The sequence below is a fragment of the Piliocolobus tephrosceles genome, chromosome 3, assembly GCF_002776525.5.
Source record: "Piliocolobus tephrosceles isolate RC106 chromosome 3, ASM277652v3, whole genome shotgun sequence".
Classification (NCBI taxonomy): Eukaryota; Metazoa; Chordata; class Mammalia; order Primates; family Cercopithecidae; genus Piliocolobus; species Piliocolobus tephrosceles.
In genome coordinates, this window is record NC_045436.1 from 33,935,872 (window position 1) to 34,078,800 (window position 142,929).

At 37.2% G+C, this 142,929-nt stretch overlaps 2 protein-coding genes across 10 annotated transcripts in view; both read right to left on the reverse strand.

Annotated features, from left to right (window-relative positions):
- Positions 1–19,855: 19,855 nt before the first annotated feature.
- GUCY1B1 (guanylate cyclase 1 soluble subunit beta 1) lies at positions 19,856–68,221 on the reverse strand. Of its 3 annotated transcripts, XM_023228093.3 has the most exons (15): positions 67,871–68,218; positions 67,473–67,658; positions 67,154–67,227; positions 52,089–52,189; positions 49,500–49,618; positions 36,986–37,183; positions 33,505–33,735; positions 32,137–32,253; positions 31,075–31,208; positions 27,498–27,695; positions 24,894–25,131; positions 23,730–23,870; positions 22,753–22,907; positions 22,272–22,398; positions 19,856–21,108 (listed from the first exon to the last, which is right to left on the reverse strand). In XM_023228093.3, exons 5-15 carry the CDS (start codon positions 49,590–49,592, stop codon positions 21,085–21,087), a joined length of 1,656 nt encoding a protein of 551 aa, XP_023083861.1. In that variant the 5' UTR covers positions 49,593–49,618; positions 52,089–52,189; positions 67,154–67,227; positions 67,473–67,658; positions 67,871–68,218; the 3' UTR covers positions 19,856–21,084. The 3 variants fall into 3 exon arrangements, with proteins under 3 accessions (XP_023083861.1, XP_023083855.1, XP_023083867.1); XM_023228087.3 differs by lacking the exon at positions 67,473–67,658 and having other exon boundaries at positions 67,871–68,221; XM_023228099.1 differs by lacking the exons at positions 67,154–67,227; positions 67,473–67,658; positions 67,871–68,218 and adding an exon at positions 54,356–54,507.
- Positions 68,222–95,503: 27,282 nt separating this feature from the next.
- GUCY1A1 (guanylate cyclase 1 soluble subunit alpha 1) overlaps positions 95,504–142,929 on the reverse strand; it is a 64,876-nt gene continuing 17,450 nt past the window's right edge. For 4 of the 7 annotated variants that reach the window (XM_023228042.2, XM_023228021.3, XM_023228014.3 and 1 more), the window contains exons 2-9: positions 128,673–129,039; positions 121,782–121,843; positions 117,456–117,514; positions 114,519–115,228; positions 112,001–112,486; positions 108,275–108,418; positions 103,401–103,555; positions 95,504–97,837 (exon numbers count right to left, since the gene is read on the reverse strand). In XM_023228042.2, coding sequence (XP_023083810.1) covers positions 97,636–97,837; positions 103,401–103,555; positions 108,275–108,418; positions 112,001–112,486; positions 114,519–115,228; positions 117,456–117,514; positions 121,782–121,843; positions 128,673–128,927 — 2,073 coding nt within the window. In that variant the 5' untranslated portion in view covers positions 128,928–129,039 and the 3' untranslated portion in view covers positions 95,504–97,635. Of the gene's footprint in view, positions 97,838–103,396; positions 103,556–108,274; positions 108,419–112,000; positions 112,487–114,518; positions 115,229–117,455; positions 117,515–121,781; positions 121,844–128,672; positions 129,040–142,929 lie in introns of those variants that run through there. The other 3 variants (XM_023228072.3, XM_023228052.2, XM_023228062.1) reach the window with 3 other exon arrangements.

The window sequence follows — 142,929 nt, forward strand, 5'->3', positions numbered from 1 at the left end:
TGAAAGTACATGGCATTTTTCTCATTGTTTTCCCAAGTACTTCTATTTACATATTTAGTTCAGAGAGGAAATTCAGGAGTTTCAGTGTTCTCTCTCCCCCTCGGGTAACAGATCTACTTTCAGTCTCTCAGAATATTCAATTAAAGGTGACTTTTAGACGAATTCTCAAATATATTTAAGAAATAATAATCAAGTCAAAGAATCTATCCCCTAATTCATTCTCGGTGGTATTGCCATTTCTTCCAGATGTAAGAGAATAACTCCTGAAAGTCTTGATATTGTTTTCCAGCTGAATGATAAGCAAGTACTAGTTCCGTGAGAATGAAGCCAGTGCAATTTGATGGTACTGACATTAGGAATATGAATATCTCATAACTCAGAAATCCCAATCTTGAGTAAATACTCTGGAGAAATTTTCCCACCGATGTGGCATGCAGCTTCTGACTTTATTGCAATTCTTCTACTTATCCTTTTTTTTTTTTTTTTTGAGATGGAGTCTTGCTCTTTCACCCGGGCTAGAGTGTAGTAGTGTGATCTCAGCCACTGCAACCTATGCTGCAACCTCTGCCTCCAGGGTTCAAGCGATTCTCCTACTTCAGCCTCCCAAGTAGCTGGAATTACAGGTACCTGCCACCATACCTGGTTAATTTTTGTAGTTTTAGTAGAGATGGGGTTTCACCATGTTGGCTAGGCTGTTCTTGAACTCCTGACCTCAAGTGATTCACCCACCTCAGCCTCCCAACATGTTGGGATTATAGGCATGAACCTCCAGACCCAGCCTACTTATCCAAATATTGATTCCAATTATAGCCATGTGCAGCTCTTTGAATGCAATAACTTTTTAGCTTATCTGTAGTGGTGGATATCATGAAAATTATGCATGGATCTTTTTTTTCCAGCTCATCAGCTATCATGAGTGTATTTTATGTGTGGCCCAAGAAAATTCTATTTTCTTGAATGTAGTGATGCCCAGGAAAGCCAAGAGGTTGGAGACCTCTTAATAAATTAAGCTAGAAGATACTATTCTTTTCCCTTTTTTTCAATATATTGAAAAATATTGAAACAATTTGTATTTCGAGTGATTCATAGAAGGACTCCACAAATTTTGTTGTGTCTAACATAAAATGGGTCAAGTAGCAGAATACAATTGAGAAAATGCTCCTATTTTTTGAACTTGAGGAAGTCTGTGTTTTAAGTACTAAGTATAACATATGGCTCACTAATTTATCTTCCAATATTCCTGTGGTAAGAAAATGACAAATACATATGTGGTTGACCCTTGAACAATACAAGGGTTGGGAGCACCAAGTCCCTGTGCAGTGAAAAGTCCACTTATCATTATGGACTCATCCAAAAGTTAACTACTAATAGCCTCCTGTTGACCGGAAGCCTTACCAATAATACCAACAGTCAATTAACACATATTTCATTTGCTATATGTATTATACACTGTATTCTTTTTTCTTTCTTTTTTTTTTTTTTTTTTTGAGTCAGTGTCTCGCTCTGTCACCCAGGCTGGAGTGCAGTGGTGGGATCTTGGCTCACTGCAAGCTCCGTTTCCCAAGTTCACTCTATTCTCCTGCCTTGGCCTTCCGAGTAGTTGGGATTATAGGCGCCCGCCACAACGTCCGGCTAATTTAGTACAGACGGGATTTCACCGTGTTAGCCAGGATGGTCTCAATCTCCTGACCTGGTGATCCTCCAGCCTCGGCCTCCCAAAGTGCTGGGATTACAGGCATGAGCCACTGCACCTGGCCTATATACTGTATTCTTAAATTAAAGTGAGCTAGAAAAAAGAAAATGTTATTAAGAAAATCATGAAGAAGAGAAAATACATTTACTATTCATTAAGTGGAAGTGGATCATTATGAAGCTCTCCATCCTGTCTTCTTCATGATGAGTAGGCTGAGGAGGAGGAGACAGGACAAGGGTTGGTCTTGCCATCTCAGGGGTGGCACAGGTGGAAGAAAATCCATGTATAAGTGGACCAGTGGAGTTCAAACCCACGTTGTTCAAGGGGCAACTGTATTTTGCTTGAAAGAGATAAAATGGGGTTGATGTCATGGAAGAGCTAACTAGCTGAGAACGGAGATTATTAAAATTTAAACTTCCTTAAAGGTTTGGAAAAACAGATTGTCGATCAGTTTGGTTTCTACCAACTACATTTTATTTACAAGGTGACATGCCACTGCCATTAGTATGTACCTACATGAGGTAAGAAGCTTAACATTGTATCTTATTATATCCCCTACCACCCTCAAACTGGAATCAAAACACCTTACTAAAATGTGGGAAGGATGTACTAGAGACATGAAGAGTTGAGCTGACTCCTGAGTAAATACCTTATCTGAATATGAGGTATAGTGGAGGAGGAAAATCTTTGAAACAGTTTCTGGGATATGGGGATGAGGATGAAAGTTCAAGGATACTCTCTGACTTTCTCACCTCAAAAACATTTTTCTTATTTTACTGCATCGAGTTTTACCAGATCTGGGATTACACTTGTGTGCCCTGCATCCTGGGAAGAATGACCATGCAAACATTAAGCCGATTCTTCAGAAAGTATAAATATTCTTAAGGGAACAGATAGATCGAGTGAGGACTCCACATCATGTGACTAATGGAGGGCTGACTGGAAATGCTGACCCACTGCCTCTGGTAGGGATAGTCCTATAATCCTTACCTTTCTAACAGTACTTCTTGAAAATGGACAGAAGGGGATGTTCAAGGAAGGCTGTTTCTGCTATTTGTCTGTAGATGGTAGAATGACTGAATGAGAAAAATCTCACCTGAAGAGGACAAGTCTGAGATGAGACAGGTGAAAATGGAAAGGGAGAAACTGTGAGAGATGGGAAGAGAGCACGTCTATGACAAATGGGAAAGGATGCTATCAATCTTTTCCTGAGAGAGAGCCTCAGAGCGAGATAATTAAGATTCTTAGTTCTCTCAAGGTGGGGTATGGGTCAGGATCCATGCTGAGACAACCACTGGATTTGCTTTCCCCCGGAAGTGGAGAAGTGACCTGAAGGCAAACTCTGATGTTAACCCAACAACTCTGTTTGAGTTATTTGAAAAAGTATATCAATCAGAATCTCTTGATGACCTCCTAAAAGAAGAGCAAGTTGGAATCGTAATTTGGGATTTTCTTTCCTCAAGTTATGTTGATCATGCTCATACTTCTGTGTATTCATTTATCACTGGTGATTCACTCACAGAATATCCATAAAGCACCTAGGGGACCTGGCATTACTGGAAGCTGCCTGAAAAGATAATGCAGAGATACAAGGGACAATAGATATTTCTACACTAATGGAGCATCCACTTTCCAAACATCCTGGGAAAGAGTACATATCCTTAGTCAGGAAAGATTTGATGAGATCTTGATTGCAATAATAGGGCAGCAACATAAAAATAAATGAGCTATCAATCCATGAAAAGACATGAAAGAATATTAAAGGCATATTGCTAAGTGAAAGATACCAATCTGAAAAGGCTACATACCATAGGATTCCACTGATATAGCATGCCAGGGAAGATAAAACTATGGAAACCTTGAAGAATTTTGAAACAGCAGTGATTGACAGGAGCTTGAGGGAAGGAGGGAAAAGTGGAGAGATGGAGCACATGGGATTTTTAGGGCAGTGAAACTAGTCTGTATGATACTGTAATGTTAGATGCATGTCATTATGCATTTGTCAAAATCCATAGAATGTACAACACAAAGAGTGAATCCCAACGTAAACTATGGACTTCAGTTAGTAATAAGGCATCAATATTGGCTCATCGATTGCAACAAAAGTACCACAATCATACAAGATGTTAATAATAGGGGAAACTGGGGGTGGTGGGTTGAGGGGGTATATGGGAGCTCTGTATTTTTCACTCAGTTGTATGTGTGTGTGTGTATAAACCTAAAACTGCTTTTAAAAGTGTATTTAGGCTGGGCACAGTGGCTCACGCCTGTAATCCCAGCAGTTTGAGAGGCCAAGGTGGGTGGATCACCTGAGGTCAGGAGTTCTAGACCAGCCTCACCAACATTGTGAAACCCCATCTCTACTAAAAATAGAAAAAATTAGTAGGGTGTGGTGGCCGGCGCCTGTAATCCCAGCTACTTGGTAGGCTGAAGCAGGAGAATTGCTTGAACCTGGGAGGTGGAGGTTGCTGTGAGCCAAGATTGCACCACTGCCTTCCAGCCTGGGCAACAGAGTGAGACTCCATCAAAAAAAAAAAAAAAAAAAAAAAGGTGTATTTAAAAGTGGGGCAGTGGCTCAAGTTGATAAAGATTGAGGCTACAGGAGTACATTTGTAGGAATATTATGTACAGACGAAGCCAATGTCAATGATTCTCTGGTAAGAACACTCATGTAACATTATTTCCTGGCCAGAGTGCTGCAAATGAACAAGGAATTTTCCCATTGTACATTCAATTGGCTGGGAGGTAGATGGTCAGTGCTTCATAATGATACCTGGTAATATGATTTGATTCTGTGTCCCCACCCAAATCTCATCTTGAATTGTACTCCAATAATTCCCATGTGTTGTGGGAGGGGTCCAGTGGGAGATAATTTGAATCATGGGGGCCGTTTTCCCCATGCTGTTCTCGTGGTAGTGAATAAGTCTCTCGAGATGTGATGGTTTTATCAGGGCTTTTTGCTTTTGCATTTCCCTCATTTTTTCTCTTGCCGACAGCATGTAAGAAGTCTCTTTTGCCTCCCGCCATGATTCTGAGCCCTCTGCAGCCATGTGAAACTGTAAGTCCAATTAAATCTTTTTTTCTTCCCAGTCTTGGCTATGTGTTTATCAGCAGCATGAAAACGGACTAATACACCTGGAATCTTATGTTGTTGAAAAAATTTGATTCTTGAAGGCTGAGTTATGGTTAAGCTCACCCTATTGCAGATGGAACCTGAAGTTTCATGAGTCTCTGGTAACTACCATAGTATCAGGAAATGCATCTTATATAGAAAATCTGTGCCAGAAGGTTTGGGAAATAACATGATAACATCAACTGAGGTGTGGTATATAAAGCAAAAATTTAATCTCTCCACTGAAGTTATATGTTATAATAAAAGATTTATAGTTCCACTTATAGACCTAAATATAAATGAAAGGAGTAGACAATAATCCTAGAATAGAGATGTGTTTGTGGAAGGAAATACCTGAAAATCGTGTTGATGTCATATCCATGGAGATTGAATGCCAAGGAAAAAATAAATTTCAGTTTGGAAAAGTTGTATCTGCAGGTAAATATCCCTAGCAAAACCTACTCAAAGGCAGGCAAATAATGGATAAAGGAAGGAAGTATGTAGTTTAAGTGGTAAAGAATTACCAGAAAAAACCTGTGAAATTTTTGGACATAGCACTATTCAGATTTAACCAACATTATATTTTGGCATATTTCCATCCTATTTTATGTGTATGAAATCATGCTATGTACATTAGCCTGAATCATACTTTTCAATTTTACCTGTTTAAAGTATGTTCATGTTAACAAGTAAAGATCTGATTTATTAAACTATTGTACAAAATTACACCCATACATATATTATGGTTGATTGATTTATTTTCCCCTATGAATGCATATTTACATAGTTCCAAATTTCCACTTATAACAAAGATACTGCAGTGAAATTCTGTATACATTTCCTTTTGGTATGTACCTGGAAGTGAAATTGATAAAATTTTTTGGTATATGCATCTTTACCTTGACTACATATTGTCAAATTGCTCCCTGACATAACTGTACTGATTTATACAACCAACAGTAGCACATAAAAATTCAGAAATCCACCATTATCTTGTGATAAAGATTTCTCCAAACTAATTTGTGAGCATTGATTTTTTGCTATAAGAGCTCAGTAGGCATTGAAGGGCAGATGGAATTTGAGATGTCCTAGAGAACAAGAAATTATGGACAAGTAGGAAGAAGCTGCAGCTGAAAGATGACTAGGTATCTGTGTAATTTTGACTGGATTCAGAAGATAGCAAACCTCCTACAGAAATCGTGACATCAAAAGAGTCAACAGGGTGAATGAACAGTCACACTTAAATTTTAGCCCCTGTAACATGATGGAGGGTGTATTGCATGACTTTCAGGTAGGTATTGGCCAATCTATCTAATACAGATATTGACCAGCTTCTTAGGTTGTTTGTTTTGTTGTGGTGTGAAAAGATAATCGCAGTAAATGTCATAGTTACTGGGGAAAGAGTACTCTAAATACGAATAGATGGGGATTTTGAATTCTTATCCAAGATCTTCACCCTACCACAAATTTAGAAAGAGTTACTGCAGTTTCTTGAATGAGGTGGTCAGATTGTGGTTAGGGCCAGAAAGGAAAATAGGCAGTACAGTGCCAAATGTTGGCAAGGAATATAGGAATATGAGAATTCTCATGCACTCGTGATGGTAACGTCCACAGGTACAGCAATTCTGGAGATCACTGTGACAGTACTTAAGGCAAATTAAATATAAACATAATTAGGACCCAGCAATTTTACTCTCAGAGAATGTGTGCGTGTGGGTATGGGTGTGCATGTGTGTGTACGTGTGTGTGTGTACCATGTATGTATGTATGTATATAACATCTCTCTAGCAGGAATTATCACATAAAAACATGAAGAGACACACACATCCCAAGATTGGGAGTTGGGCACATTCTGGGATCCATTAGTAAAAAATGTTACTTTGTAGACTGTTACATTGATGACACCCATACCTCTCCGTATTCATACCCTTTGGTAATCTTCTTCCACGTTGGGCTAGGCATTGTGATTCATTTTGACCAAATGGGTCAAATGTAATGTAGAGGATCATTAAGAGCTTGCCTTTAGGGACTTGTCCCTTTGAAATACTTGGATCCAATTGCCATATTTAGGTCACATACAGTTAAAAAGGTCCTATGGAGGAGTATTGAGATATGTAACAAATGGCTAAAGTCTTCTTGGACAGTTTCAAGCTAAATATAGTTGTATGAGTGACTCTAGCCAAGGCTATATGGAACAGAAGCAGCACTCAGATGAATATGCTATTTTAAGCCACAAAATCTGTATTAAAATAACATGGAGATATGAAAATATATAGCAAACAAGGGAAAGATAACAACAACGATAAAAAAAAAAAGAAAAAACAAGAGAAAGAGAGAGATACAAAGAGAGAGAAAGAGAGGAAGAAAACCAAGTAGCTGCCACTACACTGGAAATTGCATGATTGTTGTCTCATGAATGATTCTTTTAAAGGTGTCTATAAGCACTCATTATTAACATGATTTAGAGAAGGGAAAGACACACAGTTGCATGATGCATGGTCTTATAGGTGTGATATAGAAAAATGCAGAAAAAAAATCAAGCTTGGTGATCTGGGCATGCTGGGGACAAAGCATTACATGCACAAATACCTCTAATACAAAGAATAGATGAGTCTATTTGGTCAGAGGTGGTCAAAAAGTCTACAAGACAAAGAAGAAAAATCCCCTCAGGACACCGTTTCATTAGTAAATGCTCAACCACAAGAAACATTACAAAAGAAATGGAAATTAAGGAATAAAAGAATACTGTGTATATTAACAGAATACTTATATCTCTATTAAAAGTGTGTTTCATAGTGCTTATAAAAACAAACATCCCACCACCAGACACCAAAAATACAAATATGCCATAAAAATCATAATATACAATGTTTATAATATTGTATATACAATGTACTACCTATGAGTTTTTTCCATATTATTCAACATATAGATATATCATTAATTTAATAGTTTTTATAAGTTAAATTTGTTTTCATTTTTAATCATTACAAATCATACTTCAATGAATATTCTAAATCACAAAATGTTTTGCCCATTTCATATTATTTTCAGAGAAGAAATTTCAAGGATTTCTTGATAATGTTTAACCTGTTTTTTATGTATTTCCAAATTACTCTTCACACAGTTAAAGACAACTTAGTAGTTTAGGAGTATGTCCATTTTCCTGTATTGTCAACTTGTCAACTGCAAAGAGAGTTTTTGGTTTTCTTTTTCTTTTTTTTTTTTTTTTTTTTTTGAGAGGGAGTCTTGCTCTGTCGCCCAGGCTGGAGTGCAGTGGCTGGATCTCAGCTCACTGCAACCTCCGCCTCCCGGGTTCACGCCATTCTCCTGCCTCAGCCTCCCGAGTAGCTGGGACCACAGGCGCCGGCCACCTCGCCCGGCTAATTTTTTTGTATTTTTAGTAGAGACGGGGTTTCACCGTGTTAGTCAGGATGGTCTCGATCTCCTGACCTCGTGATCCGCCCGTCTCGGCCTCCCAAAGTGCTGGGATTACAGGCTTGAGCCACCGCGCCCGGCCTGTTTTTGGTTTCCTTTAGAGACAGAGTCTCTTTCTGTCAGCCAGGCTGGAGTGCAGTGGTGTGATCATAGCTCACTAGCTCACTGCAGCCTTGAACTTGTGGGCTCAAGCAACCCTCTGCCCCAGCCTTCCAAATTGCTAGGATTACAGGCATGAGTCATCACATCTGGCCAGTTATTATTTTTATATTCTTTAAAAATAATTTATATAAGCAAGGATATCACTGTAGCATTGCTTATAATAATTGAAAATTGGAATTAATCCAAATATCCAACAAAAGAAGAGTTATGAAAAAATTGTGGATAAGCTATATGATGAAATAATACATAGTCATCAAAAACTATTACCAGGAAGCAGGGAGCAGATAACTGCAAAAGGCATAAAAAGGTTTCATGAGTGAGAATAGCAATGCATGCAGGATATTTCAAATATCTCCCTATTACATTGGATTGAGGGATAATTATGAACTGTCTCAGCTTCCCTAGGACATATATTTTCTTTCTTATAATTAAACTCATAGGTACTAAAAGGTTTGGTTGCTCCTGGTACACTCTCCTTTTGGCTTCTGGAACACAAGCAACTTGAACCTGTCATGAGCCCAAATACTGGCAGTCTCTCCCTGAGCTTCTTTTCTGTCAAATACCTACCTCACAGCATTCCAGTGTTTGCTCACTCATCACCTTCACCCTTCATTGAGGCCATTCCCAACTCCTAATTTCCAAATTGCAAGTAGCCTCACCACATCCTTGCACTCCTGATCTCCCTTCCTCTGTGCTTAAATTTTTCCCCATAGCATACATCATCCTCTATTATTTAATTTACCGTTATATTATTAGGTTGGTGCAACTTACTTTTAATGTCAAAAACACAATGGCTTTTGACCCAACCTAATACATTTATGGTGTATTTTCTTCCCCCTCTGCTAGAAGGTAAGCCCCTCCAAGGGCAAGGAGATTTGTTTACCATCAGTCTAACCCATGCTCTTAGACTAGAGTCTAGCACATTGTGGGAGCTCAATTAATATGTGCAGAATGAACTAGTAGGTCTTGCTTCAGTGTATTAGGGCTGTACCATGTAGGCAACTGAAATGCACAAGAAAACTGGGCTGTGCCTCACTACCCAATCCATCCTCAGCTTCTGAGTGTCGATGTCTGGCTATTCTAAAATGGTTGAGAAAATCATGGTCCAGCTACGGGATGAAATTTTATGTGAACATTATGTACTCACTCTATGAAAATTCTTAAGATGTAGAAAAATACTTAACTATGATATTGAGTGAAAAAAGACTCAATACTGTGTAATCTTTTATAAAAAAATATATAAACTAGGGAAAATACTGTAACTATAAGCATGGGGTTATTCCCTAAGAATACTTTGAGAAAAAAAAAAAAAAACTTTTCTATTATACTAAGGATGGTGTAACAGAGAACCATTTTTAAGTACACAAATCACTTTTTATGGTAAAGGGAATCTCACAAAGATATACAACAGTTTCGTTCTACGTACCTGTCGATTAATTTCACTCCATGTTAGATCCATTACTCCAACTCTCCAAATTCTGTCCTTCCCTCACCCCAAGTACTGCTCTGTTCATAATTATTTTTATTGAAATCATTCTGTAATGAAGAGTTGACCTTTTTCCCTCATTTATTTATTATTTCAGTCATTTACTTACATAATTATGAGTTCAGGAAGTGTTCTTAATTATATGGGCTATAATCCAATACTGTCATTATTAATTTTACTGCTCAAATCAGATTCATATGAATCACTGAGCAAATCAGGTTCTTTCTTCTCTCGCCATCTGATATAGAAAAAGGATGAAGATTTTATATTTTGGTGACATTTGACATTTGTTTTTAGTATAATTTGGCAGCATAAATAACTTATGCTTGGAAAAATGGTAATTTTTGGTCATGAAAACAGTATTATTCAGTGATGTTAGTGATGGTAAAATATTGATACTTTTTTGTTGTTATTCAGCTTAATTCATGCTTTAGTTTTAAAAGGAGCAAAACTTTCTAAATGATTTTTTAATGATGTAATGATGTTTTAATGATTAACATAATAAATTCATAGTAATTTAAAATCAATTTAAATCTAGTCATTAAAATGTGGATAAACATATACAATCCCATATAAATAATGTGTAATTCCTAAATTACTAAGTGAAAACCAGAGGGGCAAGGTACTTTTTCTTTCCACTTAGAGTGGTTGTTGCTTTTGGCAAATATCTGCAAATCACGTTCTTTTTTATGGCACCATTTAGAAGAAAGTGCATACATTATGCTTGAATGCTGGGATGTCTTCACATATATCAATAATGTTTTATTATGTGATAGTAATGAGAATTGCTAACAATTTAAAAATTATTCCCTTAACTTCATAATAAGTTGTGATAAGTTCTAGACATCAATAATGCAAGAAAACTGACGATACCTCTAGGTAGGCCAAGAGAGATTTAGAGGCACTGGGACTTGGTGAAGAGTGAAGATAGAAAAGATTCCTCACTGAGGCGTCCTTTGGATGGCACTGGGATGCCATGTGATTGAATATAGCCAGGGGAATTTAGAAACTTGAGAAGGAAGAATAATTTTTTTATTTTTTATTTTTTATTTTTGAAACTGTGCTCTGTTCCCAGGCTGGAATGCAGTGGCACGATCTCAGCTCACTACATCCTCTGCCTCCTGGGTTCAAGTGATTCTCCTGCCTCAACTTCTCAAGTAGCTGGACTGCAGGCACCAGCCACCATGCCCAGCTAATTTTTGCATTTTTAGTAGAGATGGGGTTTCACCATGTTGGCCAGGATGGCCTCCATTTCTTGACCTTGTGATTTGCCCACCTTGGCCTCCCAAAGTGCTGGGATTACAGGCAGAAGAATTTTTAATCTTGAGTGTTTTATATTCTGAGCAACTATTCCCTTCTGATATTATCCGTCAAATGTTCAACAATGCTCTGTTAAAAACTACAACATGGTATCAGCCATGGGTATGTACATGGTACATGTGTGTGATGGGAAGAACATTCCAGTAAATAAATCTAGAGCCAATGTAAAAAACAGACCATCAAGTGGAAAACACAGATACTTTACAAATTGTACAAATGCCATTCTTCCTCACCAGCTGTTCTCCAGTATTTGGAGGAAGGACTCCTGACAATTCTGAATCCCTACTGTGTGACAAGGCTCTGGAACTGGCTGCTGGGGCTAATGAGGGGATGTGCCATCTCTGACCTGATTTCTCCCACAGTCTGTTTGACAAGAAGACAGTAGTAAATCATTAAAATTGTAAGAGAGAAGAATAGCAATGGTCTTCTACTCAGATACTATGGAAGCACGGACCTAACTTAGATTGGGAAATCTGAAAAATATCTTCTATGTTTCTGGAAGAACCTGTTATAAGACTTAGAAAAAGCCCCCTCCCTGCCCCAAATTTCCCTTGTCAGAAGCCCATACAAATAAGATTAAAATGCTAGTCATGGTGGCAGAGTGAGGAAGACTAAGTCTGTCTACTTTCATGGAGGATTCCCTCCACATTCAGCAAGCCTGCTCTCTTAGCAGATGCCTTAATGGAAGGATACAGTCAAGGGCATTCTTTCCCTACTTGTACAGCTCATCAGGGTTTGCTGTTGGAGTTCATCAATCCCCACATCTGAAATCTCTAGAACCAATCTGGGTTTCAGGCAGCAGAATGTAAACCTTTTATACATAGAGGGGCAAATAAGTATCAAGATGATTTTCCTCCTGCACAGCATATGGATTCTCCTGGTCTAGCCTTTATCATTGCTGTCTTGTGATCCATCTTTAGTGGAACATGTTCCCCCTCCTGCTTCAGCCCCCACTGCTTGTGCCCCAGCTTTCCACCTCCTGTTCTTCAGAGTTACTCGTAAAGTTTAAGGCCAATGCCACCTGCCATATCTTCTTCACACTCCTTGCCTGCTTGCCCGACTAGAACTTTGTTACCTGGCACACACTCACCTGGTGTTAAAACTCCCACCAGATGTACACCACTTGCCAGCCACTTGTTTATTGTGTTGTGAGATGCATCAGAGCATCCTGGTTGGAAGCTTGAGTTCTGGAATGCATTTGTCTGGGTATGGATACTGGCTTTACCCACTCACTGTTTAACATTTGGGCAGTTCCCCAAACTTTATGTGCTCCAGTTTCCTCATGAGTAAAATGGGGTCGATAATAAGAGTATATACTTAATAAACTGCTACAAGGATTAAACACATAAAATGTTCAAATCACTGTTGAACTTGCAGTGACTGTGGGATTGCTCCCTGATTGCTGTGCCGGTAGTCGTGAGCCTGAGGGGCCGCAGGGATCCGGTCATCACTGAACTCTCGTCTCTGTTGTTTGATGGTCAGTTGTAACACAGCACAATATTTAAAGAAATACACTTTTAAAAAACAAAATTTAAAACTTTTATTATAGTATTCACACTATCTTTAAAAGAACTCTTTTTGAAAGTGCTTTACATATCAAGAAATCCAACAAGCTGTATACAATGAATTTTGAATTTCAAACGTTCATGAATCAGGAAGAACTTTTGGTAAATTCACAAAAGGACATATGGTCAGTGTGACAGGAGCATTTGTTCCTCCTGAGGTCTGAAGGGTCCTGAACGTTCCGATATACTTCACTGAGCACGAATCAAGTAAAAATTGTTCATGTGTATTCAAGGGTACAAACCTTTTGGTAGTCATCTTTTGCATAATTCTCTTTCAGTTGATACTTTGGTAATATTACTGTCAAGTACAAAAAGAGTAAGTTGGGTTGACAGGGAAAGAACAACCTTTAACAGGAATGTAAATGAAAAAAGAAATATGATGTGGGTGGTAACTGACTGATGAACTAGATTTTTATGAAGAGCCTTAACTTTGTCAAAAGATAATAGGTACTTCTTAGTGCTTTATAATTGCTTCTTATTAAAAGACTGCAAAAGAATTGTCAGGTGAAAATGTAAGATCCTTAATCATCTCAAATCGTGAAGTTGCTCATGTTAGCAACTTATAAAATAGTACAACCTATAAAATAGTACACTTTCTTTTCTGCAAATGTTATTCGAGAAATACCTTATATAGAACTCATTTTCCTTTATTACTCTTTTTATCACCATTTATATTATGTTGTATTATATAGAATGTTAAAGTTCAAAAGAAACATCTATTCAAAACTGTATCTTATAAATCAGAAGAAAAACTATAAACCTGCTTATACTCTTTTTCCTGAATTTACTGACCACTTCAACTCCTTAGCTATTTGTTTTGTTTTTATAAATAACAAGATTGATCCAATTTTCTGGTAAGAAGGAAACAAAACAATCAAGTATCTAAGATGATTGTTTCGGATGAAAGATCCAATCAATAACCTGCATATCTAACCCTGCACTGTCCAATATGATTGCCACTGGCTTCATGAGACCACTGAGCACTTGAAATGTGTCTGGTCTGCAAAATGTAAAATACACACTGATTTTAAAGTGTATAAATACACACTGATTTTAAAATACACACTGATTTTAAATATTAATTAATGATTTTAAATGTATTACATGTTGAAATGATAAAAGTTTGCTTATACTGGGTTAAATAAACATATTATTAAAGTCAATTTCACCTGTTTCTTTCTACTTTTTGAAGCGTGGCTCCCAGAAATTTTTAAATTTAAAAATCCACATGTCATATGTGACTTATATTTGGGTCTCACATTGTATTCCCATTAGACCATGCTGTTAGACACAACCCTTGCAGCTTTTTTGTTTTTATTATTTATTTATTTATTTATTTTTTTGAGATGGAGTCTCGCTCTGTCGCCCAGGCTGGAATGCAGTGGCACGATCTCAGCTCACTGCAATCTCCATGTCCAGGGTTCAAGAGATTCTCCTGCCTCAGCCTCCTGAGTAGCTTGGATTACAGGCGTATGCCACCACGCTCCGCTAATTTTTGTATTTTTAGTGTAGACGGGGTTTCACCGTTTTGGTCAGGCTGGTCTCAACCTCCTGACCTCGTGATCCGCCTGCCTCTGCCTCCCAAAGTGCTAGGATTGCAGGCATGAGCCACCACACTTGGCAGTTTTCTAAACAGACTTAAAAACACTGTGCTTTAGAGGAAAAAATAGTTATACTAATATATTAAGGAACTGCAACTACACATTATTCAATATCCTGTCCAATACTTACAATTGAGGATATGCAATTATTAAACAGGTGCCAAAAGCATCACTGCACACACGAACTAGCACTGTGCAAAAGGCTTTCAATGCCAGACCCAATTAACTTCAAAATGCTTCCTCCTGTAATCCTTCTTCTGGCTACTGGCTTCTTTGGATAGACCACTAGGGTTTTTTTGTCAGATCAATTTGAAATCTACATACTTCCTGAGACTTGTATTTTCTTTAGGTCCTGCCCTCACCTTGTCTCAGATTCCAGGACACAAACTTCTCAGAGACTCCCCTGACCCCTCCTCTTCAGAGCCCAGTTGCCCGGGAGCAGAGGACCCAGTGGCTGGTTTCACTCATGCCTGCCTTAGACTGTAATGATTTTTACATAAAAATAAACAAAATGTCTTTGATTTCATTATTTGTACTAGTACATCCAAAACTATATGTAGTCACAGTATCAGATTAAGTGCTGTTTTTGTCCAGAATGATGTGATGGTATTATATTCATGGGTAGATAAAAGTTATTAATATATTGGAATTTATTCATGTGATGCAGAAAAGCACAAAAAGGGCAGTATTTACAACAGTTTAAAAGTGTTTTCCAAGTTAATACTTAATTTTTATGTGACTCCTTTTCCCCTAATGATCTAAAACTGTTTGGTAGGCAACTGTGGTCCCTACTTTACATAATTGAGAAATATATTTCATAACAATAACATTTAAAAAATCCCAACCTATATGTAATACTCACTGACACTTCCTATCTGTATTTTTTTTTTGGAGACAGATTCTTGCTCTGACACCCAGGCTGGGGTGCAGTGGTGATCTCGGCTCACTGCACCTCCGCCTCCCAGGCTCAATTGATTCTCCTGCCTCAGCCTCCCGAGTATCTGGGATTACAGGTGCCCACCACAACACCCAGCTAATTTTTGTATTTTCAGTAGAGACAGGTTTTCACCATGTTGGCTAGGCTGATCTCAAACTGCCGACCTCAAGTGATTCACCTGCCTTGGCCTCCTAAAGTGCTGGTTTACAGACTTGAGCCACCATGCCCGGCTCCTATATTTAAGTCCTATTTGGGATAGACTGTACTACAGCAATTGTGTGAAGACATATAATTGAAATAGAGACATATATTCTCTCCTTGTTTTCAGGTCATCAAAAATGTGACTATTTATTAAACACTTAAATTTAGCTAATGTAATTAAATATTATAGGGCACACTTTTAGTAGAAATACATACATTAATACTCTCATACACTAATCAGGACCTTAGCCATTTTGATTTTAGCTTGGATTCAAAAGTCCTCACCAGGTGTTTACCTCAGATTTGTTTATTTCTTGGAAGTTAGCTTTCCAGTCTTTCAGTTGATCTACTCAACACTACTAGATTGTCAAAACTTCAGATTGTATTCCCAAAAGGTTCAGGCCAAAGTCCTAGCACAAGAGTTACTGGAAAAGGGTAGTGAACCAGACCATAAGAGAGAGTTCTTGGATATTGTCCAAGAAAGAATCTGAGGCGAGTCCACAGAGTACATTGAAAACAAGTTTATTAAGAAAGTAAAGGAGTAAAAGAATGGCTACTCCACAGCAGTGGCATGACTGCTGGACTGAGTAAACATATGGTTATTTCTTGATTAAATGCTAAACAACGGATGGAATAGTCATGAGTTTTCCAGGAAAGGAGTGGAGAATTCCAAGGACTGAGAGTTACACCCCCTTTCAGACAAGATAGAGTAACTTCTGATGATGCCATGGCATTTGTAAACTGCCATGGGGCTAGTGGGAACGTCTTTTAAGCTGCTAATTTATTATAATTGGCATATAATGAGCAGTGAAGACGACCAGAGGTGGCTTTCACTGCCATCTTGGTTTTGGTAGGGGTTGGCCTGCTTCTTTACTGTGTGGTGTTTTATCAGCTGAGTATTTGCTTAACTACTGTTCTACAAGAATCTGCATTATTATCTTTAAAGTAAAATATATTCTTAGATTAAGAATACATTTGTTCCTAAGATATTGGGACACCTGGACATTTCCTGGGTCTGTTAAGTCCTGGGTCTGTTCGGTAAACATTATTAACCTATTCCCTTCACTGTAGACATTCTGTGACTAAGAATGCCCAACGTCCTGGGAATGCAGCCCAGCAGGTCTCAGCCTCATTTTACCCATCCTCTGTAAAGATGGAGTTGCTTTGGTTAGAAAGATTCTGACACAGAAACCCTGGAATTATTACCAACAAAATGATGGAATTTTGGAGCATTAATTTGCTTTGGATATCACCTTAACCAGCTCCTTTTTTTCAGATGAGGTAACTGAGTTGTAAAGTTAAGTGATTTGTAAAGGCCGCAATATTTCCTTACCAGAATTGGACTTGGGCTCTTGATTCTCTGTACAGTGTTTTGTTTTTTGTTAAATTTTGTTTTATTAATTTGCACTATATTTCTCCTCTCTGATATGGTGTAAGTAGCAAGGAAGAATCACAAAAGCATTTTTTATCAATGTAAAATAAATTTTTTCCAATTTTATCCTTATAAGTAAATAGTATGCTATTCGTATTTAATAACTTTTAACATGAACTACAAGCAACTTAGTTTGCTCATAAAAATATTGTACAAAACTATTGTTCCTATTATAAATTGCTTGTTTTAGCAAATGTTTTACCTTCCTGCAGAATTAGCAGGAAATACTTGGATGACATTTCAGAACAAGATACGTGTGGATAGATTTCATGCTATACGAATGGTCATAATAAGTAGAAATAATTATTTTTATTATATTCCTTTGAACTTGAGAAAGAGTAGAAGGAGTGAATTCAAGGTTGCACACAGGAAGTGACAGTTGGGAGACAAGATGAACTCTCTCCGGTGAGAGAATCTGTGTCCTTTCAGTTCTTTTTCGGATTTCAATTACAAACAGCATTCTCTGCTGCCCTCTAGAGGTTCTATAAACCATTAGTGAGGGTGGTACAAAAGAAAGAAAGAAAGAAAAGAGAGAGAGAGAGAGAGAGAGAGAGAGAGAGAGAGAAAGAAAGAAACCTACGAGGAAGGTAAGTAAATTATTTTTCCCTTCAATGACAAAGGAAACAGAACATATCATTCCCTTCAGTGACAAAGGAAACAGAACATATCATCTGGTGAATCAAATACAGATTTAAACCAAATGAAATAGTGAATTAGTACTGAAATACATATAATATATATAATCTACAATAAATATATACTATGTAATAAATAAATATATAATATATAACTTATATAATTAAAAATATATACGTTTAAATTGGTATTTAATTGTTAAAGTTTAAAACAATTTGGTTCAGACTGATAAACTGTTATCATTTCACAACATTTGGTTCTAATTTTTTCGTGGTTTTCATTGGGTTTGTTTCAATAATTGGCAAAGATAAATGTGTTCATTGATTTTTCTTGTTGACCCTCCTGTTTTTTCATGATATGTGCTGTCCATGATTCAACTATAACAATATCTGTTTCCAATGATTTGTAAATTTGCATTTCTTAGATTACCTTTTAGTCTTCCTGAAATGGCAAGCCAAAGTTCCACCTCCTCTGATTTCTTCGCATTTCAATTAGATCTGCCAACAACTCTAGTGAGTGGTTATTATAATCTCTGTTTTTACAATGACCTAACCAGGTTACACAAAGGTTAAATGACTTTACCAATATCATAGAGCTAGTAACAGGTTGTTTGGAAATTCAAAGCAGTTTGGCCCAACTTGAAAAAACGAAGTTCTATTCTCTCCACACATTAATGCTACTTGAAAATAATTGTTTTTTAAAAATGTGTTTGTCAGAGTTTGAAAGCCATGCCTAATATTAGACGCCTTTCCTCTAAGGTCAGTTACCTTTCTATATCCTCCACCACATGTAATGGAATCATAAACTACCCACTAAGCAAGCCAGAAGCTTTCTACTTGGCCCTAACCTTCTTCTCATCCCCTTTGGCCTGTGCATTATTATGCACTTTTAATGTGAATCTTGACTGCTCTTCAATTAGCCTCCTGTCCTGCCATCACTTTAAAGCAAGCCTATGCATGAAGTACAGTAGCCCCCTAATGCCACCCTTAAACCAGGCTCTTTCCCTCTAAATCAACCCCTGCACCAATGTCAGCATGATTTTCTCTAAGCACAAATTTAGCAGTGCCATTTTTGTGCCTCCTCTTTTCTACAGTCTCATTTATTATTCCTCATTCCCTTCAAATCTGGCTTCTAGCCCCACTGCTCGAAGAGGCTGCTCCCTCCATTCCTTTGTTCAACAAATATTTGTCAAGTGACTATTTTGTGGAAGGTTCAAGGAATATCTGGGGAAAGGGAAACTATTTTAGTCATAAGAAACTTAAAGCCTAATAAGGAATCTTATATATAAACAGATTATGTGTGAACCATTGTAAAGATCCTGGGACAATAGGGGAAGCTAAATTTGCCTAACAGGGACATTTCCAATAAGAGGATATTGAGCTGAGTCTTAGCAAGAAATGAGTTTGCAGCAGGGTGTGGGTAGAGGGTATTCAGACAGAGCAAAGCATAGAATTACAAAGGTAACAATTAGCAGATAAGGCTGGTTAAGGTGACAACGTTTGCATGCTTTGCTAAGGTGTACAGACAATGAGTAGCATTTAAGTGATGGTAGGCAGGAGAGCAATTTGGATTTGTAAAAGACCACTCTGCCAGCAATTTGAGTGTGGAATGGAGGTGGCAAAAATAGGAAGTAGCCAGATTTATAGGGAAGATCTTGCAATTGTTCAGGTTACACATGATGAGTGTCTGGACTTAGGAGAGTGTTGGCAGCATAAAGTCGAGATTTAAAAAATGCAAGATGTAAAAATTGGAATATGAGGTATTCAAACGCAGAGATGTTTTGTTCAATGACACATCTCAAACATCTTGAGCAGTGCTGACCAAAAGTAGATGCTAAATAAATATATGTAGGATTCTGGGAAGATGTCAGTGTCATTGTAGTTTCTGAGTATTCCTAAATCTCCCCCCAAAATAGGCATAATAACTATCCCCACTTCACCCCTTTTCTCTCAAGTTACTCTTTCTCTAAGTATTATTTCTGTATTTGAATATATTTCTTCATTATGAATATCACATATTTTCATTACTTGTATACATGTTTATCATCCCTAAATGATGCAGAGCTCTTTAAGTAAGGTGATGACATTCCATATTTAACTGTTTCCCCTTCCATGTCCAGTCTTTATTTCCTGTCACTTTGTTGGTATTAAAAAGAAATATAGCATTTAAGAATATGCTGTCTATGAGGAGTCAGTGAAAATTTATAATGGTAGCAAATAGGCAAAATTGTAAAATGTATTTACAAAATAGTGGCATTAATAAAATGAAAACCAATGTTAATATCATTTTTATTGAAATAAAAAGTGTATAGAGACAAGTGAAAAAAATAATTTATTACAGATTCTTTTACACATTAACATGGAACATTTATACATATATCGAGGTGCTGATATGAAATACTAAATTTAAAGGCAAACATTTTTACACAAAAGTAGTTGCACTCTATTTTATAAAGATAGATATTAATAAGTTATCAGAGACATTTAAGAACTAGAGGCCAATTATTCCAATAGTGATGCATTCTATGCTGAAATTAAACTAAAATTTTCTGAACATGATGTCCTGGATATAATCACATTCTTCTAAGCTAAGGAAAGGGAGCTCATTTCTGGGAATACAAAACCAAGAAGGGCTCTAACAGCAGTATCCCAGCAGTGTGTTTCCAGATTTATTCTTGTATGTGGTTGGAGCTCCCAACATTTAGCCTGAACTAATGTAACAGCTCAATGTGAAACAATGCAGCTTTCTGTAACAGCCGCCTGTGGTTAATGAGATTTAATACAGGGGATACAGTTACAAATGATAGCATTTTAGAAGAATTATAATTGCCACATGAGTTGAATTAGTAACCAAATACTTTAATAACAGAAACGGGTATTCTATATTTCCAAAAGGAAAGTAGCATACTTCAAAATAGTCACTATTTTCTTAGCATGATATATTAATTCTTACTTTGGGAGTCTGAAAATAAATTGCATTTTTCCCCTAAAACTTAGAATTCACTCCTTTAGAAAATGATTTCTATAATGATATACACCAACATGATATAAACTTTATTACATATTATAGTCATTAAAATATACATATACATATATATGGAGCACTAAACAGATTTGGTAAACCATGATATAAATATACACATGGTCAAATACTGTTCAGTTTCATTTAACTAAATTCAACAAATATTCATTGGGTGCCCACTACTTGCAGATCACCATGCTAGGTAATGCTTGTAGTAGATTTTAAGACACATGAAGCTCACATCATCCACATCAAAAGTCAAACTTTAGATAATATATTAAAGCCTAAAAAAAATAATAAAAAGCAGAGCTAAAGTTGAATAATGGATAGTGAGAGATATACCTAGAAGAAAGGCTTGGGGCAATTGACAAGGACGAAAGAAAATCTGTATCCATAGGGAAGAACTGCTCCTGGGCTTGGCAAGTGTTAGGAGAAAACTGGAACCTAGTCTGCGCTCCTCTTCACCCCATAATCCAAGATTCAGTCATCATCCTGCTTTGTTTCCTTAAAAAGTCAGAAGAAAAGAGGGATTGATTTACAGTGATAATGAAGTTTATAAAATCAATTAAATATATTTTTCTCTTTATGAGAGTGTGATCTACGTTCACATCTACAGTTTCTGTAAATCATTCCCACCATAATTCTAGGGAAAACAGGGCCACACGACTAAGATGACCAATGTTTGAGGTAGTTATGGTTTAGTTTATCAGAAGAACAGCAATAAGCATTTCCACCTCATAGGAAAATGATTTCATGTTAAACCAGGTGAAAGAAGATAAATATTTCCAACCCTGGCATTCTATTCCCTTTAGAAGCTGCTATGCTATAAAAGCATTTTTAGAGAATGTATACATACCAAAAGAGAAATATGAGCATGTAGTCTTATCCCCCACGAAGAAACAACACATCAACAGGGTAACAAAGTATCAAACCTCCTTCTGATGCCACCCTTTACAAAAGGCTAGGAAGAGGCTAGCCATGATCTCAGTGTGTGCAAGGCCTCTATGAGAGGTGTGATTCCACTTTGGATGTGCCACTGTTCTGAAGTCCATTCCAGCACATGGGCTCTGCCTGGAGTATAACCACAGTACTAGAAAGAACTTAAATCTTCCATAAGGAAGTAATTGGATTCTAGCAAGTTAAAAATCACTCATCTATCTAGGAGAAACACACATGAGGGACTAAGATTTCCAAAATTCCCCAGTCACTCCATGGAAAGATAGCCTGGCCCTTAAAAGGATCTTAAGCTTCATGGTTAGGAAACTTCCCATAAACTGCAGCCCTTATTTAACGATGCTGGTGATCTCAGAGCCAACTTAGAGAGCTGAGGAAAAGGGTCAGGGGAGCCCCTCACAGCCCACTTACCTTTGAGTCAGACTACAGAGGAAGAGCAAAACAACCACAACAGCAAGAAAAAAGCGGCCTTCTCAATCCAGTCCGTTGGGTTCATTTCATTAGAGGACAAAAGTCACTAAAGAATCCCCTAAAAAGTACTTATCATTGTAACTGGTTCATTAATGTTCAGTTATTTTCCCTGCTTTACTTAAAGGTTAATATCTGTTAGCAAGAATTCTTTTCAAATGAAATACATTTTCAGTGATTACACTTTAGTTTTCCATACTTATACTGTGTCTTAAGTACACAAATTACACTTTGATTATTCATACCTCTGTTCCTGTATTTTTTCTAGATAGAAACCAAACTTGCATTGGTTCTTTTTTGCCCTTCATGGACACTGGGCCTCTGTGCTCCAAATGGAATTGTGGATCTGAATTTTCTGGAGACATAAGACATCTAAAAGACAAGGGAAGGGGACCAGAGAGAGAAGCACACAAAAGTTTTATGGAGAAGGTGACATGTACCATGTTATAAACTGAGACGGCAAGAACAAATGCTGAAGTTGTACTGAAAGGTAACTCGAAGTTTTAGAAACAATGATCATATCAGGATTTCCTAAGATGATGTGAAATCATATAAAATGGAAATAATGCACAATCTTCTCAAATAAAAAATAAACAATTCTACAAGCGGTAGGGAAGAGTGGTGGTGATAACTCTGTTAAAGCAATAAAATCTCTTAAAGAATTAAACCACATGCACAGACACATTTTCTTTGCAAATTAGTAAATACCAAGACATTTTCTCTCACCTGTATGTATATTCAGACACATTTATTTTTCCCTTTTCTCCTGTGGTTTCTGTTCGGCTTGTGAGGTTGACAGTATTTCCAAAAAGACAGTATCGAGGCATCCGCTGTCCTATGACACCTGTAACTACCTCTCCAGTGTGTATCCCTATTGTTATCTGCAAAAAAGCAAGCTTTGCTTCAATCACTTTGCTCACTAACACATGAACTTTTTTTTTTAATTTTACTTTAAGTTCTGGCATACATGTGCAGAACGTGCAGGTTTGTTACACAGGTATATATGTGCCATGGTGGTTTGTTGTGCCTATCAACCCATTATCTAGGTTTTAAGCCCCGCATGCATTAGGTATTTGTCCTAATGCTCTGCCTCCCCTTGCCCCCAACCCCCTAACAGGCCCTGGTGGGTGATGTTCCCCTCCCTGTGTCCATGTGTTCTCATTCTTCAGCTCCAACTTATGAGTAAGAACATGAGGTGTTTGGTTTTCTGTTCCTGTAACACATGAAGTTTTGCTTACTTTATATTACAGAATAATGTAGAGTCATCATATAACATCATAAGAGATCTCTATAAGAATTTCAAGCATATTACCGACAACTTCAAAAGCCCTCCACGAAATCTGTCTCCCCAGAGAAATATCCTGTCTCAAGAGAAACATTTGAAGTCTGAAAATTTCAAAGATGCGAATCTAGTAAGTCACATGAGACATGAAAGAGATTTTAAAAAACAAACTAGAAGGTACAAGAGGTTTTTTTCTCATCCCCATGATTTTCAGTACACGAAACAGACTAGACAATTTCAAACAGGTAGACAAATCTCTATGTCTATGAAATAATGTAGTACATTGGGCTGGATGAAATACGGCTTTTGTTGTCAAGACACCCTTCTTTATACACATCAATGAGTTTCTGGTCAACAATATGAATCAATTGTCCAAAAAGGTTTATACACCATTATTACAATATCTACTTCATTTACTAACCTGAACAGATTCCCCATCTACTTGAACCTGGCCAGCAATTTCCATCATGTCCAAGGCCAGGTGGCAGATGGATCGTGCATGGTGAATGCATGGCTCTGGTAAACCACTCACTGTCATATACTTGTCACCAACAGTCTCCACCTAACAGTACATATATTTAGATGTTTACTCGTTAGCATAAAAAAGACTGTTTCATGTGTTACCCCAATTAAAACCATATTTTTTCAAGGCTACCAACAACTTTAAGCTTCCCTCCCCCTTTAATTCTATTAAAATTTCTAATACATTCAACTCTAGCAAAATGAAATCTTGAATTACTTATAATTTACACACATGACAGACACTTGGGGTCTTTGATGATGGGCAGGTACAGACATAGAATTATTTTTCCTTTAGTAAGCAATTAATTTCTCACCTCAGATCACCTTATAATTCAGAAGAATAATTTTTTACATTTCTCCCTAAAACAGCGATGGCTTGATGGCATGGAGAGCCACCATTTGAAGTTCAGTGATTTATCAAGGTCATTAATCATTTATTTTTATGATGTGCTCACCACATGCTACAGTGTACCTCAGAAAATGACTATAAAATAAATAGTCTTTGTGTAGTTATATTACCCCAGATACCTAGGGATGGTTTACTTAACATTCTTGCCTTTATGCAGCAATATTCCACTGACTTCTTTTTTCCAATATTCTATTTATTTCTAAATGAAACAAAGGGCAAAAACTCCTTATAAATGTTTATCTTCTTCAAGTTGATGTTATCTAAACGCAAATCTAAGTCTTTCTCATGCTCCATGACTTATATATCTCAGTAAAAATGTCTCTTGCAGAGCACTAAACTGAATGCTATGTTTATACTAAATGCGATAAACAGCCTGTCCAGATTTGTTAGCCTAAGTGCAAATAAGATGGTGAACATTTCGTTTTAACCAGGCAATCACCCACTCCATGAAACATTCATTGTGGTTACAAGGAAGAGACAGTTTTATAACAAAAGGCAATTATTTAAGAAAATGGTAGAGTGAATACACAGAGGCTCACTGTACTGAAGGCTGCAGTGCTGGAGTCAGAGAACTGTGATGGCATGGCCTCTGGAGGGGAGGCTCAGAATGCCAGCCTCCGGATAGCTCTGCAGTCAGCGATAATGAAGACTTGCCTTATAAACAAATGGGTTTTTCCGGGAATCAGTCAGTGTGTCAAATCTGGTGTAGAGGTCGTTGAGAAGGTTTACGATCTTCATGGCCCCTTCTCCAGATGCATGCTTGCTACAGAAAGCATTGAAGCCCACAATGCCACTGAAGAGGATGGTCACATTGTCATATCTTTTGGCAGGCACTGGACGCTTGTGCCGCAGCTCATTGGCAACAGATGGAGGAAGGACAGAATACAGCAATCTGTTCAGTGGAATCAGGAGAAAGCCACTGTAAGAAATGCTGGGAAAACCCTTAGTGCTTCTGCTATCCCTTTCACATAGCATCAATGTCATTTGTACTTTAAAGGCCTGGATTCTAGCAGGACATCCTCTAAAATTAGCATCAGATATTAGCCACATTTATAAGCAAGGACTTACAGAAAATATAAATTATTTGTTCATTCTAATCACATAAAACATCCGCAAGCCCAAAATAGTTCAAACCAAATCAAAATAAGCCAAGCAAACAGACAAAACAAAAAGACTGGTAATAGAAAATCAAAGTTTTCATTTGTAGTCCTGTATTCTGACCCTGCTCTTATAGTAGTCACAGTATGAAGATTGTCATTACCAGCATCTAAAACATGGTATGAATAGCACAGTAATAGAAGCAGGATTGCCTCTTAGAGTAAGACATATATCTCTATTTTTGGTAAGTAATATTAAAAGAAGCAGAATTTCTCTCCAGTCTCATTCATGCCTCACTCCTCCATAGAAGAAACCGATAAAATCAGCGGAAGTTGGTCTAGAATGTAAAATATTTTATTTCTTTAGGCACAACTGAGACTACTACGGTACTACTACTACTATGCTAAGGGACAAATGTTAGCACACAGGAGGAGGATGACAGCTGATGAATTTAGAGGGAAAGAAGCAGAAACTAGATCTATGGGCTCTGGATTAGAAGACTTGAGAGGAACAAATGAGGCCTTCCTGCCTTTTTCTTTCTGCCTTTTGCTCTAGAGCAAAAGGGCATATGTGGGAAGTTTAAATATGCAAAATGGAGCTGAGCTCTCAATATTTTTCCTAGTCATAGTAAAATTTCTCTAGTCTTTCATTTTCAATTTTTAAACATTGAATGTTTTATAAAATATTAAAACTATATTTGAATAGTAAGTAAGAACAGTAGAACTACTTAGCTTTAAAGAAAATTAATAGTAAATGGTTTCCAATGACATCACCTTGAAACCCAAGTATCTACAAAAGTCAAATTCTAAATCTAATAATCTAAAAAATAATATAAGGATTTTTGAAGCACAGTAACTCAAAATGGTGCAAATAGTTCCTGAATGTGAAACTCACCTTGGGGAATCCAAACAAAGAAGTAATTCTGTGATAAGTACTTATTAGCTACTCTTATTAAAGACAAGGCCACTGTTTAACTCCCAGCAACTCCCAGGTTTCGACTCCTGGTCTGGGAAGAGAAGCTAATACTCTGCTTAAGCTGACAGTTTAGGAAAAAAAGTGAATTAACAGTTTTTTCAGTACAGAATATCTTGGATATGTCATAATTTAAAAGATACATTTACATATATAAATCTTTTTATAATCTTTATATATAGTTATATAGAATCTACATATATGTTTATAATCTTTATAGTGCTGGTTATTATCTATTTATCATGAATGTAGATATTAGCAAATTGGGTCACAATACAAAAAAATGAAACCTAGATGATTTTCTAATACAAACAGCCAAAAGAGAATACTGAGTAACTGAAACCTACAAACCAATGAAACTTAGAACATTTGTCCTAAGGTCTTAGAAGCGCCACAAAATGTTTATATAAACATTAAAAAATGAACACATAAGAACCTGGGTAAAATAGCTTATAAATGTCAGTTTAATTAGTGTATGAAAGCAAGGCCAAGTAGTATGCATGCTATGTACTTACTTAAACACATTTCTTGAAAATGAAGTATTATCTTTCATGTCCTTGCCCAATATTTCATAATTCAATCCACCACTCATAGAAATGTTTTATAGTTTGATATTTGTGCGAATGTGTGTCACTATAGATGTAATTATTGTCATTACATATGATATTACAATTTGTCAGATTCATTTCTTTCTAACTCTAAATTCAAGGTCCCAGAAAAGAAATTTTTAAAAATTTAAAATTTTAAACATTTTAAAATTAATTTTAAACAATTAACATGGCCAATGATAAGTTCATTGTGCAGAGCAGCTCTCTGCATGTGGCAGCCCCCAGCATACTGAAGATGGTCAATATATAACTCTTGTATGAAAGAATGCGTGAATAAATGATAAACTTTAATTTTTGAATTAAATTTGAATTTGAGTTATTCTCATCATTTTCCAAAAGATATTTTGGCATATATTATTCCAACTTGGCTTCTAAAAATAGAAGACATATTTCCACTACCATTAAGACTGGTTTATTTCCTTAAGCATAATTTCTTTTTAAAAGCAATGTGAAAGATTTTATTCACTACACCAGAGCTATTACAGGTCACATGGCTTTTCAGTCTGGTTCCCAACCGTAAATATGGTAGAGTCACAATATGTTATGAATAACAGTAGTGCCCTAAGCGTTACATTCTTACGTGTCTGTCTTTTTCTTTTCATCTTCCAGGGCTCTTAACGTGAGCTGTAGCCTGTCAGTGAGGATTTCCAGTTCTTGGGTGAGTTTGTATTCCTCTCTAAATTGTTCTCCCAGAAGAACGAGATCGCGCGTGGCATCATGCAGAGGGATGTCACTTAGATACAGCCCTCTCCTTGTCAAATCGTCCAGGTTCATGACACTGTCACAGGAAGAAATGAGGCAAGATCAGTCTCAATATATACACATGAAAATGCAACCCTGAATTTCTGTCAAGGAATCTGATCCTGCCACCTCCTACCATTCAAAACATCAGGCTGAAGACAATCAAATTATGGAGAATTGAACGAAGATTGTGAGTTTATTCTCTTAGATATTTAAACATCTACCAAAAAGCAGTGAACTTGAGATGCATTTTTGCCAGGTTGCACTTTTTGGTGCCACCAGTCTAAATTGAAACGATCCTGGAGAAAACATCTCTATGATAAATGTTGAGGTATTTAATACAGTGTGTAATTTATTATTCTCAAATTTTTCCTCATTATAAGGAGAGGAAAAAATCTATCTTTATTCACTTTCTCAAGAATAATAGTGCTTCTTTTGATTAAGCATTTCATTTTGCTTTCTGTATTCTATAAATCTTGTAACTGGTTATTTTTTCCTTCTGGAAACAATGAGTAAAAATTCCCAACCACGTTTATGACCCATCCTCAGCATGTAATTCATGTATCTAAGACTATGTGTTGTTCTTACTTCTGGCTCTCATGTCTTCTTTTCCTTTGACAAATTTTTCTCATTTATTTGAAATATTATTCAATCTTGCTGAATTTCATGCATCATCATTGTAACTTGTGTCATTTTTCCAACAATATAATAATGTTTACTATTTCAGTGATAATCTGACAAGTAAAAAGTTAACTGCTTTTTAAAAATGTACTCTTTGAGGCTGGGCACAGTGGCTCACACCTGTAATCCCAGGACTTTGGGAGGTTGAGTTGGGCAGATCACTTGAGGCCAGGAGTTCAAGATCAGCCTGGCTAACATGATAAAACACGTCTCTACCAAAAGTACAAAAATGAGCTGGCTGTGGTGGCTCGTGCCTGTAGTCCCAGCTACTTGGGAGGCTGAGGCAGGAGAATTGCTTGAACCCAGGAGCAGGAGGCTGCAGTGAGCCGAGATCACGCCATTGCATTCTAGCCTGGGCGACACAGCAAGACTCCATCTCAAAAAACAACAACAACAACAACAACAACAACAAAACTAATTGGTCAAAATGGCATAAGGTTATATCTTTGGCTTGAAGTTTTTTAATGCAACAGCATTACTTCTGGCCACTGAGAATAATAATTACTCTAAAACGAAAAAATTTAGTTACGACTTTGGAGAATCTGGGATTAATAATTTGAAGAAGTTTGAATTAATCCTATCCAAAATTCTTCAAAAGGGGTGACTTTGCAGAATTTTGGATTAATGCAATACATTCTCAGCAGCAATGTTCAAAAAGCAAAGCAAAAATTAGCATACCTATAAAGCAAATAAAAGAATCAAAGATTTTACTAATGAAATACACGACATCTTTTAATTTTGTTAAAATGGCTATGTAAGTCCACTTGCAGAAAAAGACACATCTAGAAAGAGGCCAGACCATCGACCAAAGGTATATGAGACCTGCCTAGGTGCAGAGAAAAAACATGGCTGTAAGTTCAAAAATGAATGGTTAAGAACGCTCATACTGAGATACAAAACTTACATCATAAAGGTCTCATGGTTCTCAAAATGTCCTATATCATTATTTTAATGAACCATTAAGGTTTGTCTAAATTTAAACGAATCATCTTAGAATTATTTTGCAAGTAAAACTACTTTTAATTGATCTTTTGTTTATGTAGTGTGAGTACAAATCTTCCTACACACCTGAGCATATCTCATAGGACAATCTGCAATTTTCTCACTGGGTGATGTCTGCATGTGGGAATTAACAAATAAACTCCAAATTTTCTGCTTTTATTTCTGAAGAAACCTTTCTTTCCATAAATAGAAATTACCCCTAATGAGAAACTGACATTTTCCTAAGCTCAACCTGCAAAGAGGCAGAAGAAGAAAACACTTACTGATAGCAGATGGGACATCTTTAGATCAATGTAGCTTTTTTTTTTTTTTTAAAAAGGGTTTATGTTTCTTAGTTTTGTTTCTTTTATTTGCATGATATTTATTTCTCAGGGAAAGACATCCATATCCTTATATTATCTGATATATTATTCTTATATGTTATAGTTAAACAATATTTAATTAATCTTAAATATATTTGTCAATTAACTATATATTATTCTTTTTTCTTTTTCTTTTTCTTTTTTTTTTTTTGAGACAGAGTCTCCCTCTGTTGCCCAGGAGTGCAGGGGCATGATCTCGGCTCACTGCAACCTCCGCCTACCGGGTTCCAGCGACTCTCCTGCCTCAGTCTCCCTAGTAGCTGGAATTACAGGCGCCCACCACCACACCTGGCTAATTTTTGTATTTTTAGTAGAGACGGGAGTTCACCGTGTTTGCCAGGCTGATCTCAAACTCCTGACCTTGTGATCCACCCACCTCGGCCTCCCAAAGTGCTGGGATTACAGACGTGAGCCACTGCGCCAATGATATATTATTCTTATTTGGACTTATATATTATTGTTATGTAATGTGCAATACAATAGTAATAATATAAAAGGAGGTTGTTACAAAGTTTATTATATTTTTCAGAAAATTTAAAACCACATTTTTAAGTGAAAAGTGATCATGGTGGAATTCAAATTAAATTTTTAACCAATAGCTCACCAAAACATGCTTTCTTGACTGTGTTATTAAATAATGCACATACACTTTGTTTATACAAGATTATGAATACACAGAATATCATCTTATGATAATCCCCACAATTATCTTTTCTATTGTTCTGAAGCAAATTTAGACATAATTTTTATATTCTGAATTCCCATGTATATCCTAGGAAAATGCTTTCCCAAATTGGAAAACAACAATCTATAGTTTTATTTTTCTCTGATGTTTATTTAAAATCACATTTTACATACATTTTAATTGAATATACTTGGAACAGTATATTTGGATTAGAGTAGGTAGATATTTTTAATTTAAAATAGTTCAAACCCAGAAAGAGACCCTTTAGATTTTTTGCTAACATACTATAAAAAAGATAATTTTTTGGTGTCAAATATACCAATGTATTTATTACACCATCCTATTAGCTGCTTTAAAAAATCGCTTTTCTACATAATGTCTATTTTGAAGGTCCAAAAGTACAGAATGAGCTTACTGCAGATTATTTGTTCCATGGTGTAATAGCATAAACACTCCACAAATGTATTAAGACGTGGCAAATAGCATAGAGTATGTGATTTCTTCTGAGTTTATTAGCAAATATTAAATAAGATTATCATTGTTACGAAGTAATACATAACAAGGGTTGTAAAATCCAATTACACCTCAGAGAATATGTAAATGTCATGGAATAAAATATTGTGGCATTCCTTTGTTAGCTAAAGATAGGTACTGATAGTCATTATAATTAATCTAAAAATTATTACCTTGGTGAACACAGAAAAAGTATGCTATCTGCTTCAGGTAAGTAGATCATTTGACCCTTGAGACGTAAGCAGCTGATCTCAGTCCCAGTCAGTTCATCCTCACATTCTAATTTCTCCACATCCAACAATCCTTCCTTGAAAAAGCAAGATATAACCATTAACGAATGCCTTTCTCCCTACCAAAGAATTCAGCAACAAGGACACACATATCTCATTTCCCACCAAACCACAAAGCAGAATATGTACGTCATTAGAACAGGAGAGGGTCTTTCGTCAGAGTTCTGCCTGTAATAAGCCTAGTGGCTACCTTGCAACACTGCAGAAAAGTGACTATCTCCTTTGAATTCAGGATAGTAACTGTGCTACTCTTCACATAATTATTTCAAGCTTTTGTGAATCTTTTTTATCCCCCTGATTTTCTGGTATAGTTACAGCATACATTACCAGACACTACCAAACAATAAGCCAAGCCTCCCCATTCCTCCACCCTGTATTCATAGAGCAGCTGGAAACAGTCAGTTCTGAATACAGAAAGGATTAAATGGGTAGTCTAGGAAACTGACCTTTGCTGTATCTATCCGAAGAACAGAAACTATGAGATCCCAGCACTATCTAAATTACCAACTGTGTGAATATTTTATCACTTTTATTCACCCACAAAAATGCCACTAAGAACAACAGACAATTTAAGAAAGAATAAATAAGTGGTTTTGAGTGAAGTTCCAAAAACAAACAAAAAAAAACCTTTTTAGTTCTAATTTCTGAAATAAGGCATTGTACCTGTACAGGGAGTAAAAGATGTTGGTTTTATGATGTGAAACAAGGTCATCTCAGAAAGGCAGTTTCTAATATTTACCTCTGTTAATTTTAATCAGCTGATAGAGTTCTACGGCTTCTCAAGCAAACCAAAAACCAATAGCATTGCCTTTTAAATAGAACTTCCTTTGAGGTCTACGTTTTATCTCTCTATATCTTCTCAGAGAATGTAATAATTTTCCCCCCTGAATACTTCTAATTTGTAACATACCTTTCTCACATTTAATGAAATAATATCTTGATTACCTTGCTTCTCAATACAAAGACCGTATTGATGTGCGAAAGGATCCCATGGAAACTAATATCAATATGAGGACGAACCAGCGAGAAGACAGAGAGAAGGCTGCAATTCCCAGGCTGGAGCTAAAATGTGGACAGACAGCAAAGAGTATCTAATCAGTTAAAATAGTTTTTATACTTTGATATTAGTCACTTGATTAAATCAGCTCAGTTATATTTAAAAATAGAAAATTATAATTATTATAATTCATGGGAAAATTAGCTGAACTATGAACCCAAATCTCAATCTCTACAACTCGGTAATTAAATGGACATTAAATAGTTGCAAGAACATGAAATCTGATATGGATTCAGACGACTAATATTCAAATGTAAGCTAGCCCAAATTTACAATGCATTTGCAGAAGAAAACATGAAATTTTATCTTTTAAAATGTACAGTGATATGTTAAATGTGTATGGTTTGAAATGAAATTAAAATACCAAAAACACGAGCAAACACTCTCTTAATATTTATCTAGAGGACTAAAAGCGAGAACAATAGGTAACACTGATTGATTGCTTGCAATAAACTAAGTGTTTTTCATATGCTTTCTATCCTCATGCCAGAAAAAAGAGAAACAGGCTGAGAGAGGTGAAGTACCAAGTTCAAGGTCATACAGTGAGGGTTAGGTGGAGTCAATACTAGAGCCAGGGCAGCACACTACTCTGCTTCCATTTCACCTGATCCAATTGGGCTAATCCTGAATTTTCAAGTCTCTTTAATTACAAACAAAAAGTATCTCGAAACACATGCCATATACAACTCCAAAAGTTAGTATATAAGAAAGAAAGAGTAAACATAAAGGATTTTACCAATGGATCTGTCATAGAAGTTAACAGTAGGTTCTCATCATCATCCCAACTGCTTCCTTTGATACTTTTTCTACTCAATCCATGATCATCTCTATTTTGTGTTTTGGTGCCTTTTAAAATCCCTCCTTTTCCCTTAACACTATCAATAGTTGATTTTTAAAGTTATTTACAGATGGTAGATATCCAATGAATATTTATTCAGTGAATAAACAAACATATGAAAGGTGACTGCTACCAAAAAGTTACCCATTTTTTTTCATTGAAACAAGTATACTGTTCTTACATAACATTCCTACTGTTTCTGTATGTGATTATTATTAAAAAAAATAGTTGTACTAGGGAAAGTTGTGGTATGCTCAAATACACTTAGTTCACAATTAAACAATTTGTGTAACTTACAATAAACTGCATATTACCTAATACATAGTCAGAGGGTTAAATGAATGGATGGCTGCCTGTAACAATAGTATTTCTATGGGCTTTAGTCTCAGGCCCCCAAGGAAGTGTGCTGTTATTTTACCTGGGGGAGAACTCTGTATATAGCATTGCCACACTGAGTGACCACTAGGTTCCGGTCAAATATTATATGAAAAGGAAAAGCTTTGCAGAATGTATATGGGCTGATGCGTGATTCCTGGGTACCATTTTCTTCAAATCTGTCAAGATCTTCATAAAAATCCTCTTCTTTTGACTCTTTTTCTTCAATTAAAAATTGAGTATGATCACATTCTTCATTTCTTTGCTGAATAACCTGGATATCAAAGGGCGAAATGCCATGAATTGTCTTCATTTCAGTTTAATTAAAATACCTAAATATAAAAAATGAGTTATGAATACTGCAGTTAGAAGATTAATTACAAAAATTCAATACATGTATGCAAATACTACAGATGTCTAAACTAGGAAAATATTTCTGGACTTTGATCTATAAAATTTGAAGATTGAATAATCATTGTAAAATTACAAATCTGGTATCAGTTCCCCAGTATCCTATATGGTCTCTTTGGTAGAATTAGGGGAAAAAAAGCACTGGTGGACTCTGCCTTCTCAGCCAAGCACACTTGTATAGTGAACAACCTGAAAGCCATAGAAGCTGGCACTATCAAGAAAGATTACAATGCTGTTTTAAAACAATGGGAAATAAAATGATAGAGATTCATATTCAAAAATACATGTAATGTCATTTAACTATCAACTGGCAAACATATAAAGTTACAATACCAGGCTAGGTGCAGTGGTTCACGCCTGTAATCCCAGCACTTTGTGAGGGTGAGGCGGGCAGGTCACCTGAAGTCAGGAGTTTGAAACCAGCCTGGCTAACATGGCAAAACCCCATAAATTAGCCAGGTGCTGTGGTGGGTGCCTATAATCCCAGCTACTCAGGAGGCTGAGGCAGTAGAATTGCTTGAACCTGGGAGGCAGAGATTGTAGTGAGCCGAGATCATGCCATTGCACTCCAGCCTGGGCAATAGAGCGAGACTCCGTCTCAAAAAAAGAAAAAAAAGTTACAATACCAAATTAGGTAAGGTACTGAAAAAGAGGCATGTCAAATACCACTGATGAGAGGGTATTTTGATTAATCTTTCTGAAGGATAAATTGACAATAGGCATAAAAATTCCTTAAAATTTTGTGGATTCTTTGATTTAATTGCAAATCTAGAAATTCATTCTAAGGAAGTAATCGTAATTGTGAACTAATATCTATAATGTAAAAAAATCCTACATTTCTAAAGTACTATTCACAGGCAAATACATTATTAAAGTATAAAATTTACCACATTAAGGTTGATTTCCCTAACTCATAGACAAAGCAAGAGAGTCAACCTTAAACATCAGGCCTAATTTTGATGTTCTACTCTGTTTCTATTTAACTAGAGAAACTGAATTTTATGTATCCTAAACTTATGAATTAATTATTCAATTCTAATTTTTTGCTTCGATCAAACTGGCAAAACGAATAGCTTTTCTAATCATATTTTTAACTTCTCATTGGTATATCACTTTATGACATGATCTAGTATTAATTATGTGGTTCAAATTATCTGGTATCTCTGGACCTGATGAACTTAATGTGGGAATGCCTCAAGAAGTCAAAACAGTGCCTTTGAAAAAATTAAATACACAAAATATACTTATAAAATGCAAATATTTCAGAAGTTCATATTGAAGCACTTGAATAAATGGTCAGAAGAGAATTTAAATATTTTATAAAGTGAACCATATAATGAAGTAAACATTTGAGTTTCATACAGTTTGCTAAAGCCATCAATCTCCCATGCCAAAGATTCTAATACCACAGTAATAGTAGTTTCCAAGTGTGTCCTAATTTGTGTTTATCTCTGAAGTTTCTATGAACCAACCTCTTTCTCAGTCTGGTTAAGTAAAAAAAAAAAAAACCAACAGTGCATACAATATGCATATAGGTTCACTCAGTATAGATGCTGCGTTTTTTTTGTTTTGTTTGTATTATTTTGAGAATGGATTCTCGCTCTGTCACCCAGGCTGGAGTGCAGTAGTGGGATCTCGGCTCACTGCAACCTCCGTCTCCTGGGTTCAAGCGATTTTTCTGCCTTGGCCTCCAAGTAGCTGGGATTACAGGTGCCTACCACCATGCCTGGCTACTTTTTTCTTTTTTTTTGTATTTTTAGTATGTCTAACAGGGTTTCACCATGTTAGACAGGATGGTCTCAATCTCCTGACCTCGTGATCCCCCTGCCTTGGCCTCCTAAAGTGCTGGGATTATAGGCATGAGCCACTGCACCCAGGCGATACTGTGTCAGTTTAATGTCAAGAACAAAAGATCGGAAATGTGAGGTATATACTTTTTTGATTGAATACCAGTGAGATTCCCAATCATGGATGAATTGTGATACTTCACCGAAGGTTTTAATTTTTAAATGTCTGCATTTGATAATGCCATGTTATATGCAGTCCTACTTTCTATTAGGTTGCTGCAAAAGTAATTGTGGTTTTTACCATTACTAATGGTTGTAGAAAAATGAATGGTGCACTTGGGAATCACCAACAAGTGCCATGTGAGAACTAACATCAACTTCTGAAAGAAAGAAAACCATGAACTCTAACATAACCTTACTAGATTAAATATGTGGAATATATTTCTAATTTAATTAAATGTTACCATTTTAATTTTGCATAGTACTCCACTTAAGGGTTTTAGACTTCCTGAGTGTGTTACAACATATCTATGATCTATAAGAAAGAATTGTCTATTAGATTTTCTATAAATAAAGAAAGGTTAGAAAAAGGTATCTATCTCCCCACTTTGGTCTCAAGTTTAAGGCTACTGAGAATTGATTCTTGGGAATGAATATGCTGAACACATAAAAAGCAGCCTGACTAGGAGAGACTATAAGGGCCAGAGATAAAGAGAAACAATGATGCTCTTTGTGATACGGTTGCCCTATCAGTACCTTGAAATTAGCACTTAAAACTAAGAGTGTGTATTATCAATAGCAGCACAATTTTTAAAGTACCAGACCTGGCTTCTTTCACCAAGTAACTTGATTAAAAACAAAAACAAACACTTTCATTCACAAAATCAGACATTTCAACTATATTTCGGGGCAGACAAAAATCAACAAGGAGATAATCTTCTATAAAATAATACTTAATTTTAGATTGCCTTAGAATTTGACTATCCATATTATGGATATTTTACATGCTGAAACCCACAGCTCAGTCAGTCACATATCCTTCTGCTTCCCAGCTGGTGTGTGTTCACAGGGAATGTAAAGTAAATTTCTTGTAGTCTTGAACAATATATAATTAGAAAGAAAAATCTGCTGCCAGAAGGAAAAATATCCTGTATAAAGCACTCCCAGGCCAAATATAGAAGACTGCTGGTCTTTCCACTGTTTTGGCTTATATATACTTCCAGGGAAGAGCACTAACAGTGATAACTGCAGGTAAATTTAAAGAGTGTCATTTAAAATACTTTTAGTTGTCATCTGTGTTCAGAAGTCTCCACTGCTGTTTGTTACCTTCATGTCTATTTCAGTGCCATGGATTTGTTGAGCCACTGTTTTGATGATTCCAATGACAATATCCTGAAGTCCTTCTCTCTCTGAGTAGTAGTGCAGAATGAGTCCTTTGCCCTTTTCTGCATCAGTGCACCTAAAGGAAGGTGCACGCATTCCTGGGTAGATAGTAGCAAGGTGGTCGTGCAGAGCATCAAGGTTCTACAGCAAAGAAGAAAGGGAGACCAATAAACAATGCTTCCGCAATGACAGCAGACTCTGGGAAAGCAAGTTATGAAAATGAGTCAAATCGGAGTCTAGTGGGCAGATCAGCAAAGCAGCACATGTAGCACATCCTTCACTCCACCGAGATATCTGTAAAGCAAGTGCCACAGAGAAAATGTAACTAACATAGTAGAATTAAGAAAAATATCTGTGCTATGAATGGTTAGTACATTTTAAGAAAAGATAAAGAAAAGGGATTAAAAAGAATGGCCGAAACAGAAAAAACATAGTTAAGGGCTAAGGCAAAGATACTCATATTTACAAGAGCTTGGGGCAGTTGTTTAGAGGTGTTGTGATCAACAGCAGGAAATGCCCAAAGGACTCACACGTTTCCCTTCTGTTTATACTGCAATTCTAAAACTTAATTTTCAACTCAAAAAAACCAAACTATGCCCAGATTATAAGCATATAAAACATAGGCATATTCTTTTGTGATTTCTATTTAACTATTCTGTTAGAAATTAAAAATCTATTTCAGAAACTAAAGCAAGGTAATTTCTTCATGTTCTTTAATATGCTATCATCAAGGTGGAGTTTCATAGCTAATCTGTGAAATAATTACATTTTGAAATGGAAGTCTTGGAAAACTAATAAATTGGCCAATAAATATTTTCTGTTCTTGTAGCCTTGCCATTAATTTGGAAGATGCCACATTTCCCTGAGTCTCAGATTACTAATATACAAAATTAATTGGTGTAAGCCGGGCGCGGTGGCTCAAGCCTGTAATCCCAGCACTTTGGGAGGCCGAGACGGGCGGATCACGAGGTAAGGAGATCGAGACCATCCTGGCTAACACAGTGAAACCCCATCTCTACTAAAAAAAAAATACAAAAGAAAAAAAAAATAGCCGGGCGAGGTGGCGGGTGCCTGTAGTCCCAGCTACTCGGGAGGCTGAGGCAGGAGAATGGCGTAAACCCGGGAGGCGGAGCTTGCAGTGAGTGAGCCGAGATCTGGCCACTGCACTCCAGCCTGGGCAACAGAGCGAGACTCCTTCTCAAAATAATAATAATAATAATAATAATAATAATAATAATAATAATAATAATTGGTGTAAAGAGTACTAGAAGATATGGTGTAAGCTATACATTTTATTTGGCTCAAGATAATTTTTCAAATAACACTCAGTTCATAACATGTTGGGGTGTGTGTGTGTGTGTGTGCTGCACATATATAGTAGGATATACACACAGCACAGCATGGTGTAGGAATTAAAAGCAATATGACTTAGGATCAATTAAACTTAGACATGGGTTTAAATAATGACTGTCACTTCGTAGGAAGGTAGCCAATTCACCCATTTTTTTCTGAGACTTTATTTCTTCTGGCAAAATGGAGATAACTTTAAAAATGTATATAAAGCACTTAGCACATTTCAGATGAGTTGGCAAAACAACTGTCTCTGAAAGATTCCCTTTCCTTAATCCCTGCGAATGTGTTGTACCGCACGGTGAAAGGGATTTTGCAGATGTGATGAGGGTTATGGACCTTAGTTGGGAAGATTATCCTGGATTATCCAGGTGAGCCCAACCTAGTCACATGAGTGACTGTGCACTTAAAAGTCAAGAAGCTTTCCCTGCTACATCATGAGAGAGAGAGAGGTGCAATGACAGAAGGTCGAAGAGATGGAACTATAAGAAGGATTCAACACCGTGCTAGCGATTCTGAGATGTAGGAGACTGTTGAAGGACTGGAGAGAGGTCTCCAGGACTTTAGGGCAGCTGCCTGCTGACAGTCAAGGAAACTGGGTCCTCAGCCCTATAACTGCATGGAAATGAATTCTGTCAATACTTGGATGAGGAAAAAAACGATTATCCTCAAAGGCCAACATAAAAAAACACAGTCCTGCCAGCACAGCATGCTGAATATAGTCCAGTAAGACCTGCAATGGACTTCCAACTTACGAAACCATAGGGTAATAAATTTGTGTTGTGTTAAGCACTTAAGTTTGTGGTCATTTGTCATGGTAGCAATAAAAAACAAATACACCAAGCAAGTAGGAATCTATTCACAACTGGTGATTATTTTTAAAGAGAAGAAAAAAAACAACAATAAAACAGTTTCAAAATGTCATGGGCATAAAAGAACATATCTAAAATGAAAGTACTGGAGGTATGCCAAAATTAAACTATGGCACTCATTCCAAATATCTCAAAGAGGTCAATTTAGAAAAACAGAAAAATCCAGTGAGATTACTGGGAAAAAGCTAGAGTGAGGATGAGATGATTCCACGGGTGTCTACATTTGAGCAATACTCTACCAGGGCACCTACAGCATTAATTTTCTGTCCCTTCCACACATCCACTCAATCATGCACCCACTCTATAAAGTTATTGTATGTGCATTATATATCATACACTGTGCCATGTGGGCTGGGGGGGCAGGGTAGATGTTTGGATACGGATCCGCATGATGTGGATTAAGCAGCTCATGGTTTATATCACAAATAGATGTGTAAAGAGGATTTTGATGAGCAAATGAGGAAGCTAACAACTCAGACTGAAAGAATGGAGTTAAAAATCCTTCAAAATGAAGATGAGATTTGAGCTAGGTCATGAATTTTGACACTCTAATCCAGATAAATGATTCAATGATCTCCTCAACTTGATAAATCTGGTGACTTTTTGAACTGTCTGCATCTACTGTTTCCTTCCCCACAATTATACCTGTCCAAGTCAAAATAATTCTTAGCAAAAACATCAATTCATCCGGATTGCCTCTAGAGGCTGCTATTGTCATGTAAAAGTAATCCAATATGGCAGACACTAAGTATTGAAGAGTTGTATATAACCTACAAACCCCTCAGTCCTAAAACTGTTTTACTTGGTAGTATGAGAGGTTCTTCCAATGACGAATCATTCTCATTAGAATTCTTCCCTTAGAAGGGACGACCTGAGAACTGCTTCATAGCCCTCCAAGACTCCTTATACTTGTACTTATGTGGTGAAACATTTTGTGAAAGAAAATTGGGTGAGAAAAAAAATCACCAAGAGAGTTTTATTTTTACCTGCATTTCTCACAAAGTCAAAATTAAGCTTGTGGCTGCATTTAGAAAACGTTTCTAATAGAGTCAGGCCCAGGTACTGTGTTGTGGCTCACTTAAAAATTGAGGTCGGGCACGCTGTCTCACACCTGTAATCCCAGCACTGTGGGAGGACAAGGCAGGTGGATCACTTGAGGTCAGGAGTTTGAGACCAGCCTGGTCAACATGGTGAAACCCCATCTCTACTGAAAATACAAAAATTGGCCGGGCGTGGTGGCTCACGCCTGTAATCCCAGCACTTTGGGAGGCCAAGGTGGGTGGATCATGAGGTCAGGAGATTGAGACCAGCCTGGCCACCATGGTGAAACCTCATCTCTACTGAAAATACAAAAATTGGTCTGGTGTGGTGGCTCATGCCTGTAATCCCAGCACGATGGGAGGCCGAGGAGGGCAGATCATGAGGTCAGGAGATAAAGACCATCCTGGCTAACACGGTGAAAGCCTGTCTCTACTAAAAATAAAAACAAAAAAAAAATTAGCCGGGTGTGGTGGCAGACGCCTGTAGTCCCAGCTACTCGGGAGGCTTAGGCAGGGGAATGGCATGAACCAGGGAGGCTGAGCTTGCCGTGAGCCAAGATCTCACCACTGCACTCCGGCCTGGGCAACAGAGCGAGACTCCATCTCAAAAAAAAGAAAATACAAAAATAAGCCAGGCGTGGTGGGGTATGCTTGTGGTCCCAGCTACTTGGGAGGCTGAAGCATGAGAATCGCTTGAACCCAGGAGGTGGAGATTGCAGTGAGCCGAGATCTCACCACTGCACTCCAGCCTGGGAGACACAGCGAGATTCTGTCTCCCCCGCAAAAAAAAATTGAACCAAACAATAACTTGAAATAGGCATTTTAGTATTTTTTTCTATACAGAATGCTTACATATTTCATAAATCAGTGTATCAATGTGCTTATATCATTTTCATACTCTTTTTTATTGGATTATTAAAACATTTCTACATTCACTCAAGCAGATAGCATAAGGCAATAATGACTTGCACCACTTATGTTACAGGCACCACTTATGCTAAGGTAAGTCAGAGAGTGGACACAATCGTCCAAGTCAGTACTTCCTGAGTCACTAAAGATAGGCACTGCATGCTCACCGTAGGATACCAAAAACACCAAATGAGAATGTTCACCTTTTCAGTCTTTTCGCGATAACCAACTCTCCAGAGATTTACTGTGTTATTGAATTTACTATTAATTAATTGAACAAGTAAAGTGCTTTCCTGAATCATAAAAGATTGAACACCACTTAATGTAATATTGATTTTCTTTAGATAGTATCTAATATAAAAAATACTCTTGGGATTGCTTGAGTTACAACCTTCCTTACTTGGCTTTACTCTTTCAAAATTTAAAGTAATTACCACAGCCAGACTACTACAAGAAATGGGATTAATGATTAAAAGTTGTTATTTTCCTTTAAGTATACTTATATTGCTAATAAATGTGTCATCCTCACATACAGGTTACAGTTTTTTTTTTTTTTTTTTTTTTTTGCTACAAAAAGATTCTTACAATAGCCAACAGAAAACCCTTTCTACATTTGATAATGCTATCTAAACAAAGATGATAGTTCATCCACATTGCTCTAACAATGTATTCTAGAGAATAAGAGTTTCATATCAAAACTGATATTCTGTGTTATTTCTAAATCTACCCACAGAAGCACTTACAGAAAGTAAAGAGCTGTGTGGTCCATTGCAAGTAAGTATGCCTATATGTACGAAAGTAAAAATGACACTGAAAAAATGTAAACTCTTATATTGCAGCACAAGTAGATTCCCAGGAAACAATGATGTAAACCTCAAATATGCTTTGATTCATTCTTCTAGGCTTCATAAAATCAAAAAACAGGAAAAATATAGAGAGCAGGAACATTCATCTATTTTGATATCTTGAGATACCTAAAGGTTTCAATTTCATAATTTCATTTCTTAATGTTCTAATATCATTTTATTGTTTTTCTACAAGCAAATGAATGTGGTTTTTCTACTCAGAGATTCTGCTCCCTGTCAGTCTGGTTTATTTTATCATCTGGCATTTATCATTTGTAGAAGAAAAATTAGTTATGGTATTCTGGGGTACTGTACTGGAGTTTCAGACATAGTACACTTCACAGATTTAGAAAACAAAAGACAATTTATCATTCCTTTGAGTAATACTTTAAAGTGTCACGTTTTTATAGACCTTGGAATGTTTCAAAATAAATGCATATTTTCTTTTTGTAATATGCATGCCAAAAATAAGTTCTTACATAATTACAGAGGCCAAGTCCCCAGAAGTCAATTACCTGATTTTCCTGTTTCAAGGACATCTAATTAAAAATTTTAAAGGATCCAAAGAAATGGGTAAGACCTTGCCTTGAACGTTTTAAAGAAAAACATTTTTCAGTCTCCAAGAATTCTTGTTTTGGTGAATGAGGAGAAGGGAGTTGTCTATTTTGAGAATATTACTGCAGTTTAGATCTGCAAGAAATCTTTAAAATCAGTCATTGCAAACCTCTTTTTGTTTTTCAATGAAGGAGGATGAGGTACAGGATTTCCTTTCTATCCCTCATACCTCTGAAAAATAGGACCAACACCAACATTCTTTAATGAGAGTCATGTAATTTAAAAAACATTTTGTTAAGTTTTATAAGAAAAAAGTCATTTTGGAATTTGAAGATAAAACATTTAAACAAGCTAGACCTAAGTAAAATGGAACACCAAACCCTAGATAATGAGAAACACCAAAGTAAATAGCATGAGATCGGAGTGAGTAAGAAGTGAATGCTTTCATAATACTTCTCCTGCCTTTTCTTCTTGGAGCTCCTCCTTGAGAATTAAATAGCTTTCCAACTGAAAAGATACAGAGATTCTTTTCTAAAGGAAATACTTAAAATCTCTATTTAAAAAGAAACTGTACCAGAGTCACTAAAATTATTTAAATGGATATAGCTTTAAAGCTGTATCAATTTATCATTTCCATCCTCTCCAGGGAAATATTTTAATTAAAGAAAAACAGTTAAAATATTTCACTTATTCTACTGCTTGTTTTTAAACTCATGTTAAAAAAGATCCAGCCTGTATAATACTACATGTAACAATCAATATTTTGAAAAATTATGAAAATATATACCAGTTATTCAAACTGAAAAGCCTTACAATTCTAGAATATTTCTTATCTTCCTTCACAAGTTTTTTAAAAATAAAACTACATCCCTACTTGTCGATTTTTAAATTGTGGATTATAGAAATTGGCATTGTGGATGCTGAGAAAACAGTTCTTTTTGAAATTTCAAAGTTAAAAATAAAGTGAATGGTGCACTTTTTTTCATAAGAAATATAAATAATTTAGGGAAGTATTAGAATTTTACAGCTGTTCAGGAAAAATCCTCATATTTCCTAAAATAACTCTTTGCACAAACATTTAAGAATTAGATCAGTCATCAATCTCAGATGGTTCCTGGTGGCCAAATCACAATGTTGTATTTAATAAGCCAAAACCTGGAGCCAACAGGAATTGAAGAAAATCCCACTGCAGGCTGAACAGAGGCGCAGGTTGATAAACTCAAATACATCTGAGTTGAGTGAACGACCGAAACTGTCACCATATCAAGGTTAGTTGAGGAAGCCAGTGTCTCCAGCAAATAATGAAAGAACGTTGATCTAACCATTCACCTGAGTTCTATACGCATACTTAGGTCATAATTTAAATCCTAACTGTTCTCTAAAATTGCATTTGCCCATGTATATTTTCATAGTCAACCTGGCAGCCTTTGCGGCTCATTTTAATTGTATTTTAACTCTGTAAATTTGTGGGGGAGGTAAAGACAATATAATGTAATAATAATGTAATACCGTTGAAATTGAATTGGTAGCCCTGTTTGGGATGAGGTGGCTCCTATTCCCAGGGATAATAGATTATCTTATCAAACACAGCTTTCTCAAAGCTCTTGGCTCATTGTACAAGCATATACACACATATTAACACAGACATAAAATATAAAGGGAAAAATAATGCACAGAGTAGTGGTCTAGTTATCCATAGCTGTATGTTAAACAACTTTAATAATTTATTTGCTATCTTTCATGGTTCTGTAGTTTGTCTGGTGAAATTAGAAAGTTCTATCCTTGGGACGGAATCAGATGGAAACTGGGCTGAAATTATCAGAATGCTGGAGTAGGCTGGTTTTCCAAGATGGATCAATCAAATGGTTGGTAGTTATTTCTAGCTCTTTGCTGGGAGCCCAGCTAGAACTGCTATCTACCAATCTACACTTGGCCTCTCTGTGTGGCTTGTGGTTCTCATTTCACATGTCTGGGTTTCTAGAGGTACCATCCCAACAGCAACTGTTCCAAGACACCCAGGAGGAAACCAAGACTTCTTGTATTTTAGCCTAGGAAATTTAAATATCTCACTTCTGCCCCATTTGATTGGTTAAATAGTCACTAAAGCCAATCCAGATTCAAGGAAAAAAGAATTTTACCTCCTGCAAAGAAGAGGCAAAATCATACCACAGAAATGCATGTGAGATGGGAGAGACTGTTGCAGTGATTTAGGGAAAATATAATCTGCCATAATGCAATAGGACATTAGAGTGTAGAGGTGAGCATGGATTAAGGTGGAAATAACATTAAATGGAACATTCTTTATCAGCTATTTTCTCATGAAGCTTGCAAATCCCATGTATTCTTTGCAGTCTTTTCATCAGTACACTAGAAACTTCCGTTAGAAATTGACTATAGCGGCTGGGCGCAGTGGCTCGCGCCTGTAATCCCAGCACTTTGGGAGGCTGAGGAGGGCGGATCACGAGGTCAGGAGATTGAGACCATTCTGGCTAAAAAAAAAAAAAAAAAAAAATTAGCTGAGCGTGGTGGCAGGCGCCTGTAGTCCCAGCTAGTAGGGAGGCTGAGGCAGGAGAATGGCATGAACCCGGGAGGCGGAGCTTGCAGTGAGCTGAGATCGCATCTCTGCACTCCAGCCTGAGTGACAGAGCAAGACTCAGTCTCCAAATAATAATAATAATAATAATAATAATAATAATAATAATAATAATAATTTATAATAATAATAACATTAAAAAAACGCAAAAAAAAAAAGAAAAGAAATTGACTATAGCGATAGCACGGAACCACATATTTTATTCTGAATTTACAAATAAAAAAGTGGAAAAACTAGAGAAAATTCTTAAGATCCAAAAATCAAATTTAAAAAATGTCATTTCTTTTTCTCTTTTTGATAAATTATATTTTCAATTATTAAATCAACCAAAGAATAAATGCCAAAGATTATTACTTTTTTCATCAGTCCACAAGTTGATGGTTTCACTGGCGATTTAAGAAAAAATCAATTCTAAACTGTGAAATGCCTTCCAGTTATTTTTTGTTAAAGTTTCAGGGTGGCTTAAAATAAGCGTAATGCAAATTTTTTAAACTTGAATTTGGAAGCACAGGAGAGACTGCATAAGCAGGGTCATGAATTGAATATTGGCACCAAAGCCTTTCAAGGGAGTAGATATATATGTTAGTATTCGTTAAGTCAACTATGAATGGATATGATAACGTCCATGTGAAAAAAGAAGTATGTTTCTGGAGCTAAACTACAGATATTATCTCTACAGCATGTCCTTGAGTACAAAATTTAAGCAAAAGAAGTATTATCCTGATAAAACAGGCTGGACCAAATAATTATAAAGACACATATACTTCAGAATTAATTAATTCTATTATTCAAAGACTGTTTCATTAATTGCCTATTATATGCTATGTCTAGTACTTAGAAATTTGTTTTTAAACTGTTTCAAAAAAAGGAAAAACAATGGTATGGTATGTATATACATATATAAGACAGACCTATTCTTAATAATGTCTCCAACTGAGAGGCTGTGGACAGACTACTTCCAAGGAAATTCTGCTTGCTATGATGAGTGAGTCAGAGTTGCTCAGCTAACGCATAATCAAATAGTCTCCCGTGTTATGATTTCAGTAGCTATTTTAGTGTTCCCTAAAAGCTTAAAATGGAAATATTAGAATGACTATTTTAAAAGTGTCAACAGACACATGCAATGTACCCTGTAAATTAAATAATAGAAAGTAATTTAGTATGTTCACCTGAAAAGGAAATTGATCTAGTGTATGTCTCCTCTTTTATATTTCAATCTATGATTCTTCTGTAAATAAAATTACAGGCTCTCCCTCAAAATGGGTTACCCTGAGTCAAATAATTCAGCTTGATCTATTGGTGTGTTTGCTTCCTATTGTGTGTTTTCTGCTTTTGCACAAACAACAAATATTCATTTTTTTAAAAAAGATATATTCATTTATTCTCAGATATACAGATTGCACCTGTGAAGGTACAAACATTAAGAGATTATACATGATCTCTGGCTTCTACATTCCAGTCCATCAAATGGGAATGATAATGCAGTCTGAAAACTACTGTGGCTTGGGAAATGCAGTGTCCTATGAAAATAAGAGAGGGGTTAGTTACCATGACTAGGATAAGACAGAGTTTGGAGAGAGGAGTGGCGCCTTCCCAGAAAAGTAATTTTACCTGAAGGATTAATAGCATTTATCTGTGGGGAAAGTGCTGGAACCATATTCCAGGCAAACAGAAGAGCAGTAGAAAATCTGAGAGGATAGCGGGAACAAGATAAATACAAGTTTCTGAAAGCGGTTAAGTTTGGCTGGACTGGGGGTGAGGGAGAGGGAAGATGGAGAAAGAATGAAGGTTTCTATTGTTTTAAATATTTTGACAGTTTCCAATGAGTAATAAAGAATTACTCCATAGTTTAAGCAAGAAAACGATACGTTGAGATACATTTGCATTACAGAAAAAGCACCAGAGTTATAGGATGGAGAAGAGACTGGAGGAGTCATGAAGAGAAGCAGGGAATCCATCCAACCTCTAGATAACGGTAGACTCTCCCAAAGAAGTGTGGGGGAAATAGAGAAAAGTGGCAGAATTCCCAAAGCTCAGTATTTGGGAAATAGAATCTAAAGATGTGGTGACTGATTAAAACCAGGGCTGAAACAGAAAGAAAGTCTTTAAATTTTTAGCGAAGAGTTGAAGTCACTATAAAGAATATTTTATTAATTTATGTAATAAAAATATCAATCTTTATATGTGTGCTGGTATGTTAAAACAATGGATGAAAGTTAATGATTTTGTTTTATGGTCACACAGAAAAAGTCCACTTAATTTCTGTGTAATCAGCCTAATGATAACATAAATATCTACTTTTTAGAAAAGCAGTACTTTAACACATTCAATTTGCCCTTAAAATGTATAATTTCAAAACCAGGAGAAAATAAAAGAACTGAATCATAATGTAAAATATTGATGAAAACTTTATAGTATTCTAACTTTCTAGTTTCTTCATTTTTCACTCTCACATTGAAAGAGAAATAAAATAAAATTTTGTATAATTTAAAGCTATGTTAACTAAATTTTATACAACCAAATATATCCAAAATGTTATCATTTTAACATGAAATCTATATAAAATTGTGAATGAGCCATCTTCTATTCTTTTTCTACTGTCTTTGACATCTGGTGTATATTTTACACTTGTAGCACATTGCGCTTTGTTGTATGTATGCATGTATGTAAAGATAGGGTCTTACTTTGTCACCCAGGCTGGAGCGCGGCAGTGTGATCATAGCTCACTCACTGCAGTCTCCATCTCCCAGGCTCAAGTGATCCTCCTGCCTCAGCCTCCAAGTAAGTGGGACTACAGGCGTTAGCCACTCCCTAGCTTGTATATCTCATTTTAAATGCTGAGTAGCCTCATGCAACCAGTGACTGTCCCATTGGATAAAGCAGCTCTGGAACACAGAGAAACACACCTAAAAGGCTGCTTGCTCTCTTACCGTGCTGTAACAAGCTTAGCAGATGGTCACCATGAGCACAGGTTAAAAAAAAAAAGGAATTAATAAAACCATTTGAATCTTTGTTTTGTCATGTAAACATGGCCATTGAGAGAGAGAGAGAGTTAAAAGCCAGAACAACTGAAAGTTGAAACTTTGCTGATAAGTTGATAGTGGTCAACAAAAGTACTGAAAAGTGAAATATGTATTCAAAAACCCCATATCCCCCAAAACTTTAATCCATTTAAAATAATCCCATTAAATGCTGCCTGTTCAATTTTATTTAAATAACTCTTGGCAGCTACTTCATTTGGAAGTGGCAGCTTTTTTTGACACCAGTAGTTTAGTAAATCCATGGCAGGAGATTGCAAACCAGTTTCCAACTTGATTTAATGCTGTTTTAAGTTTATAAGAAAAATGTCACTATGTAAACAAGAGACATTTTGATTAAACACTAAAGTTCTTATTTTGGCTGTTAAATCAATAATGCAGCTGGATTGAAAGTGTTTACATTCCCTCAAAACTGGGCTTCGGTTCAGCTAGTATTGCACTGACATCATTTTCCAGCAAGATCTGGCAGCTTTCAGCAGCCAGTTTAGAAATATCCTTTGCAAACAACCACATAATTTTCAATGTTAACACATTTCAAGAAGAGGGTCTCACAAATGCCAATGCTTAAAATAGTATAGTCAATCCAGAAATAGTCTCTCATCTAATGTGTAATTTACTAGTAAAATCTTTTAAGGTAATTTTAACAATATAAGACAAAAGGCCTTTGATTGCATTATTTATCTTTTTCACCTGAAACTGACTTTGAACTGTTTCCTATTTTCCCTTGTACAGTAGATTAATTAATATGTAACTCATGATAATGTACCTTAAGTATGTTTTGGTGACAGAACACCTGAAAACCCTGCTACTTTTTCCTAAACGTTGAGCTCCAGGTAGAACTTCATAAACACTGATACATTGCTTAATTATATCTACAAACTAGGAATGTTTTGAAAATAGAAAATAAGGCCATATTAAATGTCTAAAACGACAATCACTAGGATATATAGTCATTACCCCCAAAAAAGGGCAGTTGAACAGATCACAAAAGACCACCTGGAGTTTTTCAGGGAACATTAATTTAAAACTTGCATATTCAGTATCAGCAACCAGAAGTTAAAGAAAAAATATAATGCTAAAATGTATTCAAGACCCTCCAGTAACTATGATTTTATGTGAATTAGAAAAAGGTCACTATGATTCCATTTCAGAAGTAAGACACTCTCGTCCAGCTGAGTGAACAAAAGGATTCTAGAGTCTATATTTGAGAGTTACAAACACAGAACTTTGAACTATAGGACCTCAAATTGCTTACCTGTAGAAATTCTCTGACATTAGAGCCCAGGACGCGCAAGATTGTATCATAACCAGATTCTTGGCAAAAGACGAAAAACATCTTCCCAAACATTTGGAGGATTTCTCCAGCATTGAGATCTATTTTACAAGTTCAAGAGGGAAAAAAAAGCATATAATAGGTGAAATATTGTAATAGAAAGAATGAAGGTAAGTGTTTATTAAAATAATTTAAAATGTCTTCCATTTTTGTGCATGGCAAACATAGATCATATGAAAAAAATCCCTCCAGGACAATACAATGAAATCAGAGAAGACAATGTATAAACATGTCAATGGTGTACATTTGCATTTACAAGCAAAGCAACCAGTTTTTCAGCTTCTATTACAAATTACAAGTGGAGCATACCTAATCTGAAAATCTCAAATTCGAAATGCTCAAGAATCTGAAACTTTTTGGTCACCAACATGACACTACAAGTGGAAAATTCTACACCTGAACTCATGTGATGGACTGCAGTCAAAACGTTGTTTCTTGCGGAAAATCATTTAAAATATTGTACAAAATTGCCTTCAGCGTACGTCTATAAGGTGTACATGAAACATAAGTGAATTTTATGTTTTGATTTGAATCTCATCCCCAAAATATCTTCTTATGGATATGCAAATATTCTAAAATCCATAAAAAAAAAAACAAAAACAAAAAAACTAAAAGCCTAAACGTTTCTGGTCCCAAGAGTTTTAGACAAGTGATACTCACCCTGTACTTAATTTTGACCTTTTTAAAGCATATATTTGATATACTACTTCTTTTTTCCAAAAAACACAAATTTTTAAAATCATCAAGAATGCACATGACAATATTTTGATACAAAATAGTCTTCATATAAATATGTGTATTTAATAACTTGATTACATATAATATGTACCCTGGTGTTCTGCTTTTTTCTTAATAAACAATCATTAATATTTCCTAAAGCTTAAATTTTCTGAATCAATTTTTTTTTTTTTTGAGACAGTCTCACTTTGTCGTCCAGGCTGTAGTGCACTGGTACAATCTCGGCTCACTGCAAACTCCACCTCCCCGGTTCAGGCCATTCTCCTGCCTCAGCCTCCCGAGTAGCTGGGACTACAGGCACCCGCCACCACATCTGGCTAATTTTTGTATTTTTAATAGAGAGGGGCTTTCACCACATTGACCAGGATGATCTTGAACTCTTGGCCTCAAGTGATTCACTCACTTCGGCCTCCCAAAGAGCTGTGTATCAATTTTAATTGCTATCTTATTCAACATATGAATGCAATAATTTATTTAACCCATCCCTTCTTATTGAAAATGTAATCTTTTTTCAGTTTTTGACAATATGTGGAACTCCAACATGATAACACATACATGCATCTTAATGAAAACAGATCTAATAATTTCTTTAGGAAAAATTCCTGAAGAGTTTTAATATTTTTAAAAGGCTTTCATGATGCAAAATTATTCTCCAAAAAAGTTGTCTTAATTATCATCACATTAAAAATGTGTATGATTTCCCATTAACTCTACTCCATCATTACACTAGATATTTCCATTTTTGAGACTGCCAAATTGATAAGAAAAAAGTTATTTCATGTTTGTTTCAACTTTGATTGCTAGAGGCTAGATATTTTTCTTGTTAATATTAAATATTTACCAATCTTTTAAAAAAATTTTTATTCTACTATAGATAGCATTTGGTTTCCTAGTTATATGTAGCAAAACTAAAATCTTCATTCTATTGTATCCAAACTATAGCCCAGTTAAAAATTAAGCACTATGGGAATAATAGATACCACTTTGAGAACAACTTTTTCTCCATGAAATTTTTAAAACTTTGCCTTCTTCAGGAAGGTATTTGTCTGTGGTAGATCTCAGTTTCACGTTTCTTTTACCAATAGCTAATTTAACTTGTGACTGCAAAAGAGATTTGGAGAAAACACATACTATACTTGAATAACTACCATACTGTTGACACCACAACTGATGTTGTTACATTAAGTATCAATAATTTTCTTTCCTTCCTGAATACATGGCTTTCTTTTGGGGGAGACAAAGGACTGGGCCTGGCATGGTGGCTTACACCTGCAGTTTCCGCACTTTGGGAGGCAGAGCCAGGTGGATAACTTGAGCTGAGGAGTTCAAGACCAGCCTGGGCAACATGATGACACTTTGTCTTTACCAAAGATACAAAACATTAACTGAGCATGGTGGTGCATGCCTGTAGTCCCAGTTACTCGGGAGGCTGAGACAGGAGGATCACTTGAGCCTGGCAGGCAGAGGATGCAGTGAGCTGGAGTTGGGCCACTACTACAGTGCAGCTTGGGTGACAGACCCAGACCTTGTCCCAAAAAAACAACAAGAAGAACACATTTACTCTTTTCCATTCTCTAAAGAACTTGTAAAAGGAAAAATAAGACTTGGCATAGCCTGAGCCTAACATGATATGTGGATTTCCACCACACAACTGTGCAGGTTGTACAAATGCTCTGCGCCATTTGCATAACCCTGTGTTGTGATCTTGAACCACGCATTCTTTGAGCTTCTATGTGTAACTTAGCCAAAGAAGGAAAGTTGCATTCAACTTACTGAGGACTTTGCTTGCAGCAGCAACCAAATCATAAGTTTTGGAGTCATCATATATTATTCTGACAAGAAACTGTCCTTCTTCATCTAACTGTGCCTCTTTTCTGGAAAACAAAAACAAGAGAGAGAGAGAGACAGACAGAAAAGTTGAAGTTAAAAAAAAAAGCTACTATAGATATAATAATTGTATAAACAATGGTTTTATCTCTGAAATAGAATTTTTTTTTTTTTTGGGCAAATTTGTTTAAACAGCATCATGTACCTAAAATTCTAGTGAGAGAGCAGAAATGATGTCATATTTCCCTCCCTAAATTAAAATGATATATTTAAGTATATTTTAGCAAGATTAACAATACATAGTACTCTACTGCTCAATACAATACCTGCCATTAAATATAATCAATGAAATAACTTTTGGGTTAATAAATGTTTAGCAAGTTTTTGTTGAGTCCCTATTATGTGCCAGACATTGTCCTGGGTACTAGGGGTACAAGATTTAGTAAAACAGACAAAAATCTCTGACTTCTTGCAATACATATATTAAGGGAAGACAAACACAACATAAAGTTAATAAATAACATATAATGGTAAGTATTACACTTTGGAGAAAAATAAAGCAGAGCAGAGCAGTGGAGAGCTCAAGTACAACAGCCAGGAAGGCCTCACTGAGAAGCCGGCATTTGAGAAAAGTCTGAAGGAGCTCCGAGAGTGAGCCACGGGCAATTTAGAGAGATTGTGTTCTGGGCAGAGGGAAAAACAAGTGCAAAGGGTGAGGCAGGAGCATGCCTGGGGTGTCGTAGGACAGCAGAGGCCAATGTAGCTGGAACAGAGGAGGGGGAAAAGTAGCTATCAGGGAATGAGTGGGAGAGGTAACATGAGGCTACAGTGCTTGGCCTGGTTGGACATTGGGATAATTGCCATTTACCTCAAAGAGGTGAAGGGCTTGAGCACTTATGACATGAGTGGTGATATAAGCTGATCTAGGTTAAAGGGGTTCACCTGGCTGCTGCATTGAGACTAAAGGGGTACAAGACAGAGGAGAGAGACCATTTAGGAGTCTGCTGCCAACATTCAGGTAGGAAGTGTTGGTGGGCTGGGCGCGGTGGCTCTCGCCTGTAATCCCAGCACTTTGGGAGGCCGAGGCAGGCGGATCACGAGGCCAAGAGATCGAGACTATCCTGACTAACATGGTGAAACCCCATCTTTACTAAAAATACAAAACATTAGCCAGGCATGGTGGCGGGCACCTGTAGTCCCAGCTACTCGGGAGGCTGAGGCAGGAGAAAGACATGAACCCGTGGAGCTGGTAAGAAGTGCCTCAAACTCATATATATTCTAAAGGTAAATTCAGCATGATTTGCTATGGATTGGACACAGGGTGTGAAAGGAGAGGACTCAAGGAGGACACTGAGGTTTTTGGTCTAAGCAACTAAAAGTATGTTGTCACCAGGAGCAGAATTGGGAAAGACTTGTTGGAGGCAGATAGGGGGTCAAGGTCAAGAGCTATGTTTTCAACATACTAAGTTTGAGATGCCAAGTAGATTGATAAAATCTTCAAATACATCCTTAGCTTATTAAACACAGTAGCTCAAAACATACACAGTACTAGTGAAAGAAAATGATAATTGTTTTTAATAGTTGTCATGATTATATAAATGTATTTATTAGGTAGGATTTGAATTACTTTTCTCAAATAAGCATTCAAAGAAGAGGTGAAATCCATTGTTCAAAACACTACCGCCTACTAGGCATGTAACAAAATTGCACATGTACGTCATAAACGTATGTAAATTTTAAAAACCCACATGGTCAACTGTAGAAAAGAACTAAGTTCCAGATATCATTGCCAATGTTAACTTCACAAAAATACACGGAGCTTGGATGTCAACCTCTTACTCTCAATCCAATTCATGGGAATCCTTGTACGTTGCCAGGAGAATACAAAGGAAACTAGCCACTCTAATTAGGCGAGCTTGCAACACAACAGCTCAAATAACTCCTTAAATATTGTCAAGGAAGTCATTAGTCACTTTCTCTCTTTCAGAAGCTGTGCTATCACAGCTGCCACTCATGACTATATCTGTGTATGCTCAAGGGGAAAATTCCAAATGGTGGTATGTCTTATATCCATACCTTAGTATGCAGATAGTCTTAAAAACATCCTCTGCTCTTCAGAGCACATAATTTATTTGCCTGCATTTATTCATATTTTTTAAAACATGTTTTCAGTAAGCACAGAGCTCTGAGGCATTTCAGAGCCCAGGATTTACCAGCTAAATGAACCCGAGCAAATCACATGAAGCACATAAGCATTAAAATCTCTCTTTTCTGGCCGGGCAGGTTGGCTCACGCCTGTTATCCCAGCACTTTGGAAAGCCCAGGTGGAGGATCCGTTGAGCTCAGGAATTTGAGAACAGCCTGGGCGACATACCAAGACCTCTTCTCTTCTAGAAATAAAAAAAAAAAAATTAGGCAGGCATGGTGGTGCAAGTCTGTAGTCCCAGTTACTTGGGAGGTTGATGTGGGAGAATCTTGCTTGAGCCTCGGGAGTTGAGGCCTCAGTGAGGCGTGATCTTGCCACTGCATTTAGCCTGGACAACAGAGCCAGATCCTGACTCAGGAAACAAACAAACAAACAAAACCTCTGTTTTCTGAAGTGGGAGCAACAAATAATTCACCTTTCACAACAGTAAAGAGATAAAGTATACAAAAATATATTCTAAGCAGTTAAAGCACTATACATATTCCCAGTGAGTATAGTGCTCCCCATGTCTACTCAAACTATTATAGCACTGTACATAAAATATGAAATTCTTCTCCCTTTTTCCAAACATAAACAGCTGTTAAACAAAAGCGACACAACTCTTCAAAGACCTCAAGTCTTTTTAATACCAAAAGTCAGTGAGATATCAAAAAATATGAAAACGTAATATACAAACATTTTCTTATCCTCTGATAAATGCTACTATATATTTTCTGCATTCTAATTTCTAATTGTAAAAATATATATAAAGTACAGGAAAGGAAAAACTAAAAAGAGAAAATAAGCCTCCACTACCCTGAGATAATCACTGCTAGTATAATTTTCAAGTTGTTCATGCTTTAATATACTTATATATAGAACATACTGCTTTAAAACCTCCTCATTTGAGTGCATATTTGATGGATATCTTTTTATATCATAATTATACTTCTATACCATGGCTGCATAAAATTGCATTGTAGACATATTGAAGTCTTGGTAGGTAGTTAGATACTTTTATTTTTTCCAAAGTATAAAAAAAGTGACGAGTATCTTTGTAGCTTATTATACTTCTGTGTACAAATAGAACAAATTCCTAGGAACGGGATTAATGGTTTAAAGGATATGGATACCCTATGTTTTGTCATTTTGCTATTAACATTTTATTATGAAACAACACTGATCTATAGATTAAAATTTTGGACACTCTGACAGAACATTCTAATCAAAGATACAATAAAGTAGAGATTTATTCATGTTTTCACCATTCTGTTTCTTCCAATTGGAATAAGTCAAATCACATAAATTTCTGAAATAAATGCAGTTTATTTGAAAAACTCACCAATCTCTAGTAACATAAATAAACAAGGTACAAGCAGAATTCCCCTCTGTGTAAAATAGGGGAACAGCCATTTCCTCAGAAATCGCCTAACCATGGGTCAATGCATTCCTCCTTTCCTTTCTCTCTCTTTATTAAAATAAGCTCCCTTATTGTCGAAGCTTTACTTCCTGAAATGACCAGTGTCAATGCTCCCTGGTGGGGACTGAAATAGAAATTAAACAGTAGTACATGGAAGGAAATAATAATCTTCTTTTAAAAATTTAACTCTGAATTCCTTTGAATTATTCAAACTACTTAGGACTCTTTACATCTTTGGGAATGTGGGGCTACCCTTTTTCTTTTTTTTTCTGGTGGAAGAGCTTTACCACAAATATTTGGATGCCTATTATGTCCCAGCACTTTTCTAAGTACTTTTAATATATCAACAAACAAAAGAGATAAAGATCCCTGCCCTCATAAAGCTTATATTTTAGCTGGCAGATACAAGTAATAAGCAATAACCATGATGTATAACAAAATGATATAATATGTTATGAAGCAATAGATGCTATAGGAAGAGGTAGCTCAGGATAAAGACATGAAAGTGGAAATGTAAGTGGAAGGGGCTGGATGCAATATACATATGAGGATAATATACATACATGCTCATGGTAGGCTCCATGGGGACAGCGACGTCTGAGCAAGGACTTGAACACGAAATCTCCGTCCTTACCACCTTACACCTAACCTTTCTGGGACCACTTCCTTTCCTTCTCTAGCCTATTCTTCATCTTCTTTCCTTTCAGGGGAAAAGTTAATTGGAAATATCGCAAGAGTTAATTGGAGGTATCACAAACTCTTTAGTTTGAAGTGATTTAATACACTAAACTGAGATAGAGAACTTATCGTGGAAAAGGAGTAATAACTAAGAGAATTAATTTCAGACAATATGGCCTTTGAAGCTAGTAGAAAATTTGAATCAACAAAGCCTTCTCTGTTGTCTCTCGATTCTCAACACAACTTTTCTTCTAACTTTTAGGTAAATTTATACATAATCAGACTTCATGCTGTCAAATGTTTTAGCCTCCAGAAAGCACAGATATATGATGATAACCATTTCCCAGAACTCCGCAAAATATAGCTGTCACTGTTCTTTGAGGAAAGGTTTAATGGCTTCCCTTCCCACATTGCACAATTCTTTCTCTCCTTAGCTTTAGAGCTGTTTTTTCATCTGCTACCTGAAGTCACAGAGGGCAACCAGTAAAAGAAAGAAAAGTCAGGAAGTAAGCTAATATGTAGATTACATAAACAATTTACATAATTCAAGTAATATTACTTCATAATTCTCCATCCCCCACTTTGCTATCCCATAACTTTTAAGTTCTTTCCTCAAAAGCAAAGGCAAGAATAACACTTCTAATAACTTAAAATTTATTTTTGTGATAAGTAGAATTTATATGGGCTTAAATTATCCAAAGTCAGCCAAGTACATTAACCAAATTTTCTAGACTCAATCATTCTCTCAGAATTATTTTTTGAGCTCCAATTTTGTTTAAATTGTTGCATTATATATACATTGTTAATTATTATTGTGTAATTATGTAAATACATCACAGGTCAATTATGCAATTTCCTTATTATTTAAATTACACTTATTTTACATGTGAGAAAACCCACAGGTTTCCCTGAGAACCACAGTTTAGGATTTTCCTGAAAATTCTGGATACACTGTCATTTTTTTCAATGCTTCTTAGATGATAAAAAATATCATATAAACTATAAGTAAATTGGATTAAACTGTTTTCAAGAGTGCTCATCTATCAAATAATAACCAACAGCACTACAATCCTCATGCGTCCTAGTTTGTGTTACATTCTGTTGTTGCTTACTATTATTATTTTTATTTTTAAAAGCCCTACCGAATCCCAGGTGAACATAGTCTTTCACTATTTTCAAATACTATGACTTGCCGTATTTACATACCCAATGACTGCTTGGTTTAAGCATTAAAATGTTCTATTCAGTGGATTACTCAATGAAAGAGATCAGCAGACAATAATACATATTTAGATAGGTTGAAGTTTAAAAAGCACTTTCATTGGCTAACAAGCAAACCTACATAAAGAGAAACTCCCTTGATTTCATCTATGTCATAAGTCATAGTCTTTCCTCACACAGTATGGAAAATAAACAACTAAGCCAATCCCATGTGCAGTTTGGGCAGTATCACCTCATGGTGTTTCATTTCCTCATCTGCAAAACAGGCTAACAGCAGCAGTTACCTCCGGTCATTGTGTTGGTTAGCGGAATTAATCCATGCAAAAACCTCAGGATAGTACTTCTCTCACACTTAATGCCTGATACTTCCTCTAACTGGTATGTTGGAGAAGATGAAGGAACGGAAAAAGAAGAAAGAGGAAATGGCAAGTGGAAGAAGAGAAGGGAGGAATGACAACAAAATCTTAGTCATTTTTATTCAGAATCAAATGATTAAACTAAATATGTGCACTTAGTATGCAGATTCGCTGATAGAATTTACAAACTAAAATAGCCAAGAAACAAACAAGCTCTGTCTCCCGTAAGAGCTTTAAAAATAAAGATCAAATTCTCACCTGGGAGCAAAATCAGAAATAACACATTCTTTGTATTTGTAGCCACAATAACTGTTTAGAAGTTGAATGCGTATAAGTGAAATAGTTTCCCAATAGCAGTCAACTTCCTACTTACTCTTATTTGCTGGAATTTAAGCAGATCCTTTATTTATGCTAATTACCTTTCCACAAAAAGGTAGTTGGTATTTTATAGTGGGGGTGTTTGGTAAGTTGGGAATTTTTTTTTTTTAACGTAATTACTGGTGCCTAACCCAGGTGCCTGGAACTGCGTATGTGCTTAATAAAGGTATACATGTTTAAAAATTAGTGAATGAATGAATTAAATCGATTTCCCCATATGTTTCTAAGCTCCCTACAAAAAAAACAAAAAAACAAAACAAAACAAAAAAACAAGCAATCAAACATTACTGACAAAAGTCCATCATTTGCTTTCAAAATTAAGAATCTTTTATAATTTATTTTTTAAAACTAGGTATACAATTTGTCCAAAATGTCCAGGTAACATTTCTTATAACTTCACATACAAGGAGATATTCCTTAACTACAATATGTGAACATAGAAAAACTGAATTCATATTCTGGCCCTGAGCTTCTGCTACTGTATATTTTTAGAGTAAGTTAAGAATATGATAAGACTGCTATATTTCAGTTAAAGAAGTTTTCCGTGGAGTATTTTGAAAGGGGAGAGCCTGAACACAGGCATGTTGAAAACATAATCTCAACATAAGGTCTGCTCTTGGGCAGAAAAGGTCAATCAGGATCAAACAATCAAACTGACCAATGACAGCTCCAAGACACTATTGATCCTGTAAACAACATTATCAGAACACATGCTGTGTTAAAAAGCAGTATGTAGATGTCGTCTTGATAATAAATCCTAGAACGGTCCATTGATGTGAGCTGAAATGGTACCATAATGTTGCATTGTCCCCAGCCATTATTAAAACTAAAATTCCCCACTATAAACTGTGGATAGTAACTATATATAACATCTAAAAAAGTAAAACTTTATATTCCTTTTTTCTAAGTGGCTGTGAAGCATGAATAGCTTCTGAGTTTTCAATAGCCTAATCTAATGATTCTCAGTAAGCCTGACCCTCAAAGGAGAGACTCTAGTTTGAGGGAACTGCCAAGTGGAGAGACAGGCCCTTTAAATCCAGTAAAGACTTCCTGCCTGAACCCCCTTTTAGTTGGTAAAGGTCAGTCCTTTCATGTCAATGTGTTCACTCATCCAAGCACTGTAAACAGTAACAATAAATGCTCTCATGAGTGACACCCATACCTCAGTTTTAGGGGAAGCAACAACAGTCTTGATACATAATTGCATGTTTCTTTCTGTGACCAGCCTGACACAAGAGACCCTTAATGGTAATTTCTCCAATTTTGAAAACATATCCACAAAACTTATAAACCTTCGTTTGAGCTGCTGAGCCATTGTCAGCAGCTTTAACAGACAAATGAATTTACTCAGACACTTGTGTGTATGCTTTATGTCAATTCACCTTTAAAAATATTATTGTCAAAAATCACCTGTATACATGCTTGAACATTCCAAGAAAAAAGAAAAACCAGCAGGTAGTACTAATGCGCAGAAACATTGCCCATGTCCTTGCTAAATTGGTTATCTATAGGTCTTTCTCTTTGGAAGAAAACATATAACATGATAATTATGAGTTTATCTGTGTTCAGTTCCCAGCTCTAATGATTAATAGCCGAGTGTTTGAGGCAAGCTTTTTTTAAGCCTCTATTTTCTTATTTGCAAAATGAGGATAATGAAGGAATCTATTTTCTGTGATGGTAATGAGGATTAACTGAGATAATGACTATAAAGCATATAGGACTGTGACTGCAGAACCATATGGTATTTGTTTAATATACGTGACATATTACATTCAAAATAGCATGACGTGGTGAGAGCCCATCTGGTTTTCAAATTTAATTTTATTATTCTAAACATTGAGCTATGGTCTATAACACTGACTTTAAACAGCACCACACATCCCTGCCTTTTAGGCACTTGCTAAAGGATTTAGTCATGTCCTGAATTCAATCTAGCAATTGTTTTTTGACGTATGAAATCGTCATTCTAACAATAGAGTTCTTAGTCCTTCCAATATATCCACATATGACATGAGAAAACAAAAGAACTCTGATGGTTCCAAAAGGAAGTGCTGTTATGTATTGCTACATTGCTGTACCTTCTGCCCTTGCTGATATAAGAAATGTTTATTTTGCACAGCAATGTCACTATTAACAATTACAATGAACATATTATAATGAATACTTGAAATGTGTTAAGAGGGTAGGCCTTAAGTGCTCTCACTACAAAAAAAGAGGGCACCTATGTGAGGTGATGAATATGGCAATTGGCTTGATTACAGTGATTATTTCACAATGTATATGTACATCAAAACATGAAGTGTACCTTAAATATATACAACTTTTATTTGTCAATTATATCTCAATAAATCTGGGAGAAAAAGAAATGTCTATTTGAAAACAGCTTTTATTTAAATAGTAGTTGAAGATGTCACCATGCTGACATAAATTCTGGTTGCAGAAAAAAAACCTTTGATAAAAATATGTATGTGCTCTATTATTTGGAAATGAAAAACGTGAAAGATACATCATTCACATATAAACATCCATATTTTTATTACAGAAAGAGAGCCTGATATTTTATTGAATATACAGAGAGAGGGAGGGAGAGAGCACTCTAGGAAGAGTTATGGAGGCTAGAGTCATGGAAGATAGACATTAATCAGCAGTACAAATACTTAAGTACAAACTCTTGGATTATATCACTATGAAGGAAAGGGAAAAGTTTGGATGTGACAGAAGGTTCCCTTAAGAAGTGACATTTGTTTTGACATCTCAAAGCTGACAGGTGTTTACATTTACAGGAGGGTTGGGGAGGGTGAAGAAAAGGAGACCATACCAAGCACAGGTGTTAAACGGACACATTTAAGGCTCAGTATGGCTGAGAAACTAAAAACAGGTCCATGGGGCTGGAATGCTAAGGGTATGTAGGACAAGTTGAGTGAAAGGTTTTCATGTTTGGGTTATCTGAAGATTGACCACAAAGAATTTCAATAAAGTTAACAATTTCATAATTCATGATTCAACAATGAAGGGAAAGTAGACCAGAATAAGCAACAGAACCAAAGCCACAGTAACAAGGAGGTCCAATAAATACTTCAGAATGTCTACTTTTACCTGGAATAAAAACAACTTTAACTTCACTATTTTTTGATATAGTTTGACACAGAAAAAGATGCTTCATTTTGCTAGACACAAACAATGAAGACCTTTTTTTCTCCCATCATTTCCTCTTTAATGAACAAGGAGGCAAAGGAGAGAATGTAAAGCTGCAACTACTCACGTCTGCTGAGCTGTTACCCTTGGATCTAGCCAGTTAGATTTCCATTCATTTCCTTAAGTGTGTTTTCCTGTTGATGTCTGCACAGCATCAACCCATAACTATAGTTTTCCAACACATTAAAGAGAAACATTTGCTAGAGGCCCTTATTCTGGAGAAAGGCAAGAAAGTAGAAAGGACATTGTTCTTGCAAATCATAACAATGCTTAGTAAATGTTTGCCAAAACTACATCTGGGTATATTAAGAGTGAGAATACAGATTTTCTGATTTCTGATGTTCACTGTAATGTGCAAAGATCCTTCTGACATGCCAAATTAAATGATGTGCTCCTCTGATTTTTTTTAATTCTCTAAAATTGCAGAATGCAAGGAAAATAAAGACTCCAAGACCCAGTTTGACTTCTGAGGAATACCTCAGATCATCAGAACCAAAATAAAACTCAAAAGAAACACCCACAAAACCCTGAGATCATGTGATGACCCGCCTTATCACCTAGGTGCCTGCCATGCTGCTCCCAGACATGGTCCAGGTTCTGGAAGAGTCCTATGCAAAGAGCTCACTAGCAGGTATGTGATGGAGTATACACATGGGCATCCAGTTCCAGCCACAAAAGATAACTTCAAACATTAGTGAGCTTGTCAGCCAACATACAATACAATGCAATGCTTTCCTCTGTATTTCAGGTCAACTGGCAGATCTTTCTACAGAAAAGGATCCTGATCCTAACAATGATCTGGTTTACTTATTTCCTTAGTCTGTATATTAATGTGTTTGTTTGTACTGAGGAAGTTTCCGGGTAAGAAAATAAATGTGGTTTCATTTTTGTATGTATACTAGTTTAGTTCCTATTTCATAATTATACCTTAAAAGAAGCATTAAACCTGGCACCAGAAGAACAAGGGCTGAAGTTCTGACTTTTCAGCTTCCTATGTATAATTCTCTGGGACAGTTAGTAATTACATATGGGAATTAACCTCTTGGAAAATCAACTTTGTTATTAAAAAAAAATTGAGGTGTAAAGTCCTTTCCTCCTTCAAATGGATGTTGTAGCAGTCAATCAAAATTATAAAGAGAACAAAACTTTGGAAATTTGAAATTGCTTTATAATATAAAGTACGCTTACTACTTTAAAACATACATAGGTTTATTCCTACTTAAGCAGGTCTACAGAAAGGTATGGAAGTTTAAATCACACCTTCATAAATACGAAAAGCTGAATAAACATGGCAAAACATGGTGATGTGCTCTTTTGTTTGTTTTAATTTGCTTTGATACAATGGATATTAAGAGCATATGTTGCATTTCAAAACAAAATAATGAAAAATGATGATGATGATGATGATTACTTATCCTAGAGTGCTAAAAAAATTTAGACTGATAGAATATAGACTGCAATAATATTTTTTAAAGGAGGGCTTAATATCTTTCAAGTAAATTGGGGAAGTGGAAAGTTTAAAAACTCTGATTCTAGAGTAAAAGAAAAAATAATCGTCATTTATTAAGCTATTGTCAAGAACTATGTTAAGCATTTTGCAGACATTATTCAATGCATTACATCAACTCCATAAAGTATTTTTTTTTTCCTTTATGCAGTGGAGGCTTGGAAAGCTTAGGCAACTTGGAAAGTCCCATAACTAGTTTATAGCAAAGTGTTTCCTTATTTGAACCATAATGATTAATTTGTGATTAGCAAATTTAAAAAGACACATTAATTTCAAAACTGGAAGTATATGCTCTCCAACAGTCAAAAGGTTCCTATATTTGAGTTACAGGCAGGAAAATAAAAACAAATAATAAGACTGAAATATCATGAAATCTCTAGAATTTTTTTTGAAGGTAGGGATTACATCATTGCTTTTCTATCCTCAGTGCCTAAAATGCTGACTACGCTCATTAAAGATAAACGTTGTATCTGATTAAGCCAGGACAGCGTACTTTTTTTTACAGACTTTTAATCATTTGGGATTTTTCAATGTTTTGGATCTATCTTCATAATTTGTATGTTTCAGTGAGGTTAGAAAATCTAAAATTGGGCTGGGCGAGGTGGTGCATATAATCCAATACTTTGGGAGGCCGAGTCCAGAGGATCACTTGACGACAGGAGTTTGAGACCAGCTTGGGCACACAGCAAGACCTGTCTCTAACTGCTCTCCTCTGCTGCCACCCAGAAAAAAAGAAGGAAAGAAAGAAGAAAAAAAATCTAAACTTAAACCCAGTAATTTGACACAATGATGAGTTTAGTCAGGGCTGATGGAAGGATGACAGAGATGGGAAATCAAGTATTCAGGTGTTTTTCTAGGGTATATCACTCCTAACTTTATTTTCTACCCTGATAATTTATTTTTGTCATTAGTTAGAAACCATAGCCTCTTAAAAGGACTATCTGAATATTGAAAGGAAATCAACAAAACAAACTTTGAAATAGATTCAGAGGTCTCTTGCTTTTTCACATTTCTTATGGTCTAAATCAGAGGTCTGCAAACTAGAGCCCATGGATCACATGTAGTCCACTTTGTCTGGTTTGGTTGTTTGTTTGCGTTTTCCTGCTCCAAGAGCTAACAATGGTTTTAATATTTTTAAGTGGTTACATTTTAATAGTTATATTGATTCCTACATAATATCCTCAATTTTACCTTGGCCTGCAACACCTAAAACATTTACTATCTGGCCCTTTAAGAGAAAGTTTGCTGGCCCTTGGTCTAGACAATTTTTCTTCTTCTTAAGAGGAATTTAAAACTTTTGTGAAATGGTTATATTGTTGGTAAGAGTGTAAGTGGATACTGAGTTTACAATGAAGCATTTTTGGCCCTTATCCACTTAGAATTTTCTGTCTGCCGTCTGGAATCTGTTACTTAGGGTTTTATTTGTCATTTAATGTTTGGCATCTTTTTCCATCCTTTCTCATGAAGGATGGATGGCCATTTCCTAGTGAAGCAAAAAAGTATTATGTAAATTTATATAAACATCATTTTAGATAGTTTCTCAAAGACCAAAAGAAAAAATAAGAGTTTGGTACTTACTGAGACAAAAACATTTTTTTTCCTCCTATATTCAATTGCTTATAAAAAGTTAAAACTGAAAGCATCTTGGACCAATGACTGCTGTAATATTCCCTGAAGCAGAGGGTAGGGAGGGGAGGAGGAACCAGAATCACCCAAGGAGAATTTTTCAATTACACTCCTCCAGGTTCTCCTCCCCTCTCCCTAGGCAGCAAGATTCTTTTCTGTGGAAAGCAAATGCTCTTCCAGGAAGCATTTAGTAATTACTCAGGGGTATTGGATTGGAAACCAAGGAGCAGCTTTAATCCGATCAGTGCAGAGAGTTCAACCATGTTCTCTAGCCCAGACACTAAACCACATCCAAGACCAGCTGGGGTCCACCCAAAGATGCTTAGACAAATAAAGAATCAACACTAACACCTGGATTACCAACTCCAGTGTGACTAACAGTTTTTCCCTTGCAGGGGCATAACCTTGAGGCAATTTTATTTAAGAAAAGACCAATTTAACTTGTTTCATTTTTACCAGAAAAATTATGTCATGGATGATTGGAATTTTTATTATTTAGACAAATTATGAATGCTGTTGGAAGCTACTTAAAGATAAATTAGTAAGTTAATAAATAATTTTTTAAGTACAATGGAACAATATTCTCAGCTTGATTTTGCAGAGCTAAATTCTCATCAATTGAATCTTTACATATTTGGACTTTCTCTGGGAAAATATGAGCAATATAAACAAACCTCTTGATAATATAAACTTTTTAAAATGTCTGATATATTTCCCTATAAAGTATTATTTTTCATCTCTGTATTTAACAGTGATCTAAACTAATAATGGCTAGGATATCCAATCTAAATCTGGTTAAATTACATAATGACTGTTTAATCATAATAGCCATCTTTTATTCTGCTCTAAAAATTCTAAGCATATTCATTGTCATAGCATATCTACCAGCACATTTGGGAATTTCTGTCTTACAGATGCAAAAGCATCCTATGGAGGATATATATATACATATTGCATTTATAAATTTACAAAGGAAGTGGCTTAAAAATAATTAGGTAGTTAAGTTATACTGTTAACAATCTTTTTTGGATGTCTGCCTTCTCAATATCTGTCTACTAAGCAAAATAAAAATTATAGTGCTATTAAGATGGCCAGAAAATTCAAATCCCAAAGTAACTTTTGGTGCCTATGTTCTCATTGGATTCGACCACATAATTGCCAAATCTCTACTTCTGTTTATAATATGTATATAATATGTCCTGTGGATAATATAAATGGTTTCTGAAACATGAAAGAAGTGCTCAGTGATACAGATCCTGGGGAAAGAAAAGTTACATTTTAGTGCTTAATATATAACCCTGGTCATTTCTATGGAAACAGATAGTTATGAGAAATCACCATCATGTAACTGCATAATAAGGCCTATTAGAATTGATTGCTAATACCTGTAATATGCTTAGGGAAAAACAGCATGGAAGCCTCACCTACCTGAGACAACAAAATGAAATCAGTAAGTACAGGAAATCAGAGTCAATAATAACAGTGTATTCCCATCTGCCCACCCCGGTAACCCTTCCTTCTAACTTTGTTACAAAGATAGTCTGACTGTTGTGCTAATATGAAAACCCATAAATATGGTTTTGGAGTAGCTAGTTGGTGGTAGTCGGCTATTCCGTAAGTTACATGCAAATTTTATGAGAGTGAGAAGGAAAAGTAGAACTTTATTAGAGTGAAATAGTAACCTGCCTGCAGACATGCTGACCCGTGAGTCATTCCAACAGGTTTAAACTCTCAGGTGGGTGTGGTATTTCCATTCATACCCCCAGTACTGGGCTCAAAGCTCCAGGACTAAAATTAGAATGCCTCCTAGAACTGTAAGTCTTCAACACAGTAGAAAAAAAAAAAAGGGGGGGGGGGGGGGGGGGGGGGGGTTGGGGGAGGGGGCGGGCAGTGGGATTTGGGGAAAATGAAAAACTTTCAATTTTCACTTAATTTAAGAATGAATAAATGCGCTTAATTCACTGTTGCCCAAGAAATAATCTCCTGCGTGTTTCAGCATACCAAAAAGGCCTGACTTATGCCAGGTGTGAAAATCATAAAGAAGCCGAAGTCTTCCGTTTGTTTCTAAGGCCTCCGGGGGCAGGAACCTCTCGGAGGCCCGTGTGGTCCCTCGGGGCTCTATCCCCGTGGGAGCTGCCCAGCCCGCCCAGTCTGGGAGGGCCGGCAGCGCGTTCCCACGCTCTGGCCGGGTTGGGAAGCCGTGGTGACCCCTAGGGGCTCCTTTCCGCGGTTCTCGCCCTCGCAACCCCGCCCCAGCCGCCCCTCCCCTCCTGGTTCCAGTCCCAGAGCGTGGGAGCGCAGCTGCAACGGGGAGCGACGCGGGGAGGCACCTCCAAGGATGCGCGCCCGCGACCCGGCCAGCCGGCTGAGGACCAGGCGAAGTGCGTGGGGGCCTCCCACACTGGGCGCCGACCTGGGCCACAGCCAGGGGAGCCGGCCACTTACTTGATATCTTCCCACACCTCGGGGCCGTAATTGCGGATCACCAGCAGCTCCAGGGCGTGATTCACAAATCCGTACTGCGGGGACAGGGAGAGACTTGAGCGTCAGGGACCCGCTGTATCTGAGAAGCGGCTTGGGGGCGAGGCGGCTGCCTCTACACCCAAGGCGCTGGCTTAACCTTTCACCCCGCCCCTGACTCCTCTCCCTCAGGGGTACTATGTACCGAAGGGGTTGGATTGTGGGGGCTCAACCCCCCAGTCCCTGGTGGATTCTCCCCGTCACCATCCGCCCCACCCCCACGCTATCTTGCCACCCTCCTCACCTGTCACCGCTCCGGGAGAGGCTGGGCATCGGGGGCAGCGCGGGGACGCGAACCCGAAGCCTTCCCTGCCGCCGGCGCTCAGCCTCCCACAGTGGTGGGGCCGGCCAGAGCCAGGAAGACCCCACGCTTCCGTCGCACCTCCCCTTCCCGAGCTCAGGAAGCTGCGGTGTGGAGCGGCGAACCCGCCTGGGAAGCAAAGGCACCGATCGCCCCCGCCACGACTCGCGGCGTTCCCACCTCCCCTGCCTGGGCGCGGGCAAGGAGTGAGGCTGCTCCCGCTGCCGGCGGTGAGCTCCCAGGGCCCCCGAGCCAAGCTCCGGCTGCGCGGCCAGTTCCCTCGCTGCCAGGCCGGACGAGGAGGGGTGAGGTTCCGGCCGCACCCGGCTGAGAGCACTTACCATGGTGTCTGCACCGGGAGCCGGGGAGGCAACCCCCAAGCAGAGGCACGGCCGAAGGGACCCAGGCAGCGGCGGCAGCAGCGGCAGCGGCTACAGCGCAACCCGGCCGGGGAGGCAGCATTGAGCTGGAGCAAGCACAGCCGCGTCGGCCCGCCCTGATTGCCACCTCTTCCCGGCCAATGGCGAGTCGAGCCGCAGGGGGCTGGTCGGTGCCCCCCCGTTCTTCAACCAATAAGGGACAGAGGAGGGAATTCGGATGCTCTCAATGCTGCTGCGCTACAGTGCCTTCCCGCCCCCGCCTGGTGACAGGGCCTTCGTTTGAGGCCTTAACAATGACAGCGGAGAAGCCCCAGCAGTGCTCCTTGCATGAATTCTGGAGCGGAGGAAATGCAGCTCTTGTGGACCCACTAAATGTATTATTATTCAGAGATCTGCCCTCAGTGGTTAACACAAGCAAAAGGGGGCAGGGCGTGTTTGTTGTGTGAGCGTGTATGCGTGTACTTTGCAATGGACAGACCTTAAAAGGAATATCATCTGTTGTTGACATCCTCATGCTTATCTTTGTCTTGCGGATAAACATTTCCTCTGTGGCTTGGTCCCACAACAGTTTATAGCAAATTTAAAACTAGTAATATTGAGAAAAACGTATTTTTACTTCTAGTCAGTGAGACTAGTTGAGTGAACCACCAAAAATTTTCAGTAGTGTAGTTTGGTGGGCATCTTGTTAAATCCAGTCCTGCCCTTTACTAAACTGTACAAGATCCAGCGATGTTCTAGGCTTGATCCCAGTGGGACACCTTTTCCTATACCATGTCCGGGAGCCATAATTCCGGTGAGTTTGTAACACTCTAGAGTGGGCCTCTGTTGCTGTTTCTCAGCAACAGAGGAACTCGAAAGGGACCAATACAAAATGCACAGACTTTAACTACTCTACCTGCAGTTTACGTTCTACCAGGCCCTTAGGTTAGTTAACGCTCTGAGTCCTGCCATAGAGAGAAGATTAGAGGAACAGGAAGTGGCAGCTTATTAAAGCTATTTGTACGTGAGGTATATAGACTCTAGCTGACTTTTAGGGCAAGGTCAGAAGCGAGGTCATCAGTCTAAAGTGGACCTGAGAAGCCAGATGATATTCTAAGATGAGAATAGTTTGTTGTGAGAACAGTCTCAATATGGTTAGAGAAAAATGTCAGAACAAGATTGTGCTGACATCAGAACCCAGAGAGCTATGATGAAGGAAACTGATGAAGAAATAGTGGTATATAGCAAAAAAGCAAAACAACAAATTACTTTAAAAATTTCCATCAATGGTGGAATGAGTAAATAGATTATAGCCTTTTGTACAATCTAACACCTTGTTTTAAACAACTATTAAAATATTAACCATTATTTAACAACCATTAACCACTAATTTTGAACCATTAAAATGACACATTAAACAACCATGAAAAAGCAGGAGGGTGACTAGAACATGATGATGCAGAAAAGTATTGTCAGGTTTACAAAAAAACACACGAATGTAATAATTTTCCATTTTTTAGAGGTAATACACAGTAAGGTGCTATGTGTGTAATAACACGGGCACATACATGTTGCTGTAAGAATAATTGTCTGGGAGGAAACACAGGAAATGTTGATATGGCTATCGTCTGTAATTAGAACCAGTGACTGGAATGGCCATGACTCTTACTTTTTATAACTTTCTGTATATTTTGATTGTTTTTCTACGTAGATTAATTTTGTTTAGTGTTACATAACTGAATTTTTTTTAACTTTTATTTTAGTTTCAGGTTTGTTACATAGGTAAATTACATGTCTTGGCCGTTTGGTGTGCAGATTACTTTGTCACCCAAGCACTAAGCATGGTACCCAATAAATAGTTTTTTGATCCTCTCCCTCTTCCCACCTTCCATCCTCAAGTAGGCCCCAGTGGCTGTTGTTCCCTTCTTTGTGTTCATGTGTACTCCATGTTTAGCTCCCACTTGCAAGTGAGAACATCTGGTAGTTGGTTTTCTGTTTCTGTTAGTTCACATAGGATAATGGTCTGCAGCTCCATCCATGTTGCTGCAAAGGACATGATCTCACTCTTTTGAATGTCTGCATAGTATTCCATGGTGTATATATATACCACATTTATCCAGTCTAACATTGATGGGCATCTAGGTTGAGTTCATGTCTTTGCATATAGTGAATTCACATATGAATTCACATATATTCACAACTATTCACTTTGTGAATTGTTTATTTCATTCCATGTGACTAGTGCTGCAATGAATGTATATGTATGAATGTGCTTTTATGGTACAATGATTTATACTCCTTTGGGTATATGCTCAGTAATGAGATTGCGGGGTCAAATGGTATTTCTGTTTTAAGTTCTTTGTGAAATCACCAAACTGCTTTCCACAATGGCTGAACGAATTTACATTTTCACCAGCACTATGTAAGAGTTCCCTTTTCTCTATAACCTTGCCAGAATCTGTTGTTATTTGACTTTTTAATAATATAGATAAAATAATTTTTAACTTGTTAAAAAAATAAAAGAAAAATAAACTATGTCTCTTATCTGTTCACCTTTGAGCAGCAAGCAATGAACCCATGCTCTCTCGTTTAGGGTATGTTGTGGTGTCCTCCACCTTAAACTTTACATAGGCAAAAGATAAGGAGATTGAATTGTTCTCTGGGAATGAAAAATGAGGAAAGCTCACTTAGAGAAAGATATGAGAGGGAAAGAATAATTAGCATTTCTGCCGATGTCCCTTTCTCTCTGTTCTTCTACCCTCACTTTTCCTTTTGTCCAATGACTTTTTGTACTTATTGTCGTTTTTGTCCAACACATTTTTGCATTTGTAAATGTTTATACTGTTTTATTTCCAATTGTCTTATATTCATTCTGAATCTAAAAGAAGTTCTAGACACTAAACATTTGCTGACTTTTGCTTGGCCCACAAGATATTATACAGGCTGTGACGTTCAGGGAGAGAAGGATGCCTGCCAGCTATAGAGGATCTCAAAAGGGGGTCACTATGCTTCTATAAAAGCTCCCTACCTATTGTCACCACTGCTGGCTAAGTAGCATAGGAATCATATCAGATAGTAAATTATGCTGTATTCTCTGAACAATGCATTGTATTCTTGTATGTATGCACCAAGCTGAGGAGAAGCAGTTAAAGATGAAAAGGAAGAGCTTAGGGAATGGCTTAGCCAGCTCTAAAATCAACATGAAGATCAGTCTAAAGAAAGAACAATAAGCAAAAAGGCAATATGTGGTTTTCAGAAACGTCAGCTGAAGTGATTCTCATTTTCAGCTAATAAAAATAAATTACTTTGGTAAGTTAAGTATTGTAATCATTGTTTTCAAGGCTTTGCCAGTTAATGTGAAAATTAGAAACCATTGATTAAGGATAAAGGAAGTACACATTTGGGAGTGTTCCCAGGTCTGTGCGTGTGTTTCTCAAAGCTTTGGTGTTTTGACAGTTTTTTCTATCATGGAACCATGGCTTCCATTTTTGGATCATTTTATGGAGCAGCATGTTATTTAATTTCAACTATTTCTTATACAATGATTTGCTTTATATTCATGTGCCTCTTTAATCTCTGTGGCTAAGAGTCCGATATTGATTCTTTGTGAAGCTTCTGCTGCTGGTCTTGCTTGGTCACACAATAATCACATCTGTTGTCCTGATTTTTGCTAATATAGTCACTCAGTACTTCAAGCAAGGAATTCAGAATACTTACAAGCAAAGAGAAAAGCACATTCTAAATGACACATTCTGTGATGTGATTCTAGACCAATAGAACAAAGAGAGATCTAAGAACTCAGATGCCTAAAGAAGTGACATTCAGATTTATTTTCACTTGCCAATGAACTGTAAGTTTTGTTATATGAAAAAGGTAGTATTGAATATTAAAAGAAGTAGTTTTCAAAATTACTTTTTTCTACATCAAATTCTTTTAATATTTACCTTGCCATCAGAACTTATAAACAAAAAACATTAGTCATGCATACACACGCATATATATATATGTATGTATATCCATTTCTTTATAGGGTTTAAGTAATTATGTATGAAAATTAAAAGAAATTAAAAGAGAATTAAAGATGATGCTTAGTATCAATGTCATAGTAATTAAAAGAATTAAGTTAAATAAACACATCACTATATCATACTGGGAGTATATGAAATTAAATAAAAATGTTTTATTTTCGAGAAAAGCTTTTGAATACCAGATTGAGCTCTAAAGTTATGCTTCTGAAGTCAACTTGATTAAAATAAAAACTAACTTGTTCTTATCTTGTTTATAGCCTAAGCTTGTACATGGCTGGGAGAGATTATCTTAGCCTTTTTTTTTTTTAGTTTAGTAAGGATAGATATACCATGATTATGTCAAAGATTGATCAACTTTGAGCATTGAAAGGTATTTTGGAGGTCATTTAGTCAAACTTTATTTTCCTATATCTGGAAACATATTTATGAACTTGTTGGGGAGCAGTGAAAACTTAAAATCTTAGCCAAGAAGTATAATTAGTAAAGTAATGAATTGATGTCCTCAGAAAGTTTGGAGGATATTAAGATGCCCATCGAACTAGAGCTAAATATACTTTCTTTCCCATAGTCTCACCCAGTGGAAGTTGGAATCTAGATTTCAAAAGCTGTCCATAACTCTCAAAAGCCTCTAGTTAATATAGTAAAATATTGTTCTTCTCTAGTCTATGTTCAAACTACTTACTATAGATATAAATAGAAAATAGCATGGAATAAGAGCCACTAATTCAAGTATTTGGTTGCTTCTCTTTGTAATTTTATTTGATTTAAAAAACAAAAATTAGCTATGGGGACAGTTTAGTGTAGGAGTTAATTGTACAGATTGTTTAGTCAGACTGCCTGTTTTTCACCATTGGACAAGTTACTTAATGTATTTGAACTATAGTTTCCTCACTTGTAAAATAGGAAAAATAACAGGTCAATATACTCCAGTGCTGAGAAGGTTAAAAATATTACCTGCCCCACAGGTTTGCAAGTTTGATGCTTAAAGCAATGATTGGCAAAGGACTTAACATTCCTCAGAAACTGTTAGTTAATATTGTTTTTGAGGTGGTGGTTGTTATTGCTGTGTTGAAGTCAATGATTAATGAAACTAAACCCCTTTTGTCCATCTTACATAAATGTAATATGTCCACTGACAGTGAATGCATAGTGAAAAGAGCTGAAACATGTCAAATTAAAAGAACTAGATCACCCTTGACAGTTACTTGCTTGGCAAGTCAACCTGTCTGAGCCTGGAACTTCTCATTTTATAATGGTGATAGCATTGCCTGGCCTACCTTGCTCAACTAAGGTACTAAGAGGATCAAATGAGACATCTTTGAAAGCTTCTTATAAAATTTAAAGGACTACATAACTCTGTTACTGATCATTTGGAGTTAGTAACAATAAGTCAAAGACTCACGTATGAAACATGGACGGACAACTGACAATCTGCAAGAAAATCTCTTGCCTACATCCACTTTTCATGTTCAGATTACTGGTTTTTTTGTTGTTGTTTTTGTTGAAAATATAATCCAAATCTAACTAGATTTGTAACATACAAGTATATTATCAGTTTTCTAACAAATATAGCATGAGTAAAACTAATGAAAAGGAGGTAAATTGTCTATTAATATGTTTATATAAAGCATGAACTTTTTTTTTCCTGAATGGGTGCTTCATCAGCAACATAAAAAGTTAAAATTAGTTTGTGCTAATGTATTAAAATCTTACTGAGTTTTATTGACATTTGAAGAAAAATAATTGCATTGAGTGTATTTACTGGTATGCTTATAAAACATATATCTGTAATAAAATGCCATTTAGAATATATTTTGAAGGATCTTTATGACTTACAGTGTCTCCACATGATAGTTCCCCCATGTGATAAAGAACATCAAAATATCAACCTGAAATGCAGAAACAAGAAGACTTAAACTGGTTTGGCCAAATTTAAGGAACCATTAATGATGCTTCACTTGAGAAGCATCAATACCCTATTGAAAAAATTGGAAAGTAAAAGTAAAGCAATACTTGTTCCAGTGGAATGATTCTAATGCTTTGTAGTTAAAACAAAAATTAAAAAAACAGGAGATCTTACCTCTAAATAACCTTTGCAGTTTACAAAGTACATTCACAGGAGTTATCCCCTATGGTTTTCTATCAGGTAGATAGTGTTTTGCTGTTTTTGCACATGAGGACCTGCAGCCCAGAGCAGTGAGGGGCTCACACATTAATCAGGATCTTCACTTGCCTCATTGACCCATTGCAGATCACTTAACCCAAACCCATAACTCTTCCCTGAAGATATCATTTTTTCCTTTACATGTCAGGAGAATCAGGTGTTTTTTGTTATAACACCTAGTAGAGTGGAAAGAAATTAGAAGAGAAATATCTGAACATTATAGATATGTAAATTGGAAGAATTCACATCATTTCCCTAAACTTAACTTTTCTTGTCTGTGAAAATGAGGTAATACAAATAGCAACTTATTAGGGGTTTTGTAGGGGTTTTGGTAAAGATCAAAGGAATTAACACGTATGAAAACATTTTATATATATTAATATATAATGCACATTTAATTTTTATTATAAGGTTCTCTATTTGAATTATATGAATTTTAAACATTCTTAATATGAGAAAATACCACAAAGGAGATAAGCGCATGAGTGGTATTCATAATGGTATTCTAGCCTTTGGCCCTGTTGTGGACAAGCTGAACCTCTCTAAACATTAGTTTTCTCTCCTGAAAATAAAGCAATTACCGAGATTAAATGTGATGATATCTATAAAGGACATATTACAGTGATTGATACATGGTGATATGGTTTGGCTGTGTCTCCACCGAAATCTCATCTTGAATTGTAGCTCCAATAATTCCCACGTATTGTGGGAGGGACCTTGTGGCAGAAAATTGAATCACGGGATCAGTTTCCCCCATACTATTCTCATGGTAGTGAGTAATTCTCACAAGAGCTGATGGTTTTATAAGGGGAAACCCCTTTGGCTTGGTTCTCATTCTTTGTTTTGTCTGCTGCCATGTCAGATGTGCCTTTTGCCTTTTGCCATGATTGTGAGGCTCCCCCAGCCATGTGGAACTGTGAGTTCATTAAACCTTCTCTCTCTTTATAAGTTACCCAGTCTTGAGTATGTCTGTATCAGCAGTGTAAAAACGGATGAATATATACCATAAATGTAAATGTGACTTTCATCATTCATTTAAGCATCCTGTTTATAAAAATGTAAATAATCTATTTTCACATATGTTTGTGTTAAGCAAAATAACTTTGCTTAAATCCCATCCTGTCATTATAGAGAATTTAAGCCATGGTTTTCTGATCCCATCCTCTTTTATTACTCCGGTCCCACAGACAGGAACCAAAGTCAGCAGAACAAAGCAGCCCCAGATGTGTTCTATTCTATTATCTGAAGTGAATGAAAATCAGCCCTTAGGTATGTTTTTATATTCTGTCTACCAAAATAATGTGCATTCTGTTTATTGAACTGCTCTTATTTCTTCTTTGCAATCTGTTACTTTCATTTTCATTCCTGCCAAGAGACAAATAAAGAAGTTGCTCATAATTTCTAAGGCGATTTAGACCTACTTTTTTTGGCCTGTAATGGAAATCTGTGGTTTCTTCAGTCTGATCCTAGGTAAAGCTGATTTTAGTGAAGCCAGAAGTTTTTACACATTAAAAAAAAAAAAAGTGGAATGGTGGAATAAACTGAGTTAGGGAGTCCTGAGGTTTTTGTGGATTTTCTTACCCATGTAACCATTAGGTATGCTGTGGTAGATAGAATAATTCCCACCCCCACATCCCTGCCCTGACAAGATGCCTGTATCCCAATCCTCAGAGCCTGTGACTATGTCACCTTACAAAGCAAAGGTACTTTGCATATGTGATTAAGTCAAGGACATTGATATACAAAGATTATTCTGGTTCTGAGTGGGCCCAATTTAATCACAACAGTTCTTATAAGGGAGAGTCAGGAGTGACAAAGTAAGAGAAGCAGGTGTGATGATGGAAGCTGAGGTCACAATGATGCCAGGAAGAGGCCATGAGCCAAGGAAGGCAGAGGACCTCTGGATGCTGCAAAAGGAAAGGAAATAGATTACCTCTTGGAACTTCTAGAAGGAAAGCAACCCTGCTGACACTTTGGTATTTGGACTTCTGATCTCTAGATCTATAAGCTAAAAAAGTTCTGTTTTTTTTTTTTTTTTTTTTTGAGACGGAGTCTGGCTCTGTCGCTCAGGCTGGAGTGCAGTGGCCAGATCTCAGCTCACTGCAAGCTCCGCCTCCCGGGTTTACACCATTCTCCTGCCTCAGTCTCCGGAGTAGCTGGGACTGCAGGTGCCCACCACCTCGCCCGGCTAGTTTTTTTTTTGTATTTTTTCGTAGAGACGGGGTTTCACTGTGTTAGCCAGGATGGTCTCGATCTCCTGACCACGTGATCTGCCCGTCTTGGCCTCCCAGAGTGCTGGGATTACAGGCTTGAGCCACCGCGCCCGGCCAAAAAATTCTGGTTTTTTTAAAGTCACTAAGATTATAACAATTTGTCACAGCAGCAGTAGGATGCTAATACAGTATGTCAAGTATCTTTCCTGACCCAAATTCTGAGATATCTCAGAGACCTGGGTATGAACTGAGTGTTTGTGTCTTTCTAAACTTCATGTGTTGAAGCTCTAACTTCCACTGTGATGATGTTTAGGGCCTTCAGGAGGTAATTCTATTTAGATGAAGACATGAGATGGGCCCTCCAAGGTGGGATTAGTATCCTTATAAGAAGAGAAAGAGACCAGAGCTTCCTCTCTACCATGTGAGGATACATCAAAAAGATAACCGTCTGCAAGTCAGGAAGAGGGACTTCACCAAGAACTAGATCTGCCTGTATCTTGATCTTGGACTTCTTAGTTTCCAGAAGTGTAAGAAATTGATTTGTGTTGTTTAAGCCAACCAGTCTATGGTATTTTGTTATAGCAGTCTGAGTTGACAAAGCAGACCTAGAAGTTACCTTTCTATATTAATCTTTCAGAAATGTCAATAATAGTAGAAAGTCTCCCACTCTACTTCTACATATATCCTAGTTCTGTGTGTGTCAATCTCATCTTCTCCTGTTGGCCCTGCTGTGTTTCACTGAGAAAATGGCAATACTGGTCTGTTTATATATAAGGTAGGATTCCCTTCTCACAGATAGCCACAGCTTTCTTTGAAAGAAGGTATGTTTCCCGAGGATTAGTTGTTAGGGAAATTGTTGGTTTCTCCATCCACCAAAGTTGTGCATCGCCAGCAACAGAAACCAACTATAGCTAACTTAAGGAAAAGAAACATAAATATTGGGTAGCTCACAATATCATAAGGAAAACTGAAAAGATGGTGAGAGAAACATAAACTATGTATAAATTCTACTCATTTCCTCCATAAAAGAGAAAGCAAAACATCATTGATTTGGGTTAGTTGTGCTTCATATGTTACATAAGTATGAAGATTTGGGGTGACTTTTTACAAGGAGATAGCATTATTTAATCGTTTTTGATTTGGGGAGTTAAAAAAGTATCTTTGCTTTTTTGCTGGTAGGTACATTATAGGGTCTAAAGTTTTTTTCCTACCTTCGTTCTCACAGCTAGAGAACCTCCTTCTACTACCATCAATGTCCTTGATCTGTTTCCCAACATGAATTAACCTTTCCATGTTTTCGTTACATTTGAACATCAAGCATGTGTAGATGGAAGTAGTTCATCCTGAGAGGTGAGAATGAGCATTGAAAGAGCCATCAGTGAAGCCGTAAGGCTGGGAAAGAGAAGTGAAGGGGCACGTGGAAGTGTTCATCTCTGGGGCAGGGAAAAACAATTCAGAGAAGATGAGTCACACCTCATTTATAACCCATGAATGAAAATCAATACTGTTACTTACCATAAATTATACTGAACATACTACTTACACTTGAGTATAAATGCAGTAAAACCACTATGAGCCAATTGATTGACTTTTCTAGATCCCAATTCTATCATTCATCTTCTGGCTTAGCTACTATTTCCTGGCACAGATTCTTAGTAAAGATCCTTTCTCCTTGGTCCCAGATATAACCCTACGGTGTACAGTCTGGCATCTTAGGGGATATCTATCTCTTCTGTTCTTACCTCAGTGTCCTGAACCATGTATATCATCACTGTAACCTATTGAGGCTAGGAAAGACAGGAACAAACAAAATAGAAGGGGTTCTAGGAAGCTTGGTGTTCGTCTCCCTAAATATGTCCATGGTCCAGGAAGTAGGGAAACTATGGATTGACATGCTTATTTAACAATCCACAGAGTTATGGAAATGTTAGCTATTAGTAGAGCTTGCAATCCGGTGGGCAAATACTAATAGAGTTACCCCAACCCCTAGGGAAGGACTGCAATAGGCTCCTGGAATTGAAAATGCTGATAAATATCTCTTGGGGTATTTCTTTAAAATGCAGATCTCTGGAACCCAACCCTGCTGTTTTAATTGATAAATAAGTTGTTGTTTCTGGGAGTCTGCACTTTAACAAGCACTCCCTCGGTCCAATGACTCTCAAGCAGGTGGGCCACATTTAGAGGCCCACTGTCTGGTTTCCAGGTGAAGTCTCATTCATAGTACTCTGATTTTCTGTCACCTGATCTCAAAGTTGAAAAGTAAATGGCACCCAATGTGCAGGGAACTCCCTGTAAAAAACTATAAGAGATTCCTAAGCAGGTTGCATCAAATATAAGGAAATTACCCACAGATTATTTCCAGCTGTGACAGTAATGAGCTTCTTTTAGCAAATGCATGGCCAAACTCCTGCTCTTAGCGCAAAACTCCTCCTGGGAAGAAGCTACCCTTGGTATGGAATTGGCTGGGTGGGAGGCAACCAGACTGTAAGAACTGATAGTCCAGAACTCGGTTTCTTCTCCCTTTAACTAAAGATGGGAGACAGGAGGGAACTCTGAAGTCTCTTCTCATCCCACACTGCAGCCAAAGAGAAGTGGCACCCTGTATCCACATTTTTTTTTAACCTGTCAGTAAGAGACACATCCCCGCCTTTGCCAGGTGATAAAAGTCCTCTTTATTTTGGTACGTCCTTTCGGGGGGGCGGGGGGGCGGGTGGTGCCCTACCTCTCCTATCTGAAACCACTCAGGTTTATAATAGGTAGGGCATGTATTGCTCTCAACTCAGGTGTATTTCCTCTTTACCTGTAGCTAAAGGATTCTGGCTCTGATTCACCAGGCTCAGTAATTGATGGGCACAATCTGTGGAGCACTATCAGGGTTTTCTTGATTTGAGAGCAGGAAGAGGGGACTTCAGACTCACTTCATGCAGGATCAGATGGCTTGCCACATTGATTCTTCATTTATTGTCACTTACACTCAGGATTACATTGCTCCCAGGATTCAAGACGGGCCTGGTCTAGACAAAAACTTTCAGTCTCATTATTACGTGAAACTCTCAATGTGTACCATGAAGTGCAGAACATTGCCTGACACTGAGTTAGCCCTCAGTAAATCACTTGTAGCAGGAATTGTACTGATAATGCAAATCATTCCAGTCTTCTTTTAGCCTTTCTTGCAGTGAGGTTGGCCGTGTCACTTGTTCAAGGAAACAGAATGTGAACAGAAGGGATATGTGTCTCCTCTAGGACTGAACTTAACAGTTTGCCACACATACTCCCCGAGATTCCTTCTCCGACTGCCCAGTAGATATCTACACTCAAGGTGACATTGAAGATGAAGATGACATTGAAGATGACCAATCTGTTGGTCCAGATCATGAGTGGCTGGCGAAACTTTAGCCCTCATCACCCCCATCCTCAGACAATATGTGAGAAAGGAACTGCTCCTGTGAGTCGCTCAAATTTTGGGTTTGTTTATTGCAAGATTAGGCTACTTTCAAAGACACAGTACCAGCTGAGGACCTTGCAGCCTGAAGATTGCTTACTGTGATGATAACTCTGCTTCCTGTACCATGAGCATCCTTCTTATGGCAAGAAGCTGAGTAAATTATTTATCCCACACTCTATCCATCCAAACAGGTGAGGGGCTGTGCCTTGCCCTTGTGTGAAGGAACCAGGTTCCATTCAAGGGTGTTACTCTTTCTGTGAACAGGCGCAAAGGTATGAGATGAGACTCTACCTGCTCTCAAAGTCATCAGAAAGAGGGCACAGAAGGAGTCACAATTACCAAACTGTTGACTGAAAGACCCTCTGGGGACTCAACCCATGGCTATTAATGTCAGTGTCACTGGGCCAGCTCAGATGCAAACCCACCGCTACTGCGTCATCCACAAAATACATACAGCTATCTCATATCAGCTTTGTGGGAGAACCATATGAAAGTGAACCTCACTTTATAGAAACTATATTCCTGACAGCCACATACAGTTCTTATGACTATGAATCAAATCACATTTATATGAACCAAGGCAAGTAATTTAATAGAACTGTATTGTAGAATGTAGGATTCTATACAGGAAAGACTTTACGCAGTGAACATTCACACTTAGTTTTATCATTAATTTTTATAGGGCAGGTTTACTGTACTAGCTAGGCATGCAAAAACCACAGGGTTCAGCAAGTAATATAAAGTGATGAGGCAGGTTGGGTTGGTTTGAGGTAAAAGTGAGCATTGGGGAATGCAGTAAATCGTGAACATTTACCCCACCGAAATGAGGCAGCTCTCACTCAGGGACAATGATTCATTGGTGAGACGTTGTGGGTCCAGTGATGCCAAATACAATGAGTGATCTCGATTTCTTTGTGAAATCACTTGATTTAAAAATGTTAGCATGATACCCTAACCTGATCCTACTTGAAAGTTAATAAGGTAGCCTGCTGCATTTTGTAAATGCTGGCAAAAACCATAAGATTTCTGGATCAGTGAGTAAAGAATGTATTACTCACAGCAATAGCAACAGTCAGAGTAACCAGTTTCTTGAGTCCCAGTTCTACAGGGTGATGAAAAGAGGTCCAGGTAACACCTGTCCATGCAGTAGGCTACATTACAAGAGAGGAACCCTGAACGTAGGGAACATGAATCTTTTATACTGAACAGTAAGCATGCCTGCCCCTTGCTCCAGAGAGAAATACTATCTCTATCTTCCAAGACAATTTGCTGTACAAACAATTTGCTGTACAAAGCTAGTGCAGAACAAAGACACTCAGAACTTCTGCTCATAAGACATGCATAAATATGAGAGACCACCTCCCAACAATATTCTTCCCTAGTTTCTACACCATCTTGTCTCCTGGAGAATTTTCCCATGGATACATCATTCCATCAGCACTCTGATTAATCTGATAGAAAGAGCTGGGCCTAAATTTGTTCAATTTGGCTTATATAGCATTTAACTGCAGTTTCTATCAACAGGACTCCTAGCAGTAGAATGAAGCCAACCTGCAAAACTGACCTTTCATGCTCTGCCTCACCACCTTATCCAGTCCTGTACTCAACCAGCTGAACGAATCCCTAAACCACCAAGTCTACCTTAGAAAAACAGGTATGTTTTTCCCCAAGTTTCTCTAGTGATCTTTCCTCTTAGCCAAAAGCATTATTCCAGATACTGCAGGATGTATTTGCAATTACACAGACTCTACCTTGGCCTGCAAGGGAAAAGTCTAGGGTGGTTTTATTATCATTCATAAGGACCCTGGCCAGCAAGTTGTGTATTAGTTGAATGCCTTTGGTGGACAAGGTGGTATATTTAATCCCTTCAACTAAAAGGGAAAATTTTAACTGTGTGACTCCCATCACAGTGATAACTGCTTGCATTGTGTGCATAAATAATTAGTCATTCCTCAAGGAAGCTTCCCTACAAATTAAGGATGGCTTCCCTTTGGAAACATCTCATAGTCTCATGCAGGTATCATGATCTACTCCTGGGATTTCCTTGAAGACATTTGAAGATCTGTTGTCTTTCCTATGGTGGTTAATTTTATGTGTTGACTGGCATCAGGGTGCCCAGATTAAACATTATTTCTGGGTGCGTTTATGAGGGTGTTTCTGAATAGATTAGTATCAAATTGATGGATTCAGTGGAGTGATTGCCCTCTACAGTGTTGGTAGGCATCACCTGATCCATTTGAAAGCCTGAATAGAACAAAAGGTAGAGGAAAGAAGAATTCAGTCTTTTTTTTTTTTTTTTTCTCCCTCGTTGCTGAGCTCGACCATCTGTACTAGTCTGTTCTCACATTGCTAAGAAGAAATACCTGAGACTGGGTAATTGATGAAGAAAAGAGGTTTAATTGACTCACAGTTCCACAGAACCAGGGAGGCCTTGGGAAACTTACAATTGTGGTGGAAGGCACCTCTTCACAGGGCAGCAGTAGAGAGAATGAATGCCCAGTAAAGAGGGAAGAGCCCCTTATAAAACCGTCAGGTCTCATGAGAACTGACTCAGTATCATGAGAACAGCATGAGGTAATCAGCCCCCATGATTCAATTATCTCCTCCTGATCCTACCCTTGAAATGTGGGAATTATTAAAATTCAAGGTGAGATTTTGGTAGGGACACAGAGCCAAACCATGTCACCATCTCATCTCATTGTTTCCTGCCCTTGAACTGGGATTTAGATAAACTCCCCTCATTCTCAGTTCCTCAGTTTTTGATTGAACTATACTGCCAGCTATTTTGTGTCTCTGGCTTGCAGGCAGACAGCAGATTGTGGAACTTTTCAGCTTCCATAATTACCTGAGCCAGTTTCTCATAATAATATGTATTTTTGGAGAACTCTAATACAGATTTTGGTACTGAGACTGGCTCTAAAGGAACATATTAAGGATGAGTTTTCTGAATTCATTCCAAGGTTTATGGAATTGGCTCTCTAATCTGATTAGATTTAAATATACAAAGGACTCTATTTCCAGTAGTAAAGAGTGCAGGGATAATCACTGGCATGATCTGGCAATAGGGATATGCAAAATACCTGCACCGTATACTTCCAGTGAGCCACTAATAATAAGTAAGGAGTTGGGAGACTTTGTATATGATATTTTTGAACATTTCTGGAAAACTAATGCATATAACAATGTAGACTGGTTGGTCCTAATGTCATTGGAAAAGTTGCACAAGAAAAGAATGAGTGCAAAAGTTCAAATTCCCAGCCATATAAATAATCAAAGAACTTCTATGTGTACCCTAAAAAAGACCCTTATCTCCTGTAGCCACAGGACTGAAACTGCTAAAAATTAAACACGAAACCTCATTCTGCAACTGGCTAAATTACAACAAAGTTGACTTTCCACCTTTGCAGGATTTGTACGCTAAAGTGAGGACATCAATTAGAAAGAATGGATTTCTTTAAATTAAAGATAAAGACATATGCAAAGAGCCTGATGAAGCTGGAGACATTGAGTCCCTAAATTCTGATGAGTCTTCTTTGCCAGTGGAAGAAGTCTCCCAACCCCCACTGAAAGTGGCCTCCCCAGCCCCAGTGGAACTAATTCCCCAACCCCTGGCAAAGGGGCCTCCCAACCCTTCATGACAGTGGCATCCCCACCCCCAGTTGTATTGGGCTTTCCATCCTCATCTGAGGAGTTAACCCTGCATTACCTGACAAAATGGTAATAGTTTCTCCAAGGCATTGCTGTGCAAGACAATGCTGTTTCTTCTCAGGGCCCACCCCGACCATCCCTCTTTCCTTTTAGACCTATAACTATACTCTAGTTTTAGTAGGCCCCTGAAAGTGAGGTACAGTGTATGACCCAGAGGAGGTGCATCACACTCTAAAAGAACCACTTTTGTTTTCTAATTTACACAAACAAAAATCCAGGGAATATGGTGAGAATGGATACAAAACATGTGGAATGATGGTGGAAGCAGTATACAGTTGGATCAGGCTGAATTTATTGACATGGGCTCACTATGCAGAGATTCTGCATTTAGTGTCACAGCTTAGGGAGTTAGAAAGGGCTCTAAAAGTTTTTTTGGTTGGTTGACTGAATCATGGACCACAAGATGGCCCACAGAGAGTGAACTGGAAATGTCAGACATTCCTTGGATTAATGTAGAAGAAGGGATTCAAAAACTTAGGAGACTGAAATGTTAGAATGGATTTGTCACGTAAGACTTACTCACTCACCCTGGCAGTGTCCACAAGACATACCTTTTGCTAATACTGTGAGAAAGAAATTTGTGAGAGGAGCACTGGCAGCCTTGAAGGCTCTATAATTTCTTTTCTGTAGGCCAGACCTTACTTTGGAATCTGCAGTCACTGAATTAAGAAACCTACGGACAATAAGGGTAATAAAATCTGGGGTGGCAGGGGCCAAGTGGCAGTACTCAACCACCAAGAGCAAAGTGGATGTGGTAACCTTGATAGGGAGCAGAGTCAAAGCATCCATCAGAATAGTGTGACTCCTGTAGATATACATAACATTGGCTAGTTAATCATGATGTTCTTATAAATGAAATAGATAGGAATCCTACTAAATTCTTACCTGACATATGTAAGCAAAAATTTTCAGGTTAAGCAAACAAAAGTTTAACTTGAATCTTAAAAACAGAGAATCATGGCCCTCAATCGGTTCCCAGATTTGAGTCAGTTTACAAAGGCAGAGCCTCTTGAATGAAGGGAAAACTTGGCCCCTTTGAGGATGCACTCAGTATACCACCAAAAACACATACTGTTAATGTTTCTCTCATTCTTCCCCAAAGGAACCTCCAGCCTTTTACCAGGGTAATTGTGCAATGGGGAAAAGGAAATAATCAGACCTTTTGGGGAAGCAGTTATTGATATTGATTTGAGAGCCTTGAAAAGTCACTGTGGTCCTTTATTTAGAGTATGTCCTAATGGAGGTCAGGTGTTCAATGAAGTTTTAGCTCTGGCTTAAATCACAATGGGTCCATTTGGTCACTGAACCCATCCTGTGGTTATTTCCCCAGTTCCAGAATGCATAATTGGCGTATACATAATGAACAGCTGGAAGAAGCTCCACATTGGTTCCCTGACCTGTGGAATGAGGACCTGGTGAGAAAGGCCATTGGAACTTCCTCTAACTAGAAAAATACTAAACCAAAAGTAATACCGCATACCTGGAGGGAGTAGAAAAATTAGTGCCAATATAAAGAAGAAAGATACAGTGGATGGTGATTCTCACCACATACCCATTCAACTCTCCTATTTGGCCTGTGCAGAAGACAGATGGCTTTTGGAGAATGACGGTGGATTATCTTAAGGTTAATTAGGTGGTTACTTCAATTCCACTGCTGTACCAAATGTGGTTTGATTGCCTGAGCAAATTAACACATCTCCTGGTAACTGATATGCAGCTATTAATCTGACAAATGCCTTTTTCTCCATACCTGCCTATAAGGCCCACCAGAAGCAGTTTGTTTTCAGCTTGCAAGGACAGCAATACACTTTCACTGTCCTACCTCAGGGGTATATCAGCTCTCCAGCTGTGTGTCATAATTTAGTTTCCAGAAATCTTGATCACCTTTCCCTTCCACAAAATGTCACACTGGTCCATTACATTGATAACATTGTATTGATTGAACATAATGAGCAAAAAGTAGCAACTACTCTCAACTTATTGGTAAGACATTTGTGTATCAGTGTGTGGGAAATAAATTGGACTAAAATTCAGAGGGCTTCTATCTCAGTAAGCTTTCTAGGGGTCCAGTAGAGTGCAGCATGTCAAGATATTCCTTCCAAGATGAAGGATAAATTATTGCATTTGGCCCCTTCTACAACCAAGAAAGAGGCACAAGGCCTAGTGGGTCTATTTGGATTCTGGAGACAACATATTTGGGTATGTTGCTCTAGCCCATTTATCCAGCAACCCAAAAAGCTTCTAGTTTTGAATGCGGCCTAGAACAAGAAAAGACACTGAAACAGGACCAGGCTGCTGTTCAAGCTGTACTACCACTTGGGCAGCATGATCCAGCCAGTGTCCTTACAGAACAGGTCCTTGCCGTTGTTAATTTACATGAATAATACAGACATAATTGATTGCAATTTGTTTCCAGCGTTCATGATCCCCAAAATGGTGCCTTCAATCTGCCAATATGTAGTATTGCAAATAGCAGACCAAACAGCTAGGACATTAGCAACAAACTAAGAATAGGTAAAAATAGGACACAACTGGGTTTCAGGTTAGCTGAACCATCAGGGAAAGAGGCACAGACACACAGGAAAAATCTGTGACTTGAAGGTCCCATTGAGCCAGCAGATTTGCTGTAAATGGCAAAGTGACAAATAAAGGTTTACCCAGACTGATAGCTGCTACTTGTTATGTTAAGACAAGGTGCTGCTGGCAGTGGGATAGCTGCTTTCTTGAATATACCATTTCCACATACCAAGTAGGGATTGTCAGGCCCTCTCCATCTTATTAATCATTGAGTCTGAATCAACCACCCTAAATGAAAATATCAGGCTGGAGAGCCCCAAGACTTTCATGGGTCAGGTATTTAGTTTTGAAGGAGCATAGTAGCAAGCCAAAAAGGCTTTAAATCAAAGTGATTTAACAGCTGTGTCAAGGAGGTGATGGGTCCAGATGTCAACAAAGACTTCTGGGTAAAGGCTGGCCCCCTTTATCATAAGAGGCTCCAATCACCAAGACTATCAGACATGGAGACTTGTGGCTCAGAGAGGCCATGAGGGTTGTGGGGCCCCTTCGGTACTTGCAGTTATCTACTTACTGCTGTTACTGATCAGGAGGATTTTCCACCACTTCCTGGACAAGGTAGTATGAGCACATCAATTTCTAATGTATAGTCAGACATAGATATGACAAAAAATAATACACTGTATTGGCCAAAAAGACCACAAACACAAGGTCACACTTGCCTCCTTTCCCTACTCTAATTCCTGCCTAAACTCTATTAATGGAAGGCTTGCATGCCCCATTCTGACAAGGGCCCTGCATGTCAGTATACAACAGAGGCATGAAATTATGCTTCCTTCCCCTCCCCAAAGTCTCTGCCCGCGGCTATACTAGCAGTTGCTTGTGGCCTTTGATTCCACTTGTAGGCAGGAAGAGCTTGACTTCACCTCCAATCATTTATCTCCTTAAATAGCTGAAATCAGAGTAGAGAGAGAGGGATGGGTTAGGTGTAAGATATAGAGAGTAGCTTGTAGCTTTCCAACAGTAAGGGAGGAGCACTTACTTTTAGTTATGAGCACACAGAGGCAGCTCAACCAAATGAACTTGCAGTGTATTCGACCTGCCCAACACTCTAATAGGTGGCAGAGTCTTCATAACTGACACTACCTGTTTCAGCTTTGGGGGTCCCTTGACCAAGCAGCCATAGCAGCATTGTATTCCGAGTGTGGGCATGGATTTGTACCCATCACCTGACATGAGATTGACTGGCACAGGGACAATTTTTTAAAAAGGGATGCACCTTAATCTGAGACATTTGGTGTCCCATTATCAAGCAAATATACTTAAGTTCTGGCCCAATTTAAATGCAAGTGCTATAGGAGTTTTCCAAGGCTACAGGTCTGGCCTCAACAATTTATCTACAATGTCAATCTCTCATTCTCCAGTGAGTCACTTTCATCAGCATTGCAAACCCAATTCAGGGGCATTAAAAGCCCAAAGATTAGTCAATGCCTGTATTGGTTTCTTAGGGTTTCCTTGATAAAGAACCATAGTGCCTGGGTGACTTAAACAACAGAAATTATTGCTTCTTAGTTCTGGAGGTTGGAAGTCCAAGATCAAGGTGTCCGCATCACTGATTGCTTCTGGGAGCTGTTGAGAAAGAACGTGTTCCATGCCTCGCACTTAGCATCTAAAGGTTTGCTGAACATCTTTAGTGTTTCTTGGTATATCCATGTAACACTGACTCTCTGCCTTCATCTTCACATGTTTTTCCTGTGCATCTCTATGTTCACATTTCTCCTTCGTATAAGAACACCAGGCAAATTGCATTAGTGGCCCACCCTGCTCTAGTATGACCTCGTTAACTTACCTCATCATATTTGCCATGACCCTATTCCAAATAAAGACACACTCTAGGGTACTTGAGGCCATCACTTCTGTGGGGGCACAGTTTAACACATAACAATGCCTTATGTATGCTTTCCTGTGGAAGTTTGTCAGCTCCAGCGAAATCTCTCCAAAAGGAACAAAGCTCCCACTGGAGCCAGGACCTGCTGAAAAACACTCTGAGACTTTTGACTGTCATCTTTGAAAGAATCCAAGGTTGGCATGAAAGACTGCAGGAAGGACTCAGCCTTAAGACTTCCCAGCTGTTGCCATTCTTCCTCAACAAGCGTTATGCAGCTACTGCCCTCATCTCTCAAATGAACTAGCCAAGTTCTAATAACTTACTTGGTTTCTGCTCATAGGGGCCACATATTTTCTACTTTGTGGTCAGTGTAAATGTACACTGTGTTGCTCGAAGGATACAAAATTTCACTTAGGAGGAAATAAATTTGGCAGATCTTTTGTGCAATATGGTGACTATAGTTAATAAAAATGTACTGCATATTGGAAAATGGCTACAAGAGCAGATTTTAAATGTTTTCTCCAAAAAAAAAGTGTGTGAGGTAATGGAGATGTAAATTAGCTTGACTTAGGTTTCCACAATGTATACATGTATCAACAGATCATGTTGTACATCAAAAATATGTACAATTTTTATTTGTCTATTTGAAATAATCACTTGGCTAATTTTTGTTTAAAAAATGAATATATCTGTAACTCTTGTCTGAAGAAGGTCAGAACCTTCCTCTAACCTGTCATACGCGTCTGTGTGAAGAGACCACCAAAGAGGCTTTGTATGAGCAATAAAGCTTTTTAATCACCTGGGTGAGGCGGGCTGAGTCAGAAAAGAGAGTCAGCAAAGGGAGATAAGGGTGGGGCCGTTTTATAGGATTTGGGTAGGTAAAGGAAAATTATAGTCAAAGGGGGTTTGTTCGCTGGTGGGCAGGAGTGGGGGTCAGAAGGTCCTCAGTGGGGGAGCTTTTTGAGCCAGGATGAGCCAGGAAAAGGACTTTCACAAGGTAATATCATCACTTAAGGCAAGGACTGGCCATTTTCACTTCTTTTGTGGTGGAATGTCATCACTTAAGGCAGGGACCAGCCATTTTCACATCTTTTTTGGTGGAATGTCATCAGTTAAGGCAGGGCAGGGCATTTTCACTTCTTTTGTGATTCTTCAGTTACTTCAGGCCATCTGGGTGTATACGTGCAAGTCACAGGGGATGCAATGGCTTGGCTTGGGCTCGGAGGCCTGACATAACCCAGGATGGTTATATGTTAAGACCTATGAGAGTTTTCCAGGGCTACAGGTCTAACCTCGCCAATTTATCTTGTTGACTTGAGGCTTGAGGAGTAGACTTGAGGCTGACAGCCCAGTGGAGAGAGAGTCTGCTCACCCAGTGAGAGTTAACAACAACCAAGCCACTGTTTAGGCCACTGCTTTTGAACCTACTTTCTGATGCTTGACATGCAATGTTTTCTGAATTCACTCTCAATAGCAGGTGATAAAATTGGGGACCATTTCTCACTCTGCTGATTTGTAATTTGGCTACCGTATTTGCCATCGATTCCCATGAACTTTTCCCTCCAATCCCATTAATCAGCTCACAATACCCTTATTCTTTCTCTTCCAGGAAGCCAAGTTTCTGTCAGCATCCCATCCTCATTTCCAAACTGTGAATAATTGTGAAGGGCCTGGGATTTTACTCTACCTGCAAGTTAACCAGCGAGGCTGCCACAATTTCATGGATGCTGGCAGAAGACGTGAGACTCCTGGGTCAGAGTAAGAGAACTTCACTGACTCACACAACTATAGCACCTGACCAAGGGTATCAGCATTATCTTGCACTGGTTCACTGGGTCACACACAGCAACGTGAAAATAAATACACTACACTTGCACACAGTGAGTTGCACGGCAGAAGTAAATCCTGAGTTTAGGAACACAAATCTTTTATAATGGGCAGTAAGCCTGCCGGCTCTTTCTTCTTGGGAGAGACATTATCTCTGTCTTCTAAGGCTGCTTGCTATACAAACATCTTTGAGAAGATAATATAAAACAAAGGTAGTAGGTAACCCCGCCCTCTATAAAAGTCAAGAGACATAGAAAACTGTCTCCCAGCAGGGTGCAATGGAGACAAACTTATCCCCCAGTTTCTGCTACAAACCACTACACTTGGATAAGCCAAGCACAGTTTTATTTCTAAAGTTGGTGTTTTTACAAAAAGTTTTAACTTTATATATGATTTGAAAAACCGAGATTTTTTAATTTTGTTTTTTATAAATAGAAAACAATTTTTATTTTTAAATTTAGGTTTTAAAACAGTTGTGATTTTATGTATGATATGAGTTTTGTTGGAAATAGGAGCTTTAGAAATAAATGCATTTTGATTATGTTAGTACACTATTTAACAATAACTTTTTGAAAAGGGATTTAAATACATTGATCTGTACAGAGCAAATGCCTGATATAATAGTTGTTAATCTGATTTTCCACACTGTTATGTTGAAAGTTTTCTCTCTCTTCAGTAGCAAGACCTACATCAAAGCAAATATATTTGTATAACTTGGGACAATGGTGTTTTTGCCTTGATACAAAGTTCATTTTTTCTTTTTAAACATAACTCATTTTAAATTTTAAGAAGATTTTTATTTAAACACTTTTGTTACAATATTTAGGTGGCAGCAATATCTAATAAGCTTCTGAGACAGGAAGTAACATTCTCATAGACTTTGCAACTCTGCCAGAAGTAGAACTCAAAATAAATATGTCATATAAAGCAACTATGAAGGTAATAATAAAAGGAATGTTGTTAGTACTAAGAAGGTTTTCAATGCAGGGTCCAATAGCTATACTTATATATACAGAAAACATGAAATTAGTTACTAAACGTAACAAAAACTTGGTATACCTACAGCAATGTGTATTTACCCAAAACTGGTGAAAGTATGTTGAGAGATATGTTAAATATTTGCTGAAAAGAAAGCTACTTGTCTGTATGTGAAACCCCATGAATCATTTTATGTATCAGGACCAAAAAACTAACTTCTTTTATTCCTCAAAAATCAAAAGTGGTCTCATCTAAACCAAAAGTCACAGACTTGTCAGTTATTTGTTGTCTTCTCATTTTGAACATTATTTACTATTTTCTCTCTCTAAACAGTAAGTTCTTAGTCCAAATTTATTATTTTGTCCCATCTAGACAATATGGTCTATGGTACTTCACTAGGGTGGTCTAAGAGTAGATTCTAGGGAGTTCTCCAAGCTCTGGCACTATATGTGTCTTGTATGGGGCCATATGCACATTTTTGGAGGGGTGATAGTCTATGTCTTTTATCCAGTTCTCAAAGTGACAAAAGTAAAGACCCACTAGCCAACTGTAGCAGTTTCCCAAGTAAAATATAAAGATGATTCACTGAGTTAGGTGAAGAAAATACGAGAATTTCTATTTATATTCATGCTCATTTAGAAAAGAAAAGCTGTACTAACATGTAGTATATGGATTGAGAACAGCATGTATCAGTCTATAGAATTGTTGTGCTACAACATTTTATCAATAGATAGCAGGAATCTAAAAGGTTGGAGAGGCCGGGCGCGGTGGCTCAAGCCTGTAATCCCAGCACTTTGGGAAGCCGAGACGGGTGGATCACGAGGTCAGGAGATCGAGACCATCCTGGCTAACACAGTGAAACCCCGTCTCTACTAAAAAATACAAAAAACTACCCGGGCGAGGTGGCGGGCGCCTGTAGTCCCAGCTACTCGGGAGGCTGAGGCAGGAGAATGGCGTAAACCCAGGAGGCGGAGCTTGCAGTGAGCTGAGATCCGGCCACTGCACTCCAGCCTGGGCAACAGAGAGAGACACCGTCTCAAAAATAAATAAATAAATAAAATAATAATAATAATAATAATAATAATAAAAGGTTGGAGAATAGTGCTCTAGGGAAGTGAATATCAAGTTCTCATATTTTCCAAAACATCTTTAATTTACATGTGCAAGGAAGTGAAGGAATAGTAAATTCTCAAATACTAATACATTTTCATTCACTTCAATGTTATAAGATACAATTTATTCAGGGAAGATGGCAGCTCATTGTGATTAAGCAGTGTCTGGATGCTGCACATCCCTGTATCACTGGGAATCACTATTTCTAAAGGCCCCAAATACCTAGATCACTGTTGCCATAACTTTCCAAAGAGCTTCAGTTTTGCTGCTATTGTTCCAGGTGTATCATACTTAACACATTGGGCTGTCCAACTTCTGTAATAGCCTTTTTGTTTTGCTTTGTTTTGTTTCCACTTTCTCTGAAACTAACTGATAGTTCTTTCCTCAGTACAGATGGATTTGGCAGCATTTCAGATGGAACAAACATCTGAGCAGATACTTTAAGATTTGGGCATTATGCAAAGTCATTTTTGGCCAAGTAATTTTCCTCACAATCTGGAAGACTCATCTGCGATTTAATTTTCTGATAATATGTAATTAAAAAAATTAAAAAACTTGACAGGCAGCCACAACCTTATCTAAATATCTTCTACCAGAACATCTGAGATTAAGTCCTGGATATGCCATTTAAATTTTGTCCTGATTTCTACTCCAATGTTTAAATCCAAGATATTAACATTTTCATAAAACTAAGTTTATGATGATGGAAAAAACTGCACTGGTGATAAAAGATGTGTGGCTTTTAGAATATCACTTTTTTTTTTTTCCTTTTGCTTAGGTTTTTCTGATTGAAATCTATACATTGATAAAGCTTTTGCTACTATTTTAGCAGATACTATATATGAAAACAAATGGATATAGATAAGAAGGTAATGGGATAGTTTTGGTTGAAAAATGTGTGGGCTCTGTAGGCTAGTCAAAACAGATGCAGGTGTGGCTGTTACCGGCAAAGCTGTTTTGAGGGAAATATAGATGGCAATAAAATGTGCAGTGATTAATGCAGCTTAAAATGAGAATACTGAATGAGTGCACATCATCAATATAATAAAAGAAACATTTAAAGAGGAGCAACAGTTCACCCAAGATCTAGTAGCTGATGTGCTAAGAACAGAAGAAAACAACTCAACAAAGATGACAAAGGACTAATTGTCTCCATTGCTGTAAGCTTATGGTTTTCAGTAATTGATTCCTCCCCTTTTCACTAAAGGATACAAATATTTCCCAAGTCTTGAAAAGTATCATAACAAAGACCATAAACTCTAACACTAAATTTTGGTTGAAATTGACATTTTGGTTTTCTCTGCTTAGTAAGTTAAGCAGTCCCTGCTTTTAGCCAGTGTTTTAACAAGAGAACTGCACTTTGCTACCGTCTCAGTAGCACTGAATTTCTGTTTTAGAGGAGATGGTTAAGTCCCTCTTCACAGGAACTGCAAGGCATCTTGCCCTCCCGCTTCTCACATATGCTGTGTTCTCCATCCCTTCACCCTTAAAGTCAGCCTTAATTTAACTGTTCAAGTACAACCACCTAAAGAGTGAAATTACATCGAAGTGCAAAATGAAGTGAAATAAATGATCCATGTTTTAGTGTTCAGTGAAAAGTAGTGATCTAATAAGCTCCTCAACAAATATGTATCAAAGATTCAATTTTTCTTATTAAAATGATTTATGTGGGTGTAACCCATGCACCTAAAACCACTGCAGTAATTCATTAACTCATTCTGTTTTGGGCTACTAACATTTGCATCAGCAAGGGCTTGATGGTGGATTTAAAGCATTATATAGCACTAGACGTCACTGGAGTTTTGCATTGGAGCTCCATCTGGGCAGTTTTCCAGCTGGTAATCTCAGAGGACTGATGTCTATTCCTCAGGCACTACTTAGACCAGACACTCTTGTTTATTCATCTCTTTGATTTGCTGGGTCTACCACATACCACCCTTTTCCATCCTATGCCTTCTTTTAACTAACCTGGGACAGGGCTGGGAAGTCTTTGCCTTGGTGTGGTTGGAAATATCAGGGAAGAAATTTGGAAGAAAGGTTAAAATGCTGAAGCAACTCTTCTTTCCTCCCTACCAAAGGATCTGAAGGACTAATAGCCTTGAGAGTGATATAAAATTCCAATGCCAGACATCCCAGCTTTATGCTTATACTTATGGTAAAATATCCAGGATATAAAATGAATCATTTTCCCTTGAGGTAAAAACAGATGTTCATTCAGTCACCTGTGCAAGTAAATATCCACCCTATCTATCCTTATCTATGCTGTTTCTGATAGTCTTTGGAAAACACACATCTGATCATACCATTCTCTTCCTTTAAGACTTGATGTCTCTCTTATCTAGTAGCTTTAAGACTGTTGGAGAGGGAGACAGAAGCCAATGGATCTAATTTTACTCGTGTTGCTGTTTCTTTTATTTTTTCTTTTGTAAGATCTATTTTGAACAAGTGCCTCAAGTGAATAATAATAACTGTTATTATAGTCATTAATATTACTATTATGGTAATGTTGATAACTAAGGTCATGTAAAGCTGTGTCATATGTAGTTATTAATTACTACATATTAATATTATAATAGCAATATTAATAACTATCATGGCACACCTTTACATGACACACATACCCCTTGGTGATTTTTGCCCAGATGGTCTTTTGTCCTTATTCTCCTCCCTCCCAACTCATCCCAGGCAACTGGCTCTCCAGAATGTACTATGCACCCCCAATACTCCATCTCTTTGTGTCTGCTAATTTATTTTCCCGGATGATGTCCTTCCCCTTCTCTGCTTGATGAACTCTAAGACCAAAGGACTTTTCTAAGAACTGAGTCCCCTACTTTGTGCTCCCACAGAATGTTGTAATTATGTCTTACATTTTTCTCTCACTTTCCATTCTTGATAGATTGGGCCATACTTTATCTTTAAATTTCAAAAATATAGTAATATTCCTGGCACATAATAGGCTTTCAATAAATTCTTGATGAATGAATAAATGAAATTGAGTAAATGAATCTATTCTTATTTACGTTTTCTTAAAAATACACTTTGCATTTTCTTACAAAGTCTAGATAGATATAGAAAGACAAAGCAAAATGGGAAGAAACATTTTAATTCTGTATTTCCCTTTGCTTCTTGATGCAAAGCATCTTTAGGAAACTTGAGTATAACTCCGTGCTTGCCTGAGAAAAATGTGTAAGGAGTTAATTTATATAGTGTACTTAACACAAAAAATAACAGGACAAGAAGCCATGAATGGAAACTATATAACCAGAACAGAAGGATTTTCAGCTCCCGGATTTTCAGGAGAAACTGTTACGGAAGCAGTCTTGAGACCCAGTCTTATTTTTTAGGATAGTTAAATGGCAACATAATTCAGTATCAGTAGTCCCCAACCTGATTACAGGCTGTTTGTCCACTACTTTTCTATCCCCAATACATCAAAGCTCTGACTTGGGCCCCTTATTTATTTTAAGAACCTATTCTCCAGGGTCTCTACTCTGGCTACCATCAGTGGTGTGGATCTGAAAAGTTTCTCCCTAATCTCTATGCTTCAAAGCAGATAAGACAGAGAAAAAAAGAAATTCCTTAAATTTTTTAGCATCTGAATTGTGAATTTCGTATGGACTCTGTCATGGAAATGTATGTTCATCCTCTTTAAGATCCACAAATTATTCTGTGTTTAATGGGTCTTTGTAGGCTGGTCTGGGGAACCTATCACAGATGATTTAACTTCTCTGTGAAAATATATTTTTTCATAAATTTTTATGTAGATAAAATGCCAAATTCATAGAAAAGTTGTAGGAATAGTACAAGAAACTCCCATACAACTTTTCACCAAGAGTATATACATTCCCCTCATTTGTTTTGTGTATATGCTAATACATCACAAACACACAAAATACTTTTTGAATTCTGATTGAACTTTTTGAGGGCAAACTGAGGTCTGCTGAAATGTTTGATCAAGACTACATTCCATTTCATGCTTTTATATTTTTTTATTTCTATTATTTCCCCATAATAAGAGTTCTGTTCCAGAAAGAAACATGTATTTACATTTTTGTTTTCCTTGTAAGTAGTGACTTAACTTCATATATTTGTGAGGATGTAACTATACTTCTTCAAGGCCTATGGTACTTTCCAATAATAGGGTGAGTGTTTATTGAGTCAAAGTCAGTCCTGTAAGACATTGGGTTATCACTTAGTAAACAGCATCATTGTAATATCTATAGTAGTACCCTTGGAATACTAGAGGCCAATCAATAATGAATATTCCTGATGTCACCATGGGCTAGCCTGGGTACTAATGGAGGCAATTAAAGAATTTTTAAACTGAGTTATTTCTCAGAACCCCAAATAAGAGTTCCGCCTATCTACAGCTCTGCGAATATTGATTTTAAAACTACAAGGTTCATTTTTTCTTGCTTTAAATTCGAGCTCTTTTTAAAATCAAATCCTTATCCCCAGCCAAAACGTAGATTTTTTTTTAGTTCACCAGAGAACTTCAACTGACCTAATTAAAAATAAAAGTTCCTAACTGCTTAAAGGTTTATGTAAAAAAAAAAAAAAAAAAAAAGAAAAGAAAAAAGTTGAAGCTCTGGAAAAAATACTTAGACATTTCCATAATGTAGTCACTGCCTCATTTGCTTCATCAATACTAACAATCTTTTTTTTTTAAATCAGGATATTCCAAGTAGAATAAAAACACTTCATATATGTATATTTAGTGAGACAAAAACTTGATTCTTAGTTCATAGACATGCACCAAAATGTTCAGCACAAATACTCAAGAAAAATGAGATATCCACCAAACAAACAAGTCTTATTTTCTACTTCTGTACTTAGATTTTCTTCTTAAAACTTTAAATGTCTCAGCATGGCAATAGAAGATGTCTGCTGAAGTAGGTCCATATTGTTCCAAGTGTGCCTGCATGTGTGTGTACATGTGTAAATGTTTTACCAATGTCCTTTATGGTGAGTCCTCTGTATTATTACTTTACTCCCATGTTGCTTCCAGCTCAATTAGATTTGAATAGTATTACTGCATTTTAATAGAAGATAGAAACCTCTTTTATTTGGAATACTTTGCTATTATGATAGTAAAATGAATTAATAGGAATTAAATTGCTAATATGGATTAAAATAGCTTTTGCCATTGTAGAATTTTAAAACATGTCAAACAAAAGAAACATTTATTGTTATAACACACATTACTATGGAGAGTATTTTTAACTTCAAGAACTAAAAATAATATTTGATATTTACAGAACTATTTTATAATTGTATTGCATCTAATCCCTAATTGCTTATTTTCTAAAAAGAAAAAAAGGGGAAAGTGCAATAGAGAAAAAAACGTCAGCCTATATTCAAACATATACTAACAGTTAAATGAGAAAATGCAATACAATGCAGAGTTGAAAGTTTGAAAGAACTGAGGGTGTCAAAGAATGTAATTTCTATTTAGAAACCTTTTTTAAGACAACACTATCACAAACACACTTTCATAACCATGGTATTCCACCAAGATATGAGATTGTAGGTGATTCCGCCAGTTTGTACAGTTGACTACAATTATCTGATACATGTACAAGGTGCTGAATTTTGAGTACAGGTAGTAAGTGATGGTTATATAACAGAAATACTGCCCCAAAAGTAACTTTTTAAGTTTGTGTGTGTGTGTGTTTTTTCCTCCAGAAGAACTGAAGTACTGAAGTGAGTACATTTTGTCATGTTAAATGGGAGAAAGAGTAGACTGTGACTTGGCTCCTGAAATTTTAATACTGCTCATTAGCCATCTACAAACCTAAAGTGCTTTCAGAGGCTCTACACATCTTCAATGAGTCAAACCCCAAAGACTTATAAATAGGTATATAGGTTGCTAATCTATTCCTGATGCTTTGCCTAAAAAATTGGCATTGCCATCTTCCACATCTTTCTTTTGGAAGCATGGTTTTGAGTTTGTTCCTTGTTGGTAAGCATCCAGAAAATGGCAGATTCCGGGGATTTCACTAGGGAAGTTAGGTGGAAGTTCTTCCCTTGATCGAGGGGTAAACACGAAACCAGGACAGTCTTTGAGTAATCTGAAAATATTAAAATAAAAATATTAAAATATAATACTGACATAAATGTTTATCTGCTCTTAATGTATTTCACTTATATTGGAAAAAATTATAAAACATTTTTGCAAAAATAATATCCACACAACAGTGCAATTTGCAGTAGTGAAAAAATAATCCAAAGATTTAATAATAGCAAAGTATCCACACATAACCATGACAGTATTAAGATTTCCTGAGTTGAAAGACGTAAGATGTCCATTTATTAATTCATTAATTTTGTAAATATTACCGTAATCACGGGCAAAGAAAGTAATCATGGGCAAGAAATTGTGAATCGAAATTACAATGACAAAAATGATGTGACAGCAACTTTTGAATCTTTCAATAAAATTTTTATGAATTGTAGATTAGCAGGACTCAAGTGAGATTTAATTGTACATATCGCCACTCTACTTACTAATGATTATTAGCAATATTTTTTCTCTGGCACAATGTGCTCAGACTTGTCCTACAAATAAGAGATCCTAGGCCTGTTTACTCCACACACTGGACAGCATCCCTGCATCCTCCCCACTTGCCATTTTTGTTTCTAATGATCCCTGGATCACCACATAAACCTCTAACATTGACCCACTGACCTGGATCTAATGTAGTAGACATGGATGCACTGACCCACTGATCTGATGTGGTCTCTATTAGTCTGTAATAGTTTTCGTTACTTCAAAAAAGCAAACAAAATGCAGAATATTATCCCCTAAAATTAAAACTCCTGACAATGTTTAAAAGACAGTAATGTATAATTGTCACTACCCTGCTACATTCTGAATCACTGGTTAGAATTTGGAAGTGGAAATTTGAAGATACGGGTTTTTTTTGGGTATAGGTATGTATTCTGTGTCCTAAATTTACCTGTGTTTCAAAAATATATCATGGAAGCTACATTCAATATTAAACAGATTATTGTATTATTAAAGAAATATCATTCCAGAATTTAATGTATCATCAATAAAGCTCTCCAAAGAAAACTGCGTTTTGTCTCTGTACACCTTCTTTAGCATCTGCTTCTTGTACTGTACTTTGAGTAAAACTAAAATCATGCCGCTACTGTTGACTAAATTTCCCAAAGCATCGGATGTTTAATTGAAATTTAAATTATTTAATTATTTCAAGTTCTCCTAGTACATGGAAGAAAAGTGAAGTATCTCTCAAAGAAAGAAATTTAAAAAGCTGTTGAAAGTATTTCACATTAAGTATTTGTATTTTGCCTAAGTAAGACAGTATTAACTACTGCTTTCCCTTAGGCAAGACATAAATACCTCATATATGAGAATAAAAGGAAAGTAAATTATTATTGAAATCAATACAAAAGGAAAAAAGATATATCATATTTGTCTATAAAAAGTAGAAATGACTTCAGCAAATGAGCTGAAGTTCAATATAAATTAAATTAAAATTTCAGTGTCATCCATGTATGTGCATATAAACATAACTGAAACAAAGAAAGAGAAATGTTAATAGTTACTATCTCTGGGTAGTGAGATTATGACTTATTCCTATTATTCACTTTATAATTTACCAATTTGGTAAATTTTCTGAAATGGGCATGTGTTACTACAGTAATAAAAAATTTATTTAAAAGATAACACCATCTATGCTATACAAACCTGTACGTGCATTTTAGTAACATTGCCAATATAGTGAATCTAAGATTTAAGTCATAAGCATTGTCCTGTTGCCAAAAATATATGTCAACGTGTTGTGGTCCTCTGCTGAAATACTTGAAATCCTGAATTATATTTTGAAGAAAAATGAGTAGTTAACATCAGTGCCTCCTAACATGACTCAAGACCACCAGACTTTGAGATACAAAATGCCAGATTTTTAAAGAGTTTAGTTTTATACTGTTAAAAACAATCAATATAGGAAAAAAAGGAAAATATGTTTTTTATGTGTAGAAGTTTTGTTGTAAGGTAGGATTCCTCAGCATGCACATACACATATAACACATCATTGCACACTGAAAGAGAAACACAGATATCAGTGAAAGGACAGGTAACTGACTCCTACTTAATAGAATGATTCCTCTTAACGCTTACAGAGAGAGTAGAATCATATTATCTCAGGGTATGGAATCTTATCCCTACCTATTATACCCAGTAGGACCATAGGCCAACTACCATTACAATGAAACCCAGGGATTTTTCCAATTCTCAGGTTATACTGAGTTGTTTTCATATCCAGGAGTCAACAGTCAACCAGTAAATACTTCTTGCTTTCCTTCTGTGTTCCAGGCGCTTATCTAGGAGCTGGGGATCTAGAATGTGTGCCACAGGAAGCTAACATTCTGCAAAGGGAGGCAGACACTCAACACATAAATAAATACTGCATAAGACAATTTCAGATACAGGTGTGAACTGAGAAGATAAAATAGGATAATGAGAGTGTATGTGAGGAGAAGGTTGTTGCTATAGTTATGATAGTTAAGGAGTGTCTCTTTAAAGAGAGGAGAAGAAATGATCACTGTAAGGTCGATGGTCTGAATAACTAGGTGGATGGTGATATCATTTTAAGGTGATTGGTAAGTTCGCCTGGGTGGGAAGGAAGTGGATTTCATTAGTCTGTGTGGGAAATCACTCATTCTAATTCGGTCCAGTTCATTTTAATATGTCAATTAGTCATCCAAGTGGAAATATGTAATAGGATATATATGTCTGTAGCTCCGCGGAGAATCATAGGATGGGCTAAAGATTTTTTTAAAAATGGTTAGAGTCATGAAAGTTCAGACACAGAAGAGAATAGGAACAGAGGCTCTGGGCACTACAATAAAGGTTTGGTAGGGAAGGAGTTCCAACAGGAGACACTGAGAAGGTGTAGACATGGGGTAGTGAGAAAACTAGGTGAGTGCGGTGCCAAAAATTTAAAGAAGAACATGTTTAAATGAGGCAGTTCTTAGCCTATTCAAATGCTTCTGAGATGATAAGGAGAGAAAACTGACAGTTTTTTGAGACGGAGTCTTGCTCTGTCGCCCAGGCTGGAGTGCCATGGCACAATCTCTCCTCACTGCAAGCTCCGCCTCCCGGGTTCCCGCCATTCTCCTGCCTCAGCCTCCTGAGTAACTGGGACTACAGGCGCCCGCCACCATGCCTGGCTAGTTTTTTGTATTTTTAGTAGAGATGGGGTTTCACCGTGTTGGCCAGGATGGTCTTGATATCCCGACCTCGTGATCCATCCCCCTCAGCCTCCCAAAGTGCTGGGATCACAGGCGTGAGCCACTGCGCCCAGCCAACTGACAATGATTTTAGCAGGGCACACTGATGACCTTGATAAGAACCGTTTGAGTGGAGTTAACACTGATTGAAGTGAGTTGAAGAGAAAATAAGAGGTGGAAAAAATACAGATAGTGAGTATAGACAACTTCTTTCAGTTTTGCTATAAAACAGAGCAGAAATTTAAAATTGTAGCAGAAGCTGGACTTGGAAACAAGGAAGTTTTTATTTTTCAAGAGTTTTAATAGATATGGTTGTATTCTGTTGGGAATAATCATTTCATCAGAGAGAAATTAATCATAGACAGAAAGAGTTAATTTCTGCAGAAAAGTTAATGAGAAGGTGAGAGGAAATAGCACTCACAGCAAAGCTGTATCAACCAGGGGCAGGAGGGGAGCTGGCCCAATGTAATGGGAACAAAGAAGGAAGAGATGGGTACTGGGGTAGCTCTGCTGAGAGAACCTACAGCATGAAGGTGGCAAAGTTCCTATCTGACTTCTATTCTGGTGGTGAAATATGAGGCAAGATTATCAACTGAGAGTCTGGGCTGGAAAGGAAAGGATGCTGGTGCTTTAAGAAGGGAGAAGGCCAGGTGCAGTGATTCACTCCTGTAATCCCAGCACTTTAGGAGGCCAAGGCGGGCAGATCACTTGAGGTCAGGAGTTCGAGACTAGCCTGGCCAGCACAGCAAAACCCAGTATCTACTAAAAATACAAAAATTAGCCAGACATTGAGGTGGGCGCCTATAATCACAGTTACTTGGGAGGATGAGGCAGGAGAATCACTTGAAACTGGGAAACAGAGGTTGCAGTGAGGCGAGACTGTGCCATTGTACTCCAAACTGGGCCACAGAGCAAGACCTGGTCCCAAAAACTAACTAAATAAATAAATGCACAAGAAGGGAGAAGATGCTATTAAAGAGTTACCTCTGAGAATAGGAAACTTAACTTGCTTGGTGTAATTTAGCTACTGTATAGATCTGAAAAACTTCTTTGTTACTTAAGAGTTTCCAATATAGTGAGACAAAATGTACATGATAGATACATTTCTACTTACCACAGACTGGTTTAATTTCTGGTTAAAGGGAGAAGTGATACCAAAATGGCAGATTTTATTGAAGCAGGCTGTACACTACATATTGTCAAGGAGACAGTGAAAATAGAGGTTCTTCTGATGCTAGATGACACATGGCTCCTCTGACTGTGTTAACACTTGCTGCCAGTGCATAAAATTGCGATCTTTGAAAAATCCTTGATGACCAGTTAGTTTTCCTCTGGTAAATTCTTCCCTGTATGATAGGGCATTTGACTGGCTTTTGTCCTTGATTGCAGGGAGGGAGCTTCTAAAACTCTTGGAATTTTTTGAGTTATAGGAGTATCTGTTTTCCATGAGGCCCTTGGATCACATTTGAGTTTATATTAATGAGATGACTCAGAATGGGGGCAGGGCCCCAGAAAAATCAGTCTTGTGGATAGAAGGTTGGGGTTTTGTGCTAGCCTAACCTCTGAGGAGGAGAGTGGGGGTGGTGTCTGAGTTCAGTCACATGGCAGTGATTCAACCAATCATGCTTACATAATGAAAACAATGACTCCATACATCAAACTCAAAGCTCAGTGTGGTAGAACTTCCTGGTTTGTAAACCCATTGATGTGGTCGGAGGGAGATAAGTTCTGATTCTATGGAAGCTCTGCACCTGGGACCCTCCCAAACCTTACCCAATCTGTTTCCTCGTTTGGTTGGTTCTGATTTGTATCCTCCAACATAAAACTGTAATAGTAAGTATAGCAATTCCCTAAGTGTTTTTGAGTCATTTTAGCTAATCATCTAACTTGAGAGGTTCATGGGAACCCCCAAAATTGTAGCCCAGTCAGTATAAATGCACACTTAGGTCCCGAAGGGTGGCTAGCATCTGAATTAAGGGCAGGCTTGTTGGGTTCTGTGCCCTCTAACTTGTGGTTATGACTGTGCTCAGTCTGGGTGGTTACTGCCAGAACTTCACTGCAGTGTACTAGCTGATGTCAGAACACCTATCAACGTACTGAGAGTGTTAATATAGGCTTCTAAAAGAAGAATGATGGAAGAATAGGTAATATCTGTCCTGGATTTATGATTGGGCCACAAACACCTCAGGCGAGTCATTCTTAGGCTAATAAGCAGTGTAAAAAAGTTAAAGTGAGGTTGATAAAAGTTATCACGTTTCTTTTTTCTTCATGATTAAGGAAGAAAAAAGTTATGAACAATGAATCAAATCAATGGGGAAAATGACAATTGTATATAAACAAAAACAAGAGATTTTAGGTGTTTAACATAATTACTACCTGTAAGTTGTTGGGCTGACATTGATTTTTCGTGGTACACTGCAGGACTCAAATTTGTTAGCCAGAGTGACATTGTTTCCAAAAAGACAGTAACGGGGCATTTTGACTCCAACAACGCCAGCAAAAACTGATCCAGAATGCAGTCCAATTCGCATCTGAAAGCAAAAAATAACGTGATGTTCCCAGTCACTGGTAAAACACTTCCTACTTGTCAGCGTCGTTTGGATACCCTGTCTAAATTATTTTACCATTCACCCGCAGCACACCACCCCTTTCCTCAAAACCTCCAGCCAATTTCCCTCTACTCCTCATATGCAATTAAAAATGACTAGTGCAGAATCAATAGTCACATTTCCTAACTCTTTCCCATTTAGATTTATTACACAAACCATCTTAATTGTGTCTGTCTTCAACCTCTGAAACAAGTTTCCATGCACAGGGATCACAGTTACCACAGCAACATAGCAAGGGGGATATGAGCTGTTTATGTGAACCTGCCACCTCTCCATCAAGTGAGACAGATATAATTTCTGGACTCCTGGAGTTGTTTTCCCAAACACTGACAAAGAAGGGCAAATGAAGCTAGCTCTAAGGATATTAAATATATTTTTTAGACATTTTACCTTAAAATAGCTTTATACTAAACACTATCCCACTGCTCTAATGACTTACAACTGAGGAAATGAAATTGTAATATTTAAGCAGAAAATGACAGAGGAAGCAGAAAGTGGAAGTTACTTGAGTCTGACGACGATGTCTATATACATGAAACTAAAAGTCCAGACTGATGAAAGATCAGATTTGTGCCATGCCTAGATATAAGGGGCAGTCTGGGATACGTTGTGGCAAAATTTTAGGAATTCTGGAAGTCTCCAATGACTTGGAAAACCACTGAGACAGAATGTTTTATTTTATTTATTTTTCAGAGATACAGTCTAGCTCTGTCACTCAGGCTGTGGTGCAGCGGCACCATCAGTTCACTGTAACCTCAAAACCCTGGGCTCAAATGATCCTCCCATCTCAGCCTCCTGAGTAGCTGGAACTACAGGCATGCACCACCACACCTGGTTAAGTTTTAAATTGTTTGTAGAGACAGGGTCTTGCTATGTTGCCCAGTTGATTCTCAAACTCTTGGGCTCAAGTGATCCTCCTGCCTCAACCTTCCAAAAGTGCTAAGATTACAAATATAAGTCACCTTGCCTAGCCAAAGCAGGATATTTAACAATGGAATCTTCAAAGGTCTGATTACTTGATGATCTTAAAGAATTCACAAATACTGAAATTACTGCTACTACAATGCAAGCTAAAGTGGGGATATTTTAAATGACAATGATGATACCATGTTCATTATTTTCAAACTCTATGTTTACTCAAACATTTTAAAAAGTTGTATTAGATACATGCATTTTGAATGAAGACCAAGAACTCAGTAACTTAGATATAATTTAGATATCAGAAGAATTCAGTTCTGTCTAGTTTTAATAAGTAATTTCAGGTGTCTGCTGGAAACTTCCCAGACTCATTTACTTTTAAGATGTCATATGAATTCTACAAAATTTTCAAACAAAAGCACTAGATTGTGAATCAGGAACTTTGTATTCTAACAAACTCTACTAGTAACTGGTAGTCTGGCTTCCTTAAGTCTCTTTACTTCCCTCTGATCATGTTTTCACCTATAAAATGCAGGGTTTGATTATTTTTAAAGAACTTCCGCATCAACGTTTTACATTAACAAGCAAAACTTAGATGTCTGTTATATATCTGGCTTTGTCTCTTTTAGGAAAATATGAATTTACACATATAACAAGTGATAGATAGAGAGACAGACAGGTAGATAGATAGAATAAAGACTCTTGCCCATAAATATCAACGACGACTTTAGCATATTTAGATTGAGGAATTATTGCTTTCTGTGAGCATTCTTCTGGTTAAACCAGTTTTTCTTCCTATAGTTACTCCAGCTTATTATATGTTAAATTTACCATAGCATTTTTATTTTATTTCATAATTAAAATGTAAATATATTCTGTTCGTAAAAACCGAAGTCATGCAGACAAGGCAAGTGTCCCTCCTAGTCCTTCCACGCCATGCTGCCTTCTTCCCCTTCTCCAGTTTTGAATCTCTCAACCCCAGTATTTTCTTAGAGAGCTTTTCAAATTAATCAGCAAGATTTAAAACACAGTGTGTTTAAGATACACATTGTGCCCCGAGCAGATCTCTTTTCACTGGTAACAGACTTCCGTGCCAAATAATGAAAGGCAAAGGCAGAATTCTGACTCCCGGGAAAAGTTTGAATGGGAACCTACATCTTTTATTTGGGACTGCTTGTGGCAGAGCCCATTTCTCATCATAGGCCTCTAGGCTTAGGAAAGGAGGGGTACTAGAAGTTTGCTTCCATGTTCACTTGTCACCTACCGACTTTCACGGTTACACTCAGCCCACTGGTCTCTGTCACCAACCCACCTGCTGCTTTCTAAGCCTGACTGGATGGATGTTAGTGAGGAAAACAATAGGAATAAGTGAATAGATGAATGATTTGCCCATGTGACATGCTAGAGGAAAGTACAGAGTTTGAAAAATAAAAAAAGAAAATATTTTCTATTCTTTGACTTCAATTCTATACCGAGAGGTAGCAGGGCAAAAAGCAGAAAAAGCCTGGGCTTTGAAGCCACATGGACACGACTCCAAATACTGACACATAGGAGACTTGACTGCTCGTGTCTGCTGGTGAATTGTAGATTCCTCTTTAAAGTGTTGTTATAAGGATTAAATGACGATGTTTAAGTCACAATATGCTCCTTTCTGATACACATTAAAGTTTCCCTACTAAAAATACTCTCCACTCTGCCTCTGTGATGTTTCACAGGTATCTCTTAAGGACGTCAGATATTTCCCAGGACTGCAGGTTACTACACATAAAAAGGTATGATTAATGACTCCCTTTATAGGTTTTTTAAACTAGCCTATCATTATGCAGGTAACTATCTTTGAAACTAACTATAAATAATTCTTCCAACTTACAAAAATCTAAAAATACATTTATACAAATAACAAAAATGCCATAATATTCCTCCACACCAAACATACACATCTTAATTATAAAATGCATTTGTGTGAAAATCACTGAAAATGTTGTTAATAGTCTATATATTTTTAACATTTACTTTGATGCTACAAGCCCCCTTAAACAGATTAGAAAGAGAAAGAAATATATAGTCCTCCTCTAAAAAAATGCAATTATAGAAACTAAATCTGAAAAAGTCAGGTATTGTGATGCTTCTAAAACATACTTGCAAATTATTTTACACTCCTTCTATTGATTCATGGGCTTTAAGCCCTCTCTCTTCTGGGCAGACTTATGATTGCTCTGACCGATAGAATACAGCGGAAGTGTCGCTGTGTGTCTTCCAAGACTAAGTCATGGAGCTTCCACCAGTCTTGTTCAGTGGGAAATGAACCACCTCATAAGAAATACATATTAGCGCACCACATGTAACACTAACAATCCCAGCTGAACCCAGCCTTTCAGCCACCCCCACCAAGGAATCTGACATGTAAGTGAAGCAGCAGTCTTGGAATGAATCTTCCAGCTCCAATCGTTGCAATCCCAGCTATTCCAGGCACCCTCACCCATTTCAGTATTCCCAGCTGAGGTCCCATAGATTGTAGAGCACAGACGAGGTATTCCTGGTATGCCTTATCCAAATTTTTGATGCACAGAATCCATGCATAATAAAAGATTGTGATTTTATACCCTTACATTTAGAAAAGTGTGTTGCACAGAAACATATAAATGGGATGACAATAGACTTAGAAAATAGTTATGAAAGCTTAAACATATGGCTCCTATTAAGGTTAAAGAGAGTTAAGGATAAACCTCTAAATACATAGTTTTGTTTTTAAATTTCTTCTTTCTTCTGTATATGTTATATAGCATACTAGGTAAGATTTTACAATACCTCAAAGGCTTATTTCTGAAGGTAGTCAAATGGGGCCTGTCCTATAAAAATTAAGGGACAGATTCACTGTGAGACAAATAAAGGTAATCTGCCTATATTCTATCTATTAAACCAATGCCTACCATGTTAACTTTATTTCCTCATGTGTGGTGAGATATTAGTCTGGAATCTGGCTCATCTAGAAATGTTGAAATGTCATGTGCCTTGGAAAATATTGGTGGATTAGCAGTCAATATCCATTCAAATGTAATATCCTCTCCTCCAGGAGTTGGAAAACCAAAACTACATTTTCTAAACTAACTTGCAGCTTTTAAATGCAGTTAGGCTTGGTAAATCAGATGCATAGTTGCATGGGATTTGGCAGGCACCATCTCCACTATAACTCAAGCACAATTGTGGAAGCCTTCGTGTTTTCTATAGCATGCTTCTAGAGAGTCCATTTTCCCGTCACTCACTTTGTAACAGTCATGATGCAGGATTGCCATCTTGCTGATTATTACAGTAGATATGGTTTTGGAGAGGCAGCAGCTTTCCAAACATGGCAGTTTCCTGACTGTGGCTTTGGTGGGACAGTTTTGGAATCAGCTTTGAGATTTTTGAAAATGCAGTTGTTCTGAAGTTTGCCTTTAGGAGCTATTTTATTTTGACAATGGAAAATCCCCATACTATGGGAGACATTTTTTTGAAAGTCCAACTTATAGAGGTGTTCTTCTGTCCTCTCAATGATTCTGTAAGCCTATATCCTATAATAAATTTCTTCCAATGTAAACAAGTTAGAGAAGGTTGTGTTCTCTATAGATTTTGCTTTCTCTCTCTCCCTCAACTGAACCCCAACTGATACACTATGGTTTTGATAATCAACTAATATGCATTTGCTCTTGTGATATCTCCTAGAAAATATATCATCTGCCTTACCTTGATAGGTTCTCCATGGGGAGACATAACTTCATCAGAGAGCTCCATCATCTTCAGGGCCATCAGTGCTATCTGAACAGCATGAGTATCACTCTCTTTGTGTAATCCCCCAGCTACACAATAGGCATCGCCAATGGTCTCCACCTAGACATAATATATTTTCCATACTATAAATAAATGCTCAGGAAGAATCACAGGCTATATCATATAGAAGAAATTAAGTCATACAGCATAAATCTCATTGCTCAGGCCTTCTGGAGGATCAGGGTTAATCAGATACTCCCAGAAATGGCTTTCTCTTTCAGGAAATGCACAAGGTTTAGACCCATTACATTCAGTCACTGCACTGAGAGGCAGCACAGCCCTGTGAACACAATAACAGTTGGCTCTACTCCCAGATTTGTCACTGACTCATCATATCATTTCATGTCTTTTTTTTCACCATATAAGATAGTTTTTGTAGAAACAATATATTTTTGAATTATAATACATTGTTTAAAGATGTTGGGATCATTTGCTTGTTTTATATCCTCCTCATCATAAAATAGTATTTTGCCTCAAGTCACTACCCAATAAATGTCATATGAATGTAGTAAAATTGTGCAATGTAAAACCAAGATATTAATAATCATAAAAGTAAAAAGAAGTGTTTTTTCTAAAGGACCCTTGGGGTCCTCATAGAAATTACATGTCTAATGGATACTAATCACAGTTATAGAAATGAAGATGTTGAACCAGTAGGTAAAAACAATGGTGGTGCTTGAAGGACCACTGGAAATCAAGCTATTATCTAAAATTTAAGTATTAACCTTGTCATTATCATCATCATTGTTGTTGATGTTACAGGCAATTTTTATCTGTCTGTGATACTGGTTGCAGAAAGCAAATAGTTAATTTAAATCCACAAATAACCCCCTAATTCTAAGAGCTGCATTTTTCTTCTCCTCCAAATATTTATTGTAACTATAAGACCCTATTCTGATCCAAAACCTCAACTGTGAAGGATGAGGGTGAGAAAGGAAAAAAGAAAGAAGGCACAAATCTTCAGAAATTCCCCACTCAGAGTGAATGCTGACACCCTTATTGTGACTCCAGATTTCTTCATGACCTGTCTTTCTCCTAGTCTCTGACTTTATCTTCTTATTCTCCATATTTCTCATTTAGCTCCAATGTCACTGCCTTCCATTATCCCTTAAACATATCAAACATGCTCCCACTTGCTATTCCTTTCTCCTGAGCAATCTCTCTGCAGATAACCACTTGGTTGTCCCTCCTTTCCTTCAGTCCCTGCTAAAACCTCACCTTATTAGAAAAGCCGATTGCTACCACCCTCTAAGAAACAGCAATCACCCCTTACCTATTGCCCTTCTTTTTCCCCTTAACCTACTTTATTTTTCTTTCATATTATTATACTAACTGAAAGACTATAAATTTACTCATTTGTTTACTGTCTTTCTTTCCCCTAATCATATGTAAGTTCTCTGAGTTTGTTTAGTTTATTCACTCCTATATTACCTGTGCCCGATAATAATGAACCAGGTGTCAATGTCACCCATGAGCTTTTTCTCAGCAATGAGCACATAAGAAATGCTCATCATGATGGCTATCACAGGTGCTCAATAAATATGCTAATCAGAAGAAGTTCTACCCCTACCCTACCTGATGTTAGGGGCCTGCCATATCTGCTTTTGTAGCCCCTTGTACATACTGCATCCCTTCGTCACGTCATACGGAAATCTGGTGTTGGTCCATTCTGCCCTCTTCTCCTTCTCCATATGTGAACTTTCCTCACAGGGATTGTACCCTCTAGCTCTGTAGCCATTGCCCACCCATGCTGGCAAATGCTGGATAACCAGTATATATTTGCTGAAACAATTGGTAAATGAACACAGAGAGAAACAGAAAAATGGCCAAAACCCCCAGAGAGACAGAAGAGAGAAAACGAAATTAAATAAAGCCATAGTATAATCAAGTCCTGGAATAAATAAGGTTGACTATTCTTTTGAAGCCATTGGCACTCATAGGGTGGGCCTATGATTATACATTGTGTATATCTGAAACCCTTCTATATTTATTTTCAGCTGTCTCCAAGTAATCTCAAGCAAAACCAGAAGTGAAGAAAAAGTAGAGATGAGGACTGGCATAGAAGGTAATTTACTATCTAGCTATGGCTCTAGTTAGATTCTTCAGGGAACTCTGTGGCTGTTGTCCTTATACCTTACAGTGAGGACCATAGTTTCAAAATGCTTGTTAGGATATTTGAGAACTATACCCTATATCCTTGATAGAAATAACCAAAAGTAGAAGAGGGCTACTTCTGTTAGCAATTACAGCAGTTTGCAAGGAAGAAAGACTTCCTTCTCACAATTCTAAGAGAGGAGACAGTCTCAAGATAGAAAATGTCTACAAATAAATACAGTAAACTCCGCAAGAGGCCATCAAACTTAACCTAACTGAAGCCAATTATTTTTTCTGTAATTATACATGGGCCTCTTTTTCCCCAAGGGAATCATGGCTCTGTTTGGAATTTCCTGTTAGGAATTTTTTAAAGTAAGGTTTTACTTCTACCATCTAGAACAAAACAAGACAAGAGCTTATGTATTATCATGAATAATATTTGTTTCTTCCTCAATAATTTATTTATTTCCTGTTGGGTTCAGCTCTGAAATGTCAGAATGTTATGTGGCAAGTTAAGAAGATGATTCAAGCCATACAAATGAGAAGTATGCTTTATTCCTAGTGCCAATGTCTAAAAGAAAGCAAAAAAAAAAAAAAAAAAAAAAAACAGTAAAAACTTTTAATTCTAAAGAAGTAGACAGAACTTGAAATCTCTTCATTAGCTCTCTTACTAATAGTAGTTACATTTAAAAAAAAAAATGGTATCAGGGATGGTCACTGCTATATCTCCCGTGCCTACAATGATGCTGGCTCATCCTGTATGCCTGATGAATATCATGTATTATCTAACGTAATCTTTATAACAATCCTGTTCATGAAGATTATGGGACATAATGTATGTTATTCATACATATAGACTCTGTGAGTGAGCATTATTTTCTCTTAGAAGTGATGATAAAGGTTTTTTTAACTTAGTTTACAAAGCGAGTAAGGCAGAGAACAAGATTTGAAGACAAGTCTTTGTTTTTCAAATGTCTCCGCCCTTGGCCAAGCTGCAAAAATGCCTTAAGTAGGTGATTTTGATTTCTGTTAACTGTCTATGAAAAGTATCATGTGAACTCTGTACTGAAGTAATCTATTTAAAGGCAATTTTTATCATCCTCATGTGTCTGTACTCTTACAGATACAAAGGATAATGTTTCCTTGTATAAGTCATACTTCGAATTATCTCACACTTAATAATTCAACTCAGTTTCCACAGTGAAGTGGCAGGTTCACTGACTATTAAACTTCTCCTATTCACAGGTCCTACACCCCATCCTCCATTCTTTGAGCACCTTATCCTCCCTCCATTCTCTGCTCATTCTTTGAGAAGAGAGCGTGGCAGTCCTCTCACAGAACAGTTATCTCTGTTTCTGGGCACATCCGGAGCTATTTCTGCCTGGAAAACATCCACATAATGAATGCACCATACCTGCTCCCAGGACTGGGCTTGCAAGACCCTGCAGAGGTGGCCTTTCAGTTGCATTATAATTCAGGTCCTAGGCACAGTGCTTGTACCCCAGTGAGTTTGCTGGTAAAATGATCATTGCCCTGTTCCACCCCTACCTTGTAGACATCCAGCTCTCCACACTGCTGGTCGAAGCGAGTGTAGAGTGCGTTGAGCATGGTGATGACCTGCAGTGGTGAGCACTGGGAGCAGATGGCAGTGAACCCAACGATGTCTGAAAAGAGCATGGTGACATTACTGAACTTCTTGGCTTGCACAACTTGCCCTTGCCACAGCTGCTGAGCAACCTCACAGGGAAATATGGAGCACAGAAGATCTACTGTCTTTTTCTTCTCCTCCTCCAGGGCTTGGTGGGCTTGCTCAAGAGTGGCCTTCAGCTTCCCTAGCCTCTTCTTCAGGCCATCTTGAGCTCGGGCTTGCTCCCCTATCAAGACCACATCCCTCAGTGCATTGTGAATTGGGATGTCTGAGAGGTAGAGCCCTCGTCCTGTAAAATCTTCTAATCTGTCCACACAGGGTGACCCCAAAAACAAGATTGCACTGGATTCAACAATGTAGATCATTTGGCCTTTGAGGTCCATAACCTATGAAGGAAAGGAGAACCAAGTGTGGTTTATTCAAGTTTCCAAAATCTTTCTGAGACAAAAGAAGGGGAAGTAGACACAGTAATAATCCCTTTGTGTTAAAACTGCTGAAGAGGAACAGTTTGCTTTCTTATAGTTCCAATTTGCTATGAGTTCTAAAATGCATGCAGACGTTTGAAGAGTATATTGGAGTATACTCTACACAGAAATCAAGATTTACAGTGAACAATGCAAAATGCTGTTGCTTCAATGCTTTCTCACTAAGCAGAGTGCTGAGGCTTTTGCCACGATATTCTTGTTAATAGTCTCACTTGGTTAACCTGAAGTTCTATTTTTTGTATAATATGGTACTTATGAAAATGTATTCTTCCTTCCTTTCTTCCTTCTTCCCTCCCTCCCTTTTACTTTTTTCTTTGTTCTATTTTTTTTTGTTTGTTTGTTTGTTTCCTTCTCGTTTAGCATGTTTCTCTTCTCTTCTCCACTTCTCCCGTAGTACTTGCTCCATCAGGCAGGTATGGAAATTAAAAAGCCTCCAAAGGTAAGATTTGTATCCGAATTTTTTTTTCTGTCATGAGTAGCTCCCCAGAACTACCTTTTGGAAGTCATTATTTTTCCAGAGACTTCAGCATGAGGTATCTGAATCTTATAGGAGAGGCTACTTCCCCATTTCAACTTTGCCTCCAGAACATAAGGAACCCTGCCCTCCACCACACAAATAAAAGAGTAAACCATACAGTAAAAAGGACTGTACCAAGGAGGATGTGAGAGAGAGGGGGCTTCAAGTGATCATCCTGAACCACAAGAAGGTTTACTTGCGGACGTGTGGACAAAGATGTGCATGTGTGTTCTTGCAGCTAAAAGCCAAAAGCAACCCAAATATCCTTCAATAGGGTACTAGTTAAATAAAGTAGAGCTTGGGAGACCAAGGTGAGCGGATCACCTGAGGTCAGGAGTTCAAGACCAGCCTGACCAACATGGCGAAACTCCATCTGTACTAAAAAATACAAAAATTAGCCAGGTGTGGTGGCACATGCCTGTAATCCCAGCTACTCGGGAGGCTGAGGCAGGGAGAATTGCTTGAACCCTGGAGTTGGAGGTGGCAGTGAGCTGAGAACACGCCACTGCACTCCAGCCTGGGCGACAGAGCAAGACTCCGTCTAAATAAATGAATAAATAAATAAAGTAGGACACAACCATATAATGGGATACCAGTAAGACTCCAAGGAAGCCAAATAAACCTATATCTAATGACATGGGAGGATGCACAAAATATATTGTTTCGTGATAAAAGAAGTTGTAAAATAGCATTTTTTTCTTTTAAACAAAAATGTGTATAATTAGTTTTTCGTTTTTTTGCTACAATAAACACCTTTCAATATTACTCATTTTTAAACATCTCAATATATTATTTTATGATAGAAAATAATAATAAAGCTATTTTCCTTTTGGGGAAAAAATAGTGCTTCTGCTAAAGTTATACATGTGTGAAATCTCTCTCTTAGCTTTGCTTGTATTATCAACTATGAGTTAGCAAACTTTCTTTCCTGAGACTAAATAGTTACCAAAGTTCTCTACCATGGGATGACAGATTTTAACCTCCACATTTGGTAACAATTAATCAAATAAATTATTTTTTATGTCTATTAAATGTTGATTAAAAATCCATTTAGTTGCCTCCTACAAGAAACAAGTGACTTGTTGTAAAACAATACCTCTTATTATTCAACCTAAGTCAGCTAGATAATTGAAAACATATTTTTATATAAACAATTATCAAATTTCATTATAAAACATTCCATAATTAAAAGGCAGACTGCACTCAATAAATATTTTTGGAGTAATGTATCGAGTAAGCAAACAAATGCAGAAAGAATTTTGTTTAAGTTTATTACAGCTTTGCAATTCTTTTGCCATTGTTTTAAATATGTTTTATCAAAACATTTGAAGTGATGCATATATTTTTACGCTTTTGTTTCTTGCTCTTAAATATGAAATAGCTTTCATATTCCAGATAATATTACGTTTTCCTTACCCTTGAAGATTTCTTCACAGAGTTGTCCCATCTCCTCACCCGTACAACAAACTGCATATTCAACATAGTCATGATCCCGCTAAACGTCTGGTTGATTTTTGGAGTCAGAATTTCAAAGTATTCTTCAAAATTAGGCTTTCCTTGAAAGTCTCTCCTGTTCATCAGCCTTCTGATGCCATTGCCAAATTGCAGAATTGTCATATCTTTGTCAAACATGAAATGGAATGGAAATGTCTTGCAGAAGAGCGATGTGGGAATCACCAGTGAGGACTGGGGTTTGCTGGGGGACAGGGATGGCCTGGTGCTTTTCACGTGAACGGAGTACAACAAATAGGGCTGATTCACAAACTCGCTGCAATCATTATGGAAGCAGGGAGGCATTAACGACACTTCCACTTCGGTTTCATATAATACGTGAGCAGCTGCCTTTATGATGCCAGGAAGAATCAGGGAGGTGGTTCTCTTAGGGAAGAAGTAGTAAACATGTAGAAAATCATCCTCCTTATCCAGGCATAGAATGGAGGCGTCCTCAAGTCTGCCCCTTTTTCCTGCTTCTTGGCAATGGCTGCTCTGTTTCAGAAGGGTACTGAAGCTGTTTAAAAAATCTTTGAGAGTGCCTCCAACCACCCCAAGGATGTTTTCATCTTCCTCGTAACATATTTTAAAAAGCTCTTCACCAAGAGATTCTTTGATAACCTCCACTGGAACTCCTGAAATCACATAATACATGTTCTGCCATATCAAATACGCCACTTTGGTAAAGCTGTGCCATTATTCCTATTTTCAACTAGTGCTATTTGCTGATTAAAATGAAACCCCTATATCCAAATTATCTACCTGGGTTAGCGTCTAACATTCTAGTAACTGAAGAAATATCCCAAATTAATTCATTGAAAAAGAATGACCACTTGAATATAATACACAGATTTTTATCTCTCTGAAACCTAACTATAAAAGATCAATTTGAATTCCAGTATTAAGTACATTTTGGCAAAATTCCTCCAATCTTTCTGTTGAAAACAAAAGCAATCCATCCTCATGAAGAGGGTCTTCCTCGCTGAGGGTTTCCAGCAGCGAAAGGGTCAGACACCGAAGTTAATTTCAAATCACTGGTCATGAAACTCAATTTTGTCTAGAAATGATTACAAAGCATTTTTTTTTTCCTGAGTAAAATAGCATTCTTGTTTTTTAGTGTTAGTAGAAAGAGTGTCTGCTTGGAATATGTAATTTACTTTCTATAGCATTTTCATGAGTGCTATGAGGTTAGAAATAAGCCTCTGTATGTCTGTGTCTTTTTACAATGTTAGGCTTTTATTAATATTACTTTTTATCATAAAAGCCATGAGATACATGAAGTTTTCAAGAAGGCAATTTCTTTTTTTTTTTTTTGAGACAGAGTCTTGTGGTGTTGCCCAGGCTGGAGTGTAGTGGTGCGATCTCAGCTCACTGCAACCTCCGCCTCTCAGGTTTAGGTGATTCTCATTCCTCAGCTTCCAGAGTAGCTGGGACTACAGGTGTACACGACCATGCCTGGCTAATTTTTGTATTTTTAGTAGAGATGGGTTTTTGCCATGTTGGCCAGATTGGTCTCGAACTCCCAACCTCAGGTGATCTGCCCACCTCGGCCTCCTAAATTGTGGGGATTACAGGCGTCAACCACCACGCCTTGCCAAGCGGCAATTTTTTTGGGACTTTTTGTTTACTTATTCTTAGAGCTACAGGCACACAGGCTCAAGTCACTCCACAAGTCAGTTAGTATTTTAAGTGATACATAATAGAATGCTTAATTAATATAGAAAATAGAAATGTTATAGGTTAAATATTTTGTAACAAAGTAACATTTAACATAGAAAGGAAAAAGAGATAGGAGAAAGAATTAACAAACGAGGGTGGGTATAGTGAAGAAGACAAAAGGAGTCTTGGTTTCGGTCAGGCCGTCTGTTGGTCTTATAAGAAAGACTCTGAGGTGGCAGAGCCTTTGGTGGCAGATGTCAAGTTTTTATCATGAGTGAATGTAAGAAGGTGTCAGTTAGGACGACCGTTTTGAGTTGTTGAAGGTTTAATTTTTTATAGTTGCAGAGTCCTCTGGTGAGAACTGATAGTGAAAAAGTGTGTTTTTATCTGGTTGTATGTAGTTTTCACTATTTAAAATTTGTTTATTAAATAAAACATGTTATTTTTGTTGGCAAAATGCCCTAGGAAATACAAAATGAAGTCTTTTTTAAAGATGGAGTTAGTTATGTCAAGGGTGTTCTGTACGATCTTCCCTTTCTATAATCTCCTTTAATCTTTACACTCTGAGTACCACATTTTTTCTTATCTGTAATGTGGGAAAAAGAACAGTGCCCTCTTCATAGCACTGTTGTCAAGTGTGGGGCTTATGTTCAGAATAGGAGGGGCTCGATATAAGTTAGTCATTATTATTATTATCATTATTATTATTATCAATATCATACTTTTAGAAAGACGCAACCTCATGGTTCATGTACTGAAACTTTGGAAAGGACAGCAAGACAAAGTCACACATCTAATTTTTCTCTCAAACTAATGATTAATGTGAGAACACTGTTAACTTTTTTCCCATGACTGCTCCTAACCTTTAAAAGCATTCTTTATTTTAGTTTGTTGAGTAGAATTTTTCATGCATAAATGAAGAACACTTAGTTAGATTCAAGATCAAAGCCTGTGAATGTCTGTGAGTCAGCTTCCCATCTAACCTTATCTACTCTTCAGCAAGTAAACATAAACAGAGAAAATGTTTTAGGTCCAACAAAAACATATAGTATCAAAAATTGTTACTCTTTACATTAACAGAATACATAATATTGAACACTTCATACTGGGAGTCACCAACAAATAAATATGAATATTTCTAGAGAAAATGTGAGTTCTACAGGTATACGGCATACTTTCTAATTACATAAACAATTCTATTACCTGCTGCAACTGCTTGCTCTGCAATTATTTTTTCAAAGTCTTCTCTTCCCAAAGATTTCCTGGAAATATTTCAATATTTTAAGTTATAAACTCATAAATACATGCTAAAAGTTCAGATTATAATATACAGAAATAATGATAGAAAATAGTTTAAATTAGGCCGGGCACGGTGGCTCATGCCTGTAATCCCAGCACTTTGGGAGGCCGAGTTGAGTGGATCACAAGGTCTGGAGTTCAAGACCAGCCTGGCCAACATGGTGAAACCCCGTCTCTGCTAAAAATACAAAAATTAGCTGGGCATGGTGGCGTGTGCCTGTAATCCCAGTTACTCGGGAGGCTGAGGTAGGAGAATTGCTTGAACTGGGACCCAGGAGGGAGAGGTAGCAGTGAGCCGAGATCAGCCAGCCACTGCACTCCAGCCTGGGCAACACAGACAGACTGTCTCCAAAAAAAAAAAAAAAAAAAAAAAAAGAAAAGAAAATAGTTTAAATTCCCTTGTCTGTAGAAGCAAATCTTGACTATCAATTTTACAGGAAAGCAGCAACGACATGTACCATCCAGAACAATGTTGGAAAACCCCAAAATATACATGATAGAATGTTTTGTTATTCTTCATCATAAGGAATATTTATCTTTTAAGTGAACTTTACATACACTAACACAGACAGTCTCAGACTTAGTTTTTTTTGTTTTTTTTTTTTTTAACCTTTATATAGGTGCAAAAGCTGTAAGTATTCAGTGGAAACTGTACTTCAAAGTTTGAATTTTGATTTTCTCCCATGCTACAGGTATGGAGTACAATGCTCTCGTGTGATGCTGGGCAGTGGCAGTGAACCCAGCTCTCATGTGGCCATGAAATTTTGAGGGTAAACAACCGGTACTCTACAGTGCACTGTGTTACCAGATGATTTTGCTCAACTGTATGCTACTTTAAGTTGCTGAGCACGTGTAAGGTAGGCAAGGCTAAGCTATTCAGTAGGTTAAGCATGTTAAATGCATTTTCGACTTAGGGCGTTTTCAAGTTATGATGGGTTTATCGGGATGTAACTCCACTGTAAGTCAAGGAGCCTCTATACTAAAGAGAACCTTCCCTGGCTAGCAACCTCAAATGTGAAGTGGCCAAGAAGAGGATGGTAATTCTGATAACCAAGAAAAACCTACATACAGATAGAATTCACTTTTAAGTAACATTATATATTTTCCTAAAGCAAATATATAGAATCTTTTGCTTCTTAGTTTAAGGCTCTATTTATCTCTCAGATATCATTATGTTAAACTTTTATCCTTGATTTTGTGTAAAAAATTAGTAATGAAAGAAACCTATTCTTCATTCAATTATTGCACTTGTTGCACAGCATAGAAACTGAGACTATAATAGCATACTTCTTTATTCATAAGAGTTTTTTGCAGTTTTAACTGCACAACTTGTTGATTCATGTTTGCCTAATTGTTTGTGATGATTTCTGATAGTGATGAGTGATTATGATAAAATTTGTGAGCGAAACTTAGTTAGTTCAAACAGCACATTGTGCAATTCAAACTACGATTCCTACCCTCACCTTCAAAAAATACAAGTGGGTATAAGAATTGCACATGCACCAGCAAGCACGTGTGTGCCTCATACAAGTCACACACAAACATACACACACGCACACACCAGTATGAGTTCATACATATAATGATGTGATCAAAAGAACCCAGAAAAAGAAACTAAGCAAGAACTCTCTTGGCAACCAATCCTGAGGGACATGATGGCTGTACTAAAACTCATTCACTGGAAAAAAAAAAAAAAAAAAACGAGGAGGGGGGCAGCTCTTGTACTTCATTCAAGGGCAGTTTATTGATCGATATATTGGACTTATTGTCTGTCAATTCATAGAAGAGAATAAGCAGCACAAAATAGAGTTAAGGGTGTTCAGCAGCTGGCAAACTGACAGCAATAAAAACGGCAGTGACTTACCAACAAGAAAGTGAAGTGAAAAAGCATAAACAAGAGGATACCCCAAAACTAAAAAAAGCACAGACGAGCCACTTAACATATCAGCAGGCAGGCTTATGAGCAAAAATCTTCTTTCAACAACTGAATAGTTCTCATCAAGACACTTTAAAAGTGTAATCAGATTTCTTTTTTTTTTTTAAGGAAATCAGAGAAGTGGTAAACAAAAATTTCAAAATTTCAAAAAATAATTATTGTTTGCTTAACTTTTGAGATTATTTTAAGAGATATACTGCTGGAAACACATCACAACTGAGTATTGCAAGAAGCTGTAAGAACAATTCAGAACACAAAGCCCTGAGAATAAATTTTGAGTAAACTGGCTGCCAAGGACTTAAGCAGACAGACACAGTAGCACAGTGAGAGACTTGAGGCTATCTTATCAGCTTGACTGGGAATTAAGGTCAGAGGCATTCTGGAATGCTTTTCATATTACTCGTGTAAACAAAGCTTCTGTCAGACACATAGATTCACACTCTCTCCTTCTGGACCTGTCCATGACCCCTTCTTGGCTTGGTCCTGCTGCCTGCAGTCTGGGACCAGCTAGTCAGCAAGGAGAATCAAGCACATATGATCCACAGAGCAGATGATCACTCATGAGTAGGAGACAGATGAATGAATTGTTAAAACATTCCTGACAATAGTACTGTTTTGTAAAACTTCAATGTTCAGTTCTGCAAATTTGAACACCAGTATTTATTCAATTATTTATAAACTAAATCATCCTTGAAATTTCAGGGAATCAAAAACAGGGCCTATTACTTTTTGTTGTTGTTGTTTGTTTGTTTTTTTGAGACGGAGTCTCGCTCCATCGCACAGGCTGGAGTGCAGTGGCGCAATCTCGGCTCACCGCAACCTCCGTCTCCCGGGTTCCGGCGATTCTCCTGTCTCAGTCTCCCAAATAGCTGGGATTACAGGCATCTGCCACCATGCCTGGCTAATTTTTGTGTTTTTAGTAGAGACGGGGTTTTGCCATGTTGGCCAGTCTGGTCTCGAACTCCTGACCGCAGATGATCCGTCCACCTTGACCTCCCAAAGGGCTGGGATTACAGCTGTGAGCCACTGTGCCTGGCCCCTATTACATTTTCTGTCAGCAGTAAATGTGCTAAATTGTATTTGATTCACTAAATAAATCAGATTTTAAAAATGTAACTTTAGCGATGAGGTGCAGAAGCACATGCCTGTAATCCTAGCAGTTTTGGAGGCCAACGTGGGTGAATGCTTGAGCTCATGAGTTTGAGACCAGTCTGAGCAACATGGTGAAATCTCGTCTCTACAAGAAAAAAAGAAAGAAAAATATTGGCTGGGCATGGTGGCATATGCCTGTAGTCCCAGCTACTCGAGATGTTGATGTGGGAAAATGGCTTGAGCCAGGGAGGCAGAGGTTGTAGTGAGCCAAGATCGCACCACTGCCCTCCAGCCTGGGTGACAGAGCTGTCTCAAAAAAATAAAAATAAAATTTAAAAGAGTAACTTTAGGCCCATGCCCGTAATCTCAGCTTTTTGGGAGGCTGAGGTAGAAGGATGACTTGAGCCCAGGATTTCTGGGCAGCAGTGAGCTGTGATCACACCACTGCATTCAGCCTGGATGACAAAGTGAGACCCTGTTTCTTAAAAAAAAAAAAAAAAGTAACTTTATATTAAACCTCCTCAGAAACCCTTTAAAAGAATACTAGAAGAAAAGTATAAACAAAACTGATGTTCTGCAGTGCGACCAAACTAGTTAGGAGAATACAGAAACACTTCCCTAAGGATTAATAAATAGCTGCTACCCCCAGAACCCTGAGTCTCCTTCCTCTTAAGCCCTTGATCCTTCTACCTCCTCCTGATGCTGATACTAAAGTGTTAACATGTTGTTGAGGTGTGTGTTGGGGATGGGGTACCTGCTGGGATCCTGCTCAAAACTTTGGCAGCATCCTTCAAGCAAGAAGACTGTTTGGCATCCATGACTTACCTGTTGTTAAATATTTTAGAAGTTACTGATTAGTATGAAAGAATCAGCCTTGCAAGAGCTTGTTAAAGCAGCAGTATATAACCACATGCTTAAAATAACAGGCTCTGAAAAACCCGGGCTTGAACCCCAGCTCTGTCTTTTTCTTAACCAGCTATAAAATTCTAAACACTTCATATAAACCTCAGTTTAATCATTTATCAAATGTGAAAAAATAGATGCACTTAATTTCAAATTAGTATCAGCGAAAGCGCTAAGTCCAGTTTCTGACATATCACAATGATTCAATAAGGGTTGACATATTCAGTAAGTGCTGACCATTAGCAGTAGTATTAGTTATTGAAACAAGAGGTTCACACAACTAAAGTGGTTTGACTTACCTGCTTTCTTTTATTTTGTGCTTTGCCAATGTTCTCTGAAGTGCAAGGTTCAGCCTTTCAAACTGAAAGTTCAAAATAAATATTTTAAACATTCCCTTAAATAATAATTTGTTTGAAATTATATATTTACAAATGCATCCTGAAGATTTATTTTAGAGAAGCAAAAACATTATACAATTGCTTGAATGATAAATGTTGTGAATTTTCACTTTGGAAATGGGAACTGATTTTCTATGTGTTTTTCAAACTGGAGAAGGAGCAATGTGCTGAGACTAATCTGAGACTGGATATGTGTGTGGCCCACAGGTTGAACTTTTGGTGGTGGTCTCACTGACAGCCACGGAATAGTTGAGCTGATTGTGAATCCAAACAGAAGATTTCAGTTTGGCAGTGTTAGGTCTTCTGCAATATAGGATTCCATGGGTATCACTTCCTCTGAGTCAGGAAATCCTTCTGGATGGGCAACCAATACTTCAGTCTCAACATGGACCAAGCCAAGCAAATTTCTGTTCCCTTTATAACTCCACACTCACCTGCCCCAGTGACTCTCTGCCCTTAACTACACATTCATATCATCTTCTTGTCTAGTGAACTCTGGAGTTATCTCTGTCTCTTCCTGTTTTGATCTCTTAAATCTAATCTGTCACCAAAGTTAGTTGATCATTTATTTGAAATGAGCTTTGGGTTTACCTTGGCTTATACTGATTTCCTTTCTTTGAACCAATAATCCTCATCAAATACTTATGGTTTTATTTTCTTTCATTGATTTCTGAGAATTTCATGAGTTTTCCTATTTTGCAAGACATTTGTATGTAAGCTTTTATATTTAATAAATACCTGTCAAGTAGCTATTAATTTCTCTCAACAGCTGATTGTCTCTAATAAATAAGTGGAAAGCAGAGCATTGATAAGCAGTGCTGTCCATTTTTATGCATTCCATGTAAAAATCATATGTATCTATGTATGTACCTCCCTCTCTCTATATATATGTGTGTATGTATAGATATATATAAAACCATATATTATATATATAGAACCATTGATTCTTTCTATAGTTTCCCCAGAGGAAAGTGAAACATTTTTTGCTGTTCCAAGTTGAGAAATTCCTTTTTCCTTAAGAACTATTTATATCTCTTGTAGAGTTCCCACCAGTCAAGTGGGGTACTGGAGTAAACCAAAATAGAGCAAGGTTCTGTTTTAATGAAATGAGTTATGAAAAGGGCTTTTAGTTTTAAATATACACATACAAAGCTTAGAAAGAAAATTTAAAAATGTATTGAAAGAAAGCACAATTGCTGAATAAAAATAAAGATAATTTACATTTACGATGTGGAACCATTTTTCAGACTATTCAGATACAGAGAGAAAGTATAACATCTGCCACAGGATGAAAGAAAAGCTGGTGGAAGACACACCCAGAGGGCAGATTCTGAGCAGGGCCTGGTGATCTATGTAAAGGCAAAGAGCAGTTGAGAAACATGTTCAAGAAAGAAACTATGGGCATATTTCCTAGACATCTTTCTCATCAAGGAAAAAGGAAGGTAACATTAAATTAGTGATGCCGTATGTAAGTAAATTAGCCAGGTTGCTTGAAATGTTTAAATATCTGAAGAACCATCTACTTAGTAGAGTAGAAAGTTACTCCAGTAACAGAGTATTAATGTGGATACAAATCCATGAAAGCATGAGTGGCTATGAATTTTTTCTTCCTGCAAAATGTATTCATATGAAAAAAGAAGTCTTTAATAAAATAAGGGTTGCTGCCTTTGTGCTTGAGCTCTCAGTTTTCCTTCATAGCATTTGCTCTCCACCTTTGTAAATTTTTCATAATCTGTCTCTTCCATTACAACAGAAGCTCCAAAAGGGCAGACAGTGTCTGTTTTGCTTACCCCTCTATGTCCAAAACCTACAATAGTACCTATCCATAGGAGATGTTCAATGCATATTTATTGAATGAATGAATGAATGAATGATGTCCACCTGCCAGCTACTCAAAGTCTTGAAGGCTTAATCTATAAAATTTTATCTGTGAAGTGATAAAGCCAAATACAGAGGCGTTACTCTCTTAGCTAGTTTACAAACAAATTTAGGTTGTTTGCAATTTAAACTATTTCAATTATATTTGTGTGTGTGTGTGTGCATATGTGTGTGTGTATGTGTGTGTGTGTGTGTGTGTGTGTGTGTATATATATATGTATATAGCTTCTTGGACCAGGAACTTTTTTTTTTTTTTTTTGGATATAGAGTTTTGCTCTGTCATCCAGGCTGGAGTGCAGTTGTGATCACAGTTCACTACAGCCAAGAACTCCTGAGCTCCAGTGATCCTCTTGCCTCAGCCTCCCAAGTAGCTGGGACTATAGGTATGAGCCACCATGCTCACCCTGACCAGGAACATTTTATGGGCCAGGGAGAAAGAAAACCCAACCAATTCTGCACTGAAGAATGCTTTCTTCTTCTTCTTCAATGCTACTGGAGATACTCTACTCCTCTTTATGTCTCTGATTAAGCCAAGGGGGATACTCTTTTACCCTTTTAGTCAAAATCCTTATTTGTCTTTCATTTCCTTCCTACTGCCACTAGAAATGTCTTTTTCTGGTCTTTTCCTCCTAATGTATACACTATCATCGTAACAGGGGAGGAGAAATGATCCCCTTCCAATTGCTAGGGTTGGTGGAGCAAATGTAGTTTTGGCTCTCCATTTTGAATAAAAACTTATTTTCCTAAAGAAAAAAGGAATAAAGTCTGTGCAAAGCATTACTAGCATACTTGACTGAAATTATGAGTGAATAGGCTTTTATGGAAATCTACATTCATCTTATACCATTACTCCTCTGGAAAAGTTTTGTAAATTCAAAGCAAAACCCATAAGAGACAGAACTCACATGTTTTCCAGGCAGAATATTTACTGGTAGAGGCTGCTGTTGCATCGAGTTTCCTACCTTGGTGCTGTACTTCCTGTGATATATCCTGACCCTGAGATGACATGAGTCCACAATAAAATTATAAGCAGGATTCAACTATAAGTGAGATCTGTCAAACACAGCCAACCTCAGGGCCTCATGACATAAAATCAACCATTTCAGGACTGCTCCAAACCCCAACAATTCTATATATTAATTTTTGGTTTCAGATTTTAGAACTAAATCTAATATTTCCTTCCAAATTCATTCCTTACAGTTCAATATATGTAAATATTGTGTAGCAGTCTTTTGTAGATCTTTTAGCTGCCTATCACTAAAATGCCCTACTATTTGGGAAAGCCTTCATTTTGAATTTGGAGGAACAAGTCCTCTTATTTGTACAATCACCGGAACCTGAAGTATTGTAGATTGTGGACCTTCTGATTTACAGAGGGGACACTTGTCCCCCAATGCAAATAGTTTGTAGTGCTCTCAAGTTTGTTTCTCTTGACTAAACAATTATCTTTTGGCTTCATAAAGAATAGATCTGATTAAAGTGTTAAAACAAGTGCTTTTGCCACAAATATACCATATATGAATACTTCAGGAATAACTGCTATTTGATGCAACATTGTTGTCAATGATGTGAATTTTAATAAAATCTCATTGGTGTGGTTTATGGATAAGTCACTATTTTCATTGGCTTTTTAATTTTTCTACAGTTTTTAATGTTTTTCTAGACCAAGGATATTTGAATTCATAAGATAAGTTGTAACAGTGTTTCTTTTTTTCTTCTTTCAACCTAATATTCTAGAACACATCTACAGACCTCATGATTCTCTTCAAATGCTCCTACTTTTGCTAGGTACTTGATTTGGGATCTTATCATTTATGTAAGCATATCCAATTCAATTGATTCAGTTCAGTAAGTGGTTTCTGATTTGCTGTGACTGTGGTTCCATTAAAAGCTCCTTCGAGACAGTATGCCTGAAGGAGCTTACAGAATTATTGGGAAACAATACCCATGAAAAAAGAGCAAACAATATTATGTTATAATATATTAGGAAGAGCAATGGATCATGAATGAAATGCAGAGAGTTTTCCATTTCTCCAGTTATCTTTTGCTTTAAGTAAGAGATCTAAATTTATGTGCTTCCATTTCTTAAAATAGAAATGATAAGTTTGCATTAGATGATCAAGACTTTTTAAAGCTCTAGTATTCCATTACTTGGGAACGACCTCTCACATATTACATTTGCTAAGGATAATACGTTTTTATACTTGCCTGTTCACTAATAAAAATATAACCAGGAAGTTGATTCTGATTATCTAAAACAAAAATTGTTATGTCAAATGCTATTTTAAGTATCTTCTTTTGGATTATTAATATAACTGAAACTAAATAGTAGTCTAAGCATTAAATCTATAAACTTAACAGATAATCAGTAGAAAAAAACATAACAAGAATTTATGAAAGACAAGTAGATGTTTGAAGTCATCTAGATTGAGTACTATACAGCTCAAATGTATTCAACACTGGAAGATTTACTGCCATAAGGATAATGTCTCAGTTGGAGAGGAATTTTAGTCACTAATGCCAAACATACCTCTTCCATTTCCTATACTACAGTCAAATCTTAATGCTTTATTCTTATAAACTAATGAACAAACAACATAGACTACTAAATTTTAAATTTATATACATATATATATATATATATACAATTTTAATTTGCTATTGCATCCCAGTCTTTCAGTACATTTTCCTAGCAAAAAGAGAAGGGAAGTTTGCAGCAGCCTGTATGGCTCTTCAGGATCAGGAGAAGGCACACCACCCAGAAACTTCTCCCTCAGCAGGAAAAGAGAGGAATGGAACATGCACATCCATGGAAAATGTTTGAGAGGCTCTCAAAATCTCTAGCTGAGCCAACTGGTGAATGTCTTTTCCTGTCAAAACCAGTCTGAAAAGAAGCAAAGAGGTGACTGCATACTCTAGTGTGCAGGCACCAATGCAAAACTACAAGGAACAGGAAAAATCGGGGAAATATGACACAACCAAATAAATAAATCTACAGTAACCGGCCCTAAATAAATGAAGAACAGTGAATTACCTGACAAAAAATTCAACATAATGAAATTTAGTGAGTTCTAAGAAAACACAGACCAACAACCAAATAAAATAAGAAAACTATACGTGAGTAAAATGTAAATATCAACAAAGAGATAACCACAAATATAGAACCAAGCAAAAATTCTGTAATGAAAGAATAACTAACTGAAAAAAACTCAATGGAAACCATCAACGTCAGACTTAAGCAGAAGAATCAGCAAATTCAAGAGAGATCACCTGAAGTTATTCAGTCAGAAGGGCGAAAATAAAAATGAATGAAAAAGACTGAAGGAAGCTGGAACTTTTGAGGGCACCATCAAGTGAACCAGAATGTTTTTCAAAAAAGAGTCCAATATGTGTATGACTTCCACTGTAGAAATTCAAAATTTACTAAACAAAATAATAAAGTCAACATAGTAAGGACAGGATTCAGGGAAAACATAGAAGCTATCTAGCTTCCTCACCATCACCATCTGTTCATGTCTGTTCATTTCACTCTGTCCTTGGAAATGAGAGCACCGATTGTTTCTCAGAGTGTTCTACAAACCAACTCCCTGAGGAGGACTGTATCTCTTTTCCTAGCCAATGCTGGCTATCTAGCAACTAGAATGGGGTAAGAATAATTAAACATTTCCATTTCAAAGGTTATCTGCCAAAGGACTATTGTGTTAATATCATATCTGAAATAAACTCCCTCAACTTTCTGCTAAGTCCAATTTATCCATCCTTCAAACTTCAATTTCTTCTTTCTCATTCATTCCAGCCTGGACTGTTTACAGCAGTAATTAATTGCTCTACCCTTTGAAAGCTGTGTAATTTTGGTCAAGTCACTGAACTTCCCTAGCACTTCCTGGGAGTAAAACAAGATTATCTGTGAAATTCCTTTCAGTTCTGAAAATCAGCCAGTCTGTGTTTCTTTGGTGCTTTGCACACAGTAGAGGGTTGGTATTGAGTCAATTAAAAATTTTCAATGTATTATGTTAGCCAGTGTCTGATTGAGAAAATGTCCAGCCAAATTCATAGGTTAAGCAAATCTATATAAAACTATGAAGACTGACAGAGGGAGGAAGACATCATGAAGACCTTCACCTGCTCTTCTATTTATCCTACAGAGGGAGAGGAGCTTTCTCTACATGTCCCCTCTATTCCTAAGATATTTGACCTGTTTAGGTCTGTGTCCTGTTCCCAGAAGTTTCCTTAAAGGTGTATTGACAGAAGGTGCTCTAGATCTCAACATGACACTATGCTATGCAGCTTGCAGGGCTATATGAAGAGGTGTCAGAGCTAATAACACACAGGTGTAGGCAATCACAGGCTCATGACTCTGACCCAAGGGAGAAGGTCAAGACTGGTTGAGCAGAAACTTCAGAATCAGAGCAAACAGTCAAGAAAGCTCTTCACAACTCTGAAAATTGGCAGGGGACATATGATGCTCTTTAAAATTAGGAGAGAAAATCTCAGCAGAAAATACGCTATTCTTTGAAGAATTTAATTTTAAGATAATAGCTAACAACTACTGACTGCTTATGGTATGGCAAGAGCTATGGATGGTTTCACTTAAAACTCATTAAAACTCTAGAAGGTGGGTATTATTACTATTTCCACTTTATGGATAAGGAAACTGAGGTAAAGAGGCATTAAGCCTGTTGCCCAAAATCATAAAGTTTGTCAGAGTGCAATGTTCTTTTGAAAAGAATTCAAGATCATAAACATTTTAAGATAAAACACAACTTAAGAACATAATTGCTTTAAAAGAATATTTTTATGTGTTTCAAGAAAATATTCTACATTTATTGTAGCCTTGAAAGTGAGAAAGGAAGTGTTTAAATTTTCCTTAGAAAAACATTCTACAATTTCAAAATCTAAAGAGCAAGCACTCACCTCTGGGAAAATCAGTTTGCAAATACTCTCTGCCAAAGTGTGAAGATAGACTCGGCTCCGACTCGTTTTTCTTTGAGGAAGACTTTCTTGTACGTTCTTCTCAGGAATGTCTTGACAGATGGGCACAGTTGCTTTGCAGCTCTCTGAGCTTCCTGCTGCCTCCTCTGCAGACTCATTAGGAACTTGACCTGGTGCCAGCAGGGAGAAAGGACACTCTCCTGTGATCTTGAGATCCTTGAGCTTCGTGCAGAACATGGTGATGGTGTCTCTTACCCTGCTGTGATCTCCTCCTGATGAGCTGTAGTTCTTATATGAGACTGACAAACAGAAGCCACTATCAATTCAAGGACACTGGTAACTGGGATGTCTATGGGCAGCAAAAGGTCAGAACAGAAAGAGGAGTGACTTTATGCACTGATGAAAACAGAAAAAGACAGGTGAGAAAAAGCAATAGTCACATCATTTCAAGTTAAAAAAAAATTCTGCTGGAAATGCCAGTTATAAAATGAGCAGGACATTTGGCAAAGAACTTTACTTAATGTGTGTGAATTTCACTATATTAGCAAAATACTTGCTCTTACTATTTTAACTTTTAAAATAAAATATATTTTTCCAAAATGTTCTTAGCATCAACTACCGATTTCCATTTTTTATACTCATCTGGACTCATCTGATCCAGTTTGATTTCACAAGAGTGGAACACCACGGTTTTATGACAAAAGCCACATCTAAGTCTATGTTTTATTAATGCTTGTACTACTACATTCTCACTATGCTCTCCTTTCTGAAAAGTCAGAACAGTAAAAACCAATGGCTTCCAAAAATACCCAAGGGAAAATAATATGCATAATGATCCCCAAGTATATGTTTTCAGATTTGAAACACCAATTTAGAAAAAAAAAAGGTCAATGAAAAAAATGTTCAATGAAGATGATTACGGAGAAAGAAAATTTTTATCACTTTAAATAGTAAAGCAATTTAAAAATATTATCAAAATGGAAAAACATCAGAACTCCTGATCCCTAAGAACATACCATGGGATTTGCAGGGGTCTCTGGATCCAAATCTAGTCAGCACTGCAGTGAGTCAAAGACTACCCCACTTCACACTGAAATGATAAGCATTGTCATTCCAGCATATTTTCCCCTGTACTTTTGTTTTTGTTGATGTTGTGGTTGTAAATTATCTCACAATTCACAACCCATTTATCATTAGCTATTTGTTACTGGAACTGTCAAGGTGTGAATTCAGTTCATCAACAGTACTAATTATCTTGATTAACTGGGTCTACCAGCTATTTCCTACTCTTGGGGAAGAAAAACAAAGAGTGGAAAAGAAAGAACCCATATTTGCTAATCCCCACATGTACTAAGTACTCTGTGCCTCACACAGTGCTGGGAACTCTATGTTTATAATTAATCCTCACAGCAACCATGTAACACAGGTATTATTATCCCCAGTGGGTGAGAAGCTCAAAATTTCAGGTACTTTTCTCTCATTTGAAATGCTAGAGAATGACTGAACTAGGATTCAAATGCAGATTCAGCTGACTCCGGAGCCTGTGTTTTCTATAACTCCAAACTAATATTACTAAGTTAGAGCAGTTTCTATCATAATTAGGCTTAGTTTATCAACTAAGAATAGATTTTTATCTTGAAAATATGGTTTACAAATTTATATTAAAATTCAGTGAGGAACATAATTCTTCTGCTCATTGGCTGGTGGTATCTGAAACATCCAAGATGCAGCCTTATATTTGAATCTTTAGAGTTGGAGTTCAATTAGTTTTTTTTTTAATTTACTATGCTCCTCAATGCCCTTAATATGTTCCCAGTATGTATAAGCAACAGCCTGTAAATTGTCACATGTAAGTCATCTAATAAGTTTAGAACAATGAACAACTCATTTTCTGAACTGGGACAAACAAGGAAGCTAAATTCAGTATCTGATTCCCATGGGATGTCATGGGACATTAGGTATAGAGGAAGATTATGGATGCTGACAGGCCAGAAGAAGCTGCCAGGGCTCTGTTACCTAAAGTTATGACCAATATCTACGTGCATATATAATTTACGAATCTTCAAGAAGGGACAAAAGAAAATCTTATGCATTTGTGAGTAGAAAATTTATTCTGCCAGCATAGAATGGAAGTGGTCTATCTCCAGAGACTACTGAAGTGGTCCAAAGGTAATATGGCTATAGGGGGAATGATTACTTAGCTTCTACAAAAGCTAAAAATCTAATAATTTTACCCACATTTGTTTTGGGACTTAATGTAATAAATATTTGTTTCTTAGTCTTTACTACATCTCAACATAATTCTATTATCGTTTAATAACTTCTCCTCTGATTTAAGCTTCAAATCCGTGATCAGCTTTAAGCTTTAAAAGTGCTTTAACCTTTTCTGTAAAGGTCCCGAGAATAGATACTGTCAGTTTTGCAGGTTACATGGTTTTTATTGCAACTATTCAACCCTACCATTGCAGTGTGAAGTCAGCCAGAGATGATATACAAATGAATGGGCACAGATGTGTTCCAATACAACCTTGTTTGTAAAAGCAGACTGTGAACATAGCCAGTAGTTTGCTGACCCCTGGTTGTAGAAAGCTGAGTATATTAACTAAAGCATTTTAATTAAAATATAATTCTGACTATAGGAGCAAAGTTATTTCCTCATCTCCTCTAGTCACTCCTCTCCAAAAATAACAGCCTATGCAGGTCCAGTTTTGATTGGGGTGGGGGAAATTGGAGAGTTTTTTTCATTATTATTTGTAGACAAAAGGTCTCACTATGTTGGCCAGGCTGGTCTCTTAACTCCTGGGCTCAAGCAATCCTCCTGCCCTGGCTTCACAAAGTGCTGGAATTACAGGCATGAGCCACTGTGCCTGGCTGGGATCCAGTTTTTAAACAACCTCAAAGTAATCGAAGAGAGTGTAATAGATAATACTAAACATCTATTTATACAAATAATAGTAACATTATTTTATATTAATTTTCAGGGAAAAGAGCTGTATTATCTGAATGCCACTATTTCAGTTATATCAATATCTAACTACAATAACTAGCAGAAAAGGGTACACAAAAACAAAAGGAACACAATAAGAAATGGAAGAGTATAGGTTAGGTCTGAGGATGGCAGAGAATTATTCCTAAAATAAGTTATTTTGGTATACATTAGAATTTTAGTATTGGACTTACAAGTTTGCCATAATATAGTTTATAATAGATCTTTCCACTAAACTTCACTCTCTCATTCACATTGGATTTCAATGTTGGTACCCAAGCCCAATATTTTAATTCTTATCTTCCTACTGAATCCAGCTGCAGCAGAATACATTTGACCAATCAACTTTCCTGGAAATAACTTCTTTTCCTGTACTGCACAGTACTATAATTTCCAGGAAATATGCCGAACAGTGTTTTTTATTAAAGCAAACACAGCCAACAGGAAACAAGTTGTGCTTACTTTAAGACAGTTAAGTATTTAGTCTCGTTAAATTACATATGTATAAACAAACTAATTAGCATTCTTCATCTGCTCAACTGATGAAATTACACTGTGAAGCAGATGCACACAGCATTGATACCTTGGAAAGCTGTTTGTCTTGCTTTTGCCTGCCAGGAATACAGAATATTTCTGGCAGGCAAAAGATTGTTCCTCAACTAAACTAGTGATGATTTTTATGGGTAACATTAGTAGTAACTTCAGAAATGGTTTGGTCAGTTGAATTCAGTATCTAGTTGGTTGTAGAAATGGTGATAATATGGTAAGGGGAAAAAAATTAAAATAGTAAATTTGGCGACAGGCCTTGGCAAGAAGTGGAATAATATGTTCTCAACTTGAAGACGCACTTCTCATTCCAAAAGTTGAGGATTAAACAACCTCTGAATAAACTGAATGCTCTCTCTCGTTTTACTAGTGAGTGATTAACTTTGCCGTGGTGAGAATAATGACCCAGCTACTGGCCTAGTATTAATAACAGGGACAGATTATTGTTCAAGCAAGGCAATCCTCAATCATTTAAACTCTAGAATTTAAAATTTAATTAAGCATGAACTTTTTTTCTTTTCTTTTCTTTCTTTTTTTTTTTTTTTTTGAGACAGATTCTCACTCTGTCACCCAGCCTGGAGTGCAGTGGCACGATCTTGGATCACTGAAACCTCTGCCTTACGGGTTCAAGTAGTTCTCCTGTCTCAGCCTCTCAAGTAGCTGGGATTACAGGTGGCAGCCACCATACCTGGCTAATTTTTGTATTTTTAGTAGAGATGGGTTTTTGCCATGTTGGCCAGGCTGGTCTCGAACTCCTGACCTCAGGTGATCCACCTGCCTCAGCCTCCCAAAGCACTGGGATTACAGACGTGAGCCACCGCGTCCATCCTAGAATTTAATTAAGCATGAACATCTTGTTTACTACATGAAACAAGGTCATGTAGACCTAAGGAAAACACCCCTTTCCATACGCTCTGATACTGATATACTTTTCTCCAAAAGCAGGTCTTAAGGAGCAGATGAAAAGTTAGAAAAAGACACTTTTCAAAAGAAGGCATACATGTGACCAACAATCACATGAAAAGAAGCGCAACATCACTGCTCATTAGAGAAATGCAAATCAAAACCACAATGAGACACCACCTCACACCAGTCAGAATGGCTATTCTTACAAAGTCAAAAAATAACACATGCTGAGAAGGTTGTGGAGAAAAAAGGAATGCTTGTTAATTTACACTCTTCATGGGAGTGTGAATTACTTCAGCCGTTGTGGAAGAGAGTGTGGCGATTCCTCAAAGACCTAGAGACAGAAATACCATTAGACCCAGCAATCCTACTACTGGGTATATACGCAAAAGAATATAAATCATTCTATTATAAAGACACAGGCACACGTATATTTGTTGGAACACTATTCACAAGAGTAAAACATGGAATCAACCTAATTGCCCATCAATGATAAACTGATAAGCTGATGATAAAGAAAGTGTGGTACATACACACCACGGAACTCTATGCAGTCATGCAAAAGAATGAGATCATGTCCTTTGCAGGGCGATGGATGGAGCTGGATGGAGGCCATTATCCTGAGCAAATTAACACAGGAACAGGAAACCAAACACCGCATGTTCTCACTTGTAAGTGGGAGCTAAACAATGAGAACACATGGACACATAGACGGGAACAACACTCACTGGGGCCTCTTGGAGCATAAAGGGTGAAAGGAGGGAGAGGATCAAGAATAATAACTAATGGGTACTAGGCTTAGAATGTGGGTGATGAGATAATCTGTGCAACAAACTCCCATGACACAAGTTTACTTATGTAACAAACGGCACTTGTATCCCTAAACTTAAAAGTTAAAATACATAAATAATAAAATAAATAAAGTATCGAAAAAAGTTAGAGGGAAGAGGCAAGCCTAAACATTAATCGCTAAAGCGATTAGCTGTATCAAATGTCTACCATTAGACCTGGGACCTGGACATGCCAATTTCTGTGATAAAAAAGATATGAGCTTTTTAAGTTTAAATTTTAAAGTCCAGATTTTTAAGAGTTGCCAAAAGGAGGAGAAAACTTAAAAAGAAAATTGCCTTAGTAAGGATAAAGTTTGTATACTTCAGTACAAACTATGGCAACTATTTTCATATATAAGGAAAAAGGCTTAATTTTCAGGTAGACTAAAAACTTATAAAGTTTTCCTTTCTCAACAATTGAAAAATATTACATAAAATCCGATAAATCTGTCTTTTAAAATAGATTTATTTTCACTTTGTAGTAGAAAATGTTTATAGAACTTTCCCTGTGATGTATCAGGAAAGCAGGACAAAGTAGTAGAAAAATGGGTGAGCATGTCTAATTCTCTCCACCACAAAGTTAAAAAGAGGCAAACAATCTCAGACTCCTCTCTAGCACTACCATTCTCTTTATTGTTACTCTTTTTGAAAGTTTCGCTTTATGGGCTGTGTTCATTTCCTTACATCATATTTATTCTTAAGTTTAAAACTATCTGGCTTTTGCTTTAGTATGTTACTGATATCTCTTTATTAAATTTGATGATGCCTAAAAGTCAAAGCTCAAGACTTTTTTTGGCTTTTAACATAAATTCTCCATTCATCTGCATTTTCTTTTTAATAATTTCGATTCCAATAGATTCTTTGGTATCACTGGATTGTCTTCTACATCATATTCATGCATTCATGCACTTGCTCGTTTTTCCTCCTATTCAACAAATATCTATGGATGTCCTGCTCTGTGCCAGGCATTCTTCTAGACACAAGGGCAAAGCAATGTGCAAAGAACACCCCTTGCTCTCAAGGAACTTACAGTCCAGGAGGAAAACTATTTCTGATGTATCAGTTCCAAGCATGGCCTGTGCTGCAAAAAGGGGAGGGATATAGTGCTCTGGGAATGTAAATCAGAGATCTGAACCTAATCCTCTCAGAAACATCTGAGCTGGGCCAGGCCAAGAGAGTTCCAGAAAAAACAGCATGCTTGGGAGCCAATCTTCTAGGAAAGGAAATAATTCCAGTGTAGCAAAGGCATGAATGAGGTAAGAGAGAGCAAGGTAATGGTGGTAAGAGACAAAATAGGCAGAGGTCAGGATTTTGCAGAGTTCTACAAACCACATTAAACAAGATAATACACTATTCTAAGGGCAATCAACTAAATAACTAAGAAGCAAGAGAGTAAGTGAATTAGATTGCATTTTTAAAAGATTATTTGGAATGTAGAATGAAAAATGGGTCAGAGTGGGACAGATGGTAGATCTGGGTTGGGCAAAAACAGGACCCTGGGGGAAAAAAAAATGAACCAATTGCAGAAGTAATTCTGAGAGAGAATCTGCAGGCCTGGGCTACTGACTGGGTGTGGGGGCCAGAGCAGAGGGAAGAAACATTCCTCTGACTTTACTTCTCAATATCCCAGCCAAGGAAACACTCTAGGGACCATAGAGCACAATCAAAATAGTCCATAATACATTTCCCATGACTTCGGTTGTTCAATCTTAACCAAGCCCAGAGCTTGGATTTCAAATATTATATAACACCTTGTGGGAGTTCGGTTACTCGAATTCTCCTGTTAAAATCTCATTTTGGGAAGCAATTTCTCCTTCTTGTTCAAAAGCCCAGAAATTGTTAATTCCAAATTCTACTACTGAGTAGGGCATTCACCTTCCTAACAGACTGCATCTACATGTAAGTGTGAGCTGTCTCAAGCTATTTTTAAGGAGGAGGATGCTTACCTTAAATTTTTGCAACTCAAGAACCCGTACTGATGATTCTCCCAAAACAAAGAGATCAACTCTAAAGACAACGGCAACCTCACTTTAGATAATCATATTAGAGTCCCTCTGCCCTCCAGCTTGCCGGGTGGCGACCGCCTTGGTAAAACTGCAGTACTGGACACAAATTGTGTTTAATAAGCTGCATTAGATCTTTATTTAAAATAAGATGAGCGCAGTCTATAATCTTTTAAAATTAGATTTAAGAGGTAATTCTGTGGCATCTTTGGAGTAATACCAAAATTCAGTACACTCTATAGTAGGGAGATTTTAACTATTTGAATTAACATTTTGCTTCTCAGTTTTTATCAAAGTATTTTCAGAATGTTTTATAACCAATTTAAGAGCAAAACCTTTGGGATTATAAATCCTGAAATATATTTTAAAAACTCCAGTGTGATGATGACTACAATTTGAATACATGTAGTTAAACATCTTCAAATTAAGTATCATCACTCCTTATGGTTCATCATGCTGATCATGAGGAAATCAGATCAACTTTTCAACAGTTTTTCCTTAAAATATACAAAATAATTTCTTGCATCTTTTTCTATGATTCTCATCATAGTTACATGGCTAAAGTAGTTCCTTGCAGAGGCTTAGTCACTTTAAAATACAATTACTGAAAATGTATTAATGATTATGAAATGAGTTAAGGAAGAAATGTGATTCCTTTCTACTCTATAAAAAGCCATTTTGTTTTTATCTGTTTTCAAACAAGTACTATGCATTTCAGGAATGCCAGTCGGCTTAGGCACATCTATCACAGGGAAACAATGTCAGGATAAAATGGCAGGCATGCTAGATCCCCTTTGCTCCCCATTCTTCCTCTTAGCCCAGTCTGATCATATCCTCTGTCATGGAAGTACTGTTGCACAATTTCCCTTTATTTTTCTCTTGTCTCTGTAACTCAGCAGACTTAAGGCCTTCTTACAGTTCTTTCCCACCAACTACTTTCACTTTTTTCCCCTTAAGTCAAGGCCTACAGTTGCTGAGGTACAGTATTCATTAGAATTCAATACATCTTTGAACTAAATTTTTATATTTGGGGGATTTTTTTTTTTTTTTTTGCTTAGTGCTCCTAAGCATTGAGTGATTTCACCCAAACACATTTTTTTCCCCCTAAGTCCTTTTATTTTTCGAAGGCAATAAAAGTGCACAGTTTTGAAGCATATGAAGTTTTCCAAGAACATCTATATTGTGTTATATCAGAAATACTTCTACTCTAATGGATGTTTGGTTTAAATTTGCAAATAAGGTGAAAAGCCAACCTACCAACCTGGAAGAAACACTCAACAAGATAACATTTTCTGAGACTCCACAGAGTACATTATGGTTTAGGTAAAATAATCTGATGAAACTTTTAAAGTGAAAACAAATCATTGATGGTTAAATAATTGAGCTAATTGATTGATTTCATTTCGGTGACATAATGAACTTGATGATTAGACATCATACTTTCTCCATTTTCTCTTCGTTTAAATTTTGGTCAGGCAGGAAGGGCTGGAAGTAAACTCTGTACATCCTTGATGTCATAGACATATGTAAACACACACACACACATACATACTTACCATACACACACTTATTTTCCCTCTTCTGTAATGGTGAGTTTTTAAGTGCCTGAGAAATACAGGCAAGTGTGTGTGTATGTGAGTGTGTGTGTCTCATGCAGATAATTAGCATGACAGAGACTTCATAATTTGGAGGGTTGAGTTCACATAAATGTAGGTGCCATGCCCAGTTGTGCCGTGAGGCAATGGAGTTGGCATAGCAGTTAAAAGCTTAGGCTACATGAACAGATGGCCTGTGTTTGCTACCTGCGTCTACCATGTGCTAGCTCTGTGACGTTAGTGAAGTTCTTAAGTGAACTTCACCTCAATTTTCTCCACCTGAAAAATAAGGATAATAATAGCAACTATCTCAAATGTGTTGTGAGATTAAACAAAGCAATAAATAGAAAGCACTTAGAAAAGCACTGCCAGCTAGTATGGGAGGAATACATGTTGACTATCGCAACTGCTACTCAGTGGTAGTGTGACATTAGACAAGTTTCATAACTTCATGAATTCTGCTATTTCACACATAAAATGGTAAAATCATGATATAACAGATTCGAATTAAGAATTTGGAATAATATATATAAAGTGCCTGGTCTTGCCTAGCATCCATAGGTCCATAATTAAAATAAAAGGTAAAAGTCCAGTCTTGGATCAAGTCTTCAGTCACTTGCCTTACAAAACCTGTGATGCCTCTTCTACTAGAACTCTAGGCAACTTCTTACAACAGGAACAAAATGATCAGTGTCTGCTCGATAACTTCAGAGCAGCCATAAAATATTTTTTGGTATATACAACCAAAAGTAAATGCTCATTGCATGCTACAAGAGAATCGTGCTGACCTAAGTTATTAAATAAATGATTGACAATTTTATTCTATCTTCTCAGAAAGATTCTGTAATGTTTTATACCTATGAAGCCATTTTTTTCATACATCAAAGTTTGTTTAAGGGAACTCTGATAATATATCAAATGCTCATTATCCTACAACTATAGAAAACGATCTTTACCTGATGAGCATTAGAGAACATACCAAGAAAGTTATATATAAGTCAATAGTTAGAGTTATTTTTATTGAATTATAAAATAATAGAATTTGCAGCACAGCAGCAGAAAGAGCAGAAACATTCTATTTTGGTTTTATCTTATCTAATTCTATTACATAATAAGTTGCATGTCTAATTCCTTTAATGAAATATTAGAATATAAAAATTGGGTGACTATGTTGAATTTTAAACCTCATTTTCTACTCATTAAGCCAAAACTATTTTATAAATCAAGCAAGCCTTATGCCATTGCCACTACTCACTTTTTTTTATTAATTCATATTATTCCTAATGTGGAAATTTGAAAACACAACAAAATCTTGTAACCTTCAAGCTTAAATAGAAATTCTGTGGTATCTGATTTTCTTTTCCTAGAATACCATATTGGGATATGATTAGTATTTGTTATACAAGGAATCTTGTCTCCAATTATTGCTTTTATAAGCTAGCTATTCTTCTAAATATTGATTCAGTGATAATTCTTTTTTTTTTTTTTTTTTGAGACAGAGTCACCCTCTGTAGCCCAGGCTGTAGTGCAGTGGTGTGTTCTTGGCTCACTGCCACTTCTGCCTCTGGGGTTCAAGCGATTCTCCTGTCTCAGCCTCCAGAGTAGCTGGGACTACAGGCGCATGCTGCCATGCCCGGCAATTTTTTTTTTTTTTTTTTTTTTTTGTATTTTAGTAGAGACCGGGTTTCACCTTATTACCCAGGCTGCTCGTGAACTCTTGAACTCAGGCAATCCACCTGCCTTCACCTCCCAAAGTGCTGGCATTACAGGTGCGGGCCACCGTGCCCAACAAATAATTCTTTTATCTACTTACTTTCTCAATGTCAATTTGGTAGAAAGGTTTAGGTTGTGAGCAGGTAGAGGTGAGACACTAATTGGCATGTTCCTTAAGATATTTGTGGAACCAATATAGGTCACCCAGAGTCCAGTTAAAGTAAGAGGCACAGGTATTCCTGATAAAAGTGAAGTGACTCTGGGATTGACTTGTGAAACACTTGAATTACCTTTCTGAGCAATGAGGAGATACCAAGGTCAACTCATCCTTGATGGGATGGAAAGAGTGACCTTGTGAGTACAGAACTCACCCAATGATAGGGGATAGACAAACTGGCTGGACTCTAACTTGTCATGTTTGTTAAGAAGATTCTGGAATAAGAGACACTACTGACTCTCACAGTTCTTCTAATCCAGCCTTTGGAAATTTTCCCAAGCTCTTTGAGAGAAAGGACCAGAAATTTATACAGCTGTGAAAACTTAAGATGTCTATGCAACGCTGGAGATAGAATCTTACCAAACCTAATCAAGAACACATTAATCGAGAAGTGTAGGCCTGGCTACAGAAAGAACAGCAAAGATAAAAAAACAAAAACAAAAACACAAGGAGAACAAAAACAGATGTATCAATGGTAGAGGTTCAGGCAGTGGAGGAGCTGTGGAAGCCAGAGCAGGGCTGAGAGAGTCAGACAAAGCTAAGCCGCCATGCAGGAGAACACGAGGAGCTCAGCGATACATAAGCATTATATGAGACCTAAATTTCTATGTCCATAAATAAACTTTTATTGGAGCACAGCCACACCCACTCACTTATGCACTGTCTATGGCTACTGTGTTCAAACCGTGCAGTTGAGTAAGGCAAAGCCTTAAGTAGCTACTATCTTGTCCTTGATGGGGTCTGTTGACTGACTCCTGCTTTAAAGAGCTGTTGGGGACATTGCACACATTATCTTATTTAATCTTCACAATAACCTTATGGGAAGGGTGTGTGAGCATGTGTTTGTGTATTTTAGTATTTTTTACACAAGAAGAATCTGAAACGTAGATCATGTAACTTGTCCTTGGCCGTAGCTGGTGAGTGGCAGAAACAGGAAATGAACCCAACCCTACCTAACTACAGAGCTCATGCTGTGGAGCTGCCTTGAGAAACCAGGAGCTTTTGACATATTATGGTGATTGCTATTCAAGTTCCCCTACTAATAAATATAATCTGGGAAAACAAAGACTAAATTGTATCTGTTAAGTTAGATTATGGAATAAAATGAAAGATCAGGTTGCTGGGCACGTCAGTTAAGGTAATGAAGCTTAGATATTCCCAAAATGAAGGCAGGAGAGATGCTTTCAGGGTCCCAGTGAACTCTAAGGAGACTCCCTTTGAAAACTTCACTTTGAGCCTCTCTAGTTTTAGGGATCAGAGAAGACTTGAAAGGCAGCTAAAAAGGCCGTTGGTGTCTCTGCCACATTTAAAAGATCTTTACAACAAAGTCGAGGAATAAACTTTGGCAAAGTACGTTTCTCAGAGAAATTTTCTCTTATGACCGCAGAGAAAAGGCTCATCAAAGTGAAGTTAAGTGTGAGATTGGAGGCCTGAAGACTCAGCAGATGTTTCTTTGGAGGTGGTCCAGGGGACTATGCTACTAAGGTATTAGTAACTGATGGGCAGGCAGGTGCCTTTTTTAGTTTTCAGACCAGCAGTAAAGCTCTTTCTGATTCTTAAGACAGGAAATGAACTTTTGTCACAACAATGGGACACAGATCCTTGATGCTTATGCTGGAACCAGGTTAGCAAAAGACATGTGGCAAATTCCAACACAAATTGAATTCTGCCAAGTTTTTACAGAATGGTTAGTTTGGAAGAAATCATTACCAGAAATGAATTTTGACTTCTGAACATGTACTCTTCAGGTATATATTTGGATGCTTGCAAAGTCCATGTTGAGAAAGGCTAAGTCTTTTCCCATTAAATCCAAATCCACAACTATATTCTTTAAATGCCTTCTGCCATCTAATTGATTCAAAATAGAGAAAGCTTAAATAAATACCAAACAATTTTTCCTATTCATTTCAGTTCCTCTTACATAAAAGTCAATATAAAGACAGAGTCATTTGCATAATAGAAGTTTAGAACTGGAAGAGGAGTTAGAGGTTATTTATTGCAATCCCTTCCGCTTGCAGATGACAGAGTGCACACTTCAGTGATGTGGTTCAAACCCCAAAGCTCAGGAGGTGTATAGGTGAGACAGGAACACAGGCAGTTTGACCATGACCCTGGAGTTCACCCAATACATCCTGATCACCCCCTCTACTGAAAATGTTGAGAAGCCTTCCTCTCTTTTTTGGACCACCAGCCACTGCAGGGAATACTTTGAGAAAACTTGAAAACTTAGTTATTTTAATTCAAATTTCACACTTCACCATCTTTTGAGGGTTAACATAACTACTTCCTCTCAGACCAGTCAGAAGATGACCTTACATCTATACATCATGCTAATGTTAACATACATTATAAAATTGCTTTGACTGTCCACAGTTCCTAAAATGTTGCCCCAGACTCTTTTTCATAATTTTCTCATCATCTTTTGCACTTTCTTGAGAAACTGTCTCTTAGTCCCTTTTCAAATCTCTAAGCACATTTTCTAAATAACTTTCCTCATTATCTTGTCTTTGACACTTAATCAAGTTTGCTATTTTCCAGCCTTAATCAAACCAGCCAATGCAAGTCACAGTTTATCCAACTTTGGGACTGCCAATAATTATTTTCTGCTGAAATTGAAAGAACTGCTGGCTCTGAGTCATCTTGTATAAACATGGAAGTGATATAGATAGGTAAACTAAACTGTTATTATCAAATTTATTCATTTTTTTTCCATTTGTTTTCCCTGGATTCTTTATGAAGACACAAACATACCTATGTAAATGACACACGGTTTGACAATAGATTTTTTTTTTGTTTGTTTTCCTATGTATTCTCTTTTTCTAGCTTACTTATTATTAGTGTTGTTTTTCAACTTTTTTCAGAAAAATTGAAATCTTACTATACCTAGAGTTTATGCATTTCCAAGATCTGTGCTTGATAAAGAAGTCAGCAATGTTCATATAATTTCCTATCCTCCTTTTTCACTTTGCTGTGAAATTAGCTAAATGAAAAAAACCATCCATGTTTTCTATACTTTACTGCCTTATCAGAAGCACTTAGCACAGAATCAACCACCATTTGGCCATTCAATTAATATTAACTAATCTCAATAAAATGTATTAATATTAGGCTATTAGCTATAATCAATATATGGGGCAAAACATGAACCAAAAAAACATAAAATACAAATAAAAGAAAGCTAAATCAGAGCTTCTAAAATGTCTTGCTTATTGGAAATGAATTTTAAAATGAGTTGTCAGTAAATCCACTTATAATCCAATCAAAATTTACTCAGCTTCATAAAAGGATAAAAATATTCCTTTCTTTAATTTTCTTCAAAGCCTGATGTGAGTGGGGTATATATACACACAAACTGAATTTTCTTTTCTTTTTTCTCTTCTCTTCTCCTCTCTTCTCTTCTCTTCTCTTCTCTTCTCTTCTCTTCTCTTCTCTTCTCTTCTCTT

Coding starts and splice junctions, on each gene's coding strand:
- GUCY1B1 (XM_023228087.3), bottom strand. Junction 27,696..31,074: donor CTTTTTCTGTGTTCACCAAG/GTAATAATTTTT, acceptor TTCCTGTGACAG/TGTCATGAACCTGGACGATT. Junction 25,132..27,497: donor GAAAAGAAAAAGACAGACAC/GTAAGAATGTAA, acceptor TCCACTGAACAG/ATTGCTGTATTCTGTCCTTC.